This window comes from Diceros bicornis, chromosome 12 (assembly GCF_020826845.1).
Source record: "Diceros bicornis minor isolate mBicDic1 chromosome 12, mDicBic1.mat.cur, whole genome shotgun sequence".
NCBI classification, from domain to species: Eukaryota; Metazoa; Chordata; class Mammalia; order Perissodactyla; family Rhinocerotidae; genus Diceros; species Diceros bicornis.
In genome coordinates this window covers 40,987,328-41,109,223 of record NC_080751.1, presented here as the reverse complement: position 1 = coordinate 41,109,223, position 121,896 = coordinate 40,987,328, and the positions used below count along the sequence as shown (strand labels likewise).

Below are 121,896 nucleotides of genomic sequence, written 5' to 3'. Positions count from 1 at the left end.
GCAGGGCTTCACACATGTAAAGAACTGTTATATTATAAATAGAACATTACACATGAGAAAGCTCACTGAGCATCATTTTGCCCAGCTCCAAAATTTTTCAGATAAACAATATTAACAAGCAAGTCTTAAATAAAGGAAGAACCTTTTTATGAAAATAATAAACAAAATAGAACACGGGACCTGAAGAGTCAACTGGGAGAAGAACCCTGAAAAATTACGGCTCCACACATCAGGAGCCTCAAAGAAAATGCTGTAGATTTATACTGCAGGCAAAACCAAAGAAGTCTAGTAACTAAGTGCACACAGTTCTTGTCAATAAGATGCTGAACATATCATATATTATGAATAAATAAAAGTACATAAACAAGTAACTTTTCATTTATTTATTTTGTCCTCTCAAATACATTAAAGAATAACATTTTAGACACAGAATTACAAGTACACACAAAACAAAGTAGTGGTTGCTTGTTTCACAAAGGGTTTTCCCTTAATTCCTTTAGCTGCTTTGCATAAAATTCAAAGCTTTCCTGTTAAGGAGACAGAAAGGGAGGGAAGTTACAGATAAAGTTACCAGCAAGAGGTGATGGTACAAAACTTAAAAATCGTAAAGTACTGCAAACTGGTAGCAAAGACTGCTGGGCCCACGGCAGTTGCTGCCCCCTCAAGCTTCAGCACTCCTTTCTGATTCATGAAATCACCAGTTCAAGGGCCCCAAATTCAGAGTTAAAGCTAGCACCAGGCGCCTGTGCTGTGTGCAGGCATGTGCGTGTAGGTATTTACACCTGGGTTTGGAAGGCTGAGGTGTTTGAAATAAACACGGTGCAGTGACTTTTTAGTTCAATGACCCAATAAAAAGAAATTTTGCCTATACAATTTTTCTTATTAAACACAACAAAATAAAATAAAATTTCCTAGGCAACCTACTGAATGAGAAAAGATACTTGCAAATCATATATCTGATAAGGGGTTAATATCCAAAATATATAAAGAACTCATACAATTCAATATTAGCAAAATTAGCAAAAAACCAAACAATTCAACTAAAAAACGGGCAAAGGAACTGAACAGAAATTTTTCCAAAGAAGACATACACATGGCCAACAGGCACATGAAAAGATGCTCAACATCACTAATCATCAGGGAAATGCAAATCAAAACCACAATGAGACACCACCTCACACTGTTAGAATGGCTATTATCAAAAAGACAAGAAATAACAAGTGTTGGTGAGAATGTGGAGAAAAGGGAACACTTGTGTGCTGTTGGTGGGAATGAAAATTGGTGCAGACAGTATGAAAACCAGTAAAATTAAAAATAGAACTATCATATGATCCAGCAATTCCACTTCTGGGTATTCATCCAAAGAAAACAAAAACTAATTTGAAAAGAAATACTGCACTCCCATGTTCATTGCAGTATTACTTACAATAGCCAAGAGATGGAAACAACCTAAATGTGCATCAATGGATGAATGGATAAAGAAAATATGGGTGTGTGTGTGTGTGTGTGTATAGAGAGAGAGAGAGGGAAAGAGAGAGAAAGACACACACACACTGGAATATTATTTAGCCGTAGAAAAGAATGAAATCTTGCCATTTGTGACAAAATGGATGACCCTGAGGGCTATGCTAAGTGAAATAAGTCAGAGAGAAAAAGATAAATACTTTATGATCTCACTTACATGTGTAATCTAAAAAAAAACAAAAACAAAAACAACACACAAAGGAAACTCAGCTCATGGATATAGAGAACACATTGGTGGTTGCCTGAGGCGGGGGTTGGAGAAGTGGGCAAAATAGGTGAAGGGGGTCAAAAGGGACAAATTTCCAGTTATAAAATAAGTCATGGGGATACAAGGCACAGCACGGTGACCATAGCTAACAATGCTGTATTGCATATTTGAAAGTAGCTAGGAGAGGGGATCTTGCAAGTTCTCATCACAAGAAAAAAAAAATTGTAACTATGTATGGTGATGGATGTTAACTGGACTTACTGTGGTGATCATTTTGCAATACATACAAATATTGAATCATTATGTTGTACACCTGAAACTAACATAATGTTACGTTAACTATACTTCAATAAAAAAAAATTTCCTAGATGAAGAAATAAAAGCCAACGTATCTAAAATGAACAAGTAATTAACGGTCACATAATATACTTGGCTATTGAAACACAGGCCATTAAATCCTATTTCAAGTCGAAATGATGAGAGAACCGCCCCAAGAACATTTGATAAATTCATATCCATAGCTGAAGGTCTGAGACTGACCTTCTACTTTAAACCTCAGCCCCAGAGGGCTATGTTCTCACACAGCCAAATCAAGGGACGGCTGTTCAGTTCCTGAAGCCCTTCCCTGAGGGTTCTTCACAGAGATTTAATCCGCATGTAATTAAGTATTCGACTTATTTTTTTACACATTATTATGAAGCATTCATAAATCCGTGGAGGTATTTTTTCCCCTTAATTAAGACATACTCACAGGGGGTTCAGTGAAAGGGACAGACTCTCCAGCATTCTTCAGAAAAACTGCATAACGTTTTAGAAACAGATCATTCAATTTTATATTCTTTGCAGTCAAATTTTCATATAGCGCTTTAGCAGACGCGACATCATTGTCCAACACTGAAGGAAAAGATATTAATCATAGATAAACACAATCTATCTTCCTCTTTTCCCAAAACACTTAGCTGTTCAGGGACTCCTGGATCCCTTTATCCCATGGCAAACAAATACTTAACTACCTTTAGCAAAAGCCACATTCAGAATCTACAAGCTCCCTCACTCCCTCCCCACACTTCTCTTTCAGCATTATTCACTATGAGAGAGAAGGAAAATGACAAATATGGCTATTTTAAAAGACCCATGATAAAGTGACCACAAACTGAAGTCCTCAAACAGACTGTGCACACACCATTCAACCCTCTGCTTAAAACCACACTTTGAAATCAAGCTAATTCGGGGACTGCTGTGGTGAGGGGCATGTCAGTTATGTGCAAATCTATATCTACATCAATATCATCAGCTAAACAACACCAAGAAGACTTTCAGTATATTCTCCTACTGTAAAATAAGCAAATAGGAGGAATATAGTTAGCTACAATGACAAAAAAAAAATCTATATACATTATCAATATACATGAAAACTATATACACATCTATCTAATATGAACAAGTTATACTAATATTTCACTTAATTGGATGAAGCAGCCTAGAAGTTAAGTTTAGCTGGCTGTCCACTTATAGCTGATTCGCAGAAATTTTGTTTTTAAAAGTTTGTTAAGATTACAAGGGCTCTGCTAACAACGGCTGTTGGTAATCCAACTCTCTAATTTTGCATTAGATTGATATCTAAGCACCTAACAACTCATACCCTACACTGACGCCAAATAACCAATCCCACCTCTAGCAGCACCAACATGAGGCTCCAGGATGGATGTGAGAAGTTTAGGGATCAATCCAAGGATCTCCCAAAAGGTAATGAAGATGAATCACTCACAAGCTCTCACTGGAGTTGAACAGATCTTCACAGTTTGGGTGATGTCAATTTCTTCTGTGTAAATCCTTTGTTCCCCTCCCTAAGGGACCAAATCCTCCAGGAAACTCAGAAAACTCTCCCACCTTCCCTTTCACTACTTCCTGATCTCCCTGCTCCTTTCCTTCGCAATTCCCAAGAGGGATCACACAATTTAGTAGTCATTTTGTGCTGTCTGACATTATTTCATGTTATTTAGTTATTATTTAACATCTGCCAATTCCCCAAATGGAACTTTGAGAGGGTTTATGATTATAGCTCTATTTTAAAATACATCATGTTCCCCTCATAAGGGTGGAAAAATGGAGACCCAATTTACTAATTCGATGGCTGAGTCTGTTGTCCTGCCAATAATAAAATCAACAAAGCAATTCTTTAGTTATATCTGCCCCCCAACTGAGCAAATGAGTGGGTGGCAGATGGACAGGTGATCACAACTTAGAAATGCTAACATTTATCTTAATTACTGAGGAAACTTGAGACTGGTTCTCTTTCATATGTGATTGCCTGGCAATCAAGGAACAAATTGTTTAAAAGAGTGGAATTTCAACCGTGACTTAAGGTAAAACCTTGGGGTCCACTTTTTAATTAAGGTTTATTGTTTCAAAGGAGAAGGCAGGCAGGCAGGGAGGGTACTGAAGGAGCAAGAAGGCAAGCTAAGCAACAGTCTCCAGTGTGCACCTATTTCATGTTCTATTTTAGGTGGCAGAGCCTTGGGAGACTGGACTGGTTCCCAATATGTAAATCCAAGTGAACTTCCAAATCTTTCCAGGAGCCTGGGATCCTACTCAACATACCCTCTGAAGACGATACTTTTTTATGTTCAAGTTATATGAATAATTTCATATTTTTCTTAAATATAGTTTTAAAACATATTCTAAAACTAAATAAATTATTGTATCATAAATAATTATCTGACATTTAAGATTACTGCCTCTGAGCTGAAGACTTAGTAGACTATGCTACAAATATTTAAATCATTTAAATAATACAGTCAGATTCAACTTATTACCATAGCTTTTCATGATGGAAGTGTATGCTTCTTCCTTTTCAGTTAATTCAGGAATCAATTCTAATAAAGATTTCAGAGTTGGTGCCTAGGAAATTAAATACAGGTAACATTACCACAACTCAAAAGAACAGTGAAATATAAGGTCCATTTATAAGTGTTCTATCAAAAAATCTTGATAATAATTACAACAGAATTGCCTAGTCAATGGACTATTTTCCCTTCTGTATATCTTAGTATTTGATGTCGATTTAATAATTTATAGCCAAAACAAACCAGCATTTTTCAAAAGTTAATGGAATGCCATTTATATTTCTATGAATATTTTTCTAAAATATTATAAAGATTGCTTCTTTTGTGAACTGGTAACCATACCAAGAAGTTATGTGATCCCAAAGGGTAGAAGACATAATAACTGTATCTCTAGGTGCCAAAATTTTTAGATGAAATGTGAAGAATTCAGTCAAACATTCCGAAGTTTTCCCTACTCGGTATATAAATAGAGCATTTCCAGGATCTCACTGGAATTTTTACTTGATTGCTTTCAGGGGGTATCTAGACACAGTTATGGTTTTATTTCCTGTAGTGAATACAGAACCGCCATACCCCTAATGAATAACCACTGAATATTTCCAAACACACTCCAATATTGCTGGATAAATCAAAAGATGGATGTTATATACATTTATGCCCTGTTCCCATCTCACCAAACAAAGCTAAATCTGGCTTAATTATTCTAATGTCAAAGAGCTAGATACTGTACTAGGAATTTTTAAAAATTCTAACTCACTCTTTAGCATGTTTATTCAGTCAATCTATACCTGGACCTGCATCGTTCCAGGACATCCCGTAATTTAAAGTCTCCTGGGCGGAATGTTCTAAGCAGATATATTACTGTACATTTCCTGTCCCATCTCCTGAGCAAGGCAGTAGGTACCTGGCACAGCCACACATGTGAAGTGACAGGTGCTTTTTAGATTTCTTAAATTTTTAAATCACAAATCTTAAAAAATAGTCTCTTTGAAAGGAAAGAAAGGGCAACTAAATACTCTTAAAAATTATTTGTTGTAAATAAATACATGAGACAGATAAAAAGTGCAATCAGGTAAATTAAACAAAAAAGTGTGTGTACATGGCGGGGAAGAGCGTGGAGATTAAGGAAAACCAGAACTCCCACCCTGGAAACAACCTAAATGTTTCACATAAAACAAACATTACTATTGGCACTAAGTTTGAAACTTCACAATGTGCCCAAATAAACTAAGAATGGACTTTCTGGTGCTCAACAGGTAAAACTGGATCTAAAAAAATTTTTTTTCAAATATGCTTTTATTCTTTTTTTAAAAACATCAAAAATAGGACTAGGTCCTATTTTACACACAGACACACACACACACCGTTTAGCGTAAATAAGGTAACTAGAAAATGAGAACATTAATTTGTGGCACATAACAGTTATAAAGCCAAATGGCTCATCTACCTGTTGGTTTATACCTGACAAATGGTCAAAAGTAGCCACTTGATGGGAGATGCTCTGCAGTGGTAAGTGCTTCTGCACTGTTGAATGTACCAAGTGACCTAAGCAACAAGATTTTTATCTTCCATTTCTAAGGGCCCTTTCTTGGGGCTCTTACTGCACAACTACAAGCATAGAGAATTCACCACATAAACTTGCCCTTGTATTTCCAGTACAACTAAGGAGCCAGAACTGACTCTGTAGCAACATCTGAAAAAGTAAACAAGCACAGACAAGCAAGTCTGCAATCTCTAGAGTGTTTTTAGATAAGGTCCTGAACCAACAAGCTCTCATGTGACACTCAATACCTTTGAACAAGGCTGGCTTACAGCACCACTGACTTGTCAGCAAGTAAAGCACAGTACCTTTCCTCGTCTCTGAGAACTCCTAATACAGAACACCACGAAAATTGGGGTTTGTTCAGCAATTGCACCACATCTCTAAAAACAGAAACATTATTCAATAAGTGAAAGTTCTTGATAAACAAGCAGACCAAGGTGAATATTTCCAATTAAGAAAGTTCACAATAATACAGTAATGTATCATTACCAACAGGAAGGCCTAATAGTCGACCAATTTTTTAAGGCAAGAAAAAAGAACACAAGTGCAAGCTATGCCAAGCTTTTGTGAATGCTGTCCTTGGCATCACAAGTATAAAGTTTGTTTAAAAAGAAAAGGGAAAAATTAAACTAATGCTTCAACAACCACAGCATAAGGTTTAGGACTGCAAAGAAAGAGGAAAAAAAGAAACACTATTCCTCTCCAATTATACTGCCAAGCATTCACAAGTGAGCTAGGGATCATAAGGTTAATTATACATTTAATAAGGTGTCAGGGAGATAACTGCTCGTTTCTTTATAAAAATTAAAATGTACAAAGCAAGTTCTCTTTAAAGTATAATTACCTACACTTATGCATACAAAAGGACTGATTTCAATCTCTCTATTTTATAAAAGGCTTTCATTGCAACAGACAGCCAGTGCTTGAGAAAGAGACAAAAGTTAAACTCAAAAAAAAAAAAAAGTTTATATGACAGACCAGATAAATCAAGTGTCTATCCAATCTTAGATGCTATAGTAAAATCAAATATGGCAAGACAGTATTTTAGTTTACACTCATCATGGATGTCATTCTCTTAAGTTTCTAAAAGCACATTCCTTTTTCAAAGCTTTAAAACACTGTCAATACTAAAATGAATAAGATAAAAAGAACTTTTGGGGACACAGAACATTTACATTATAAACTGATGTTTTCGACATCTGTGAATAAAGTATTCTTCACTACAGCGAGAATAATCTTTTACTGTTTGACAAGCAGGTAAAGGATGGGTAAAGGGTTTATCATCTGAACCTCTGTCTATTGAAGGATGAAAACGGAAAGACTGCTGCTGTTGCATCAACACTCAGCTGTCATCCAGAGCCCCGACAAGCGGCTGTGGGTAAATGGAGCTCTGAGGGCAGCAGGCAACATCCCTGCTGTCTCCCACCCTAGGCTGCTGTCAGTTGTGTTCTCTAAGAGCCTTGAAAGGTTATAGCTCAGAACAAGCTGGGAGATGAAGGAACAAGTGCCACTTTCTAAAGAACTATCAAAATAATGTGCTTAAACTGAATGAATACTATCACATGTATAATTAGATATACATATACCCCTAGTAGGTACACTTAGATATGTACACACAAAGATAAGCATTAGAGTTTATTCCTTTCAAGATAGAACTTTTAACACTAAAGGCAGCAACATAAAATAATGAAAAGATTCCTGAAATCCCTACCCTAAGTTGCCTTTTCTGTTAAAAAAAAAAAAAAAAAAAAAATTCTCAATTAACTGGAATTTCTCTCTGTCCAGGAACAAAAGTAAAAAAGGCCTTAGAGACAGTGCCAATTTATACTTTTTACAAAACTGTTAACACAGAGAAGAAATTTCTTAGGAACTCCTTTTAAAAGTGGCTTCGATTCTACTGTCAAACTAGATGAACTTGAAGGATCCAAACTAGAGCCGGAGCAAATGGGTACAGGTTCACCTCCCGGATCTACGACTTAGGATGTTTTACAACTTGAGAAAATGTGAGTGAACTAATACTATTTACTCTCAGACATTGGTCCCAGGCCTCAATGTGACACAGGGAGTCTACACAAACACAGCCGTTGGCGGGATCACGGTGACTGTTTGACTGCCACCTGCTGGGAAGGGGCTCCCTGGCGGTGCCTGTTTGTGTACATTGCCAGTGGCAGCTCCGATCACCCACCGTTCTGTTGGCACTTGGCGCAGCTTTATATTTAGTGCTGTTAAAATGGCATGAATGCAGTTGTCTCCTTCCCTGAAGATTGCTAATTTAACTGAGAGTGCGGGCCACAGAGACCTGCATTTGTCATTTAACGTGTCTGTGACACACCAAGTGAATGGAAAGCAAATTCAACTCTTAATAAACCTTGAATAAGGCACTGAGAATGTCTGAGTAGTCAAGTGAGAAGCTGTACTTGAAAAGCAAACATTTCCTACTTTTTGTTTGCCAACTGTGTTGCCATGGTGATGCACAGTATTTAGAGCATTAGAGAAATTAAAGTAGGAAATCAAAGGAATTGTTTTGCATTACCTATCTGCACAGAAATATTGGTCATTAAATCATTTCAGCAAAACACGTCTTCCCCAATCCCCCTTAAGTCTAAGGACATTTCTAGCCTGATTTGGCATCTTTAAAACCAGAAATCTACAACTTACAATCCAGTCCTTGTCATGTGACCTTGATTCACAGTGAATTTAAATGTGCTAGCAGCACCACACTTCATTTCTGGTATCCTACCACACACCTATGTCCAGTAATTTCTCAATTTACTTCTCACAAGCCACAAGCCCCACTGCTCCACGAGTGGTGGGTCATTACCTTTAGCAGAGCTCTGGCATCATCCACCTTGCCTGAATCCACAAGCTGAAGGAAGAGATCGGTGACAGGTTTGTAAACTGCAAACTGATTGGCCAATCTCTCTGCCATGATGCTTACTGAAAAAACAACAGGTAAGAAAAATCTTTCGTTTAAATAGTGTTATAACCCATCCTCCAAAGAAATTGAGCCCAATCTCGCTAGAGAGAAATGTGCTTCTATGATCTTTAGCAAGAAGAGCTAACTTACTCTTTTCAACTGCTGGTTCCAGCCGCTCCTCTATTACTTTTCTGAATAAGTACGCCAAGCCAAAGTACTGGGGTTCCATGGTTTGATTCTCTGAAGTAAGCATATTTTCAATGTTTTCTATTGCAACATCTATGTTATTGCTGTAAAAGAAAGGAAAATAAATTATAAAGAAATGTTTGCTTTTGTGTTAATATTGCAGGCAGTTTCAGCATGAGAACTTACTTTGCGATTCACACATACAAATACTTAAGGAAAAAAAGGAAATACATTTATAATTAACCGGATTAAAAACACTATGCAAGTTGAACCCAATCACATTTAGGTAGCAAAAGCAATCACTAGGTGGTTTATACTACAATAATTGAAGTAGGTGCTGATTTTAAAACACTGCTCTAGAGACAAGATCAAACAACTATGTATAGAAGAATTAATGATGATAACTTAAGAAAATATTATATCTAAATATTTAATTTGATTTTTCAGCTCTTTGGATATAAAATGAAAAATTGTTTAAGTGCTATAACTTTCGCTTTATAATCTACAACTGGTCACTCCTGCATCAAGTAAAGATAATATATAACATCTCAGGATTCTTCAAAATGTGATGATGTCTTCAAAAGGTATATTTTCATGTCTCTCAACCCACAGTCACGACAATTTTTTTTTCCAGATATTATACAACACTTAGAAAATATTCTGTGCCGGCCCCATGGCGTAGTGGTTAAGTCCGGCACACTTCACTTCGGCGGCCCGGGTTCACAGGTTCGGATCCAGTTGTGGACCTATACCACTCGTCAAGCCATGCTGTGGCAGCAACCCACATACAAAATAGAGGAAGACTGGCACCAATGTTAGCTCAGAGCTAATACTCCTCAAGTGAATGTTGCTCACCAAGAAAAAAAAAAAATTCAACTTATACTAAAATTCTCAGAAAAAAGTATCTTCATACTTTATGTTCAAAAAAATCAATTACATGGCTTTATTTAACAAGTTAGAATAAAAATTATCTTCATGATTATCTTTTTGGTTAAGGGACTCTTTAACTGACACTTTACAGTTATGATATGGCACTCCAAATCCAAATAATCAATTTTATGTTGAAATTATGACCTAAAACATAAGAATTCTCTAACTAAAAATGAACACCCTGTTATAATAAATTTTTCTTACACGTTTTAGAGAATTATTTAATAGTGATTAAAAACATTCTCCACATCATATAAAATTGTAACATTTTAAAATTCATCCAGATCTTACTTGCATAATTTCCTTGATCTTCCAATTTAAAATAATCACATTTTCTTATTAAAGGGAAAGTTGAAAGCTCTATTTGGGGAAATAGTTTTAAAAGGCAAAAACGAAACAAACACAACTCTTCTCTGCCCAAAGAAATAAGAACAAAAAACCCTGCAAAAACAAACGCTACATTTTAATATCATGATCCATTAAACATATGTAAGATGAACTACTAAAGAATATATTTCTTCAAGAGCAGGAAGTGTCAATTCTCTAATTACCTCCATGAATCTTTAACTTGGGCAAAGTACTGTGCTAGTGAGGTTAATAAAAATCAAGTTCTTATTTGCTTCTACAGTGGTGATTCTCGACAAGCAATCTAGAGATGGTGGTAAAAGAATCACCTCTAACTCCCTCCCTTCTTCTGGGTGTGTGTCGACAGGAGTGGATGGGTAGGAGTAGGAGAGTGGGGAAAATGGAAATTTCTATTTGTAACAAGCTTGCTGGGCCCTCTGTTTCACCATGTTCTAGTAGAGTGTCACCCTCAAGTGTTGCTAACAATCAAATAAACTCATTTTTCACCTCTGTAACAAAGTGTTTTGACAGTAAGGGTCTGGCATGTATGAATGAGAAAAGTTACCAACGGTGGAGCAAGTTTTATGAATTTGAAAGATTTTACAAATGTTGTTTATTCTAAGGTTTAACTGAAAGCTAAAATACATTTTGTAACATATAATTATTCCCTAGTAGGGAATAATCAGCAAGTGGCATCAGTATTTCCTGAGGTTTCTAATAGCCTAAAAAAGTTTTTAAAAGGTGTTATTTGAGATAATGCTCCTTCCAGTATCCACTGGAGGAAAAGAAAGCTTGAAAATACTCACTTCTTTATTTGTGCCAAAGCAATGTTATTGATGAAAACCATATTTGAAAGTCCAATGGACTCTTCAAGTCCATTTACCATCTTCTGAATCTCTTGTATGCTTTCCACATCACCTTTCAAGGCACATGCCTGAATAAGGCGGGTCACTGCTATCCTAGAAGGTATCTGCTCCAGATCCAAGGCGGTTTTTAGCGTTGTTAGAGCCTCTACAACAGAACAGCAGGCAACAGAGTTTTTCTTATATGAAAGGTACTGACTTTAATGCATTTTGAAAGCCAGCTTTTAAATATGAGCACCAAATGCCTATACACAAAAAGTTATCACTAATTTATTCCAGACTACAGAAAATATTAATGCTTTATGAGAAACCTAAAAAAAAAAAAAAAAAAGATTTATTTGACTAACATATCAGAGACCAGAGAAACTTCTTCTTTAAGTCACAGAGAAAATACAAATGCTACTAAGAGAATGTGGGTTCCATTCGGGAGTAACACTTAGTGACTATTTTCAAGGAAGTTGACAAGTTCAGAGAAATATAAATAAGAAATAATTTTAAAAATTAAAGAGTTTCCAAAAATATGCAACTTCTACCCACATTCATACTTTCCCAGGTTTTATTACACTCCAAGATTACATGATTATCAGGATCTTCTAATACCCCAAAGATTCTTTCTTAAAAACAAAGTCTCTCTTTAATCTAAACAGGATCGATCATACAGGAGCACCCAAACTGTCACATTCAACTTTCACACTAACAAATTTATTTCACATGATTAAATACCTTGTAGATATTTTCTTGCACTCATTTTTCAAAGAAAATAAAGCTCATCAGATTCTCATGGATACAGCCACAGGAGTTTTTTGTTTTTTTTTTTGTTAAGTATCATCCTTACAAGTACTTGATTATGGATAAATATGGAATATCCTTCTGATTTACTGACTCATGTGCAAGTGTAGTGAAATCATTGTATTAAATAAAGTGGTGGATTGGAGGGAAAAGGTAATACTTAGCATAACAATCACCACTATCGCTACCAAAGAAACCTTCATGGCTTTATAGCAATTAAAGCCACGTAACTCAGACAAGACTAAGACTCTCAAAGCAGTCTTCCAAATAAGATCAGCCTATCCTTTACAGAATGGGGAAAGGGTAATAATTAAACAGTCTATTAAAAGTGATACAGTAAAAGATAATGAATTCAGTGTTTATTACTGAATAAACAATTTATAATTAAATTGATTCTTAAATTGGGAAAAGGGAAAATAGGTAGTTTTAAAAGGCATAGTCGGGCCGGCCCGGTGGCTTAGCGGTTAAGTGCGCGCGCTCCGCTACTGGCAGCCCAGGTTCGGATCCCGGGCGCGCACCAACGCACAGCTTCTCTGGCCATGCTGAGGCCGCGTCCCACATACAGCAACTAGAAGGATGTGCAACTATGACATACAACTATCTACTGGGGCTTTGGGGCAAAAAAAAAAAAAAAAGTAGGAGGACTGGAAATAGATGTTAGCTCAGAGCCGGTCTTCCTCAGCAAAAAGGGGATGATTAGCATGGATGTTAGCTCAGGGTTGATCTTCCTCACAAAAAAAAAAAAAAAAAAAAGGCATAGTCAATAAAATTTTATAAATACACATGTACATATAGGAGACAAAAGAATGCTATTTATACTATCTTAATAATATAATCTATAGAAAATAAGTTTGATAAAATCTTGTTAACTGGTGGTCATACCCAGGTAATCAACTTCGGAATATGCTTATTAAGCAAGAACACTGTCAGCTAGGGAGGATCTTCCCACCAGTGAATCAAAATAATAACCAAAATAAGACAACGACAGTGACCACAGGTAACTGGCATTGTTGGAGCTTTTACCACACTTGTAGAGTAATTACTACATGCCAGGCACAGTAGTAAGAGACTACCCTTCTGAGGTTAAGTACCAAATTTATAGGTGAGAAACTGAGGCATGGAGAGTTTAAGTAATTTGCCCAAGGTCTTATTGCTAGACACCAACCCAAGAATCTGACCACCCCGGAGCCTGCATCTCTGGATGCAAGTGTGCGTGAGCGAGTGGAGGATCGAGGAGAACAGATCATTTTACTAGGAGCATGGGACCTTGGAACCTAAATCATATTTCCATGCAGAACTTGCCTTCTATATAGTTTATGACTTAAGAGACACCAAAAATGGTACCCACCCACATCCCTCCCCCGAGTCCTTTTTACACTATCACCTAATTTACTTGTAATATTGATTATATTGCAATGGTGCCATGTATCAGCTATTAATATTCCAGAACACTATTAGCTTATAAAGTTAGATTAAGATTGAACTGGCTTTGTTTTTCTTCCTGCTTTAGATAGGATTGAGAATAAGAAACCTGAAAAAGAGAAATGTTAAAAATCAGGAGCTCTAATCAGCCATGGAGCGTACGTGTAAGGAGATGGAGATAGTGCCAACACCATGCCCACTCTCGCCGACGATCACTTTAACAACAGGTTAGTTTGTGGCGAGGCACAGGAGGTGGCATGTGGGGATGGAGGGGTAGTGGTAGTGGAGGAACAGTGAGCTAGCTCGTGGCTCCTGCTCTTAGCCCATCTCCAATTGAGCTGAACAGCTGAGAAGAACAGATGTGAAATCATATCATAAAGTTTACTGCAGTTTTCACAAGCTACCTAAATTCACTTCAGATTCAGCTCAGAAATTAACCCCTTGAAATTAAAAAAGTATTTTATTCCTGTCTCCACATCTACAGAAATATAAGCTATTTAGGAAAATGAGCTTATCTATATGGGGAGCAAGTTTAGTTTTTCAATGTTTTAAAATTGTTTATCATTTCTACATAAAATATCAACTTGACAAAAAACCTTTTTTATTGAAAATAAAATGAAAGCTTTTAAATAACCAGCCCTACATCACTCAATTATGACTTAAGGCTGTCCAAAAAGACTGTCTAGATGGTCTGGCCCTTCCTGTGGAATGCTGAGGTAGAAATTTTGCAAAGGGAGAAATCATCACTTACATACTCAGTCCTAATGAATTAGGAAGACATCTAAAGACCAGCACATTTAGGTATTAGAGGCAACATTAAGGCTGCACAATTAGCACCTCTCTTTCAGGGATGTGATTTCTGTTTTATAAACATGCACGTGAGGAATAACACCACTATTACAGACTGAGGAATAAACAAGGTAACATATTTAACAGTTAGAGCTTTTTCAACCTTGCTTAAAGATTTCCTAAGTGGGTTTTGTTGTACTGGCAAAACTGTGGTGTTACTGAATTGACTAATTCAAATGTAAAACTAAACATGAAATGATGCTTACCTAAATTTAAGCAATTCATCATTTTTCCCCTCGGGAGCTCATTCACAGACCCCTAGATCCAAATCCATCCCTCCGCAAACCCATAAACAGCCTCCATCCCAACCCTCCCCAAAGTCATCTCCACGTCCTTCTGGTCTTATCCTCTCAATATTAATTTAAAAACGCCAAACAAACACCATATTTTATTGCTGTTGGTGTTACGAACTATTAAAAAAGTATTAGATTAAGTTTTAAAAATCAATATTATAATCATTTGGTGCATGATCCCGCACATTTAACACTCAATTTAACTCATTTGCTATCTCACACACAACCAACACAAAACGCAAGAAACAACTGCTGGGAATTGTTTCAGATGCTCTAAAGTATGTTAATTTCCAAAGCAAAATGACTTGTGCTGTGAATTTTAACGCACTTGAAAGCCTGTACGGTCTCTCGTTCTGGAACACAAATTTTGCATGTCTGAAGAGCTGTGATTCATCTTAAGAAAACCCATCTTGTGTTAAATGGAATGGAAACTGGACTAAGTGGTCAAATGACAAGTACATTCATATTCACGCTGTATTATAAATGCATGTACAGTAATTTACGTCTCTCAGCTACCACAAAAGGCTCTTGATAAGCAGGTAATTTGCTAAATGGACTCCTTTATCCAAGTATTCGAAGGGCGTTACAAGAAAAATCTGCAGAGGCATTAATGTGACGTAAAGGTCAAGCATTGTGACATACCTTTCAAATAATCCCGCCTAACTTGCGTTATGATGAGGAGGCTGTTGGCAGCATCGTTCAGTGTGAAGCCCTTGATGTGGGTCTCAGCACTAAAAGAAGCAGACATTTAGAAAGGAATTACTGACATGCTTCTGATACGATAATAAATGGTTGAGCACCAAGGTGAAATTATAAAAACTACTGTTCGTATGTTAAAAATATTGCTGCAAAATATCGACCTGAAGACAGCTTTTGTGTTATCCTGTCAATGGTTATAGAAGGATAATTTTTTTTTGCATTCTGACAGATGACAAAGTTGGAAATGAGCAACAAAAGAAACAAAGTACAAGATTTTTTTTAAACAATCGGTTCAGATTCTTGAATGCTGACATATTAGATGACTAAAATAACTGCATGCCCTGTATTGTTCTGCTGTATCCTAAGCTGGATACTTTTTCCTCTTTTTTCTACATTCACCATAATTATAAAATGTAAAACTATTCTTTCGGCAACAAAAATGAAACATTTATTTTCAGCACTGTATATTTTAAATATAAACTAACGCATATTACTAACACCATATCATTTGGTTGATTAATTTTCAAATTTCTGTCATCTAGATAGGTACAGTTTTTAAAGGTGAACATACTACAGAACTAAAACCACTGTTACGATAAAATTAAAAATTTTCCACAACAATCTTGTCTCAGCCTTAAATTCGAAACGAACCTCACCCCCCAACTTTTTAAAACTCAAGAGCAACAAATCGCTTTATTTATCACTAAAACCTACAGGATAAAAAAAAAAAGAAAAACACCCTTGCCAGAGATGATTTCTGTTTGCTACATTGTTTGCACATCTCCTGTGATGAAATTTCAGCATCCTTAATGCCCCCAGCATTCATCTCCGGATTAGGAAATCTCCACAGGTCAAAGGAGCAAAAGCAGTTGCTGCCATTTGCCTTATCAAGCTCAGTGATGATCTTGCTGCCAGCCTCGGCCCGCCGACACGAACATCTAAGCTGAGCAGATTGCGAGGAAAGCAGGGTGACTGCGAAATTATTCTCATCAATCCCAAGAAAATCCTCCAAAGACACCGTGACATGCCCACGCTCTCAGTCACTTCCAGCCTCTGAGGTTCGCCCCTGTAGTCCCGGGCGGTACAGGATTTTCTTATCCCCCGACCGATCCTCTTAATCCCACCAAAGCACCCAGTGCTCAGTGTGACTTTTTTCCTTTGTCCCATCTGTCAAAGCTCTTAAGTCAACAACTCGTGCACGAGACTATAAACTGCATAAAATAAAGGATTTACTTTCTCAATCTTTAGCATGACTAAATAAACAGTAAACACTACTAAAAAAAGCTCACTTCTTATGCAAACATTATTACACGTATTATACCATGTTTACTTGAAAATATTACCTAAAATTCATTAAAACCATGAGTAACACAACTTCTCTTTTAACTGACAATGTTTACACTTATAAACCTTTCGAAAACCTCAAAACACAGAATATTTTCTTTCAATATCTGTTCCTATCTCAAGAAGCTGCCTATTCAAAACAAATATGAAAGTGGGCATAAATAGGAAGAAACAAATTCTCCCCAGATTATATACTGAACATATATATTTTAGATACATAGAAACTGACCAATAACAACCAAAATGTATTTCAAATTGGCAAAAGGTGAAAAACCACAAAAAGTTACTAGTAGAGATCTTTGCATTGGACTCATTTGTACAATACAATAAAAGAAGGTTTACTCCTAACCCATACTTTTCATCTTTCCTTTTGGAAAAAATCTAGTCCAGAGCTGTCAAATCAAACTTCCTGTGATGATGGAAATATTCTTTACCCATGCTGTCCAACAGAGTAGCCACTAAGCCACATGTGGTTATATGGCTACTGTGATGAAGGGGTGGAAATCTTAATTATCTTTAATTTTAATTTATTAATTTAAATAGGCACATACAGCTAGTGGCTATTGGATCGTACAATACAGATTCTAGACATTTTCTTTTCATTTTTAGAAGTGCTAAAATAAAGGAAAAAATTACAGAGGTAAAGGGGTATCAATCTTCTAACTTACAATCAACTGTGAAACTTAATCTGTCTTAACCAAAGAGGATAGCATTACAGGGGAAATTTCACATTAGAGATTTCAGAGCAATGACCTGTCTATGGATTGTACTTACATAACATGCACATAGGACATTAGTCAGTGTTTATAATTTATCTTACTTTGAATAACAAAAACTGGCCAATCCAGTAAAAACCATCTGTGATTGATTTAGCATTATTTCTAGATGGAATGAAATAGGACGCTAGTAGGGACAAGAGAAAATGAAGAGCTATTCTTAAAAGGTAAAGCAGAGCTATTGTTACATGATTCTCAAATCCCTAAGAACAGTTTATTGTCATCAGAGATTTAAAATAATTTATATCCCTTACTGCTCTTTGAATAAGCAATTCCCCTCCCTTGAAAGAATTCACCATATTTAAATTTTTATTTTGAAACACAAGGAAATGTTGTAACTCTAGCTAAAAATCAAAGAAAGTTAGTCTCTTTAAAAATTTTTAAAGGCAGTTGTTACTATTACTTTTGACGTTCCATTTCTTGTTGGGAAGGTTAAATGATCTTGTTAATAAAATTGAAGAAATCTCAGTAGAGGTCAAGTGAATCTGCAACACACTAGAGACAGCACAGGTATAGCAAAAACAAAGACTGCATGTTTTAGTTCATAGGGAAAACTATTGCTCTTAAGATTGAACAAGTGGTATCACGTAGGTAATTCTAACAACCGACTGCTTTTTATGGACCAAGTGTAATAGTGCCAGAATAACACTTGGGGGTACAGTCACTTGCTACAGTGGCTCATTTGGTCACACCATATTACAATAAGGACGCCTATAAAAAAAAGCAACAATTCTTTTCTACTCTGATCACTGATACAGAGCTGGAAGGGGGAGAGAGGATTTAGTCTAATACTGGCAATGAACTAGGAAATGAATCCAGAGAAGCTGGACGACATTCCTCCAGAAACACAGGTAATTAGGTGGAAAACTGAACTCCAAATTCCACTTCCGAATTCCCCGTCCAGAGTTATTTTCAAAAGTACCCAATGTAGATCTAACCCAAGATACAATTCCTCATAGTTAGATATAACATTTTATTGGTTCAAGGGAAAGGATGTACATCCAATCCCCAGATTAGGTGCCTCTGGGCACTCTAAGGCTTTGCATCTAGGATTCTCTTGGGCCCACACAGCCACATGAGGAAGGCAGCTACAAAACACTCCAGGAAGGACACCACAGCTAAGATGAAGTGCCCTCAAGAGTACAGAAAGGTTTCATGAAGATCTAGAGAGAGAGGGAAGGAAAGAAGATAAACCTACATTTTACGGGTTGTGGACAGAAGGGGAAATAAAAGGCCTTTCACACAGTCAGACATAGTAAGAAATGATGTTTTACAGTACATACCAGTGCACAAATATATACATGCTTATATAGCTGAAATAAAACTTTCACAAAATAATATCTTTACTACATGAAGTACTTTGATATTTTCTATTCTATTTCATTTAAGAAAATGTTGTTTCTGTCCCACTAAAAAGATTCCATGACCCACTAATTGGTCACAAACTGCAGTTTGAAAAACTACTCTAGATCAGTGGTCTTCAATGAAAGGTACACACACTGCATGAATGCTCTAGGGTAAGACAAGAAAACATTTAAACTTCTATTTTTAAATCTTATCTTCTGAAAAATTGCTATTTTTTGAGTATGTTTTACAACACACTTACGTGTGATACATTAGTACAATAGTACAATTCACTATTAATGTTATGTGATCAAAATGTTTAAGACGTGATTCTTCAATCACCTGGGGTGTTTAGTAAAATGCAAATTCCTGGGCCTCACACCAGATCAGCCCAATCAGAACCTTTGGGGTGGGCTATAGGGAATCTTTTTATGCTACCAGAATGTAAGGCTCACTGTTGTAGAACAAGCCTGATTAAAATGAAAAAATTATCATCGGTACTTTTGGGAAGTATTTCAGAGGTCTTTGTGACCAACCTCAGTATTAAAAGTTTTTAAAAGAATTTTCCTTCTTTGCTTCTACCCCCTTACTTACTTATACCCAATTCTGAACACAAAATGTTCCTCTCTTTTTTCTGCTTTTCTTTCCTCTGTTGCTTCAGAACATCTTTGATTATTATGGATAATGTTGGAATAGGGTTTAGATAATAATTGTCTGAGAAAAGTAATTTTAGGGAAAAACCCACACCCCTTGATGACTTCAGTGGTTACAGATGACAGGATGCTGTTCAATGTCAAATTTTCTTTTTTTTTTAAGATTTTATTTTATTTTATTTTATTCCCCCCCAAAGCCCTAGTAGATTGTTGTATGTTGTATGTCATAGCTGCACCTCATTCTAGTTGCTGTATGTGGGACGCGGCGTCAGCATGGCCGGAGAAGCAGTGCGTCGGTGCGGGCCCGGGATCCGAACCCAGGCCGCCAGCAGCGGAGCGCGCGCACTTAACCGCTAAGCCACTGGGCTGGCCCTAACGTCAAATTTTCCAAGTCACTAATTGAGGGGGCACTGAGTATTCTAGGGATAGGAAATTTAATTAGCAACTGAGTAAACACACAAATGAGACACAGAATACATTAAAAACCTGAACTTAAAAGTCTTAGTATGACTGTCCTATATCAAGACATACAAACAATGATTCAAGACCATGGACAGAGACAGATATATATATAGTGTGTGTATTTATATAAATCTCCATATATATACTGTACTTATATTTATACTGGACATATATGCATATAGATGAATATATGTACTCTGTGTGTGTGTGTATATATATTTCCACAAATACACTCATACACATTTTTCAAATGTACTGAAATACAAACAATTAATATGGCCCTATAGTGCATAACTTTAACATAACACTAGTATTAACACCAAATCTTCCAGCAAATTGCAAGAATGGCAAGCATGCATTTTCTATTCAGGATTCTAATATTCCAAAAGTGCTGTGACTTAAAAATTCTAAAGGCCAAAAATTAGCCAAGAGAGATTATTTCAGAACTCACAATATACTAGGAAGTGGGTGACCTTTGCCAATGAAATAAAGCTACTGACTCATCACCAGAACAAGCATACGTTCCAGAACAGGTGTCCTTGATCTACTCCTTTCTAGGCCCTTTCTTATTAATAACTCAACTTTTCAAGATAAATCCTTGAGAATAAGACAACAGAGTCAGTTAACTGACACACCAGGTAAGAAAACTTTATCCTTATTCTGATTTACAAAGTACTTTACTCTAGGGAACTAGCCAGAGACAAAACCACTACCACCACAACCAAACAGATTAAAAAAAAAATCCAAAATCAAACAAAAAAAAAAAACAGAAGGGGAAAGACAAAAGGCATTTAAAATGTGCTGAGAACCTATGTTTTTCTCTACTTCACTCTATCGCCTTCAATACCTAGAAGAAACCCTTGATGTATGTTTTATTAACATCCCCTCATCATATAGAAGAAAACTTGAGGCTCAGAGAGAGGAGGAAATTTTCCCAAGGTCATAGAGATTTCAAGTAAGACTGAAACCCTTGCTGTCTTCATTACATCAGGCTGCTCCCATCACGAAACGTACATGGGTCTAGCTGCTGAATAAGAAACGCGATATAAAAAAATTACTTTCCCATATATGGACATCATAAATAAGTTGCGAGGTTATACAAGGTAAATAAAATGTACTGCATTGCGCAGAGACAGTAAAGGTTGTATTTTTTATAGTTTAAAAAAAAACCCATAAAATTAGAGAACCATTTCCTATGATTTTTCTGGGTAGCTGAGGATAATTAAGCAACGGCTATACAACACATCATCAGAAAAATCCTAATGATAGCCGACATTTTTTTTAAGTGAGAGGTTTAATAAATGGACTAATACTTACAAATCTTTTACTTGCATTGCTTGTGTAAAAGTATCCTTTGTCAACAGTAATTTTATAAGACTGGTATAAGTTTCACTGTTAAACACAACGTTTCGCTTTTGTGCTTTTAGGAAAATATGATATGCATCTATGAAGAAGAGAAAAACAACAAAAAATGAGATGACATTATTCTGAAATGGCAAAAGGAGGGAAAAAAACCCTAAAACCAAGCCCCAAACCTAAATATTTGTTTCTTTTAATACTCACCCACTGTACCACTCTACAGAGACACACACTGACCGAGCAAGTAGATGCTGTCACTCTTCTAATCTTTAAAAAACAAAGTGACAGTTTTGGAAACTACTATTTAATCCAAATGGATGGTCCCTGAAAGGGCTTCCTTTTAAAATTATGTTTTATACTAGCTTTCTAAAGTCAATAAATTATTTTCATGGCAATAAAAGCAAAAAATAGCTCTTCTGAATCTGTTCGTTAAAAGATGGTACCAGTTTCAAAATAAATTGCAATATGTGTGCTCAAGTCCAAATAAACCAGAGGTATAATTTAGATTGAGGGGAGCAAAAGATTCATTTTCAAGCAATCTTTAATCTATAAGTGGGTGGTACAATGGTTAACATTTCAACACAAAAGCATTAAAGTGAATATAGCCTATAATTCTAAAATTAGGAGATCAAATTATTTGGCTTCGACAGGACTTATACAAAAACATACAATTTTCAAATATACAGATATCTAACAAGTAAACTAAGCAACATTTGTTTGACTGATTAACAGTTTTATTTCACTTGTTCACAATAACTGTCAGTGAATGAAAAGATGTTACCAAAAGACAAGTAAGTACACTTTTCAGTCACTTACTTTTCTCAAATAAAATTGCCTGGCTATAAACATCCAACTGAAACTACAATCCACTCTCTGGTGTGTATAAACAAATTACAATAAAGATGGGGCACAAGTGAACTATCACGTACAACCTCCTAAGGATATAAAGCTCAATGTAAGGAAATACAGAACATGCACCTAGGAATGAACATAATATTAACGCTCAGAAGAACATTCTGAGCTACTTTAAAGGTTTCTGAACAAGCAGAAATTACGCTTGTATATACAAGTTAGGGGAGTTTGCATTAGCCCTCCAATTAAACTGCAGTGACAGTATCAAAAACTTAAGTTATCCTTTCAAGCTAAATGCAGAGAAAACAAGAAAGAAAAAATATGACATTAATAATTGCATCTTAACTAAGAAGAACAGACAGAATCTAGCATTCAATACAAATGCAATATATTTTCCTTTTAAGGGAGCTAAGAAGTTAAGATGTAATGCAATTATTGTCTACTTCCCAACAAGCATATATAATAGTTCACCAGTTTGCTGAATGAAAATATACAGTAAGCACAATTTGAATATTTCAGATCAAGAAAATAATCTAGAAAATCTTACTAGTTGTTTTCCAAAATTGTAGTCTTCACATGAAATTGGTATGCTGCGTTTACTATTCTCTGTTTTTAAAAAAATGCTATTGTAATGTACCAAACTCATTCATTCACCACAGATTTGTTTCTGGTGCGAAAGTTACAACATCCTTTTGAGTATACTGAACTATAAAAAATTTGATAAAGTGCTAATGCAAGCCATTCAATTTTCAAAGTATTCATAATTTGCTAAGCATTCAAATCCTGAGATATACACAAAAGTAACTAAAAACTCTGAAGAATTAACAGGATGAAACCAATTTGATAAATGTAAACTATATATTAAAACTAGAATCAGGGTATATCTCTACATCTATAACAAACATTGCATTATATTTAGTTAGTTAACTGGTTAAATGTTTTTATTTAAATAAAAACAAGAATTTTAAAAAGGCAATATATTAAGGAGCTCTGGAATCTTTAAACACAAACTATATACTAACCTTATATTCATTTCAGTCAAATCAAAATTCCACTAGAATATTTAAACAGTATTGATAATGATAATTAATTTTATATTTAGGTTTAACAGATATACGGTAAAAGACTCAAGGATTTTTGACTGAATACGCAGCAAAGGAAAATAACTCAGAAAGAATAAAAAGTTACCCTGCATGATAGAGAAAACATAAGAGCTTAGCTTATTCTTAGTTCACACACTTTGTCAGTGTCACAAAATTTCTAGTTAAGTCAAGAAATTAAGAGGTTCTACAAATTTCTAAATTGATTCTTTTCTATTGAACAGAGCACAAAATTGTCAATGTTGAAATGAAAAAAAATCTGCTGCATAATGGTTAAATTCATATAGTATACATGAAAATTCACACAAAAACTGAAGGAATTAAAGACAACGGTAGCATTCTATGCAGAAAAATTAACAAAAATAAAGGAAACAATAGTAATACATGATTTGGGGAGAGAACAACGAAGTCTAAATGAAAATAACTAGAATGCAATAGGCAAGCTTGTAACAGAGGGTTCAAGATGGTCATAAAAATTTTCAAGTAGTCATAATAGAGGTAGGCATGCCTTCAGGAACGTTTACCACTAGAGAAAGGGAAGAAGGGCAAGAAACAGAGCTCATGTCCTGCCTCCGACCTTGAGAGAGAACGCTCGATCATTTCAACACTCCCTAGGATGGTGGTTAATGCCCTCATCACTTTTGCTTTCAAAGAAAAGTCAAATATATAGTAACTATATTTGCCAAAACACATTCATGATCACGCTATTTTCAAAGTATAATTTTTGAGAAAATACACACCTCTTTTAATTTTTATTGTGAAAAATTTCAAATGTACAGAAAAATATAAAGAATAGTGTAATGAACCCCTCCATATACCCATTATCTACATCTGATAAATAATATTAACATTTTGCCAGATTTGTTTTATCTTTGTTCTTTATGGCTTAAGTATTTTAAAACAAACTACAAAAATATTGATTTTTTTCCATCTCTCAACACTTCACTATAGATCTCAAAATTTAAGGATATTTTCCTATAACTCATAATATCATTATCATATCTAATAAAAAAGAGAGTAATTTCTTAATTTTACCTGCTAACTCAATACTTAAATTTTTCCAATTGCCCCAAAATGTTCTTGTAATTTAAAGAATGAAAGAAAATAATTAATATATACAATTTAAGTTCCAGATCTATCCTAGAGCACTTCTAACTCATCGGGCTTAGACTCCATGCTGCTATGAGAAAGAAGACCCCAGTGGATTTGTTTACCTTTGCTTTTTTTCGATCGGCAGGCATTCAGTAGATCTTTCTGGATATCAGTTTCCTCAGGTGAGGGTGATGAAGAATTCAGAGAACGTTTTTCATCCTCATACCACAACTTAAAAAGAAAATTATTCAGTTAAAACAAAAACTGTTAACAGTGATCTTTCCAGTATAAAACTGGGCTAATCTATGACCTGAAGTTACACTGATAAAAAGATCTTTTATCCTTACACTTAAAAACAAATTACCTCAGGTACATCAAATGGAACCTCCTGATTACTGTTTCTAAGGATTTCTGCTAATAATCTTAACGTCTTTCCACGAGGAATAATATTCTCTTCTTGCATTTTATTCCAGACAGCATCAGCTCTTTGCCAGTCACCATTTACTTCTGTAAAATTGGGTTAAACAGAAATTAATGAACATACTAAGTAGAATTCATGAAACTATTTAGAATTTTTTCTTATTTGATATTGAAGGAAGCATTACTCCAAATATTGCCTCCAGGGAAAGGAACAGGGTGACTGAGGACCAAAGGTGAGAAGACTTCTTTCTGTATACCTTTTTGTACTTTTTGAATTTTAAACCATAGAAATTCTTACCTATCAAAAAACAACCAAAAAAACCTCCACACTTTATGAAACACTTTAGAAATCACGTTGACGAAAATCTGTCTTTTTAAAGTAACTGAGAAATTGTCCACTGCTGAAATCAAAATGAGAAATAGGTAACAATTCAACTATGCTCGTTAGCCTTTGGAAAGATGATGGATACACGTATATGGTATGATACACAGCTGAAGGTCTACAATGAGCGAAAGTGTGGAAATGTATGATTTTCTTCACAAGTGACAAATCAACAAAACATTTTCACTTAGTTGAGTAGGGAGAATTCTGTCTCTTCTGCTGACTTGAAGAATTTCTATGACAATGTGTGATAGATTTCTTATCTCAACAGATAATGCCATAAGACTAAGTATTACAGAGCAACAGGAGGTTTATTGGAAGGAAACAGGCAGATTCCCTCATACTGAAAAATCTAGTTCCTTCTATGTGGTAACCTAGTCTTGACCAATAGCAAAAACCTAAGAATCAAGACTTTATTTTTAAACATTCTAATGGGTTTTGAAAAGAGAAAAGTCAAGTCATTTAATTTAATAAATTTCTGCTTGTGAAAAACTAGAGCGAAACATGAAAAATGTCATATGACATTAAGTTCAATACAACTATTAAGCACAAAGAAATACTGCTTTAAATGTGTTCTTTTTTAAAGTTTGCAAATATGAATAAGGAATATCTCGATTGCATGCGGTCAGCTCTAGGAAGCGCTGTTTGTTTCAGAGCACAAATGTTCCAGAAAACAGGAGTATATTTGTTTCTCAAAAATACCAAAATACTAAAATAAATGGGATTTTCCTAGATTTGTGCCCCTTAAAATTGAAAAGCTAATTTGATAACTAACGACTCCTGGAAGTAAAACACTCACAGAACAAAAACAAAACATTCACACACCGTCAAAACTTACAATCAAGAAAAGGTAATAAGTAGGAAAATTTCCCCAGGTCATACATAGATTGTAGCCTGAACTCTAACACAGAATATACTAAAAGGTAGCCCAAATAGTAAAAATTAATCTAAAGTTCAGAGTGATTTTACACATACTTAAATAATAAAATCAGTCTAATCTTTAAATTTACAACAAAATTTCAAAACAAGACTCTCATGAACTAATTATGCTTTTTCTTCATTAACATGTTCTCATGTAATGTAAAATTCAAGAATAATTTTTCAAGTATGTGAATGCATAAAACTATCTGATTAAATGAATTAAAAACAAAAACCCAAGCCCCAGAATCTTTAATTGTGTAGAAGGGGAAATATGGAACACTTCTGTTCCCTGCCAAAGGGTACTACGGACTGTGGAAGACAGAGTTAGGGGAGGTTTCCAAGAGCTGGTAACAGCACTGCTAAAGCACTTTTTAAAGAGATTAATTTTTAAGCTAACGTAACTATTCCAAACACTGAAGAGAAGGTGGGTGGATGATGTACAACTCGGTGCCTTCAGACTAAAAAAACTCTGGGAAGATAATTTTCTTCTTTTAAAAAAGGCACAAAGTACATGAAAAGCTTTTACTTTGGGAAGACAAGATACTACAAAAATTCAAATGGACTAGCAACTTATAACAAGAAAATATTTCAAAATACAGGTGAGAATTAGACAGTATATATAGCATGAAACAACTCATTTACACTCATTTACATATATATACATATATATATTTTATTTTTAAGGGAAAAAATTTCTTGGAACTGTACCTAGAGCACAAAATACATAAAAATGTGAGGTAATCAAACTAGTCAGTGTGCCAGAATCTGCGGCTGCGTGAAATCTCAGACAGGCACAGACAGCCCAGGCCTTTCTTTCATAATATCCCTCTGGGACTTAGAATTCCTCTACCAAGACAACAACAACCATACTTGTTATTTGAAGAATCAAAAAGCCACAAACCTGGGCTGTGACCAGGGAATGGACACTCTGCCTCTATAATCCCATCACTTTCCTGGAACTCTTTAAAGAACAAGACTGACTACCAAATGATCTCTGAGAACTCTTAAGCTATAAAACCAAAAAACTTTGACACTATTAGTGAATTTCACAAGAACAGACACAGTTGTGGGGCTACATTTTATAGCTATATGACTAGCGTGGAACAATAGTTGGCGCTTCACACACAGTCTCGCTGGTATTAAACTAAGAGATTCTGGTTCAGGGTTTTAATTATAAAGCTGATAAGTTTTTACATATTACTGATAAGACAGGGCAATTTCCAAATTCCCCATTTGTCAATCAGCTTATATGGTCTCTAAATATCATTCCCCTCTAAGATAAGCACTACAGGTCTGAGACAGGAATTATGCCACATAAGCCTGGACTGTCTTGTTTCGCCTGGAAACAGAACTATAGAAGGCTAATGGGGTGTGTCAAATGATGTAGGAGCCAATGTGAAGGAGTTCCCACTGCCAAAGATGGGACAATTTGAGCACCAAAAAGAATAATGATTGCAACAAATTAAAACACAAATATAAATTAAAAAAAAAAAATCAACGATCAACTTTGGAGGCACCAAGGACACCAGCACTTTAAAACTGGTAATTAAAGTGAGAAAAAGCAAGCATTTATCTTTTCCTGTGAATTTATTTCATATTAAGTAAAAAAGAAAGCCACAGGACACAATGTAGGGTATGAAACATACAGAGTATAAGACAATCAAAATAATAGGTAAAAAATACACGGATACCAATGGAGAGACAGAGAATTGGAAGCATGGCCAATTGACACGTTACCTCTGAGGGGTGGACACAATGACAATTTCACATTTTGCTCTGTACACTATTGTACTGCTTGAGTCTTTAGTAATTTAGAATACATTCACGTTTTGTTTGTGTAATAACGGAGGGGAAAAAAGAGCACACCGTGTGAAAAGAAATGCCAATGGCCAAAAGTACCTGAAGAACGTAGCACATAAATAAACTTCTGAGGTAGAATAAATGCTAAGGTTGTAAACGCCAGGTTTTTAAAAATAGATTTGAAGAATTTATGAATGTAAGGCAGCTTTATTTTTGGATAGAGTACCTTATGTATAGAAAGAATAAACTATCTTTGCTTTGTACATGTAAAGAAGAAGTTGAAGTGTTTAGAATATAAGAAAATGTTAGGTAAGAAGCTAAAAATATTGTCATTCAGAAACAATAGCATATTCCTTTTGCAGGTGAGGGAGCTGTTTCATTCATGTAACGTTTGTTGTAGGTCTTAGTAGCTAATTTGGCAGACTATCACAATGAAAAAGGTCAAAATGTACTAGAAAGGATAGAACTGAAGTTTGAATTATGACAGATTCTTGTAACAGATCACCTATGAACATCATACTCTATAGAATTAAGTAAAAAAACGAAAGCAGATCCAATATAGCTAGTATTTAAAGGGTGAAAAGAGTTATACTTTCTATTTCTTAATCTAGATAAGTTACATGAATGCTGGCTGTCGTGAACCATTGAGCAATGTACCTTTGTTTTGTGCATGTTTCTGTAGTACAGTGTAATCATGACAAAATTGAGTGTGTGTGTCAAAGGCACTGTTCTAAATCAACAAAGCAAAACTGCTCTTCAACAAATACCCCAAAATAATTAAGGCAACCCGTTTGAAGGGCTAAAATTATATCACGAAAAAGAACGAGCTCATAAAAAATTCCAGTAGTCAAACAAATTATTTTCTCAGAAACCCACAATCCAAAATATGGACTTTTCAAGTATAATAGGACCACATTTTATATATCATTCCATACCATATGTTCCTTTTCAAATAAATTGAGTCCACAGTGCTTTATAAATTATTTAGCATATTTAACTAGTGGTCCAAGTCAGAGGGCAAAAAAAGAAGAGAGGGGGCCACAGAAGACGACAGCTTGCTTTTTCTTTTGAAAAAGAAGGATTAGGGTTATCACAACCACACTATTTACAGCACTACAGAAGGTGGGAAGTATATAAACTGGGTTAAAAAGTATATTTCCCTTAAACGATTCCTCAGCCTCATAAGAAGCCACCCTCACGCTACAGAGCGCCTCAAAATACTGGGCTCACATATAGAGCAAGAAATTGGAGGGAGGTGTCCAACAGAACAGAGAGAGGGGATTGAGGAGAAGAAAATGGCAATAAACCTCAGAGACTACTTATCCCTAAACGAAATTTTAAGATGAAATTAAAAGTTGTTTTTCTTTTCAAAAAAACGACAGCCAAAGGTCATCTGCATAGGAAAAAGAAGTTTGTGAGGCTGCCACCTCCCTCTGTCCCCTGCAAGACCACTGTACCTTGTACGTTCTTACAGTTGTTCTCTCACCCTGTATCCTCAGCCTGGGTTAGTCTAACTCTTTCTGCAGAGCATGCCTCTATATCTGCAGTGCCTACCTAAATGGCTAGCACAGAAAGGGCTTCAGAGAGATTTTCTTCTGACTGCAAGTTTATATAGTCTTCTATGGGAACTACTTTAAATGCGGAGACTCATTTGGATACATAAACTCACTATTTTTTTGTTGAAGTTTGCATAAAATTAGAATTTAAGCATGAAATAGTTTTTCAAAAGGAAGAAAAAGCGAAAGAAGGGGAGAATTAGCACTTGAATACAGGTTATAATTCACAAATTAAGGACTAAATGCCTAAAACATAAGTTTTTAAATTCCAAACATTCAATAACAACTTCAGTAATGTGTGCCAGAATTTGACCACCATTCAAGCCCAAGTTTTAAGAATTACCTTGTGAAGTGTGTAGTTCAATGCAACCCACAACTGAAACGTAAATTTTCTACCAAGTTTTATTTTACTTACACCATCAAGATGTAAGAAAAAGCTTCCAATGATTATAAATAAATACAAGTTCAAAAAGGCAAGTGAATTAAAACTTATTCATTGCTGCCTATGTTTGGTGAAGAAAAATTTCCCATGAGAAAAAGAGAACAATAAATCTAGATCAAACATCTAAGAAGAAAATAAAAAGAAAGCATTGTTCTTCTCTACCCAAATACCCTAAAAGAGACTGCAAAGTTCCCAGACGTGTAAGCTGGTATAAACATATTAGAGCACTGTTTGATAATAGAGATAAAAAATTTCAGAAACATCAATCACTTTTAACCCTGAATACAAAAATCAGTCTAAGGAAACAATTAAGAATGTGAACAAAGATTAAGGTACAAAGATGACTAATGCAGTGTTATTTTATAATATGGAAAAATGGAATCTATTCACATGTCTAGCAATAATAGATTGGTTGAGTAAATTCTAGTATATCCATTTAATGTCATCATCTGTAGGTAAAAGAATGTAGAAAAATGTTCGTCATATAGAACTCAGTCAAAACTATATTATAATATGATCATATTAAAAATAAATAATTTAGCAATGAGTTTGTATATCAATATGAATTTTTCTGGAAAAAGATCTACACAAAGGAACATGTCGATGGTTACCTATTTAATAGAAGTGACAGATAAAAAAATCTACTAGAGGATTTAAATAAAAAGAATAGTCTCTCCTCAAAAAATCCTATTAAATTCTGTGGCTCTGATGAAGATTTTGTTCACCTTCTCATTACTGCAGTAAGAATATCGGAAATTACAAGGATTGTACAACGTCTAGTGATATAATATAATATTTTGTGATAAGTTCATTTGACAATCCCTGGAGCTTCCTCAAAGCCTGATACTCCTTTCCTGCCACTGCCTTCAACAGAATAAATGCCTCAAAATGAAAACATGAGGAATAGTCAGATTACTTACTATATAGTTTCAGAAGATTGTAGTATAGCTGGTCTCTATCACATTCAAATAGCTTCTGTGTCAGCTCCACTAATTTTTCTAGAGTTTCAACCTTAAAAATAAGATTAACAGATGGATCTAGATTGTGTAAAGGAAATATTTTATAGTTGACAAATCTTAGTTGAATAATCCTTCAAATTAGCTTTACGCAAAGGGCAAATTAACTTCATTTCAAAAGTTACAGGGCTGAGCACAACAATGTGAATGTACCTAACGTCACTGAACAGTACACTTAAAAATGGATAAAACGATAAATTTTATGTTATATGTGTTTTACCACATAAAAAAAATTTATTTTAAGTTAAAGGGCTAAAGGACTCTTTGGAGGCAAGAACATAACATGAACAATTACCTAGTTGAGGGAACCTCCACAAAGGTGTATTTTGGAGAATTCAAAGATATTTGGGGTGGAGGACTCAGTGAGCATATCCTATATTTATTAATAAGAATACTCCTCTACCCAAACGTTATAGTCCTGTTCCCCTGTGGCTTTTACTTGGCAGGATATGTGTAAAGATATCTGCACTGGAGGAGAGGTAACATAGAAATTCTATTGGGCTCCCATCAAGTGACTCCTCTGGTCACTAAGGACTGAGGCAGATTTAAATTGTCAAGGAGACAAGGTTAGCCTGCTCAAACCAACAACTAGGATAAATCAAGCTAAAATCTTCAGGGCTCAAATTAAAATTTTTAGGGACTCTGCTGCACCTCAGGAACAAAACTTAAGCTATTGCTTATATTTGGAAAACAAACAAAATAACACTGCTTCTTAATAATGCTGTATCTCCTGAAATCCCCAAATGATCATATGACATAAAGGACATTTACTCTCTACTCACAGTTTGAAGTGCTTGAGACCAGAAATTAAACACAAACCTGATTACTTGAAATACATCTATCACAAAACCACTGAAGTCTTGTAGACCGAGCTCTAATGCCTGGAGTCTGTAAAATAAAATAACCAGACAGCACACAAGGTAAGGCTTGAGCTAAACGTTAACTTTACCTCAAAGACACATAGTTTTCCTTCTAATGAATTTGCTGCCTCCTTCCCAAACATACATACTAAAAGAAACCTATAGCTTAATCCTACAGTTATCAAAGACCTGTAGGATTAGATTAGAGCATAAAACGTAACCTATACTTAACCTGTGTCTAGAACATTTGGTTTTTTCAAAATGCTGTCTTGCAGGTCAATTTTCATTCCATAAATTTTTAATCATTAAAATGGCTAAGCTTTCTTTAGTTCAAAAAGAAACCTTGAAATGATGAACTAAATCAACTCCAAAATATGTCAAATTAAATACAAACATATATTTCAGAGATCCCAATAGATTCCATAAGCAAAAATTATTAATAAGTTACAGACTTATTAACAATTGTTAGAACAACAAACTAATGGTTTTTATTTTTAAAAGAAACATGTTTTATAAAATTTAATGCTAAGAGTATTCTAACTACCACAAATAATTGCTTACTATCTAAAACTAAATGTTTAAAGAGCTAAGTACTTAAAACAAGCCAAGTACTTAAAATTAGTTCATAGTCTTAGTTTATTTCAATAATTGAGATGTATGTTACATCCTTAATTAGAAATTACTACGGTTTAGTCAATAACTCTGGCTTCAAAGCAATTATTTTACCATTTTGGATACTGAAATAAAAGACAAACTGCTTCACACATAATTCCAAGGATTTGTCATTCCAACTATAGTATTTTCATCATCTGTAAGAGGGCTTTACCACTAAATACTACATTTCAATCACAGCATTATGAGGAGAAAACTACATGCTCATTAGCCCCGGCTGCTCCAGTCTAGAGGAGGTACCTTGACTGCTTTCTCCACTCAGTTTTGTCGACTAAACCAGGTACCCCTTGAATCTGATCTCTTATTTATAAATCCCCATTATTTTTTATTTCCTAAAACAATATTGTAAAATGTTAAATTAAGAACTGAAGCAGAAACTAACATCTCAGAGCTCTGGTAGAATGACAGAAAAATCAGTAAAGTAGAAGATAAGCGTTCTCATTCTAACCGCAAGTATCCACATTTTGAGATACAAAAAATAAATGTCAAATAAATTAATGGTTGAACTATATTCTCAAATATCATTAATATTTACATTTGCACACAACTTCTACTCAAGGGTTTTCTCACATTATCTGTTTTGTTTCACATGCATTATATTGAAAATGAAACCAACATTAACTGTATACAAAAAGCCCGTGAAAAAATACTAGATAATCCTCTTTAGAACACAGCAAAATGTAAGGACTACAATTCACTCACAACTTTCAATATTATTGCTGATCCAAATGCCAAAGATCTAAATAGCACAACTTGTATGACAAACCCTTCCTTTTCGTGGCTGATTAATCTGCCTGTCACTGACAGGACAGCTGACTTATACGGCAGATATTCCTATGTTTCATTTTGAAATTGAGAACTGTTTTCACATATAAACCTCAATCATCAAAAGAACATCTAGGTCAGATTAACTAAATCTCCTAGGCTTCTGTAATAGTCTACATTTCTGGCTTATCTCTTAACATCTTATTGAATTTTAAACACTACGAGTTGAGAGCAAAAACAGAAAATGTAATAACAACAGGGAGAAGAATAGAATTCTAATTGGGATGTTGAATACAACTTATCAAAAACCAGCTAATGCTTAATTAAAACTCACCTCTAGTTTTTTCTGTTTTTGCTACATATAATTTATTTAATGGACAGTGAGGATAAAATAATTATTTTAATTAAAAACCTGACATGTTTGTTTCCACCTGGGTTACTGTGCTTCAAACCACACTTCGTGCAGCTCCAATTTAGTACTAGGTTCAGTTGTATAAGAAAAAAAAGTAATCCAAAACCAAAAATAATTTCCATTACTTTAATTTCATTACATTACTCTGATGTAAACTTGCTATTATCATAACAGACATCTATGTATACTAGTAAAAATAGATATCAAGTAATTACTACCTTTAATGTGAAAATAAAGGAAGATTCTTCTACTTCAAACTCTATCTCAAGAAAAACCATCTTAAATTTAACTCAAATAGAAACATTTACCTGTTTTGATTTTTCTTACCATTACTGCAGGAAATGGAAAATGGAAAACAAACACACAAACAACCACCCTAGCATCATGTCCTCTAGTCAGTACAGAGGGAGGACAACCCAGTGCATGACAGGGCGGCACAAACAGAAACAAGAACCCTATTATTTATCCCCACAGCTAGGAGAGCAAGGGAGGAAAAAGGGCTCATGGAACTTATTAAACCTTCAATATTTGTCCTTTTCTCTAAAATCTGCAGAGATAGACTTAAAGACCATGTCTAGTAAGGAGGAAAACATGGCTGAGCAAGTCAAACTAACAGTCTCACTATCATAAACTAAACACGATCCATTTACCCAAGTGTTACAGGAGATACTCAGGAAACTAACTCATGGGAAAGAGGGTATGAATTGGCATGAGAACTGACATCTCTTGAAATCTGGGAGGTCAGGGAAAAAAAATCCCTTATGTATATCTGTAAGATTCCCTCTGGCTTATTAAGGAAGGCAAATTAGGATAAAACCCTGAATTTGATCTGGTGAAGAACAAAGGGAAGAGTAACAAAGATTGGGAGATCGCTGTAATCCAAACTTTTGGTCCTATAACACAAAGCCATAAAAAGAAGGGTTTCACCCCCTGACAAGACAGCAAATATACTCTGGCTGCAGCAGGACCGAAGGATAACAGCAGACAAGAAGAGAGGAAAAACTCAAGAAAGTAATTTTGGAGAAAGGGTAAGTTGTTTCGGTGGTTCAGATATTGAGGGGTCAAGAGATCATGGAGGTCATCTTGCAATATAAAAAGGCATCAAATCAATACGTTGTACACCTTAAACTCACACAATGGTACATGTGAATCTTATCTCAATTAAAAAAAGAAAAGAGGGGGCCGGCCCGGTGGCATAGTGGTTAAGCGCGCGCACTCTGCTTTGGTGGCCCAAGGGTGCGCAGGTTCGGATCCCAGGTGCGCACTGGACACACCGCTTGTCAAGCCATGCTGTGGTGGCGTCCCATACAAAGTAGAGGAAGATGGGCACGGATGTCAGCCCAGGGCCAATCTTCCTTGGAAAAAGAGGAGGATTGGCATCGGATGTTAGCTCAGGGCTGGTCTTCCTCACAAAAAAAAAAAGAAGAAAAGAGAAAGAGAGATCATGGAAGTAGGAATGGCGTAGAGGAACCAACAAAAAATGTGAAATCAGGCCCAATTTCAAATTCCATGACCAATACTAACAAACCCAGCTCCACACACACTCCGAACTCAAGTGTCTTTGCCCTGATTACTTCTCAAACTTGTTCTGTGAGGCTCCTATGAAGATGTACAGGAAAATCATTTGAGTGTATAAAAGTGGTACCAATATTAGTTATACTCTTTAGCTTGTAATCTAGATCTGAACCTCAAGGGAAGAGGTTAGAATATGAACTGCTAACTAAGTTTAAGGCAGACATCTTACTATCTTTATTTTTGTACCCCAGGACTTAGCAGTGCCTGGCACATGGCAGGCACTCCATAAGTGATTACTGAACTGCTCAAAGGGCTGAGAATAAAATTAAATAATGTATTTCTTTACGGAAACCTTTAATATGGTTAACATTTCGTATCATTATTTAACTTTTCATACTTGTATGTATCATCTCTCCCTGGACTTAATGTCCAGTCTTAAAACACAAAATGAATTATCCAAACAGTGTTAATTTATTTAAATGACCTACAACACTTCCTTCCTGGGAGGTGACTAAAGTACCTTAAAAGATACTTGACTAAAACAATGAAGCCATTTTTTTGTTCACAAAGAAATACCATCTTATTTTATTATAATTTCTAGCAAAAGGAGTGTGGGACTAGAACTCAGGAGGCCTGGGTTTTAGTCCGAATCTCTGCTACTATGAACCATAAAAGAGGTATCACCTGTAAGCACATAAAATTTCTGTCTTTACATATCAGGGGATTTAAAAACAGTAATGACATTTGACTCACTTCTAAGAAACGATCCTAAGTAAATAATCTGAAAACCAAATATGCCTTTATGTAAAGAATTTTGATGATTACTTATAATAGTGAAAATTTTGCTCAAAGCAGAAATGGGCAAATAAACTTTAGTTCACTTATACAATGGAATGACGTGGCCATTAAAACTAATGCTTAAGCGAGTTTTTAATTACATGCAGGGAAATGCAGAGACAGTGACATGAAAAGGTATTAAATACACTATATCATTCAATTCATTTTAATTATATATAAAAGAAATATGCGTTGAATAAAAGGACAGAAAAACCACAAAGATGACTAGATAAGTAATGAGATTAATAGTGAGTCTTTATATTTGGCATATTTTAAACAATAACATGTGTAAGTTTTACTTGAGTCTATACACAGCGAAAAAAAATCAGATTGGTCATCATGACTGGTAAGACACAATACACTTCACAAAATATATTTACCTGATATTATTATGTAAGGTTGTAAGAATAATTTGTGAACATTTCCCCAACGGCATATTTCATTAGAGATTGTGCCAGAGGAATGCTGGAAGGAACTAGGGAAAGTTAGCCTGCAGAGCATGAGACTGCAGAAGAGAACAAAAGGGATGACTTCAACACAGGAAAGAACATCACATAGAAGGAAGGGAATAAAACTAACATTTATTAAGTGTTTAATAACGTCCCAGACACTCTAGATGTGACCTTAGTAGTGTTATCTGATAGACTCCTAACAGACAGAACAAGGATAAATGATGGAGCACTTTCCTGCCTCAGGGCCTTTGCACAAGCAGTTCTCTCTACCTAAAATGTTTTTGCCTCCACTCTCTATGTGGCTGGCTTCTAATTCATCCTTTAGTTCTCATCCCAAACATCACTTCTTCAGAAAGATCTAGTCTGAAATAGGTCCTTTTTCAGCACTTTTCTCTTACAGCAATTCTTGCATTTTATAGATTCATCTTTTTAAGGTCTATCTCTACGACTAGACTGGAAGATGTGATCAATAATTATCTGCTGAAGGGAGGGAGGGAGAGAAAATTGGTCAAACTGGGAAGCCACTGAAATGTTATCAATTACCTTAGTTAAAGGGCTTCATTCAGGAAGTTTCAGATGAAGAAATCCGCCAATGCCAACTCTAAGGGTTCACGATGGGAGATGCTGTATCCGATCTAAGCCAGAGCTTAGTTTATCTCAAGTTAGAGCTTAGATGATCTCATGCCTCTATTAATTCACCCTACCTTCTGCTAAGGTCATAATCCTTCAATTATTAGATATCATTTAAAATGACTGAGTAGGGCCGGCCCCACGGCTTAGCGGTTAAGTGCATGTGCTCCACTACTGGTGGCCCGGGTTTGGATCCTAGGCGCACACTGACGCACTGCTTCTCCAGCGATGGTGAGGCCGCGTCCCACATACAGCAACTAGAAGGATGTGCAACTATGACATACAACTATCTACTGGGGCTTTAGGGAAAAAAAGGAGGAGGATTGGCAATAGATGTTAGCTCAGAGCCAGTCTTCCTCAGCAAAAAAAAAAAAAAAAAGGATTAGCATGGATGTTAGCTCAGGGCTGATCTTCCTCACATAATAAATAAATAAATAAATAAAATGAAATGACCGAGTAAAGTATCTTAAAAATCACAACCACTATCCTAATTCAGATCCTATTAATCTCACTGCCTCAAACCCCTTTTAATCTATCGTATATACTTCTGCTAGTATAAGTTTCTTTTCAGCACTGCTCACAGTCGATTGTCTTCTGAATGAACTCCAACTTGCTTATTCTGATAATCGAGGGTCTCTGGGAACAATCTACCCTTACAAAATATTTCTCACAAATCTTACACCCAAGGATAAAAGAACTATTTAGAAAATCGGAAAAGAAGTAAAATCATCTTTGTTTGCACGTGATACGATCTTATATATAGAAAATCCTAAAGAGGCCACCAAAAAACTGTTAGAATGAATCAACAGATTCAGGGGGACTGCAGGAGGATACAAAAGCAACATATAGAAATCAGTTTCATTTCTATATAACAATGAAATATCTGAAAAAGAAATAAAGAAAATAATCCCATTCACAATAGTATCAAAAACAATAAAATACTTAATAAATTTAACCAAGGATATGAAAGATCTGTACACAGAAACATAAATAGAAGACATAAATGGAAAGATATTCCATGTTCATGGATTGAAAGAATTAATACTGTTAAAACGTCCATACTACCCAAAGCCATCTATAGATTCAAAGCATCCCTTTCAAAATTCCAAATAGCATCCTAAAATTTGTATGGAACCACAAAAGATCCCAAATAGCCACAGCAATCCTGAAAAAGAAGAACAAAGCTGGAGGTATCATAGTTCCTGATTTTAAACTAGACTACAAAGCTATGGTAATCAAAACAGTATGGTACTAGCATAAAAACAGACACATACGCCAATGGAACAGAACTGAGAGGCCAGAAATAAACGCACGCATATATGGTCAACTAATATTTGCCAAGGGAGCCAAGAATACTCAATGGGAAAAGGATAGTCTCTTTAATAAATGGTGGTGGGAAAACTGGATAATCACATGCAGAAGAATGAAACCGGACCCCTATCTTACATCACTCACAAAAATTAACTTCCAATGGATTAAACACTATAATGTAAGACTTGAAATCATAAAACTCCTAGAAGAAAACACAGTGAAAAAGCTCCTTGCTGTGGGCCTTGGCAACGATTTTTTGGATAAGACATCAAAAGCACTAGCAACAAAAGCAAAAATAAACAAGTGGGACTACATCAAACTAAAAAGCTTCTGCACAGCAAAAGAAACAACCAACAAAATTAAAAGGCAATCAACAGGGGCCGGCCCCGTGGCGTAGCAGTTAAGTTCGTGTACTCTGCTTTGGCAGCCCAGGGTTCGCAGGTTCAGATCCCTGGCTCGGACCAACGCACCACTTGTCAAGTCATGCTGTGGCAGTGTCCCATATAAAGTACAGGAAGACGGGCACGGATGTTAGCCCAGGACCAATCTTTCTCAGCAAAAAACAGGAGGATTGGCAACGCATGTTAGTTCACGGCTAGTCTTTCTTACAAAAAAAAAAGGGGGGGGCAATCAACAGAATGGAAGAAAATATTTGCAAGTCATATAGCTGATAAGTGGTAAACACCCAAAATATATGAGGAATTCATACAACTCAGTAGCAAAACACAAACAATCCAATTAAAAAATGAATAGACATTTTTCCAAAGATGATAATATAAATGACCAGCTCTGGGAAATGCTAATCAAAACCACAAATCACCTCATACCTGTTAGAATGGCTATCATCAAAAAGACAAGAAATAAGTGTTGGTGAGGATGTGGAGAAAAGAAAACTCTGTGTAGTGCTGGTGGGAAGATAAACTGGTTCAGCCACTATGGAAAACAGTATGGTGGTTCCTCAAAAGATTAAAAATAAAACTACCATATGATCCAGGAATCCCACTTCTGGATATATATCCAAAGGAAATGAAATCAGGATCTCAAAGAGATATATGTACTCCCATTTTCACTGCAGCATTATTCACAGTAGCCAAGACACGGAAACAACCCAAGTGTCTGCGTATGGATGAATGGATAAAGAAGGTGTGGTATACTCATACAATGAAATTATTATTCGGCCATGAGAAAGAAAAAAATCCTGCCATTTACAACAACATGGATGGACCTTGAGGGCATTATGCTAAGTGAAATGAGTTGGACAGAGAAAGACAAATACTATATGATAAAACACTTACATGTGGAATCTAAAAAAGCCGAACTCCTAGGAACAGAGAGTAGAATGGTGGTTGCCAGGGGCTGCGGGGTGGGGGAAATGGGGAGATGTTGGTCAAAGGGTACAAACTTTCAGTTATAAGATGAACAGGTTCTGGGGATCTAATGTACAGCATGATTATTACAGTTAACAAACTCTTATATACTTGAAAATTGCTAAGAGAGTAGATAAATGTTCTCACCACAAAAAAAGAAATGGTAATTATGTGAGGTGATAGAGGTGTTAACTAATGCTACTGTGGTAATCATTTTGCAATATATAAGTATATCAAATCAACACAGTTTGTACACCTTAAACTTATACAATGTTATATGTCAATTATATCTCAATAAAGTTGGGGGGAAAAAAGAACTGTCTAGAGACTTCCCTTTTCTACTTCTTTGCTCTACCTCTAATACACTTCCCAACCCCATCAAACTCCCGAATGTTAAAGTACTGCCACAACTATCAAGCCCCACCTCATACCCCATTTTCTCCAAAAAGTCTTGCCTAATTTCCTACACTGGAAGTAAGTTCCATTCTCGAACTCTCAGAACTATTTGTACTTTTCTTACAGCAGTTAACACTTCTCAGTCTTATACAGCAGTTATCTTCACACATTAATCTCAAGTTCAAGGAGCTTCACATTAGCTCCTTGAAGGTTGTTCTTAAGTCTAATTTCACTTTTCTCTCTTACTCTCTTTTTTTGGGAAGAAAATAACACTTTTTCTGAATATAAGAATACCTATGCTTATTATAGAAAACTCAGAAAATATAGAAAAGTATAAAGCAAAATACAGCTATAATTCCACCCTCTTGCAATAATCTACGTGTAGAAATAAAATATAAGACTATGTTAAAATGTATTATACATGATACACGTACACCAACTCATTTTAAAAACAACATGGGTCATATTATACACTGAATCTTGCCTCTTCTTTCTTCATTTAATGTGAGCATCTTTATAACTGGTTTATCTTATTTCCCACAGTGCTTCAAAAACAAAGAAGCTTCATTGTATATTTTGCTTTGGAAATTCAACCCTAGTGAATCTACCCATTGATAAGACATTATTGCATTTTGGGGAATGATAAAAATGTTGCACAGTATTTATAATATTCTTTCATATGCTGATACAGTCCCAGTTTATTAATTTTCATTACTTTTTATATTTTTAATAATCCTTAGAAAAATATAAGAGAGAACTCCAGGTCTTGAATTTTAATAGTGAAAAAAGCAAATTCCCACTTTAACTTCAATTAACCATAAAAAAAAAACAACTGAAAATGTGCTTCAGTATATTCTCATATATTACATACCTTGCTGTCCTACCCTAGGGTACTGCAGGGGTTCTGTAAAGCTATTCTTTATCCTTTAAGCAATTTGTACACATCTAGTATGAAAATTCTGTCATCAGTATACAGTCATTCCTAAATGATTACACTCAATGATGTCATACACTGGCAAAGCTTTAAAGTAATTAACAGGCAGCCTTCTCTTGCCTATTCGTGTGACAAGCATGTACCTTATGCTAAGCATCATACGGTGAATTACGTGAGGTAAAGAAGACAACACAATCCCTACCTTTAAGGGTCAAAGAGAATTAATATTATTACTATCATAATCCAGAAAACATGTAAGCTGCTTTACATACATTCTGTGATTGAAGCTTAAAGAAAGATATTATATTTCCTTTTATAGATGAGGAAGCTTAGAAAGGTTTAGTAACTTGTCCATTATCACACTAGCAAGCAGACGGAAAAAAAAGAACTCACTCTTGGCTCTTCCTATTACGTTTTGCTTATTACATAAAGAGAGGCACACGATTTCCTACTGTAGAACGTCTCACAGCTACTATCTGAAAATGTGAGCTTCATTTCTACTCTGAGGTGCCCTGCTAATACTGATACCATGCATAGAGAGCAGGAGAACTCAACAGGCAGACAGATCCCCTCATTTTCAAATACAGCGTGCACTTTCAATGAAAGAATTTATACCACTTTCTAGAAAACACAAATGAAATACTTGAGCTACAGAAGCACCTGTCCAAGATAGCAAGTCCCACTGCCCTCTAGACAGGAGGATAGATTGAGTTATACGACAGAAAGAGAAGAAAGTTCTGAATTAGTTTCACAGTTCTCCTTTTTCACACTAGACTTTCCTCTTCTCTGAAAAACATCAAGAGAAAGTAATAATTTTCTGGGTTCTATGCCTACATCTTCAATTTCATGATAAGCAGTCATCAATATACAAACAACAAGGCCAAACACCACCTTTGTGTCCTGTCCACCACGGGCTCTTTTGGAAAAAGACATGAAGTGATGCCAAAGTATGATCTGAGAGAATGTGATTATTGATGTATTTATTTTAATTATATTAAATAATTTTTCTTAAAGCAAGGGGTCCATGTTCTGTGGAATGTTTTTTTTGCTGTTGTTTTTTAGTGGACACAGAATCATTTAACAGTAAAATTAATCACAATTTGGACAGACTTTACAGATGCCCTTTGACTTATCAATTTCAGCAAGCAAAATTTCAATCAAGCCTAGATAAAATATATTAATCCTAAATAGGCCAGGTTTGTCACCTACCATTTTCCATAAGCTGCTTACCATAGTAAAAAAAAAAAAAGAGAAAGAAATTTTAAATTAAATGCCAAACAGTTGCAGACAGCACTTGTTTGGCTGATTAACTTGTAGACAAGCATTACAAATAAATCTGAGCATGGTCTGCAGCAAATTAAATTCCACTGCTTTTAAGAACAAAGAATTCCTTGGCAAAGAGGATTAGCAACTTTATACTCAGGAATGCCAGTTTAATTTAATTGTTCCACAATCCAAGATTTAATATGCAAATATCATTTTGATATATAACAGTGAATTTAACAAAGTGAAGAAACAAATTCAATATACAACCAGGCTGCATTTTCTGAACTGTAATTATATACAATAAAGAACTGGCTGAGTTTTTCCCCCCATTATTGGGATTGAATTATATTAACATGAATCAGAACAAGTGTAATTAAAGGTTAAAAATTTTAAACGTATTCTAATTAAGAGTCTAAATAGCTGTAAAATTAGAATACTGTAGCTAAAAATCACACCTCAATGATCTTCTTGGCCTCTTTGTAATTTCCTGTTTGTAGAAAGGCAAAGAAGAGATCATAGAGCATTGTCATTTCACCTTGTTCTTGGCTCACAAAGTCCATTGCTAGAGAGAAAAGAAGCAAATATATTAGAAGAAAAAATATAAAGAAACACATTATCACTTGAAGTTCTGGACAAATACAAGAAAACTCTAAAATAAATATTTAGAATAACAAAGATTATAGCTGTATCAACTAATTTTCTGTCATATTCCTTATCTAACAGCATACATTTATGATATGAAGTACCTAATACTAGCTTCAAAGAGAACTGGTGAGGATAAGGGTAAAAAATCCTCATAAAGGCAGATCACCAAGAAGTAGAGCAAAAAATAATATAGGGAGTTTCAAAATGAACACTTATTAATATCAAGGACATTTATAATACTGAAAATGTACTTGATATTTTTCTTTGCAATTTAAAAGTGTAACAAAGCTTCTCTGGATGTGCTTGCACTCCTGTTCAATTTTCTCTTCACAGCAATGCAGTAAGATTAAAGAAGCAAAAGGGGAAAAAACAAAACAAAACAACTACACCAAGATATTAGAAGGTGACTAACCTTTCTGAATTAGATCAGTCTCGCCTTTCTCTATCAGCTTACACAAGACATCATGTATCCTTGGTAATATTTTATACTTCTTATGGCAGTCAATGGCAACTTCAAGAGCAGCAGGTACGTCATCCCTTGGAAACAATAAAAATATTAACAATGAATAAAATATATCTAATTTAGAGAGATATACAATGACCAGTCAAAATGTACACAACTGAGCTTTATTTAAGGTAAAAAACCACAAAGCCAAAATGGAAAAAAAAAGTAAGAGAAACAATCCTCATATACACAAAAAAAAAGTCCAGAGTACAGACATCATTAGCAGTTCCATTTTCCCTGCTTCATCTTTTATTATTTCGATGGCTACATGGCACTTTTTTTAAGTCCAAATAGATGAAGGCATTCTTTGAGATTATTATAAATAAAATCCAATTTTATATCATAAATTGCCACTAAGAATGCATTATTTCTTAAAACAAGGACTACTATCAAATATTTCTTCCAACTACTGATGTGTTGTCCTCAATAATTCCAGATTTGGAAAACTTTATTAAATGTCCATCAATAGCTATCAAGGAATTTTCAAGCACTTTCAACTTTATCATATTTTTTATACTGCCTCCTCTCCAGGTAAGGAGGAAATAACTTCAGGATATATATATACAGAAACTTATTGTTACTAAAACCAGGATCTTCTTATGGTCAGTGAATTTTAGGAGAACTCTGAGTAAGTTTTTCATTAGACGGTAAACTTTTAAAAATTATTGCCAATTATAAAGTCAAGGTTTCTCTTTCTTATGTGATAATAAATTAAAATAAAAAGATATTTTCATTAAGTCAGAGTTTCTTAAACAAGAGTGTGAAAATATACATTCTTGTGGGTCCTCAAAAACTACTTTTTCCTTTAAAAGGAAAATGACAGTATGAGAAATATGTAAGACCTTGGAAAAGCTACAGAGATTATGTGATCCAATTCTACTTGCCATCTCCTTTATTTTTAACTAGATGAGGAAATTAAGGCATGTAGAGACTGACAGATGAGCCTAAGGCTACTAGGTAAACAGAGGAAGGGGACTGTCATCCGGTCCCTGGACTTCCCACTTTCAGTTGAGTACATCTAATTATACATCATGCTCTATGAAAAGCAGTTGTTTATTTAACCTAACGGGGTGCTACAATTTGGAATAAGAAATTAAAGATTTTTGAAAAGTATGAAATGTATAAAAAAGAGGCATGGCTAGAGACATGCAGCAAAGTACAACTAGTGACAGTTAGTGATAATCTTTGTGGAGACAACACATTTCTCTCACACGCAACAGTTTTCAAAAGGAAGGAAGCTTTTTTTTATTTTCTGCTGAAGCCCTAACATTTCGGTCCGTTATACAAATGTTATTTTGCCCTAGACTGAATTACTATTTTATCTAGATTAAGATTTTAAGCTGTACCAAAAAGTAAAATACCATGAAGAAGCGTTAATTTCATTGCACTAACACTGACACAGTGAAAACGAGCCTATCTTGACAGAACTCTACCTTATCCCCTTACTGAGCCCTGTTTACAGTGCATCTTCTGGCACCCCACAGAGTCATTTGAATTTTTGTCATTTGGGGTGAAGACTAAATTACAGGTTAATTTCAAAATCGCAAGTAGATGTTGCAGGCTAGATTACTGTCATACAAGAGAAATGCTATAGTAGCTACCACATATGATATAAAGCTTTACATAATCAGTATTTTCTCTTGCTTCAGACACACGTTCAGTTATTACCTTTCTACAATTCCATTTCATGGAAAACTACTAAAATATTTTTAAGAGAAAAACTAACACACACTAGTTTTCTTAAAGCAGTATTATTTGCTTTTTCAGATCAATTCTCAAACTACAATAGTATTGTCTCAATTGTATTTCCCCTACATTAGGTCAAAGCTATCAATAAATGAATGAATAATTGTTCTGTCAATCAAAGAGACACGTTAATAGTCTTTGGTCTCCAAATATATACTTCTGAAGATTATACATGCTCAGAACAACAACAGAAAAGACAAGAATAGCAAAATGGAAATAATTTATATATTTGTTAGTAATTTTAAGTACCAATGCTACTGCTCTCAGGTTGCCAAAAAAATGAATTAGAAATCTATAATGAAACATTTTGTACAAAGTGTACTGACAGAAATAAACTGATGACTAGTTGGCTCTTTTTAATCCCTATTACCTACATTCTGATTTGAGGTTGGATCATATCACTGTAAAATAAAGAGATAAAAATGTCCATTCCTCATATAATTGGATGTCATCACTAATCTTTCCTAATAAAGCTTGAAAATTTGAGTGATGGAAATGAAAAAGTACCTAAAATTCACACTGCTATGAAAATAGTTGTATACTCACAGGACTTTCGAATTTCAATTCCAATTGATAAGTACTACATGCAGCTCGGCTGCAGCAACACGATACGTTTCTAAAAGTGGTGATGAAAAGCAGATTATCACAACGGCTGAACTCAAGGACCTTTGGGTTCCCTCTCAGTTCTAATACTCTAATGTGAGGTGCTACAAATTTGAGCTTATTAGGTTCATCAACTCAAATGTTTCACACCAGCAGAGAAAATCATCATGTGAAACTACCACTTTTATTAGGCAGGATAAAATCAGTAAGAGCAGTAAATACCAAAAGGTAAGAGGTAGAAAGTGCTTTATACCCAAAATGTGGGACAACATTTTACCAATTAGTGTACCTCTAGTTTCTGTGACCTAAAATGATTCTGTGATTTCCTTTGTACACTTTAAAACACTAGAACTGATTTAAAACCTTACTCTAAAATAACAATAATCCTTTGAAGAAATCTTGTTGGTAACATTAATTCTGGATTCCTAACTTTGATTCCATGCTTATTTCAGTATATAAGCATAATTCCTAAAGCTTTATATACAACAAATTTTTAAAAGTCCATTCCTGATAGAAATTTAGCCACTGCTTTCACAAACCTCAAATAATACTAAAAGAAAAATCAATTCTATTACATACTATTATCTCTAAAAAAAAAAAAACCCACTGTGATATTTTCAATGACTAGATCCCCCCAAAAAATACTTCAATGAAATACATAACGTAATTTTCATGAATAAAACTACATATGCTAACAAAAGCAATCACTAAAAAATATATTTTTTTTTTTTTTTTGTGAGGAGATCAGCCCTGAGCTAACATCTGCCAATCCTCCTCTTTTTTTTTTTTGCTGAGGAAGACGGCCCTGGGCTAACATCCGTGCCCATCCTCCTCCACTTTATATGGGACACCGCCACAGCATGGCTTACCAAGCAGTGCGTCGGTGCGCGCCCGGGATCCGAACCAGCGAACCCCGGGCCGCCGCAGCGGAGCGCGTGCACTTAACCGCTTGCGCCACCGGGCCGGCCCCACTAAAAAATATTTTGATTGATATAAATTAACTTAATATAAGCTTTACCAAAATTCTGTGAGCCTATGAATAAAGGCAGAACAGAAGAAAGGAAGATTCTATAATTCTGAATTTTAAGAATACGCCTACATATAATAGGCTGAGTCCAGTAAGCAATTTGAACACTTAAAAGAAAGCTTTATTTATTAACTTGGATGGACTCACTTGGACCATATTAAAATTCATTCTAGAATCTCTAATTCACTTTTTAAGGGAACATGACTGTATATAAAACTACTACAAACTGTAATTTTGCATTATTACTTGGAGGAACATCCAAAAAAGGCACGCTTGAAGCTCATATAGCAAATCTGATGTTAGTCTTGGGTTCCTCTTACGAAATTTAAGTATGCTATAATATCACTGACAGAAAAACAAACACTGGACATACATTCATGAGGCATCCACTGATCATAAAAATATCTACCTAAAAGTACCAGGAAACAAAGTACTCCTAACTCAAATTCCTCACTCTATACAACTATAAAATCACAAATTTGTCTCATGTGATCTTGAATTGTTAGAACAAGACCCACCAGTGACAACTATCTATTCACCTACCAGTAGCTTTAAACTTAGTCTCCTTACTTATAATAAGTAACTTTCCAATCCTGAGAGTATACTTAATTTAAACAACAAAAATGACAAATATTGATTCTTAATTGCAATAAGGGACTTAAACATTATGCACAAAGTGTTAGTGAAGTGGCAATTTACCTAAAGGGCTTACTGACTGAAAAGGTCTCAAAATCTGAAATCACTAGAGAAAAGAGGAGCTTTGGGGAAAAAAAATGTTTAAAACAACGGAGGAAAAAAAACACCTCAACACTCTAAAAACAAACTATTCTATAAATCTTCAGCAGATATTCAGTGTGAAGAGAAATCAATTCAGGAGAAACCATCGTCGTCACAAAAATTATTCTGTTAAGAGAACCAGCCCTTGAAAGAGCTAAATGTTTTTTTCTGTTCATCATCTATAAATGAGGAATCTTCAAGGAGACTGGTGTTGCAATTACAACTAATCCTCCCCAAAAAATTAACTGTGTTGAAGGCTTTGTAATTTCCCTAGGTACAATTTAGCTGTCACTTACTTTAAAATTTACTCAAACACGCGTTCCGAACAGCACTAACTTCACATGTCAAGTGCTTTCCAGCCAATTGAGTTTAAACTGGAAGTCGGTGTTAAACAACTGAATGATTAGACAAGATAGCTCATTTCCCTGCTCTTTTGTTCAGAATAAAATGCCACATTTACATTATCAGGCTCAACAGGATTTTCTGACAGAAGGAGAAAAAACCCTACTGAACACTGTCCGTACTAAGCACATGAAGCCTGTCATTTACCAATCATCCTTCAAAAAGCAATAGCCATGAATGTAACTTAATTACGACCCAATGATCCTTGAAGAAAAATCATCTTATCACTGTCCTGTCCCCCTAGGGCAAATGAACTACTTTTGTCCTTTGGCTCTGATGATGCTAAATTCTTAATTGCAATAATGGAGTAAAAGGAGTCAAACCTCCTTAATTTCCTTTCAGCACATAAAGAGTTTTACTCTAGAAAGCAAGCATTCCCATAAATAATAAAAGTATCCAGTACAAATGAAGATGCTAAAATTGAAGGGAAGTGTATACGACAGAATAACCAGCTTTTTAAATAGTGTATTTCCCATTTATATAACATATTAAAGGGTTACAGTGAGTTTAAAAACTTTAGGTTCACCTTACAGAAATCGTGAACTTTATGAAGAACTCAAGATTAACTTAACAGGAGTTCTGGAAGGATTATATATACAAAGTCCACGATTAAATGAAATGCATGTGGGCATATACAGATTATAGCACAAATCAGCACAGAAAAATCCTTAATGGAAAGCAGAAATTAAATCCTTTTTGATCATTTGCACTAAATAATCCAGTTAAACAGCTTCAGATATTTTTCATATGCAACGAAACCAAAATGGAACAGCTAGAAAACAAGTGAATCTGAACCGGCATCATGCAAATTTTTATGCTTTTAAAGCCAATGACCCAGATTTTATTAATTTCATTTCCTTTACCATTGTATAAAGACTAATCAAAAGCTGTTTTAACCTATTTTAAAGTGTTTCTTTCTTCCTTAATATGGAGGATCATCTTCCAGAATCAGGCATGATTTCAATTAAAAAAAAAACATTTTTTTTTTTTAAAAAGTAGTTACAAAAGAAAATGTTTAAAATAACATTCATTTGGACTACATGTAGGCATGTGGCTTATGGAACATGAAAATTTTGTTCAACTCTGCATTTTTCTGTTCAAGTATTATCATTTTGTTAATACAAAAGCAAATTAGTTTACCAACTTTTTAATAATTTTGCTAATTTGTTGTTGTTTTGGATTTCCCTTGGCAAATGAATAAAAACAAAATGTATTATTTTCCATACTCATAAAGCTTTTTATACCCTATCCAAGTAACAAACTGACAAAGTATTAATTTCTCCTGTGTTTTATCCAATGCTGGAAAAGTCAGTTCAAAATTAAGATCTACTGAATCTGAAAGATCATCTTTCTAAGGAATTCAACTTCATGGATTTGTTCCAGAACTACAATATGTGTTAGCCTCTTCAGAGTCTTTGCAATGACATTCCAAAAAGATGCTCGTCTTTGAACGAAAGGATGAAGATTTTGTACCAGGTTCTGAAACGTTTTTCATAATTTTATCTCAAGTTTGAATAAATAAGGCTCATTCTCCAGATGAGCTCATACCTGCTGAGGTCAATTACATGATGTTACTGAAGATTAAATATATTTAATCAAATCAAATACATGTGGACTTTACCGCAGGCTAGCGTAGTTAATCCTAGTACTGCACTTGTCATGATTCTGAATTAGTTATTTTCCATCAGTTGGGGAAAATACAATTGAAAAAATGTTTCAAAGTCAATTTTTTCCTCCAACTTATCCCTGACTAGGAGTGCTACTACTGTCTTCTGCAATTTTATAAACATGAAATTTCCTTTATCTCCTTTTTATTATTCTCATGACTCTAAAACAGTCAACAAACCTTATTATGATAGATGAAACTGAAAGATCTTGTCATGGAGACCACCTCTGCAAGGCAAAGATAGCAAAAAAAAAAAAAAACCTAGGCAAATAAAAATAGAAGGTAATAATTTCTCTATGCATCTGAAAGTACATAGAAATTATAAAAGAAAAGATACTAATTTAGATTTCTCTAGCCCAATTAACAGGGACAGCCAAATTTTACAGAGACATACAAATCTCTGACTATACTGTATAATCAGAAGCACAGAGCATGTTCCAGGTTAACATCTGAATCCCATGCTATTTCCCTTTTCCCTTGGGTAAGCTCTCCTTGGTTCATGAGCCCCATCTGCAGACCTCTTTCAGAAAACTTTTCTCTCCTCTTTCTTCACAGTATTTCTATGTGTAAGATACTTTTCTATCATGGCCTCGTTTTCATTGTTAATGATTTTATTTTTTGCCCAGTAGTGGAGGAGGGCCTAATTCTTCTGGGCACCAGGCCCATTTCTTTCAAATCCCTATGCAGAGGGCTCCACATACAATTTGCAGAGATGGGTCTTTCAAATAATCAAAAAAATTCTAGTAGGAAGCATATTAATTATAGGATTTCTATATAAAGTTGGCTGTGAACATGAGAACTCAGTAACACAGTAATTGTTTGAATCACAATTTCTTTAAAAGGATGTAATGCTGAGATTGTGGAGGTTAAGATTTGGCCAATCATCAAACTGCTTTTTGATTGAATGGCAAAGGAATTATGTCATAAAATATGTATATGTGTGTGTGTGCATATTTATGTATACACATTTTTTAACACAGAACTAGTTAAAAGAGAGGTTTTTTTATTCTCCCTTTTAAATTCAACACTAAACCATTCATTATATTCAATTAACTATACTCCCTAATAAGTAAAGAAAAACTACCATAAATTTGGGAAGAATCTGAGAAGCGTTAAGATATATCTTTTATTTTTTCTCCTGGCATTGATAGGGCAACATCCACACGGAAATCAGAAAATCCCGATCACAAAATATGCAGGTTAAAAACTGCATTAAGCCATGGAAAAGATGACAAAGAAGTAAGATCTAAGAAATTAAAAACAAAAAAAACAGAAAAGAAAAACAAATGCAAAAGGAAAAGATAATAAAGTGTGCTTAATCATCTTACTAAAATGTTTCACTCATTACAAGAGGGTAGGTTGATTTTATGATTTGCATCGCAAATAATACCTTCAATTCGGCACCAACATGAGCATTCCAAAAGCAAAAATTTTCAAACTCCGTAAATCTTTCCCTACCAACAAAATTCATCTTCTTCCCACAAGGCACAGAGACATCTTCTACAATATTTAGCAAAGCTAGCATAACTGTATTGGTACACGCAATTAAAATAAAATACCATATGGAGAAAGGAGCACTGAAGAGATGCTGCTACATTATTACCTGAATAACAGTCATGATGCATCATCAAAAGCCCCAGAGAATCCTTCTTTCTTACATTTATTAATAATTAACTCTTACAAGGCTCAAAAATGAGAAAAACTAGATTCCATTTCATGTAATATCATCACATTCCCCACAAAAAAAATGACCATAGACCATTCCACTGAGAAGTAATCCATAGGACCACAGGGTTGCTGGTGATTTTAAAGGTCACCTAGTCCATATAAGTCCTCTTATTCTGTGGCAAATAACCTCCAAGGCTTCCACGGCACCACAGAGTATTTATGAAGTATAATCCCAAATGATTATTCTCATTCTTTTATGCCAATATTTAAAATTCAAAATTCAATTAACTTACTTTTCCAAATAAAGAGTGACCAATGGGGAACTTATGGTGGTGGATGGTTTCGCTAACCCTAGAGTCACGATGGCTTCATGCAACTGTTTTACTGTTTCAGTTTCACCTCTTAAAGCTGCACCATTTAGGATGTGGAAAAAGGACAAGACTGTTGCATCTTTGATAAGAACATCCTTCTCTTTCATCTCCTTTAGAATGTTAATAGCATCTACAATGAAGTAACACAAAAGACCCTTAGGTAATTTCATGTAGGGAAAACAAACTGCTATTAAAACAGCATTTCAAACCCAGCAGGAATGTAAATTCTAGTGTATAATGCCGATTTCAAGTTAATTACTACTTGCATTTCTAAACGAGACTACAATTATAAATCCACAATAGCATGGTTTTATCATTTCCCTGCAACTTTGACTACAAATTATAGATAGGGACTGTGTGCCCACTCTGCACCACATAACCCTGTATGGTCTGCCCTATAGCTGTAAGATCCTACTAAATGGATGCTTTTATCGTTCAGAGCTAACATCTGCTAAATCACACCATTGTTTCTTCAGCAGATGGCTTGTCAGGAGGCCAGATAATAAAGATGTGTTTACACTGTATATACAGCCAGACTAATGGTCTGATACCGATAGGGCCTGTTTGCTATGTCGATACTAATTAGCCAAGCAGAGCCAATGAAAGCTTTCCAAAAGACTGCATGTTAATACATTAGATTCATTAAGCTTCATTAGGAAGGCAGAAACAAACATTTTAGGATATGGAAAAAGTGCATTTTTATAATGTTGTTCATAATTATTGCACAGACAAAATGTTTTGACCGCTTTACAAAAAGTGATTTTAAAAAGGCAAGCTAATCCTTAAAAAGAGTTTTCTGTGTTAGAAAGGCTTCCTAGGAAAAAATTCAATGTTCAAATCAAATATTTTCTCTATACATTTTTCACTGTAAAAATTTTTTAAAAATCTTCTCTAGGAATAAAAGGAAGAGAGGAAGGCTAAAAAGGAAGTTTCAAAATGAAGCACAATGAGAAAGTTAAGAAACAAGCAAATAGTAAGACTATATTATCAAGTGTAATTAATTATATTAGGCTCACCATTACCTCAACAATGAGAAAATACAAGTATGCACATCAGCTATATAATCAGCTAGGCTTTTCCTGCAAACTTCTAAATAAACACTTACTAAAGTATACATTTTGTTAATGTTATTAAAAGTTAAGACAAAGACTACTGCAAAATTCATGTTCTTAAATAAGGTTATGTTTATAGGTTTTATGTTCAGCCTTCAGACATTCTCAAGCAAAAACAAAGCCATTAGTGCAGGCATATAAGCAAATTGTGCCATAAGTCATGATCTTCAAGCTCAATCCAAACAGCAATGCTAATAAAAACTAGCTACAGAAATGCAAAAAGCAGTGAGCTGTGCAAATGTAAATGACAAGCTTGCCAATCCATTAAAACTAATGGCCTACACTGTCCAAGCAGCTCTGGTTGGATTCACATGCAAATTTGTATGCAAAGTGTTCAAGCACTTTGCAGGACATGATATACCATTAATATCAATTCACATGTTATTCCAGTGGCAAGATACTTGCATCATATATTTCCTTTACGTGTTGAGGCTTACCTTGGAGCTTGCCATGTTTTCCCAATACTTTTACAAGGCCTACATACTTGTTGGTGTCAAGGACAGCAGATGAATCTAAACGGTCACTAAAAATTAAAACCACATTCACGTTAGGTTCAAAGCTGATGAACTATGAAAAGGACTGCAATATCCATTTTATCATTTTTCAAAAACTCATCAGACTGTCTGAGTTGTTATTAACATTGGCTTCAGTTAAGGTTTATTTTTGAAGCCATATATAAACTCACATGTAATTATATTAAAAGTGACATAAGAAGTAAAAGTCTAACACTACATATATATTGCATCACACCATCTGCAAACGATACTAATGAAGGAACTCTTATGCCTCATGCAGTTTAGGTGATTCTAACTTTGTCAGGAACATTGAAATACCCAAAAGACATATTTTTATTTGAGAAATCTATCAGGACTGGGAAACCAAAGATACTTGAGAAATGGACAAAATTTTGTTTACACTACAGTATAGAAAGGGGAATGTGTAACAAGCTGTATAAAATAGTTACCATCATTACTGTTGTGATATGCAGTGGTATAATCAGTGGGAAAAAAACCTTGGCTTTAAGGAATAGAATGTCTTATACTTAAACAAAGACTCCTTGCTGAAAACAGGCCATAATTAACCAACCAGTCTCATACTATGAAATTTCAAAAACACTGACAAAAAAGAACTTTTAAAAATTACATTATATAAGAGAGTAATATTCAATCTACGTGATCCATCAAGGGCTGTATATCAGCATAAATGCTGATGATTTGTTTCAGTGCCAAGGTACTCACAATTCTTGTTTCAGGTTCAATGCATCTTCTGCATTATCATGTCGACAGCACAAATTTATTAAAGCTGCATAGCCACCGACAGCCATGTCCGATTCATATTTTGCTTTCAATTCAAGAGCTTTTTGCATGTTCTAAAATAAGGGATAGAAATGAAAAAGAAAAAAGAAATGAATATAAAAGAAAATGTAAAATTTCTGGTTTTAATGCTCAGAGTGTAGAAAAAGTTAATAGTACTTTAAAAATAAATGGATTCATGTTATTATTAACTTCACCTTGCTGCTTAGTATTTTTATTCACCTTTTAAAAAGCAGGCAAGACACATGTAGGGTTTAAAAGATTTGTTACCTGTAATGCAAAACAGTCCACCATGCCAAATTTGATGTTTTAGCTTTGGTATTGTATTATAAAAAAGACTTCTAGATTAAATATGTACCAAGTCAGCTCCTACTCATAATCCAATTTCCATGCACAGAAATATATATCATTGCAAAGTTCCTCACAGTCTAGTTTAATATCCAAGTAATGTGAAGAAATATTTTAGAATTTAACAGTAGTACCATGTTATAATCTTAAAGTCAATTATATTTTTTCCCCCTAAAAATACAGGCATACGAACAAATCATATTGAACCAGAAACTGAAAAAGTCTAGTGATATACCACAAATTGCAGGCGCACACTAAAATGAACACAAAGTACAGCTGGATGCCTGCTGAAAAAAGGCAAGAGACCCTTTATCTCAGAAAGAGCTTTTTTTCCAGCAGGAAAATGGAATTTCAATCCCTGCATTAACAACCTAGTAATATTTGACTTGCAAATGACTACTGCATGTATCAGTTGCTTGACAATCTAGATATAAGAGACCGGAGCCATGGCTTGAAAGGACATTTGGCATGTATGATAAACCTATCACGGCTGTTACTATCATTCACTTTGCAGATTATCGTAAACAAACTACAGCAACCAGAAAACATGCCATTCAAGGTGTACCTGAAATTAGTTAACCTTTCATTTAATTGCATTCTTCACAGCCATGATGTAAAATAATCATTTGTAAAAATTACAAATATTATATTTGGCTTTGCTTACTTTTAACTATAAAGAATTTTTTACCTTAATAGCATATTTTAAATATTTAAACAAATGTTACCTCTTCTGAACAAAGCATTAAGATGAGTTGCTTTAGGACATCTCCTACAGGTTGATTTTCAGCTTTCAGTTTTTCAAGTGTGGACTCCAAATCAGATGATGTAAGCTGCGTAGTCTACAGAAATGGAAAGAAAAAAGAAAAGAAATTTACTACAGAAAGAAAATGTACCCCTTGTCACTCTTCCCTTTAAACTGACCTTTCCTAAATGTCATAAATGCTATCAAGGATATTAATCTGGGGATCCGTGGATGGACTCCAGGAGTTTATGAAGCTCCTGAGATTGTATGCACATTTCTTTGATATGTTGATTTTTCTGAGATGGGGAATAGCTTTTACCAACTTCTTAGAGGTGTACCATGGCAAAAATATTAGGAACCACTGGTTTTATAAGGACACACTTTAGAATCCTCATTAAATGTAGTTATTATAGCATGTAGAAGCTACCCAAAAAATCTACTTACTTTTCGAGAGTCGATCTTCTCCCTTTCGACCAATATGTTAACATCCTAAAATTAAGATTTAAATTAGAATTAGAAAACACGTGGAAAAATATATTAGCAAATGTCAAAAGCAAATTTTGGAAGTCTCATGTCATTTTACTGCTATTTTTCCATCTTTCCAAAATTTTCCAGAAATTCTGTTCATACTTTATTGACTATTGTAATAAATGTTTTAAACACATTCTTCAATATATAAAAAGTATTTACCAACAATCAATGAAAAGTCTTGTTTTAATGGTTGTCATTTAAATAAACGTGTTTTTGGTCAAAAGCTCCTATTTAAATAAAATTTTAACACGTTTTTATATATAAATTAAGCATTGATTATTATTTCAAACACACCTTAATCAACTCAGGAACATGGTAGCTATCCAGCAGATTACGAATGCCTCTGTAGATATTTTCAGGAATTTTTACATTCTGTGCAAAAGAAAGGGAGGAAAAAAACTCTGAGTTTTAGACAACCAAACCGAAATTTGTCTAACAGAAATTATCTCAGACATAATTTAAGTCTCCAACTCGTGTATGTCATTGAGAAGTGGTCTGGTTATACTTAAAAAGCAGCAATTTCAAATCTAATAGATACATGTCAGCCAGGACAGGCATTATATAGCAAAAAATGAAATGGTACCATCTCCTTCAGCTGATGGAAGTATTGTCTCAAACGCTCCTCCTTGGCCTGTACCTCTGAGTCACTCATGCTGTCAATCAAGTTATAAAGAAAATAGCCAACAGCTTCTGTGGAAAAAAACAAGAGAAAGCATTCCACTAAAATTACTGCGACTGTCATGTTATCAAGATTAATTTATAAGAAATCATTTTGGTGTGAGATGTCACCCTGATGAGAGGCTCTGAAATGGCAACAATGATCACTGAGGCATAGAGATTATGTGGTTTGGGAGCACATATCTAACTGGTGAGTGAAAGGAATATTAATTATTTTCAGACCGAGTGACAGCTTTTCAGTACCGAATCTTACTTCCATCTATTTTTTTCCACCACTCTGTGACAGAAGTGGTCCTGCCCAAGGCCTTACCCCTTTCCTGTCCAAATCACAAGTAGTGAGAATAAATAAATGCCTGTACACATTTCTATACTAATTTTTTTTGTGGGCAATATTTAGGGAAACACATAAAATTAGAAAGGATTATTAAATGTTGAGTATAGAAAGTTAAATAATTTTAATAAGCAGACACAGTAATCCTGCGGAGAGCTGCCTATTAGCCAATGAAAAACCAAGATTAACAAAGATGTTTTGTAACAACAGTAATTTTCCTATGCATTCAAGCATAAAATGTATAGGGCCATGTGTTAATACCTAGGATAGAAATTTTGAACTTTCAAGAAGAGTATCTTCTTACAGAAAACCATATATTCTAGGCCTCATTATATGAAAAACAAAAATTATTAAATGTCAAAATAATGTATTTGGGGTAATAAATTACAGGTAAATGGAAAACAATCCTACAAGACCTCTTTACTATTTTATATGTTTAAAAATTAACTCACCTGCAAAACATTCAAATTACTTAAACACTAAGGATTACTCATTTTTAAGCCTATTTCCATAGGTGCTATAAGAAGCATTTCCTCAATATCTGAAAAGAAAAAGCCTCCCAACTCTGTCTTTAAAGAAATAATTATGATAAAACCAAACACCTCACAGATCTCAAAATGCTGTGGTTATCAATATAAAGATTTATAACCAAATGTTTTCAAATTTCACTTTCATAAAGAAAATGTTTACTCCTGTAATCCTTCTAGCCCATCATTACACAGAATGGATTTGCGGATAAGTTACAATCATCGAAATTGAAACGCTACCCGTTGGTCCTGGAGGCTCCTGGCAATAACGTCCATCCTTATACAACAGTTCTGTTATCTGGTAAGACAGAAAATGCGTGCATTGCAGCAAGAGAAGCAAACAAGAACAAATACAGTCTGAAATTGAATTCTTGAAACAATAAAGCCTCTCCCCAGTAAGGTATTATTCTATATCACAGTAATTCAACACCACCCCCACCTGCCAAGGAGATTGTTTCGTTTTTAAATAATAGGTTTGTCTTTTAAAAACAAAAACAAAACAAACCCATGTTGACGGATAACTGCAATGTTTTATGAAATGTCACTAAGAAAGCCTCTACGCTGATTTGTTTATATATCATTTTAAATGAATGTTATAGATAGGAAATAGCTTATAGGAATTATCAACCAATATTATTTCTTATCATATTGTTTTTGGTCTTGTTGAAATTGGACCAGTTTCCTCCTTGTAAATGAAGTATTACAGAAATAATAAAGTAAAATATCCTGAACCACTAAATAACTTAATTTTTTAGGTTTTCAATGATATTTTTCCAGTCATTTTAATGACATTAAAACAAAAGGGATCAAAAGTTCTAACGTGTTTGTTCTCAGATTCTTATCAACTGACTACACAAACACTAAAAGACATACACAACACTTCAACATTAATTCTGCCAGCAAAATTTTAATTAAAAAAATCTAAACATGTATTTTATGATGAAAATCAATACAAAACCTATAGTATTGTCTTGTAACTTTTGAACACAGTATTTGACTATATATCCTTGGGCTGAAGACAGTAAGAACAGAAACATATAGCTGTTTTCCAAAGTGATATGAGTTAGGAATTCTGAACTACTGTTTTTTACAAGTGAACTTATTTGCTCTTAAAATAGTGCCTAGCACATATTCTAAGTGTGAACAACTCGAACTGCAGTTACTTCTACTACTATTTATTTGCTAATATGGAAAATTAGGCAAGATTGACCATATCCCACTTAACGCCACCATGAAAATCATGCTGCAGTTAATGGCAATTCAAAGGATAGTTAAGGTAGAAACTGCTAAAAAACAATCCTCATTTACAGACTATTTTTTAACCAACACAAATACGTGCAGAAGATAGACAATAAATTCTACCAGAAGTTGTAGCTGTACATTAAATATCAGACAACCACATTTAATACCAAATTTTGAACAAAGACACATTTAATGAATAAATCAATGGAAAATGTTTCTAGTCAAAAAATTACTTCTAAATATAAATATCCCAACCATATATTATAATTGATTATATAGTTTCAAGGCAATATAAGTAATACTAAACAAAGAATTGAATGTAATTTAGATTTTAAAATACTTAAATTAGGAATTCCAATCATTGTGTATTCTGATTTTATTAAACTACAAATATTCCTTACAATTTAGCATAAGGATAACTGTACTTCCTGTATAAAAACAGTTAACTTCTTAAAAAGATAGCAATTTAAAACTGTATTAAAATCTATACATTCATATAAGGACACACACAAACACATACACACGTACATAGTTTAAAATTTTAATTATTAAATCTGTATGGCCAAATGTCAATGCAAAAATATTAACAATTGTCCTTTGGAAAAGCTGAAAACCTTATGAAGAATTTAGGACTAAGTCAAGGATAGTTTCAATGATAAATTTCATGCTCCAAGGAAGGCAGTTTTAAAACTACCAACTTCAAGATTCTCAATTCATTAACTTACAATAATACATCATAAATGTGTGAAGCTATTATAACTTTTGCTCTTAATAGCTTTTTATACATGACCTTATGATTTCCAATATTAGGATTACTTACCTTGCTCCAAAGATTTATATTCATAGACCTGCAGAGGGCAGCAAAGGATTAAAAATAAACCAAGAGGTCTAAAAAACATTTTTTTTAAGTTAAAATGCACTAGCAATGATGACATGCAATGCATACAAATCAAAGTCTTAAAATAAATATGTAAATAAATGTTTCCAAAATAAAACGGAATTTTCAGGACAAGGTAATTTAGAAAGGTTGACTCTCACTTACTCTGAACCCTCAAAACAGATTAGTTTGGGCAAGAATCATTAAGAACCATCCCTAAATCTACAGGTCGAAATTTGATGGAGCAGGATATTTGCATAGTCTCAAAGTGTCTGCCCACAGATTGCTTATTACTTGTAATGGTAAAGATAGTAACCATACACTGGAGAAATTGAACAGTATCTTCACTGGGTGATCAAAATTAACATCACTAATGAGATACTGATGGACAATGTGTATTCTCAGATTTAACTCCATGAGATGGACAGAATATCACTTCTGCAGTATTCCAGCCAGGGACGTATAACCTGAATCTAATCATGGGAAACCATCATGAGCAACAGTCTATAAAATAAATGGCCTGTATTCTCTAAAAATGTTAATGTCATAAAAGACAAAGGCTGAAGAACTGTTCCAGATTAGAGAAAATTAACAAGAAAAGACAACTAACATCCATCCCTGAACTGGATTCTGTACAGAAGGAGGAAAATATGAAAAAAGAAAATAATTGATAAAACTCGAATATGAACTATATTAAACAAGAATATTCCATCAATGTTAAATTTCCTGAATTTGTTAACTATGCTGTGAAATATGTAAAAGAATATCCTTGTTCTGTGGAATTACATACTGACATATTTAAAGGTCAAGCGTCATGATATATGCAACCTAAGTCCAAACAGTTCCAAAAAAATAAATTTTATATATCTATATATGTGTATGTGTATGTGTGTATATACAGATTGACAGACAGATGGGAGGGAATGAATAATGATAATGTGGCAAAATGCTAAAAGTTAGTAAACGAGGCATACAAGAGTTCCCTGTACCATTCCTGTAATTTTCTCTAAGTTGAAATTATTTCAAAGAAAGCAAAAAGAATGGCTCACCCAAATTTTGCCTATTTAAATGAAAAACCCTATACAATGAACTTACAATGAACACTGGTCTTACACTATTTTTAAGCTTTGTAAACAATGTCTATAAGCTTTGTATATTTAATTCAAACATATAATCTACTTTAAGACTATGTGTTTTACTGGTAATTTTACAGTGTAAGTATATTATAATTATGTCTATATATTATATTAATAATTGTATAATGGTTAATTATAATATAATAATTATATAATAATTAATTATAGTATAATTACATTGTAAAATGCCCACAAAATTTATAGGCCTTTTTAAACCTATACCCACATGGGCCGGCCCCGTGGCTTAGTGGTTAAGTGCGCGCGCTCCGCTGCTGGCGGCCCAGGTTCAGATCCCGGGCGCGCACCTACACACCGCTTCTCCGGCCATGCTGAGGCAGCGTCCCACGAACAGCAACTAGAAGGACGTGCACCTATGACATACAACTATCTACTGCGGCTTTGGGGGGAAAAAATAAATAAAAAATAAAATCTTTAAACCTATACCCACAAAAATTCACAGGCTTTTTTAAACTTGAGGTTGGCAGTTTTGGGTGGACTGAGTTTTGGCATAGTGAGTTAAGAGGGTACTTATTTTTATTTTCAAAACATATTCAGAGTGAACTACTGACACAACTTGGATGGATTTCAGGGGCATTATGCTGAGTAAAAAAACGCCAATCTCAAAATATGATATATTTTATAAGTCCATTTATATAACCTTTGCAAAATAACAAAATTATAGATATTGAGAACAAATTAGTGGTTGCTATGGGTTAGGGATGGGGGGGAGTGGTATGAATATAAAGAAGTAGGGTGGAGATGGATATTTGTGGTGATGGTATAGTTCTGTATCTTCATTGTGGTGATGGTTTATCTGAATCTATACAAATGATAAAAAGTCAAAACTATACACACACATTGTACCAATGTAAAATTTCTGGTTTTGATAATGTACTATGGTTAAGATGTAACCATTGGGGGAAAATGGGTGGAGAGTACACAGGCCCTCTGTATCTTATCTTTGCAACTTCCTGTGATGCTATAATTATTTCAAAATGAAAAATAAAAACATGTTCCATGTCCATCTAGAATCCTCTTCCTTATGATAAAATCATCCTTTTCACTGAAGCACATTAAGAAAAAGTTTTAAAAAAGAAGATGGAATCTTACCTATAGGGGAAAAAATGTTTATGAAACCCTGTCTTTAGTATAGCATTTAATCTGATTTGGGAAAATTTTTTGAGAAATCAGTTAACAGAAGAAATGATAAACTGACCAAAAAATTGCATCTCTAGGCTGTAGCAGAAAACAATCTCTCCACTATTACAAGAGAGTTTTCATCTTACCCGTCCACTGATTACAGGGCAGCCTCCTCTGACTACCTGACATTTCCATATGCAAAAAAAAAAAAAAAGATTTTTTTTTTTTTGCCCAATAATAAGTGAAAGAAGAGTGAGAACCCAATATACGAAGATAAAATGCTACACAGAGAAGGGTAAGATACACTAAAATTAATCTACATTGATAAAAAAGTAGGCATCATTTTTGGTTAGGGTAGAATCAGCTTTAATTCCAAGTAATCTTAATTTGTAGATGCCTACCACAGCTAAGGAAGTCAGCGGGGCGGGGGGGGGGGGGGGTCGAGAATCAGAGTTTGCAAAGAAGTGAGAGGCCAATGCACAATATTAAGTGGCAAGACTTGCAGTGCTTTGTCACCTTTTCTGTATCATGCACCCCTCTGGGAATTTGATGCATTCCTCTTCTTAATTACTGTCAATTTTGTCAGGTGTGATATTACAAGTGGTTATATTGTTTTATTTAAAATGAGTTCTGAGATGTATACTCAAGTATTTATAGATAGAAACACAAAAGCTCTGTAATTTAAACTAAGTCCAGGTAAAAAAAAAAAAGGGGGGGGGGGCATGGTGGTAGCAGGGCAGGAGTAGATGAAACAAGATTACCAACATCTTAACTGTTGAAGCTGGGTGATCCGGACTTGGGAGTTCTACTTTTGTGAATGTTTGAAAACTCCATAATAAAAAATAAACACATACTATCTCTGGCCTAAATTCTGCATCTCTATTCCAACTCTCAACATTAAGCTGGGCTTCCTTTTTAAGAAAACCTAGTTTACTCATAATTTTCATCAAAATATCAACTTAATGTAGAATAAAAAATTATTGCCAAGAAATTAAATTGCCTTCAAACCTGGCATGAAGTACCTAGAGAAGGCATGGAGATACACTTTCAAAACTGTACATATATCCAAAACAACTGAAAATGACTAGAAGTACTACCTGGAATATGAAGCTTCAAGACGGATGGCACAAGTTCCAAAAAAAAAAAATAATAATACACACAGAATCTTTTAAAACTAAGCTTTTGTAAAAGAATAGTTAACACTTCTTCACTGCATGTTCACTCCCTAATCCATGGCAATCTGGCGTCAGGCCCCAAACTTTCAGTGAAAGTACTCTTGCTAAAATTACCACTAATCTCAACTCAAAATTCAACACTTTTAGGTCCTCTTTGACTAAGTTTTGAGATTTGTCTTGTTGTTGATCGTTATCTGCCAGTCTCCCAGTGATGCTACTCAATCACTTTCAGAAATTCTCCTTCCCCATCTGCTGCTTAAAAGCCATCCTCTATACTAGGTTCCCAGTGATTATATTTTTTATTTTTAAGACAATTCTGCATGAAGATATTTAAATTCCTTGTTTCTCAGAAGAGGAAGCAGATTTAGAAAGGCTAAGTCAAGGGCCGGCCCCGTAGCTTAGCGGTTAAGTGCCCGGCGTTCCGATACTGGCTGCCCAGGTTCAGATCCCGGGCGCACACCAACACACTGCTTCTCCGGCCATGCTGAGGCCACGTCCCACATACAGCAACTAGAAGGATGTGCAACTATGACATACGACTATCTACTGGGGCTTTGGGGACAAAAAAGGAGGAGGATTGGCAATAGATGTTAGCTCAGAGCCGGTCTTCCTCAGCAAAAAGAGGATGATTAGCATGGATGTTAGCTCAGGGCTGATCTTCCTCACAAAAAAAAAAAAAGGCTAAGTCAAGTATCTTCACCTGAAGTTCCACAGGCACCTCAAACGGCACCTCAAAGGATCCCACAAATTGTTGACCATTTCTTCATATTGTCTTGTTCCCCCATCTACCCTTACCTGCACCCTCTTCTCCCCCACTCAAATATCCACCTTCAGTCTTATCTTCATTATGTAAATCTTTCATTATGTAATCTTTCAGTGGCCCAAAGCCATGACTCAAGGTCAAAACCTTATAACTTAGAATGAGATCATTTATGAAGAGCCCCGGGCTACCATTTTGGCTTTATTTGTTGCCATTATTTCTGGTTTCTTGGGCTACCATTATATCAATCTACCTTCAGGTCCCAAATGCACTGTTCTCTCAGCCTCAATGCCCTGCCTGGAACACCATTCCTTTCCCCTGGACAAATTCTTACTTATCCTTCAAAGCTCAGCCCAGCACCTTCTCTGCACATCTTGCCCTGACCCATCCCTCCCTTAACCTGGGCAGAAAGAGACAGTCCCTTCTCCTCTATACATCCATAATTACCAAGATTGGTTTGCAGATGCTTTCTTACCTTCTGGTTTCCAGCTATAAAAAATTCGGGGGCAAGAAGTTTCCTATTCATCCTTGAATTACCGACTACCTCACAGTCCCAGCCTTTGCACACACTAATAAGACCTAATATTATCTGAGCACTCACAAATTGTAGTTTATCAAATACTTCCCCTTCCCCTGTAAAAACGTCACGAGCGGAGCCTCACTGGCTGACTGAAAACAAGATCTTAATATCTGGCATTTGACTTGGCGGCATTTCGATAAAGCTAGCGTTAGAAACTTGATTTTTTTTCAACACATGAAAAGCAGCACCACTTCAACGGTACAGACTCCCACTTGCCAAGTTCAGACTGTTGTCACTGGGTCAGAAAATCCCTCCTTATAACTTTTCCTGTGGACTACAAAGACGTAAATGCCTCCAGGCCAATTCTGAAACACTTCTCTTTTTGATATGTTATATTCTTAGCCAAGTTTTAAACTGGCTTTAGTGACATTTCGTCTCTTAGAAGTGACTCAATATTTCTGGGGGTGGTGTTTTCAGTAACATATAAAATGTATACTGCCCTCTTTTCATTTGAACTTTGTTCAGCTGGTGCTATTGTTAGGAGGAAAGCAAGTCTTATTCATACTACATCTTCTTGTCCTGGATCTTTTTTATTGCAGCATAATTGACATACAATATTATATTAGTTTCAAGTGTACAACATAGTGATTTTATATTTGTACACATTATGAAATGATCACCACGCTAAGTCTAGTTATCATCTGTCACCATACAACATTATTACAATATTATTGACTATAGTCCCTATGCTGTAGATTACATCTTCGTGACTTATTTCTTTTATAACTGAAAGTTTTTATTCTTGCCCTGGACTTGACATAAGAATTTACTAACTTTATTAGTCAGATCTAAATGCCTTTTAAAATACTCTTAAAAGTAGTCTTAGTTTTTTAAAAAGTTTAAAAGTAAAAATTCCCTAATAATCTTGAATAATCTCACCCTAACTAAGCAGTATTGAATTTAAATAGTTTTCTACAGGCGATTTTGCCTATATATGTTAACGGACAATTTGATAAATCGGAAAACTTTCAGAACGAATTACACTTGATTAGTAATCAATGACCATTTCTTGAGAATATCATCTTACAGAAATACCAGCTTGCCACTTCAACACTACTCTCAAAAGGCATAAAGAAAACAGTGCTTGTTTTTCAAAAATATTGTGGAATAGCAAAAAAAATTAATCTGGGCCAAAACAGATTACAGAACACATGCTAGGAACTATGCCTCATAGACCCTGGACTTACCTCTACAGCAGGCAGGTTATACTAAATAGGGTAGATAACTATTCCAAAAATTGCATTCCAATACTGAAAAGCATATTCAACTTTCCCTTAGGATCAGCTAAAGTGACTATAATCTCATTTAATGTTCTGTAACTTCTTACGTATCTGATAACTATGAGTAATTATTTTCGGTAAAGAGTAACTTTAAGCAAATCTCCTAGATGTTAATCCTTATAGGAGTTACAGGTAGGTTTAACTTGAACTCTAGTGGGAATGCCAATCAGCACTCAGTTTTTTCCTCCTCAGCCAATTCTAAAGTTGCTAGAATACAACAGGGTCCTAAGAAGCATGTGATAGGTGACTATTTCAAGTCATACTGAATATACTAACAAAGGGATTTTAAAATATATATACTACTTGATTCAGCACTGAATGAAAAAATAGAAGGTTACGTTAATGCCAAGATAATGGATTGTAACAACAGCTGATTGTAACGTTGGTTACGTTTTGAATTTTTAGTAGTTTCGGGGGTGGGAGGGAAAGAAAGAAAGCACCTCTAGTCACAAATGCTTCACATTATGCACATATTCTTACAGATAATGCCAAATTACTACAACCTGAAACTTTTCTTTATCTACAGTAAGAAAAATTCATCAACATAATATAGTTTTAGAGCCTACAGATTTAAAATACTTTCCTGGAAGGAACTAGTTAAAACTTATTCTCACAGGGCAGAGTATCAGAGAGGGGAGACCTTGACAAAGAGAGCTCTGGAGATCCACAGAGTCGTCCTCAGTCTTTAGCCGAGTACTGATAAGGACACGGGAGTGAGGATCAACTTCATAGTCCAAGTGCTTTGTTTAAGAAGTCTATAACAAATGACATTCAAACTACCTAAAAAATTTAACGTTAGTGAAGTTAAAGAAGGAAATACCCACAACCTAGAGGTTTATACGAAAAACTTTTTCAAGTCTTTTTTCAAGGACAACTATATGAAAATGTTATTATATTTCACTTCATAATGCATTATAGGTTCTTTCTTTAAAATCTGGCTCTACCAGCATTTTTTATCCACTTGATTATGTATTCTGTATTTTTCAAACTTTATTTTTAAAGGCACAGACATTGGTTTGTTTGTTTTTTTAAACTTCACAAAAAACTATAATTGAAAAGAATGGAACTACCCTGGCTAAAGAAAAGGCAGCAACACAGAATCCCACCTACTTATTCTGCCTCTTCTTGACTGCAACAGCAGTTGTGGAGACGTTCACAGAAAACCCTAGTGCTCCCACCAATGAAGAGACTAAAAATTACTGAGATTAGTATCAGAAGTCATTAACTTTATAAATGCAGAAAGAATGACAAAATTAGAAACTCATCCTTTTGCAAACACGACTGTTAGCAATTGATTCAACAAGGACTACCAATGGCTGCTAAAACCACTGAGTGAAAAAAAGATGCTGGGAAATAGGATAGAGAGGCTGTCTCCAAGTATCACCCCACAGACTTCTTACTAATTACAAAGAGGGTGAGGTTACCTTGCAAGGGAGAGACATAGGGCTACCACCCTAACCAAGTGATAAAACTTAGCTGATTGGCACCAATTTTGGACACCTGACAGTGTATCTCTTGATGCAGTAAGAAATGTCTATCACCTATGAAGTATTCTTGCTAAAAATGTTCCATCTGAGTCTGATCATGAGAAAAAAATCAAATACAAAACGTGGGAGGGACGTTCTACAGAGAAAATAGCCTGGACTCCTCAAAAAAAGTCAGTGTCATAAAAGAGCAAAAAAAGGGGGGAATTGTTCTGGATTAAGAAACTAAAGACATAGCAATCAAATGCAATGCATGAACTTAATTGAATTCTCAATCAAAAAGTAAAACAGCTATAAAAGAAATTTTTAGAACTAGGACAATCTGAACATGGACCATGCATATTAGATGATATTATAGTATTGTTAATTTTTTAGGAGCGATATTGGTATTACAATTATATAGATGATGACCTTATTCTTAAGAGATTTAAGCTGAAGGACCCAGTATCATGATGTCTACAACTTCAAGTGGTTCAGCAAAAAAGAAGAGAAATTGTGTTTATGTACATGCATGTGTGTGTATACATATACGAGAAAAAGTGTATGAGAAAGAAAGCAAGTAAATATGGCAACACATCAACAAATCGTGAATCTACATAAAGAGTATATGGGTGTTTCCTTTACTATTCTTTCAACTTTTATGTTTGAATATTTTCAAAACAACAAACTTGGGAGGGAAAGGTCATTAATATCCCCTGAGCACACAGAGGAGGAGAGCAGTATTATACTGAATAAAAGTCACCTTGTAATTAAATACTCAAAAAGTATAAATCAAACATATGTGCAAATTTATCTATAACCCCAACTTGCCAATTTCGAATAGTGCTTTCTTCTTTGAAACAAGACCTATACCAAATTTATGTGTATTTCTTGGAAAAGGTGATATAAAAGACTACCTAAACACAATTCAACTACTTAGCAGGAAAAATAAAAGGTTATTTCAGGTAACAAGTGCACTGTCTCTTTCCTCATATAGTAGGTCGAAAAGGAAGGAGAAATCAGTCCATATTCAGGCAAAGAACATTATATAAGGGGATCATCTTACCTTCTAAAGCCTAGAATTAGGCTGCCTCTCAAAGAGTTAAATGAGAAAGGCAATGTATTTGATTCCACTGCAAAAGAAAATAGCCACCATTAAATTCCAGACCAAAACCAAAAACACTTAAATTATCAACTTATTGGGAAACACATTTATACCAATATGCTTTAATTTTCATTTTGGAAATTTCATTTTTAAAATGGAAATGTTTTCATACAAAAGTAATTAGATAATGCAGTTATATATATTTGCAATAGAAGCTACCCTTTTAAAACATTTTACTTCATTTTCATGAACATATACAATTAATGAATTTTATAAATATTCTTTTGTAAAAATGGCAATAACTAATCTACCAGCATACTCCAAGTCAGCCAGTTACACATAACGAGGCTGTATGTTATCGGATATGTGGCACTACAAAGGGAGAGACTGTAACTACCCTACAGGACTTCTGTCCTTTAAAGACTATAGATGGGGGCTGGCCCGGTGGTGTAGTGGTTAAGTTCGCGTGCTCTGCTTCAGCAGCCCAGGGTTTGCGGGTTTGGATCCCGGGCGCAGACCTATACACCGCTCACCAAGCCATGCTGTGGCAGCATCCCACATACAAAATAGACGAAGACTGGCACAGATGTTAGCTCAGGGACACTCTTCCTCAAGCAAAAAGAGGAAGATTGGCAACAGATGTTAGCTCAGGGCCAATCTCCCTCACCAAAAAATAAATAAATAAAGACTGTAGATGAAGGGAAAAGTTTTTTTTCTGTAAGTGGTAGTAGGTTCTGTTGAATCATTCACATTTTCTCATTCCATTTTCCACTGTGATTAATGACCTGCATTCATGCAAGTGACAACCTAAAGTCATAATAAAATAGGTCTTTACCTGTTATGTAGTTGATTTATATTGATCTTTCACTTTTCTGAGCATTTGTTTGCTCTACTACTCATTCTGGCATTTAACAGTCTACAACCTTGTATGTTTCAATGCTGACATTGTGAGCCTGATTTGCCTTAGTGCAAGAATCAGGCCTTAACACACAAGGCCTGATACTTCACATAACCCTTGCTGTAACTAGCAAGGGAAAGAATCAAAGTAGGCGTTTTTCCTGAATTCATTTTTCCCTGTCATTGTATTAAAATGGTCCCATAAGTAATTGATTTAATCTTTTCAGTATATATGTCATGTGGATACTGAATGATACAAGATGGATGGAATTACAGAGGAATTCTTAGTGGAGGCAAATTCTGAAGACAAAATTAATAAATACATTTTAGGTGAAGATTAAGATACCTGGCTAACTTAAAAAAAGAAAACTCATGGGAAAAGTCACAGTAGATTTTAAGACTATTTGCTCATCTTCCCTAAATATGAATAAAAATTTAACACACACACAGGAGAATTATTTTAGATCAACTGTTGTATTCCTTGAACAGGGAGCATAAGTTTCTGAGTGGTTTTATACAGCATTTGAAAATCTAAAAATCTTTTTAAAAATGACCTGCATTTAGTCACCCAAGGAATTTGAAAGCAGACACGACTACAGTCGTGTCACTTAACGACGGGGATGTTCTGAGAAACTCATCATTAGGTGATTTTGTCGTTGTGTGAACGTCATAAAGTGTCCTTACACAAACCTAGATGCAACAGCCTACTTCACACACCTAGGCTATACGGTACTAATCTTATGGCACCACGGTCATATATGTGGTCCATCATTGAAACATCATTATACAGTGCATGACAGCACATGCCTTTCAGTAACCTTTAATTTTGCTTGATCAAATCAATTTTCCATGCCTACAAACACAAGTGGGAACATGTTTCCTACTACTCCACAAACTCGATTAAGATAAGCCATTTACTCTTCCCTACTACCTGCCATTCCTTATGATGTAGTAACCAAAAGTGCATACCTACGAGCTGCCTACATCAAATACCAGCAATTATAGAACTAACTGCTCTTCAAAGACCTGTAAATCAAAGTGTGTGTGTGGGGGGGGGGGGAGGCACTGACAGGAGAGAGCTGAAATACTCTTCTGTCTTAAAGTTCCTGGAATTTTTCTTTTTCAAATTTAATAAACAACCTCTCTTGAAAATTTACTTTTATACTATTCAAATTACTATTTTACAGAATATTGTCAAGTTTTTATTCATTAAAAAGGTGACTAGAAATATCAGCACACTGAAGGCTGCTGATAAAAAGCATCTAGTTTCCTTAGCAACAAACAAGTCTGAAAAATCAAGAGGTTGACAATGAAGTGGAATGGATGGTATGATAAAGGGAAAAGGCAGCTCTCATGTATGCACCTTCTGTGCCCAGATTCCTCTGCTAATGCTTCTACGTTTTCATCTTGTCAGTGTGGAAAATCTATATATTATACAGAGTGAAAGGCAAAATCAATACACTCAGATAGCAGCCAGCATTAACACTCAACATTCGACTCAAACAACTACACCTCTAACAGTCATCACTTTTCATACTGGACACTTTGCCTTTCCCTTACATTACAATGAACTATTTTAAATAACATATACACAGGCAATATGTACCAATCATCTGGTTTTTACAAGGCTTCCACCCATACAATTTGAATATACATTAATCAGAGCTTAACTTTTAACATTTAGGGGGCTAGAAACTGATGTTCGTGTTTTGTTTTTAAATATCTTTTTCACAAGATCTGAACAACTGTCAAGTATAATGTCATGGATACATTAAAAAATGAAGACTTCAAGAAATATCTTAAAGACACTGATGAAAAGAATAAGGTTAAAGTGAGAAGATCTTGGTTCTGGCTCAATCACTAACTTTGGGCAAATCATTTAACCTCTCTATGCCTTTCTTCATCTATCAATGGAGGTAATTTTATTAACATGCGATTAACACTGTAAAGCACCCTAGCATTTTTAAGTGTTCAGTAAAAACATTTGCTGTGTTTTTGTAAATGAGGACTGGAAGATGGCTTCATGTAACTTATGGTTATGATAGGTATTAGTTTAGAAAACACTTTCAGAAACACTCTCATTTGATTTTCACAACAACTCCCATAAGGTAGATAGATAGGTAATACTATCTCCATTTCATGAAATTGAAGTAAAGAAAGGTAAAGACTTGTTCCAGGTCCCATAATCAGCAGCTTAATTAATTGTAAATAGGATACAAGTCTTCTGGGTCCCCAGTCCAATCTAACATCGAAGTCCTTTTAACTTCAAAATTACTTCCAAATTATCTATATAAGTTCAACTTATAAACTGTCTTAACAGTCTGACTTAAATAAAACATATAAAAACTTTCTTGCTTTCAAGGGAGTTACCTGGAACTACCCTGAGGTAGGCACTGAGGGCATGAACTACCCTGTGTGCCCTCAATAGTAACTGAAATCAACACCTGCCAAGTTTACTGCTAATGTTGCATACTTACAAAATGATAAAACATAGTCTAAGTTTCCATTTACTGCTTCACTTCTCAATTCAGCTTGAGAAAATATATTACTTTCAGGTAGACATCCATTTTCCTAGGGATAAAGCATATTTCAATGATAATATGCCTGAGCTAAAAATATTTTGATATGCCATTCAAATTTCCTATTTTCCCATTTATTTATATCACTATATTCTCTGATAAGCCTTCATTTTAAAAAAATCATTTTCCAGAACAATACATAAACTGAATAATTGAATTTTAGCAAAAGCTATGAGATGGAGTTCCAACGTTTCAAATTAAATGCTTACCTTCAAATTCAGATAATCTGTTACCCTTACAATGCCTTCCTTCTATTACTATTCCTTCCTTACTATTGAAGACACTAGAACAATTCTCTTATTCACAACAAAATAAAAATTCAATGCATTAGGGGGCTGGCCCCATGGCTTAGCGGTTAAGCGCGTGTGCTCCGCTACTGGCGGCCTGGTTTCGGCTCCCAGGCGCGCACTGATGCACCCCTTGTCAGGCCATGCTGAGGCGGTGTCCCATATACAACAACTAGCAGGATGTACAACTACGACATACAACTATCTACTGGGGCTTTGGGGAGAAAAAGGGCGAGAAAAAAAGGAGGAGGATTGACAATAGATGTTAGCTCAGGGCCGGTCTTCCTCAGCAAAAAGAGGAGGATTGGCATGGATGTTAGTTCAAGGCTGATCTTCCTCATCACAAAAAAAAAAAAAAAAAAAAAAAATTTAACACATCGATCTAAAATGGTATTTTGGGGTATATAGTGAGGTAAAGATCAAATTTAACTTTAACTTCAAATGGTTAATCATTTGTCCCAATATCATTTAATAATTTAAGTATATGAGCCAAAATTTAGCTCAAATATATTTATTGAATCACTGTATTACGGGACAATATTAAAAACCAACTAATCAATAATAAGCAACGAATAAAAATAAATTATGGTATATCCAGAAAACAAAACAGCATGCAAGCATAAAAAATAATTTGTGGAATTACATACTGTAATAGAAAGGTGCCAAGTGAAAAAAGCAGGTTTTGGGGAAATAAAAATATGTGGGAAAATTACTTTTTTAACAGTAAAATATGTGTAGCGTAGGCTCAAAATACTCTGCTAAATATGCAGTGAAGACAGGTAAGACACTAAAGACGAACTCTATCTTTAAGAGGATTGTAATTACGTAACTATTTCAAAGAAAGAAAAAATACTCCATTAATATCAGAAAAAATCAAGGCATTATGTGAATAACCACCTAGGAAACAGATCTTTTGAACAAAATATTTCTTATTCAAGTATTTGGCGCTCTGCCACGTTGTTCCTAATTGCATAGCACTTTGTTTTGAAAATGGAAAGTGCAACCGTTGCTGATCCAATGCACTGTCCAAGTTGATTTCTTCATATGCTCCTTCATAAATGCCTTGCCTATTCTTGTGTGGACAGGAGGTATTTGGCAGGAAAATAATGCTTTGGAGTCAAACAAAAGATTATTAAAAAAAAACACAACAGAACAGTAAATACACAATGAGTGTATTATGAAAATTCACATAGAAGTGAAGAGTAATATTCAAAACATGAAAACTGCAGTTGCATTGTAGAGTGGGATTAAGGAGTGAATATTGTTTCATTTAAACTTTTTCTATACTGACATATTGTCTTTTGAACACACAAGAAAAATGTTACTTGAACCTTTTTACATTTTTTAAGTTTACCCACTACAGATGTTAACACTAACCAATATTTTTACAAAGCTTTAGAAAAGTGTATATAGACAGACCATTTTTAGTCCTCAATGACTTTTTTTGGTTACCATGAAACGTTAGGGAGGAAAGATACTCTCTTCAATTAGGAAATTAAGACAACACTTGTACTCACCTGCAAAACAGCACGAACTGATTTAACACTATTAAAAGCTGGAAACACGTAATTTACATATGTCTCCTGATCAGGATTTACTCCCATTTCATGCATTTCTTTCAGGATTTCAATTATACCTGTAAGATCAAATTTAGAAGCACAGAGATGAAGAACTTGAAATAAATTAACAAAAGATCAGAAAATTCAGATCATTTACTTTCTGAATTATAATGTAGGAAAAGTACTGAGAATTTTGTTTGTCTAAAGGAGAAAGCAGAAAAGCAACAGAGTCAGGAAATACAACGATAAATGAAAAAAATAAATTGCTCTTTTCTTCATCTCTCTCAATTCAGTAGCGAGTACTAAGGAAATATCCTAGAAAGTATAACTATAAGAAAACTTAAGATAATTAAGCAATATGCCTAACATTTCTGGTACCCCAACTGAACACAGATCATAAAACATCATTGCTATTACAGAGCAGTGATGGATCTACACAGTGAAACTCGACAAGAATAAATACTGTAGAGAGAAGGCATTAGAGGAGTAGGGTGAGAGGGGATCTGCCAAAGACAGAAGTGTTTTTAGGTTAAGCACTAATGTAAAAAATTTCCTAATTGTTACTAACTTCTGATTTCATATTTCATAACATAAGAATAAAAAATGAACCCAGAACAATCGATTCTAATAAATTACTGTCTCATTACATTTAGAACTATAAAAATCTAGTAAGTTGTTTGTTCCTTCCCTTCTCCCACTCATAAAAATCTTTTAACTTCTTAAAAGGACATTTCATGTTTTCCAAAGCTATAGCTAGCTTCAAACAGATTTGTTTATATCAGATCAATTAATTCTACAACTGTCAAACTACTCAGGTGTTACCTAATTTGACAAAGTTTAATAAAAAAGGACTTTCTTGTTTTCCTCTTTAAAACTTACTTCTTTAGCTTCATTACTTTCACATTATTAAAACTTCCCCGAAATAGTCCGTTTTTGCCCTATAATATCATCTACAGAAAAATTACATTTCTATAAATCTGTTATGTAATGCACTCTAGTACAAAAACTTGATTGTAAATTCCCACTGAGTACACAAATATATAGGCAAGTCTGACTACATTATGAATATCTGCACATTTGTTTTAGATAAAACTCAGATTATGGATCAAAATGTTTTAAATTTAAACAGTTCATTATATTTCAAATTACCTAATATCTTCAAAATCTTAGATGTTTAAATGTATTTTTCAAGATGTAAAAATTATAGAGAAAAAATTCCAAAAGACAAAGCATGTGCTTACTTAATATAAATTTCGGAGAACATGCATGTAGAGTTAGTCCATACAACACACACAAGCATAACAATACTTGTAAGCAAAATTTAGAACTATTCCTCTAACAATTCACTGGGAATTAGTACTAATAACCTTTATAATTACCATAAAAAATGGCAAATCACACTGTGCTCTTCTTCATATGCAAAGATTACTAAGCACTTGAAAGTAAGACATAGCCAGTTGCTTTTCAATTACTAGTAATAAACTTGTGCTAATCTAATGTCCTTTCTGACCAATAATGATTGTTTACATGACCACGGTTTAAAGTAAATACCTAAGTTTCTGATAAGACACTCCAGTGAAATGACAAAACCAAAACAGGCTTTGGAGTTCAAAGAGACCTAGCTCTCAACCCTGGCACATAACAGCAGTGTAAATCTAGGCAAGTTACTTCAACTTTCTGAGCCATAATTTCTTAGTTTACATACTAGGAATGGCAATATGCCAGAAACTGTGCCTTCTAAACTGTGCCTTGAACGCATAACGCTTGGCTTAATCCTTCTAACAACCATACACGGATTAAGCAAGGAAATATGTGTCAAGGCACTCGATGAATGGGACAATTTTCTGCATACAAGAAGAGTCATGGTGAAAGAATCCAGGCCTATTGAATGGATGGAAGAAAAGTACCAAGAATTATTACCCACATGTATAGAAGAAATTCTTGTGGTCTAGACCTAGAGGAAGATTGAGGACAACAGGAAACACAGAACATACTGAACAAAAAGAATCCCAGTATCACAACTTAGTTTAGATCAGTTTATCAAGCTCTTTATTAACAGGGCCTTCAGCTCACTCTATCAAGGGAGTGTACTTCTGTATGTAAATAAAGCTGGAAGTGCCTTTATGTGCCTTTATTTTTTTTTGGTGAGGAAGATCAGCCCTGAGCTAACATCCAGGCCAATCCTCCTCCTTTTTTTCCCTTTTTCTCCCCAAAGCCCCAGTAGATAGTTGTATGTCATAGTTCCACATCCTTCTAGTTGCTGTATGTGGGACGCGGCCTCAGCATGGCTGGACAAGCGGAGCGTCGGTGCACGCCCAGGATCCAAACCCGGGCCATCAGTAGCAGAGCACGTGCACTTAACCGCTAAGCCACGGGGCCGGCCCCTGGAAATGCCTTTAGAAGTCAAATAATCTTTATATTAACAGAACTGTTAAAGTAAATGATTTCTTCAAGATCAAAAGGATATCTTGAATAAAAAACCACAGTCTCCTAATTGCTGGCAGGTGCTTGTAACACCACAAAATTGCAAAAACCTACACTTTTTCCTGGAATCAGAAGGACTTGGGATTCAGTCCTTATTCTGCCACCAAAAAGTGTTTGATTTTTAGCGGTGCCATGTCTGTAATATAGCAATGACGACAACAAATTTCCCTACTTACCTCTCAGGGTGATCATTAAAATTAAAGGAAATAATATGTGTGAAACCCTAAAAATATTAAATAAATGTTAATAGTAACAAGAATGATTTAATTTTTTTAGCTGTCTTAAAACTCATTTTTTTAAATTTCCTTAGATGATACATAGAGTAAAGGTAGCATAATGAGGTAACTATATGTTTGATTTTCTAATGTTTGAAAATAGGCCAACAAATTGATTACAGATAAAAGATTCTTATTCCTGCACAAAACACTTCACCCCACCATCTATGCCTCCAATACATTTTATTCTCTTATTTTTTCATTCTTCCAATAATGTTTATCAGAGGGGGAGTGCATTCTGCTCATTTAGATGATCTGTGTTGCCAGCAATTTTAACTTACATATCTTTCTAACTGAAACTAAAGCAGGTTTAAGAAAACCAGGGTTCATACCCTCTGCTAGGAAAAGTTCAGTCACTCCCTCAAGAATTCTGAGGGAGCATACAAAGATACTCACTTCAATAACTTTAGTCAGATGGGAAGACAGAAACACTTATCAATAAGGAGAAAAAAGGTGACTAATCTGACATGTCTACCCACACCCTCCTAAAAAATACAATTCATATTTTCCTTTAAAATAAAAAAAGATTAACCATATATTAACTTAGATAAACATGGATCCCAAACCTCTGTGAACTTAGAAAATCGAAACTAAGACTAAATAAACAATGAAAATCTAAACTAAGACTAAATAAACAATCTAATAAAGATATTTCAGGGCCAGCCCCGTGGCGCAGTGGTTGGGTTTGCGAGCTCTGCTTTGGCGGCCTGGGGTTTGCATATTCGGATCCCGGATGCAGACCTATGCACCACTCATCAAGCCATGCTGTCGCGGTGTCCCACATATAAAAAAAAAAAAAAAAAAAAAGAGGAAGATTGGCAACAGATGTTAGCTCAGGGCCAATCCTCCTCACAAAAAAATTAAAAAAAAAAAATTTCAGATGTAGTCACAAGAAAATTTATGAATCTACAGGAAAGTCTCCATTCAAAAAGTTTTATAAGAATTAAAACAGTTCTGGGGCCGGCCCCGTGGCGTAGTGGTTAAGTGCGTGCGCTCTGCTGCTGGTGGCCCGCTTTCGGATCCCAGGTGTGCACTGACACACTGCTTGTCAGGCCATGCTGTGGTGGCGTCCCACATAAAGTGGAGGAAGATGGGCACAGATGTTAGCCCAGGGCCAGTCTTCCTCAGCAAAAAGAGGAAGATTGGCGTGGATGTTAGCTCAGGGCTGATCTTCCTCACAAAAAAGAAAAAAAAAAAAAGAATTAAAACAGTTCAAACTTTTGGGAAAGATATATGGTTTACCTGAACAACTTTCACCAACTATGACTGTTTACTCCACATGATTTTAGACTCTACCCAGAGCACTCACTTTATTAGGAGGCAATTTCTTACTTCTTGAAAAGTACCCTCTATCCAACTACTTCACTCAACTAGCATTTAGGCCTTCATATCGGCCCTTCCTTATATATTTTACCCCTTCCATATTCTTATTTTTATGTTTTCTAAGTATACCAAGGGATGTAGATCCTCAATCATTCTGGGTTATTTCCTCTCATTCAGGCCAACTTGCTAAAAGTCTAAGTGGTAACTTTTCCATTTGTGCCACAGAGAAAAACACTAGTAAGATGAGCCATGAGGAAGTCATTATAAGAATCTTTCCTAGGGGTTGGTGATACTAAATTCGCAGCCAGAAAAATTCTAGAATTCAATAAAAATGTGATCATGCTATTGTTGAAAACTCTTTGTTCGGTTTGACACCTTTCTTTCTTTGATTTCCTGAAGGGTTTTATATATTCCTTATGAAACACTCTTCTACATCCTCCATTGCTGCAGCCATTATTTTCTTCTGTTATTCCCACCAGTTTATATATGACTTTCCCCAGACAAAGAACAAGTTCATTGCACTAAGAATGTTACTTTCTTACCTTACACTAAAGAAACTACATAGAATACATATAGCCATTTCCCTGTTGCTTGAAAGAAAATCATAGAATATATACTTTATTATATTTCAGGACCCCCTGGCAAAGAAGAAACTAGTTTTTAAAAACTGTAAAACTACTAACAATATCTGGTATTCTCAAGTTACCTTTCTCAGCTTTTGTGTTTTTCCAGTTAAAACCTTCATTGATTAAAAAACTGGGCACCACTTTTTCAAGTGTCCTTAATGCAAAAATTGGTACCTAATTTTTAAACAGCCAAGAATTTTTATAAAACAAATACAGCATAAGACTTACAAATGTCTAATATGGAGGTGTTATGGTACTAAAAAAAGTCTTTAAAACAGGAGGACAGAAATCCCCAGTTCTAGTCCCGGCACTACCAACAGCTAGATGTGGATCCTAAGGTCAGGAACTGAAGCCCTCTGCGGCTCTCAACGCCTTCCTTAATATAACAGGGGCTGTCAACAGGCACCTTTGAAATCTAAATTCTAAGATTCTAAGAAAAAATGGATTCAAGATAGAGCCCACTTTTCTACCAGCTTGAGCTACAACTCTAGAAAGAAATTACCTGAATTCTTTTATGTTTATTAAATAGTAAAAATGTGGGCGTCAATTCAAGTCTAGATATAGTGATAGGGTTGAGGAAAGCCAATTTACCTGATGAACAAACATCTCAACAGGGGTACCAAGAGCATTTTCATAGCTATGTAAAAGTGGACAATACTAACATGCCCAAAGATTTTCATGGAATAATGTAAACTTTCTGTGGGTCAGAAATACTGGCTTAAAGGTTACTTCTTGGAGCTTTCAGAACTGGAGGATATGCAAAGAGTTAATCAACAAGCATATTGTTTTCACAAAGATTTTTCTAAAAAGGATTTAGAGACTTTTATAGCCAGAAACAATTAGGGAATACTTGTTTCATGAATTCCTTTAAACCAGAAGACGGTTATCTACTTAAAATAAAATTGCAATATGAAAGTCTGCTAAAAGCACTTTTTTTGTTGTTTGTGCATTTGTTTGTCACCCAATGTCATACTAACAACTCTGCATCTCATTCTAAAGCACATTATACTTCAAGATAAAGTGAAAAAGACTATTTTTTGTTTCCCCAAGGGGGAAGTACTTCTGTTAAAAGCACCTTTTTATGAGACTACTCTTTCTGAATTACCAATAATGCAAACCAAAGAATTAGATACTGTACTCTAAAATTTAATATTTGTTCAATTCTTATTCATATCCTATAGACATCCCATGTGTACAAGGGAAAAGTAAGCTAAATGCTTAAACGTACTTAAGAACCTGAAAGATTGTACATTTCTGTCCTTCAATCAGTAGGCTGACAGGTCATGAGCATTCATTTTGCAATAAAAGTTTTCCTGTCTTTCCTATTAGTATAACTCAGCTCAGTTAAGAAGAAACAGACTGGTCCACTAAGAAAATGGCCTGATTATTTATAACTTTATCTTTAATAAGGCTAGACAAATTAATTTCAACACTACATGTAAAATCAAGAACTAATGAGTTTTTTGAAAAACTTAAAAATAATGAACTGTTTCAAACTACACTCACGTTTGAATATCAAGATCAGAGACGAATTAAGAAATGAAATTAATGAAATTAAGATGAAAGAAATCCATTACATTTTTTTAAATGCTTACCTAATACTTGACTATTATGTAAATTCTATTTTCTCAGAAAATCTAATATTCAGGAATAAGTATGTATTCCCAAAGAACTCAATTAAATGTGTATAGAAATTGTTACACTGAATCTCAGAACCACTACAAATCTAAAAGGCAAAACCTAACCTTGAACATTTTTCTCCTTCTGATGTCCAACTAGCAACGGCCAGAAATAATGAGTTCTGACAGGAAAACCTTCTTCCTTCAGAGCTTTCATTAGGGCTTTTGCCAAATCTGAAAAAGATACGATAAAATATTACAAAGCTACCTCAGCAAAACTTACTTATGTCAGTTTTAACTATGGGAATATAGTACCGGGCTTATTGGCCAGTAAAGCACACTGGAGTGTGAACTGCAAAGGAGATGTGTGCATCTGAGCTTCCTTCAACTTCTTACAGTAGTCTTTCAGCTTCTCTACAGGCTAGAAAAAAAACGCACCACATGAGCTGGATCTGCAAATATCCTACCATTTGACCTTCTGCAAATATTCTACCCCATTTAAGATGAAAAATTTGAACCTCTCATCCTCTTTCTATCTAATAATCTTGCAACACAAAAACAAAGTTTTCATAATGTTTATAATTGGACTAATTTCCTAATATGTTCTTATATTTTAAAGAGTCTTATTTCACTGCTTATTACACTGTCTACAAAGTAAAAATGTACAGAATACCGTATTCATAGTCACACAGTGTCGTAAAAAGAAACTGCCAAAGTCATTCAGACCATCTTCCCTTGATAGAGGACATGATAATAAAATCTGCAATGCCGTATCTTCCAATTTTTCAGTGACTAAAAGCAAAATGAGATTCATTGCATCTGGGAAGAAAACAAAGACATCTTTTGTTACTGAACTGAACAATATTTACAGTGCAAGCAACATGAAAGACAAACTTATGAACTGTAAACACAAGGATATATCTGCCTAAATAGTAATGAAACACTTCCAAATCAAAACATTCCCATGTATTCACTAACTCAAGCTTTTTTTAGCTTAATAAGCTGACTTTAAAAGAGTTCTATGTTCATATTGTTAGAGAATGCCCTTTCCATCATGTAAGAATAGTAATTCAGATTTTTAGAAAAATCATGAAAATAAATTTTTTAAAACTACCTGGAATATATCTTCTTTCATATGTAATTTTTTCCAAAATTTCTGAGACATATTGAGGATACCCAGCTTTACTGAAGCTAAAGATAATTTGCAATAAATCACGGTCCATAAGGTAAAGATCGGATTTCTCCACCTTCTCCAGAGTCTACAGACAGTTCCAGAAATTAGAAGAACAAGTTAGAAAGCAGCATTTTTTAATTAAAGCCAAATAAATTAAAATACCAAGACTAAAAAAAATTAGGGAAATATACCATTTAAAGTTTTAGGACTTTTTTATAAAACAGAAAATATTCTATTTCAACAATAACTGTTACATTAACACCAAGGTACCAAACTATAGTAAGAATTTTCCTTCAGTACTACTGTCTATAAGAGATATCTTTAAAAACAGATGTAAACTACACTTTTCTGCTTCACGCAAAACATAACACAAGTTCATACAAACGATTTTAAAGTATGTTTATTTATGTAAGTCATACCTGCTTAACATGGTCAATGTCACCCTTCTCAGCATATGCATTCAATAATGCTAGGTATGTGTCTGGACCAGGCTCAATTCCAGCCTCTTTCATCACTGGGAGAATATTTTCTGCATTCTCCATATCTCTATAAGTTAATTCAAAGAAAATAAAACAGACTACTATAGTACTGCCAAATTTAATATTATTGTTCAATCCAAAAGTACTACCCAGGCTTATTAAAATTAAAAATTCTTAAGTACCATTTAGAACCATAACATTAGAAAAAGATAAATACATATTAAAGTGGTTACAGGTTTCTCAAGTAATAAAGATCATAAACATCTTAAATTTTAACAGGTAACTTTTCCAAAAGAGAAACCAAATTGTATACTAATTACATAGACATTGAATAATGTGCCCTCTTTCACCAGGATGTTACGACTCAAATTTACCATTTTATGGAAGAATAATATTTAGTAAATTACTCTTCAAAAATAAATATATTTTCCAGCGCACTAGCACAGCAGTTAATAAACTTTACATAGTCAGTAACTTTAGATCAGGCCCAATTTTTAAAATTGAAAATTTTCAAATAAAAGTTTTATGAAACAAATTTAAGAATAAGTTCTCTAAAAATTTGCATGTTCTACCTCACACACTCAAGATTCTTTCTGAGGAGGTAAATAAAAATGGTTTACTAATTTTCTATAATAATTTTCTATAATTAAACCTCACTAAGAACAAAACTTTAGGTTGAACATTACCCAGCTCTTGCGTGCCCTGTAACAAGGGCACTGAATACTGCCTCTGTGACTGGAAGATCCTTAGTTTTCATAAATCCAAGAATCTTGCTGCAATAAAAGAGAAATGAAAAAACTCCTTGGAAATATACTTCAAAAATGTTTTACTACATGTACACACAAAATCTCACTTCCTCAAATTATATCAACAGTCTTGAAGTACGCTTGTTAAAAACAGTAGGTAACTATTAAAAATCTCACTGTTTCATCTACACTGGTAATTAACCTTTAAAAAGCATGAAGTTTAATAAGATTCATTTAGTCAAAAATGAAATAGTACATTTCAACTCATCCCTTACTTCCTAAACCTTCCATCCAAAAGTAATAATAAATTTTACACAGCAGAGAAATGTCATAACTGATTTTATATGAATCAGCGAGATAAAGGGAATATTACCAGTTTTACAAATGAACAGTTTAAATGGCTAATAACATTTCCTTTAGGAAATATTAATAATAAAAAAAGTAAAGCCAGCTTTATACATCAACAATTTTAAACCTCTGCTCCAGTCAATCAAATTTTTAATTAAAAAAGCAATTTTCACCCATCTTTCCCCTCTTACATAATTTTATATTTTACCTAAGTCATATTACCAGATTTGCTAGATTAAAACACTTCTGAAGTAATTTTCCTTACTAAGAAGAAACTTCTTAGGTTTACAAGACTTACAAATTTGTTTGCTTAAACACACATTTATAGAGCTCCATACCTGGCACCTTCAATATCTCCTACATTACAATAAGCCGCAATCAACCTCTGGTATGTCACCTGTCAATGAAACGAGGCAGTTAATATTTTTTTAATAATACTTTTTCTGCGTAAAAAAAAAAAAGTGATGTGACCAATAAACATGTACAATAGCAACTACCTACTCGATTTGGTTGAATGTTTGCTTCCTCCATTTTTGCCAGGAAGGCAGTTGGTGAAAATTTATATTCATTTTGAAGATAGACTTTAAGTAAAGCATTATAGTGACTTACATCATACACAGTACCTACAAATGAAATTTAAATCAAATTTTTAGAAAAGCACTTAAAATCATATCCATTACCACAACTAAAATATCTGCAGTTAAATTTAATAAAACACACAAAAATGGTAAAATGATCACTTCAGCATTTCACCCCATACTTAGACCCATCTCTATAAAGTCTTGTCAGAATAGAGCAAGGTAAAGCATATAAGACAGTAATTACTGAGTTAGTGTACAGTTATAAGTAACTGCCTATTCAGATATTAATAGGTCTCTTACTTATGAAGCACAGTATTCCCTTTCTGTTAGAAAATGCTGACAATACGCTTGTATTTGAAGTTAATGAAAGATTTTTCGATATAAAGCAGTCCTTGCCACATTACAGACCCACTGAGATGCAGAGATTGTGACTGTAGTTGTTTTATACAGGTGGGACTCTACCGGCAATTTTGCTTATTTACTAACCAGGCTACTCAAAGTCTTTGTTTGAAGGCTCCATTTCCAAGGTATTTCCTGTTGCTAACCCCCATTTCTAGTCTGCTATTGTTAATTACCTGCATTCCAATGCCCTTTGTTTTCTTTCAATGTCCATCTTGCCTATGGCCACATCGATTAAGGTTATTACTCAGCATTACTCTACCCACTCCTGACATGGTCATCATATCAATCTAGTGCTAACGTGTTTTACTAAATTTTATGTATTAAATTTCATATCTTTATTCAACTGCCTGTGGCCACGCAGGCCTGTGGTATCTGGTGTCAGTTTGAGACTCTAGGCAGCAGACACTTATTCCACTAAATTAATATTTGTTTTTATCTTAGTAGACACGTAGAGTGCTTACTACATCTCGGGCACTGTGCTAAACAGAGGTTCAGTTTCTTCTCACAAACAGCTTTGAGGCAGGTTTTATCATCCTCATCTTACAGATGAAGAACACTAACTCTTTCCCTCGTCCAAGGCCACATGGCTAGTAAGTGACCACAGATTTGAATGTAGGTGGGGTGCCTTGAGCGCCTAAGCACTTAACCACTGTAACATTTTATACAGGGCCTTATAGGGAACCATGTGTACTTCAACATCTGCAATATGATGATGATGCAACAAGGTTACCAGATAGTGTCTGAAAGCTTCTTTTAAAAAATCAACTCAAGCAGAATTCTAACAATGGTTGGCTATAGCTCTAAGGCTGAAGGAAACAACATTCTGTAATTTTGTAAGGCGCTCACTCTAGGTTGTTGGAGAAGCTGAGAAAGCTGCTCAAAACCCACATAAGTGACATCTATTCTAGTTTTTCATATAGATTTCAGTCAAGATCAACGTTCAACATAACTCTACCAAGTTTCATTTCTTTATTTCTGTCACACTGATGTAGTTCTATGGATGACAAAAATGTTTCCGTGAACTTCAGTAAAATTTTTATCCTCATATTTACTATGACGTCTAGTTAATTTCACGGGTCATTTCTTGAAAAAGATAATAGAGAATTGTTTTTTAAATATATATTGTACCCTTTGTAGTACGAATTAAGGAAGTCTAGAACTGTCTAAAATTTAAATTAAAAACTCAAAAGTTTAGGGATATAATCCTAAAACATCCTACTTTAATAATCAAAAGCTATAAAAAAGCATTTCCTTATGTATCCTACCTTATATCCTTATACCTTTAAACCTTTAATAATAATTTCTCATGTCTCTGGCTCTGCTGTCCATTACTTTTAATGTTTTGATAGCATCTTCTTGTTCAATCTCTTTGCATAATAATTTTGTATATTACCATCCACTTGCACTTATCTTATACTTATTTTATTCAAACTCAAAGGAATATTCTAAAATACAACTGTTTTGTACAAAAGCCAGGTTTCCTGCCTTGATCAGAGCTCACTCTTCCATTGGTATAATTTGGATAATTACTCCCTCCTCCATGTATCACACTGTGCTTTCCCACAAGATTCATTTGCCATTTTTGTCATCTCACAAAGCTTTCAAAATTATTTCTAGTTATGTTAATCAGCTTGGCATTTTACTGTTCAAGAAAAACGTGATGTCATCTAAAAACTTTAAGATGTCACTATATGGTTCCCCTTATCAAGATCATAGATATATGACTATACTAAATATGGACCTGTCCTAATACCAATATTTAAGAACACATTTGCACTTTTTTGTTCAGAGTTGTCTTTATCCCTACCTTTGTCTCTAAATCAGAGTGCTACTGATCAAAGCTTTTTTCAGTCCCAAATAAATTATTTTAATAGCGTTTTCTAAGAAATTGTTTTCTATAACAATTACTTTTCCAAAGTAATTAAATCACTCTGTAAGTAAATTAGTTTTCCACCCTTTTTCAAAATGTTATAATTCTCTTAGAGAAATTTTTTTTTAAGTTAGATTTGACCGACTGCCCGAACTAGGTGGCTGGGGAACATAGATTGAAGCCTTACCCTAAAAACTTTATTGAACCTTTTGAATTTTGAACCATGTTAATATATTTACTATTTAATGAAGTAAAATTTAAATTTTAAAAAATCAAGTTAAATTTGCCTGACCATTTTCTACCATTTCAATTAATACTACTTTAGTACCCAACATATGCAAAACACTGAAAAGTTCATGGGGAAGAGCCATATATGAATAAGATATAATCATTAGACTCCAAGAGAAAATTATCTATCAAAAACACAGGTACACAACTCTAATACAAGGCAACTGATGATAACCAAGGGAAAAGGAAGAGACACTAATTTGGACTGGAGATAAAACTCAGAATGCACGGATTTAAACCATGGCTTGAAAAATGGACTGACTGAAAGAGTGAGAAAAAAAGAACATTCCAGAAAAGGTGAACAACTTGAACAAAAATAGTTAAGGTGACTTAGATATTATCATGGCATGGCCAAAGAAGTACAGAAGTAATTCTTTTTTTTTTTAATAATTTTATTTTATTTATTTTTCCCCCAAAGCCCGAGTAGATAGTCGTATGTCATAGCTGCACATCCTTCTAGCTGCTGTATGTGGGACGCGGCCTCAGCATGGCCGGAGAAGCGGTGCGACGGTGCGCGCCCGGGATCCGAACCCAACCGCTAAGCCATGGGGCCCGCCCAGTACAGAAGTAATTCTATTTTTAAGAATTTAGAGGGCCAGCCCCATGGCTTAGCGGTTGGGTGCGCGCGCTCCGCTGCTGGCGGCCCGGGTTCGGATCCCGGGCGCGCACCGACGCACCGCTTCTCCGGCCATGCTGAGGCCGCGTCCCACGTACAGCAGCTAGAAGGATGTGCAGCTATGACATACGACTATCTACTGGGGCTTTGGGGGAAAAATAAATAAAATAAATATTTTTTTTAAAAAAAGTACTATTTAAAAAAAAAAAAAAGAATTTAGCATATGGCAACATTGAAATGAGATTCTATCATTTCCAGCATTTCCTCCAGAACACTCTTCAGTCCAGATATCTCAATTCCAGTCTCAAATCTGTCAATAGCTCATTCTATAACTTTGGACATGTTACCTAAGATAAAATATTTCTTACAACTTTACAAGTCTGTGAACAAGAGTCACACTGGCAATCTACCAGGCTTCTGGCAATATTAATTCAATAAGTATCTATCAAGTGTCATAAGTACAAAGCCTTGTGCTACTGGCAAAGAGGAAAACAAAGAAGTTATGGATTCCACCCTCACAAAGGATAAACATGGAATATTTAAAGGAAAAATATGTTTGTGAACATTAGAATAGAATAGAATACATGTCTATCTTTCACTGAGGTGTTAACTGCTGTGTAAGGGCTTTTCTGTATTTTAGAATATAACCTTTTTCAAAAGTATTTCTCCCAGTTCAAATGTCTTTTTCAATTATGTGACTTAATGACATATACAAATTTCTAGTATTTTTAAGTCAATTCTTTATCTTCACTTTTCTGCTGCTTTTACACTTAGAAAACCCTTTTCTATTCTGAAATCCAACATTTATCTCTATTTTTAAAAACTTTAAAAAAATGAACTTGTCATCAAAATTAATTCTAGATAAATTCAAAACCGTAAAGTGAGGCTATCTTTATTCTATACTTTTCTTCACACAGGTCCTACACATTTCTTGAAAGATATTCCTAGATGTTTTATGCATTTGTGCTATACTTAACTGGATCCTTTTATCCATTTTATTTTTTAACTATGAAAAGTTATGGATTCTTGAACATTTAGTATGTGCAACTACCTAACTGGAAGCTGATCTGGGATTTTAAAGGTAAACCATCACATCACCTAAAAAATAATAATTTCTAGTATTGTTTCACATCTTATTTCATTGCCATTATACAGGATATTATTTATTGGCTTTAGATTTTAACATGTTAAAGAGGCATCTTTCTATTCTTTGAAGACATTTTTTTAAATCAGGAATAAACATTGGATTTTATCAAATGGTCTTTTAAATTACTTTTTTTGAACAGGTACTCTGTTTATATGGTTCAAAACTGAAAAAGCATTAAAAGGTATAGAGTAAAAATTGTATCCAGTTTTTATCCTTCAAGAAATATTTTAATATTGTATGCATATACACAGACATTTTTCTTCAAAATAGTAGCATACTATAAAAACTGTTCTGCACCTTAACTTTTATTTATATTTTGGAGAACACCCTCCATCAGTGTATGACGAGCTCAAGCGCCTTCATTTTTTAACAGTTGCACAGACTCCATTTTATGTACAATCCATAATTTATTTTTCCAATCCCCTAGTGAGGAACATTAGAATCTGTCCCAATGTCTTACTATTACAAACAAGCCAAAACAAAGAACATCCTTTTGTACATGGGGGTATACGTTATCTAAATTCTAACAATGCAACTGCTTGGTCAAATGGTGTGTGCATTTATAACTCTGACAGACCAAATGCCTTTCTATTTTGTTCTTTTTCTTTTTAACTACCATAAAAGTAATACTTGTTATGAAAAATTATTTTATTCTTAATGCCCCTAGATGTCACTATAATTCACCAAATAAATCATATTACAAAAAAATGACAAATCAAGTAGTCCTTCCATAAAATTGAATTACAGCATTTATGTAAAGAAACTTTTTTACTAAAAGAAAAAATATCTACACCTTTTATACACATCATATATTCAAACAATCATACCCAATTTCTGAAGTTTGTCCCATATCCTATGGGCAAATTCTGTTCTCTCTGAGAGCTCTAGTTCAGGCAAGAGAGAACCACAGCTGCGCAGTAGAAGCAAGGCTTGATTACCACCTGGGCTGCCTACGAAAAAAGGTGAATGGATAACAGTATCAATATCATACAGAAAAATATCAAAACTTAAACTGAAATCTGTAAATATTCAAAAATCTCTCAAGTCACTAAAGATAATACGGTATTAAGAGAGTCCCTGTAAACTGGAAAAATCCTATCCTAGTCCACAAGATCATTTACAATGTTACTAAAAGTTATAACTTTTTAAACTTAGTCTGCTTTCTTAAGAAGCAAAGGGTATGAATCTATGTAATCTGCAAAACTCTATAGAACATAAAAATACAAAGAATCTAATTTATAAGTAGCGTTTACTGCAATTCAAAGACTAGGCTTCTCAGGATCTTACGAAAATAGTACAAATCAGTATAATTTGAACCCACAGGGGCCAGCTCCGTGGCACAGCGGTTAAGTGCACGTGTTCCGCTGCTGGCGGCCCAGGTTTGGATCCTGGCCATGCACCGAGGCACCACTTGTCAAGCCATGCTGTGGCGGCATCCCATATAAAGTGGAGGAAGATAGGCACAGATGTTAGCCCAGGACCAGTCTTCCTCAGCAAAAAGAGGAAGATTGGCTTGGATGTTAGCTCAGGACTGATCTTCCTCACAAAAAAGAAAAAAAAAACCCACAAATATCAAATGTAGGTTTATAATCAGTTATAAAATAATATAAACTTCCTTCTCCCTTTATCTATGACCTTTAGCTACATGTCCCTGAAAGCTGACTTTAAAACAAAAACAAAAATAAACCACTTATTGCATGATCCATTTATATGAAGTATCCAGAATAAGCAAATCTACAAGGACAGAAAGTACACTAGTGGTTTCCTACGGCTGGAAAGCATGGGGGGTTCCGGAGCTGAAGATAGGATGTGGAGTTTACTTTCTGGGGTGATAAAAATGTTCTAAAATTGATTGTAGTCATAGTTGTACAACTCTGAATAAATCAAATAGAGAAAATAATAAAAGTCTTTAAATGCACTTAATTATAATTGATACCTCTTTGGTGTCCCTCATCATTAGATTCTAAAGCTTCTTAACATGACTGAAATTCATGGACAGGCTTTAGGAAGCTAGTGAATGCTCCGAAACTACATGCAAAATTATGTGTGTGTTTGCATGCAGGCTTTTGGGGGGGCAGTAGAGGGCTTACAAGCTTCCAGCAGATTATCAAAGTTGCATAAGTGACTCAGATTTTAATAGCTAAGTGAAAATGAAAGAGAAATAATGATTATCAGTCTTTCTAGAAATCTGTCATATGTGAACATCTTAGGGAAAGCTGACACTATACAATGGAAGATAAGAAAAACTACTATCTTCCAATACAATTTACCACTGAAAGTGACTGTTTTATAAACTGTGGAAAGCAAAAAGACAATTTTTATTTGCTGGTTTTAAAATAAACACCTGAAATGAAATGTTTTGGTTACTCAAAACTTTTCCCTGATGAGTTGGAAAGACAGAAAGATCACAATCATAACATAAAATCATGATCATTAATAGAAGTAACAAACAAAATTAAAAGTATCAAATAATAGGCTTTACAACGAGCTTGCCCCCAAACAAGTACTTATTAAGAAGTTCGACTTTTTGAACAGAAAATTGTGAAATACCTGAGTGGCAGGTGTTATCAAAGACTTTTTGTAGAAGAGTCTTAGGGATGCGGCCAGTTCTTCTGACAGAATTATCTAGTCTCATTAAAGCCCAATCAAACTGCCTGGCATTCCCTTTATGCAAAGAAGTGGGCTCCTCTTGAAGATAATTCTTTTTTTCAGCAGCAATGGCATATAGCCTGGCTTGGCTCAGTAGCCCTCTATAAAATGAAACACAATTATTAACAAACTAAGTCAACGACTATCCATATAGGTCATCTTTTTGAGCAAAATTTACACAAAGGTTTTTTTATTAGTTACCAAATCCCTAAATTCATAGTGCAATAGCAAAAATGCTGAGAGAAGTATAAACTGGTAGGAAAGAAAAAGTTTTGACTTTTGCTTTAAATAAAATCACATGCACACACAAATTGTATGCAAAGTAAATCTCTTGAATAACTGTTTGACAGTACCTTGATAACCTTCCACATGGAATCATTTCAAACTAAGACTATAATACGGCATGTGTTTTTTTTATCTCCCTTAACCAAAACCAGGTTAGTGAAGGAAAATAAAGCAGTTTATGCTACAAAGCTCTTCTCATCTCTATAAATGAGATGAGATCTAAAATATATCTAAAATTCTGATAACTACCTTCAAATGTTTTCTAAGTGCAAGCTTATTATGAGTTTAAAAGAAGACCAACGTCCAAGTTAAAATTACGCAGTTTTTTAAAGGATCATTCAGGACAAAATAATTTCCCATCTGTCTAAATAAATTTGAAATGTTTTATAGTGATAATGTTTTAGCTCTCAATTCATATCTGCTTTCCATCCCTCAAAATGCTAGTTATATACTTTTCTAATTATTTTAACAACTGCAACCATCAAAAATAAAACTAGATTTCTGGTGTTAAATACCACTAATTTTCAAGAAGTCAAAAGGAAAGAAAAGTTTATAAACTAGGTAAGGTCAGACTAGTACATGTATATTTATAAAGGGCAAACAACCTTTCAACGATTCAGTATTTTAATAATACAGACATGCAAACCAAAGACTCTAAAACATGAAATCAGAGGTAATCCACGCTGTAGAAATACAGGCTGTACGTGATTTACAAATATTGGACTTAAAAATAATCCTTACGTGTGAAGGAAACCCTGTCATAAATCTCTGAATTGAATTTAAACTTTCTTTGCATTCAAGTATCACAACACAAAAAATTTCTAACTTGCAGATATCTACATATTTACTCCAAAATACCTTATACTTACTGGCTGCTATTGGAAAGTTTAACTAAATAATATACACTAAGTATCTATTAACTAGGGATAATGTAAAAATACTCTACTTATTAATCCAGGAATGCCTTTAGGATGACAATCACATTTTTCTGGCACATGCACATTTTTACTGCAGTCAATTACCAAAATAAATATTTACATACTAGTGAGTTTAGAAATAAAACCGTTGGTTTCCTACCCTATTGTTATTAACCTGGAAAACCAGTCACAAATTGAGTGATTATGTGATGTAACAATAAAGAAAGCTACACCAGAAGTTTCACCATAAGATTATGTAAAACACAGAGGCAGTAATTGGTACTGGACTAGATATTCTACTGGGACAAATCACAACCACTCTGGCCATCAGTGATGCCACCTATGTAAATAGACAGAAAACCAATGGAAAACATCAAGATACTAACAAAATAAGACAATGTCTTATCTTTATAAACCTAATGATCAGCACATCGTGGATGGCTAATTGACTAAAGTTTGTTAAATAAGCTGAATTAATTAAACGCTAGATTATTACCTAAAACCACAGAAGATACACTACTACATACATTTATCCTTTATTTTCAAAGGTTTTCTCTTATCATTTATCTGGCTACAGGATCAGTTGTTACTAAATTATGCCCTTGTTAATCAGGCAAACACAAAATAACATTACTGTAAATCAGCCAGAACAACGTATCAAGTTCAGGTGAGTGTGCAATAATATTATTCAACAGCAAAAGCTGATTAACATAGAGATTTCAAAATCATAGTGAAGTACATTTGCCAAAGTTTTTTACACAACCCAAATGTGATAAACTGTGAAAGACCACAAAAATAAAACCTTTGCTAAAATGCAGTTTTAAAATGTAAGATCAGACAAACACAAAATTCAGGCAGAAGACAGACATGTTAATAAACCAGTACAGCATTCTAAACATTCTACAGCATTTATTTTCTTACAAATAAATCTTTAACACAGCCAAGTCTCCTTCACACAAGCAAGTTTGGCTTTAATTACAGTCAGGTTGAAATATGAATCTACTATAAAATAAACTGGGGTGGGGGAAGGGTTACATATTTAACTAAAGGATTCTTCACTCTTAAAAAGGATTCTCCAGTGCTTCCCCACCTGGCGGTGCTTTCTCATGTATAATTTGGCCCAGAATTTTTTTTTTTTTAATTCACTTGAACACATCCTGAAGGAAATAAGAATTTCATAGCCTGGAACAACAGGTATGTTGTGATAAAACAGAATGAAAAGCACCAAGTCCAGGGGTTAAGGTGGGTCCACGCAAGGTAAGCTCCTACCCATCAGGCTTGCACAAACCAGAACGCGCTGCCTCCAAATTCTGATGACCAACACTGACATAACCACATAAGGGAAAATTATTTTATCATCTCATCAAAGTGTCATAACTCATTTTTGAGTTAAACTTCTCAGGTTCCCTCTTGAGACTCCACACTCACCACTAATATTCAAGTTACTCATGAATTTTCTCCGGCAAAATCTGGCATTTAAAGTTATTTTTCTTAGGTTGTTTTTTTTTTTTAATTGGTGACGATGGTTTTTATTTTAAGTCTTTAGTACAAAAAATACTGATTTTATAGTTGAATGTTCATATTTCAAAAAGGTAAAAAGACCAGATCATTATAAGCAGGCTTCCGTGGGACTCTGCTCTTCAGCCTGTACTTTTTAATTAATACTTTACTTTTCCAAAGCATTTTCAGGTTTACAGAAACACTGTCCAGTAAGTACAGAGTTCCCATATACCCACTTCCCCCTCAACCCACAGTTTCCCCTATTAACATCTTGTATTAGTCAGTACATGTTACAAATGATGACCAATATTGATACAGTATTATTAATTAAGGTCTATAGTTTACAACCGAGTTCACTTGGTGTGTACATATCTATGGGTTTCGACAAATGTGTGACATGCATTACAGTACCATACAGAATAGTTTCACTGCCCTAAAAATGCCCTGTGCTCCACTTATTCATCCCTTGCCCCCTCCTCCTGAACCCCTGGCAGCTTTTTACTTGTCTCTGTAGTTTTGCCTTTTCCAGAATGTCATATAGTTGGATCACACAGTATGCAGCCTTCTTCAGACTGGCTTCTTTCATCTAGCAATATACATTTAAGGTTCCTCCATGTCTTTTCATGGCTTGATAGCTCATTTCCTTTCAGTGCTGAATAATACTCCACTGTATGGATGTACCACAATTGGTTTATCTGTTCACCTATTTAAGTACATATTGGTTGCTTCCAATTTGAAGCAATTATGAATAAAGCTACTATAAACATTTGCACGCAGGTTTCTTTGTGGAGGTAAATTTTCAACTCATTTAGGTAAATATCTAGGAGTGTGACTGCTGGATCATATGGTAAATTTGTGTTTATTTAGCTTTGTAAGAAACTGATAAGCTATCTTCCAAAATGGTTGTACTATTTTGCATTCCCATGAGCAATGAATTAGAGTTCCTTATTGCCCCATATCCTCACCAGCACTTGGTCCTGTAGGTGTTTTGGATTTTAGCTATTCTAACAGGTATGTAGCGGTATCTAACTGTCGTTTTAATTTGCAATTCCCTAACGACATATGATGTAAGCATCTTTTCATATGCTTATTTACCTTCTGTATGTCTTCTTTGGTGAACTGTCTGTTCAGATCTGCTCATTCTTCGATTGGGTCATTAAGTTTTCTCATTGTTGCGTTTTAAGAGTTCTTTGTATGTTTTGGATAGTCTCAGTGTTTATTTTTTCAAGTAAACTTTTTGCTGAAGTGTTACTCATTCCTTTTTAACTTCAAATATACACCAAACTAATTACACATGTTCTTAAAACTCTCTCTTCCCTATTCTCTTCGTCACTGCTATTATGAGACAATTTAGCATCACTTTGGAGCTACCAGAGTTTAAAGGATAGAGATATATGGTGGATAAGAGTAATCAGTAGTTAATGTTTACTATGCATTTAATAATACATGCTAGGTAACAGAAAATAATCCCCATTTTACAGATAAGAAAACTGAAGCAATTTGCCCAAAGTCACAGTAAAAGCTAGTTAATGACAGGATGACAGGGCCAGGATTTGTACTTGGGTAGTCTCATTCTGAAATGAGCTCAACGTGGCAGAAGGGCATCGAGGAAACTAACCTGGCTGCACTAGGGGATTTACACACTGAAAAGTGGTAAAAATTAAAGCTAGGCAGGGAAGGTGAGACTAGATAATGGAAAGCTTCCAATGGCTGATCAGTAAGGGATTTGGATTTTATGACATAATTATAAAATATAAGACTGATTTCCATAAAGCTGCTTTCTCAGCTTACTTTGCTGTACCATTCTGTAGGCAATGGGGATCTCAAACTTCTCTCTTATGTTCTCACCAATCCCTTATTTTAACTATTCCACTTGAGCTTTCTTTAGCCCATTGATATGACTGATTACACTGACTGATTTTCAAATGCTGAGCCAGCCTTGCACACCTGGAATAAACCCAACTTGGTCACTGCATACAATTCTTTTTATACATTTTATACATATACTGATTCCACTTAAGGTTTAGCATGTTAAAAATTAAAAAAGATAATGACTCTTCCTAAAAGTGGTTGGTACACCTTTCAAATTTCTCCATTGCTACCAACTACATCACCATTACATTGTTCCCTCAAGCTCAAAATCTTAGAATAATTATTTTATTGCTCAATCCGTCTCACTCTTCACAACCCATCTGTCGAGTCCTCAGATATCTATTTCTCAGTCTCACGCTCAATCCAGAACACATGGATTTTTGCAACAAACCCCTAACTAGTTTCTCAGGCTTCACCTTTTCTTCATACAACTGCCAGATCAATCATTCCTAAAATCATCCTTATGTCATTCCCTCTTTAATGCGTCACTTAATGACGGGGATACGTTCTAAGACACGCATTGTTAGGTGACTTCTGTCATTGTGCGAACATCACAGAACAACAGGTACTTGTGTAAGTACAGAGTGTACTTACACAAACCTAGATGGCATAGCCTACTACACACCTAGGCTACATGGTATAGCCACTGCTCCTAGGTTACAAATCTGTATAGCATGTTACTGTACTGAATACTGAAGGCAATTTTACCACAACGCTAAGTATTTGTGTATCTAAACATATTTGAACATAGAAAAGGTACAGTAAAAAAAACAGTATAACAGATAAAAAATGGTACACTTGTATAGGGCAATTACCATGAATGGAGCTCACATGACTGGAAGTCGCTCTGGGGGAGTGAGGGAGTGAGGGAGTGAGTGGCGAGTGAATGCGAAGGCCTAGGACATTACCGTACACCACTGTAGACTTTATAAATACTGTACACTTAGGCTGCACTAAATTTATTTAAAAATATTTTTTTTAACTTTCTGACTCTCTTCTAATAACACTTAGCTTAAAACACACATTGTACAGCTGTACAAAAGTATTTTCTTTCTTTATATCCTTATTCTATAAGTTTTTTCTATTTTTGAATTTTTTTTTTACTCTTTAAACCTCTTGTTAAAAACTAAGACAAAAAGACAGGGTCAGGATCATCAGTATCACTGCCTTCCACCTCCACATCTTGTACCACTGGAAGGTCTTCAGGGCAAATAACATGCATGGAGCTGTCATCTCCTACGATAACAATGCTTTCTTCCGGAATATCTCCTGAAGGACCTGCCTGAGGCTCTTCTTGAGGAGGTATCACTCTTCAGAAATGCATCCATGGTGGTTTGCTTGGTTTGTTTTTTTTTTCATCATAGATTTGCTTGTAAGAAGATAATGCACCATGAACATTTGTGTTTTCAAACTTTTTAAGAAGCTTGCTGAGGTCTGTAAAAGCTTCTGCTAAACCCTTAACTGTGAATTTTCTTGGCGGTTCTTCTTCTCCTGCAGTTCCCTCTCCTCTGGCCTCTTCTTCGGCTATGTGTTCCTATTCCAGTTCCAACAACTCCTCATTAGTCACTTCCTCAGGAACCACCCTCAGGAGCTCATCAATGTCATCCTCATCCACACCCAGTAGAAAGCTGTAATCCACCGTCATTCTTGGGGTCCCTCGTTGACCAACACATGATTATGTGCCGCACTGACTGTAATTGTTCTTTACCTTTATCACAATGAACCTAAGTAATTTCACTTATTAATTCAAAAAATATTGAGCACGTTCTATGTATAAGGCACTATGCTAGGACCAGCCCTTCTACTTACCTAGTGAGTAAATTTGATAATCAATTAAACTTAAAAAAAAAAAAGCTGTGTTAAGTACTATGAAAGAAACAAGGGACTCTGATGAAAGAATAACAGCAGGGTTCTACTACAGATAAAATGTTCAAGGAAGATGACACTTGAAGGAGTAGCCATACAGACAGCAGGGGATGAGTATTCCAAAGCAAGGCAGAACAGTCAACAGGCCAAGCGAGTGAGCAACAGATGGGATGAGGATGGAGAGTAAGAATGGGCTAGATCATGAAGGATTTTGAAGGTAGGAGTCTAGGTTTTATTCTAGGTATAGATTTTATTCCAGGTACAAAACTGTATCAGAACCCTACTGAAAGTTTATAAGGAGCAGTTGTGGCATGATCTATTTCTGTTTTGAAAAGATCAGTCTAGCTGCTGGGTGGAGAATAAATTAGAGGGCAGCAAGAATTAAAATAGAGATACCATTTAGGGAAGCTGTTGCAATAGAGAGACTGAGGGAAGCTTAGACCAGGGCACACAGTGGGGAGGGGAAAGAAATACATATCACCAAGGACCCACCCGATTTAACTGCAAATTCCAGGCAACAAGTCTTACCAATACAATTTAATTCTCACACCCATGTAATAAGAAAATTTCATGTAAAAGTACCCTAGTGAGGCTTACTTAATCTTCTGTATACATTCCACCCTATTGTGTATCATTTTCATAAACACTTGATAAGCACAATCTTAGAGACAACAACAGAAGGCTCCCTGGCATGGTGGAAACACACAAGCTCTAAGAGTGTGGGCTTGAATCCTACAGACCAGCCTGAGTTCAGGCTCTGCCATTTACAAGATGTGTGACTTTGGCCAAGTTACTGCAACTCTCTCTAAGCCTGTAAAATCTGGGAGAAAAGAGTATTTACCTCACAAGGATATTACAAAGATTAACTGAGATAATGCAGTGTTTCCCAAAATATCACACTCCTGCTAGGCAAGATGATTTCAGGTAGCATTTAGAAAGATTTTCCTTTTCAGGAGTTTTTATTTTAATAAATATTTTAAAATAACTATCACTTCAAGCTCTTTATTTTATTAGCATTCTTGCTTAAGACAAAATTAAGTTATAAAAATGTCAGTTTAAACCTAAAACCAATGTAAAGAAAAATATTAAATATAAATAATAGTTTAGATAGTACTCAGATTTGGCAAAAAATCTGAAGGCAGTACACAAATGCCCAAAGTTTGGGCAACGCTGAGAAAGTGTACATAAAGGACCTGGCAAAGAAAGCATAATAGGGGCCGGCCTGGTGGCGCGCTCCACTGCGGCGGCCCGGGATTCGCCGGTTCAGATCTCGGGCCTGCACCGACGCACTGCTTGGCAAGCCAGGCTGTGGTGGCGTCCCATATAAAGTGGAGGAAGATGGGCACGGATGTTAGCCGAGGGCCAGTCTTCCTCAGCAATAAATAAAAAAAAAAAAAAAAGAGGAGGATTGGCAGATGTTAGCACAGGGCTGATCTCACCAAAAAAAAAAAAAAAAAAAAGGAAAGCGTAATAAATATTAACTATGGCTCTACTAGAGCATTTTCTTCTTTCTAAAATGTATTAGCAGGGCCGGCCCCGTGGCTTAGTGGTTAAGTGCGCGCGCTCCGCTGCTGGTGGCCCGGGTTCGGATCCCGGGCATGCACCGACGCACCGCTTCTCCGGCCATGCTGAGGCCGCGTCCCACATACAGCAACTAGAAGGATGGGCAGCTATGACATACAACTATCTACTGGGGCTTTGGGGGAAAAAATAAATAAAATAAATAAATAAAATTATAAAAAATAAATAAAATGTATTAGCAGAAATCACAAGACTTATTTTAAAGGCCTATTCAAATCCCTGCTATGCTATTTAACAGCTATGTGACTGGGAAAGGTTGGTCTTTCTAAGCATTAGTTCCTTCATCTGAAGAAAAATATCTACACCTTGTAAAGATCACATAAAAAAAAACCAAATATCAGATGCTTAACAAAACAGGACTCAACAAATAGTTCTTACTAGAGAAGGTACTCAATAAATATCTGTTGATTTTTTTGAAAATCTTTTGTAAAACTGTCACAATTAACTTTTTCCCTGAACTATTTTGCAAGACCTCAATTCTCCAAAAGTCTTGTCCAGTTAACCGGTCCCCCAAACACAGTTTTATGTTTTATGTTAAGACAAAATTTTAGACTAAAAAAGCCAGTTGCAACCTTTCTCTTGACTTGAAACACCAATGCCCCTCCTTTCCACCTATTCAGATGCCCCCTCCATCCAAAGGGATCTCTTCCTTTGTCTCAGCTATGACAGGAAGTGATGGAGAGTCAGTTAACCAGCTTGGGACCTATGATGCGATGTTGAGCAAGATACTCTTTAGAATCTATGAAGTGAGAGTAGAATGGACTAAATTATTCTAAAGATCCCTTCCAGAGTTTACATTCTGAGATCTTACCATGTGCTTACATAATTGTGATAGTCTTTAATTCCTAAATTTTTAATGTATCATGTATTACCTTTTTAAAAAATGTTTTTATGTCCATAAGGAATCCCTTCAGCACCTACAACACAGCATACTCAAAACACTTCAAAACTAGGAATCACAGTATCTGCAGTTGAATCCCAACTGGAAATCCTGGATAAATTACTTCATCCTTCTAAGCCTCAGTTTCCTAAATTGTAATATCAACCCACAGAAGATGAAATGTATGTGTGATGTATTCATACAAACACAGCTTGAAAACGGTAAAGATCTAAACTAAAGGTACTATTGTTTATCGTAATCTCCAAATCTATTCTTCCTAATTCTGCTAACATCCTCACCAATCTCCTGTTCTCTCTTTTTTAAGAAAAGGAAGTATCTTTTCTTCAGTTCTGCACCACCTAGTTGAGGCCTATTAGCCCTAATCTGTAGAATCAATGTTGTTCCTAACTGGTCTATCCATCCCCAGCCTGTCTCTCCTATAGTCTCTGTAAACTTTGTCAAGACCTGTACCTCTCAAAATCCTCCAAAGGCTTCCAACCATCAAATGAACAACTTTCTAACCAACCTTGGTAGTTTCAAGGAATCACCTGGCCTTTGCAGTATCAACTTCTACCACATCCCACCCTACACAGCCACACAGGATAACAGTATAGCCTCCAAGTCTCTTCATGCTCTTCTCTTCCCCCGGGAACACTCTGACTACTCATTCTCATGGGTCCTCTTAAATCCAAGTGATCCTCTACCACAAAACAAATGTGACTGCTCTTCTCTCTGAAATACCACACTATTATATTCCTCTCTCACGGACAGCACATATACAATAGTTGTACATGTGCCTATCACAGCTCTCTGTAATTGATAAAACTTATACACACAGGGAGCAGAGGCTGAATCACAACCCCAAATGACCCAGGTAGACTCTTTAATATTTTTTAATGCGAGGTAAACAAAGGAAAGTTTTCTTTCCTTCCAATTTTAGAAGGAGAAACCATGCATTCTGTCATAGTGCAATATGTATCTTCACCTTTAAGCGAATCATCAACCTAGGTCCACTTCCAAAGTGATTTAGCTCAAAACTTCTCCTTCCTCTGAAGCATACAAGTATTATTCTAAAAACTCTCACAAGACACATATAAGCAGCTTCTGATCCAGAAGTGTGAGAAAAAAAGTGTGTGAGAAACCAAAAGTGTTTGCCTCTCAACCTCCCCACAGAGGATAGGGTAACAACTGGTTTTTAAGAAAACCATTTCTTTAAAAAAGAAAAAAAGTCCTAAAATGGGAAAATGAAGAGCAAGACTAAAGAATATAAAAGAAAAGTATATACTTTTTGGTGCTTCAATTTTGAAAACAGATTAATAAATTCTAATAACGTCACTCAACAATACTCATCCGTCCTTCTCAGATAGGACATTCCTGGAAATCAAGATCAGGATGAATTTGTGGAGATTCACTGCACTACATGAATGGGGTAAGTATCCTTGCAAACTTCTTTGCATCTCACAATATTCCTTCTTCAATGTCTAAGATTTTCTCAACAAACATTTGACACCTACTATGTGCCACAAAGTCAGACATAAGGGGAGGCAAAAAGAATAAGACAAAGTCCCCGCCTTCAAGGAACTTACAGCCAAGTCTGGAGGGCTGGTGGGTCCACATGTAATCATGTTAACGGATGCTTTAACTGGATCTTAGAGAAAGCACAAGAAAGGAGCAGTCAATGGGAGAAGCAGCCAAGAAAGATTTCATAGAAAAGGGAAACACTTGAGTAGGGGGAGGGGAGCCACATCTCAAGAGTGAACATCACATTCAAAGGGAAGGAGATATGCAAGATGAATCAAAGCCTTGCTGTCCAGAGACCAGCAGCACCTTTATAACCTGGGGACTTGTTAGAAATGTAGAACCTCAATCCCCTGCCTAGACCCAAAATCAGAATCTACATTTTAACAAGATCTCCAGGGAATTCTTATGCTCATTATAGTTTCAGAAGCCTTGCTGTAGAGGACTTTGAAGTAGTAGTTTGGTATGGCTAGAATACAGGATGCCCTGGGAAGGAACTCATAAGTGAGGCTCCAAATCACAAAACACCTTATCCTGGAACTATGGCAGCCACCAGTGTCTAATTATAAGTAGGAAAACGACAAGATCAAATTATCAGGGAGACTAAAGAATGATGTGGGGGTTGGAGGAAGAGGGAATTCATACCAGATGAAGTAGATTTAACAGGATTACTCATTTGTGCAATTAATACACAGGGGAAGAATGGGGGCAGGGAGGTGTCAATGAAATACAAATGAGAAATCTCGAAGCAGAAAGAAATAGCAACATTCACTAAAACAAAGAATACACGAGGAACAGATTAGGGAGGGAAGACAAGTCCAATTTGAGATCATGGGTTTGAAGTACCTGTAGATCAACCAGTGGAGACATCTAGAAGAAATAATGCCATCATCAGACAGGTAGGTAGGAGCTGATGCCCTGCAAATGAATAGAGGTGCCCCCCGGGAATGAAAAAGTGACAAAAAAGGACTAAGGACAAAACACCCAAGGACATCAGTATTTAAGAGAGGAACACAGGAAAAAGTAAGCAACAAAGCAAGCGAGAAAAACCAAACGAGAAGAAAACTAAGAGTAGTGTCATCAATACCAAGAAAAGGGTCTCATGAAGGGGGAAACTTGGGACAGTAATATGCTAGAGATCAAGGCCTTAAAAGTGGTAATTAAGAGGTCCCTTGGAAAAACTAAACGAAATAAACTTACATCTCACACATACATAAATGATTAGAAGACTATATATATCCTCCTAATTGATATATATATACATATTTCAATGGCTCTCTCCAGATGATAGAATTAAGGGGGATTTTTAACTTACTGCTCTGCCCCTGTATTTTGCAATTGTTCCTCAAGGCACGAGTTTCATAATTTAAAAATATACAATAAAAAATTAATAAATAAAACAACGATGGCTTTTGCCAGTGATGTGATTGCAGTGGGTGGAAGAGTGAATGTCAAGTGAGGAAATGAAGGAGACAGGAGTACAGACAAGGAAGAGAGACTGAGAAGCACCTAGAGTAAATTGAGAGTCCCGGGAAAGGTTTTCTTTTTCAGGTGGGAAAGAGCTGGGCATGCTTATAGGCTGTAGGACAGGAAACTGTATAGAGTGTTCAGAGTCCAGGAGAAACGAGAACAAATATTTCTCTATTGCTTGTTATGAGCTGAGCACACAGTGGTAAACAAGACTGAGTTCTGCTCTCCTGCAACTCACTTTCTACTAAGGAAACAGAGAACAGACCAATATCAGACAAGTGAGACGTGCCATGATAAAACTAACACAGGGTAGTTTTTCAGATTGAGCGTTGAACTAAGGCTTCTCTGAAGAAGAGCAATGAATGACAAGAAATCAGCTTTACAAAGAAGGAAGGACGGCCTTGTTACCTCTACTTTACAGATAATGAAACTGAGGATCAAAGAAGTTAGGTAAGATTACGCAGCAAGTAAATGGAACCCAGGTCTGATGAATACCAAGACCAATACCCTTTCTATTAGACTGTGCTGCCCTATCATTTTTCTCAAATGCAATAGCGCAGAGTAATGATAACATCGACCCTCCTCTGGCCTCACAGGGACGATAAAGACTAGAAAAATAAGAGTAATTGGCACAAATTTCTCAAAACAAATTCTTTGAAAGCCAAGAGATGTAGTTTTGCAAAAGCAGAGGCATGACTTCTGAAGGTTAACTGTTCAGACCTACTGAGAAAATCTAGGCCGGCTCCAAGTCACAAGGAGGCTACATTGCAAAGATTTATAACTAAGTCGTTAAGAAGTCATAAAACATTTCCTCCACATAAAGTTATGCAGAAAGTAGGTTTCCAGCCTGGTCCACAAAGATCATGTAATCACAGTTATTACTATTAAAGTAACTAATAAAACACTTACTAGATACCTGGCCCTACATTAAGTGCTGTATATAGATAACCTCATGCAATACGACCAACACTATTATTACTCCCATCTTGTAACTAAGGAAACTGAGGCCTGGAGATGTTAAGTAACTGATTCAACGGCATAATGCAAATAAACAGAGAAGGCTGCAGTCCCGCCCTTGCTTATTCCAGATCTTTAGTTCTTAGTCTTTATGCTATCTCCCAAAATACCTTTATTTATAAACATTCATCTTTCAAAACTAGTTTTTGTCTAATTCTAAAAGCTCAGCGCCCATCTCCCCTTCTCAAGTGGTCTAAGAACATTACTCAAATTAACACTTTCATCAGGCTTCTTTCTCAGTCTCCCCCAAAGTCTATACCAAACCTAAATTCCTGATAAAACTCAATCCATGAGGGCATTTATTCACACATTTGACACTCACTGAGAATTTAGCTTGCCTTTGCATCCCCAGATCCCACGGAGTGACTTGCACGTGTTCTCTTATTCATTCATTGACACAGAGCCTACTGTGACAATTCCCAACCCACACCACACCCTCGTAAACAGTGAGGAAAACTCCATTCCAGAAAATGTAGGCGCAAGCCTAACTGACCATAATTAAACATCCATCTCTAAGCTATTCCTAACTCACCCCAATTCACAACCTATCCCCTACTCCAAAAGTAAAGCTTTCGAAATCTATGCCCTAGCTGGAGAGTGACCACCCAAAAAGCTTGCACGTGGGACAGCACCCAAGCCAGTCAATCCTAAGAAGAGTAACACTTGACCCCGGCAGCAGCCTTCAAAGCCCCCCTCAGCTTCACAGGCCATCGGTAGCCCGAAGGCAGGAAGACCCAGTCGCAGGCCGCGAGAGCAGGATCGTAGCCGGAAGCAAGCCATGCGCGCGGCCATGACCTTCTGAGGACGACCCTGTCATCCGAAAATCCCTAAGTGAGGAGCGTGGTCCGAGGCCCCGGGAAGCTTGGCCCTGGAGCGGCGAAGAGAACGTGAAGAGAACACAGGGAGGACCAGGCCCCCACCAGCGTCAACGACCCCGGAGGACGCCCGCGCTGCAGGCGGGCTGGAGGAAGCGCACGGGCACTCACCCGGCGGCGGGCCCGGGGCGAGCGGCGGGCAGACAGAGGGCGGCGTGCGGCCAGCTCGGGCCGCCCGCGAGAAGGCGCAGGGGCAGGGGGAGGCGCGGGGCCGCCCCGGCACGGAGGAGCCAACGAGCAGGTCTCAGCAGGGCTGCCATGGCCCGGTCGTCCTCACAGCAGGATGCACGTTCGGCTAGAAGGACAGGGGGAGCACGTGACCGCGGGGTCGCCCGGCGCGGGAGAGACCAAAGGCCGGACGCGCCAGATGTAAGGGGAGGCAATTGTTGTTTTACCTTGGGAGATGAAAATAACTATTTCTCTGGGGAGGTGTGGGCCCCTTGCCGTGTTTAAATAAGAATATGGCTTGGTTTATTATGTAAGGGAGCTTCTATTTCCGTCATACATCTTTCATCTCAGTACGTTCAGTCGTTTCACCCCTGCACTTTTCAGTTGGTAGAGTCGGAAGAGGTCGACTCCTCCCAGGTTAGCGTGGGGGTTTGCCGGGAGGCCAACTAGCAAGAACACCTGGGAACTCTCGCGAAGAGCCGACTATGAAGATCCCAGGGTGTGTGGGGACGATTCTTTGCCGACTGCAAATGTTACCTCTGACGTTCAGCGCTTCCTGTTCAGCGCTGAAGTTGCCGCGCTTCCTGATAGGAACATGCTGTAGCCCAGAAATGTGGGACAGAAAAAACGTTGAGGACCTTTGCACTGTGCTAGGGGCCTCCAAGGCTATATATGATGTGATTATTGGCCTGGGGACCGTGTAAAGGAATATGTAGATCCGACCATAAGTCCATAAGCAGTGCCTCGCTTTATGAAATAGACGGATTCTAACAAAGGTCGTATAGTTTTAGAGCTGGAACTGAATTCATTATGTTTCCCGATTCCCACCCCGCCTCTTCCTTCAGTAAATGCACCAGCATCCATGGTAAGATAAGGATATGATTAAGAGTCTGGAGCCAAATCTGAGGACAAAACAGGAGGCCCTTGCCTTCGCAGGGTTTACAGTCTGGGAGAGTTCCCTGTGCACACGTGGGAAGTAAGGAACAGGCTTCCACTCCCTCTTCACCCAACTGTATCCCACCCATTCCCGGGTGAACGCTCAGAAGTTTCCCTTGGAAGCCCTCCGTGGTAATTTCCCGTTTGGCTGTTTATCCCTCTGGTCATCGAGCTCCCTGAGAGCAGGGACTGTGACCTTTTCTTGTAGCCAAAGCACCCACCCAGTGCTAGGCACACAGAAAGTTACATTGAATATTTACTGAATAAGTGTGTATTTTGAGACTATCTAGCTCATTTTTCCTTTGAGAGATGAGGAAAATTAGATCCAAAAAAGGCTAAATGATTTACTCTGGGTTATACTACTAGGCATTAGACCTGTAATTTATTTATTCATCCATTCAACACTGATTTATTGAACATATATTCAGTGCCAGGCACTATTTGAGATGGGGATACAGCAGAGAACAAAACACACCAAGTCTGGACTCTGATTAAATGCTCCTAAGTTTAGTTTGGGAAGACAGATAAGAACTGTGACGTAAAATAAATCAGGGTAAAGGGATTGAGGGTGGCATGTTTAGCCCCTTCAAAGAACAATAAGGAGGACTGTGTGGATGAGAGGAGAGAGCAAGGCGGGTCGGAAGAGACTGGACCATGGGCCTGGAGGCCTGAGGTAGTTGGGGGTCAGATCATGCAGGGTATTATAGACTACTGTAGGGACTTTGCTTTTTATTCACAATGAGATGGGAAACCATTAGAAAGTTTGGTGTGTTGCTGTGATATGAAGCTATTTGCATTTTTAGAGGATCACTCTGGCTGCTATTTGGAGAGATGATTTTAAGGGAATGAGGGTAAATGAAAGTAGGGAGACCAGTGAGGAGGCTCTTGCAATAATCCAGACTAGACATGGTAGTGGCTTGGACTAGATGGGTGGCAGGTGAGAGAATGAGAAAAGGCCAGGTGCTCATTTTATTTAAAGAGTAGAACCAAGAGGATTTACTGTGGATTGACTACGGGGTGTAAGTCAAAGATGACTCCAAAATTTTTGGCCTGAGCAATCAGAAAGATGGAGATAGCACTGGTAAAATGGGGAAGACTGAGGGAAAAGCAGATTTAAAAGGTGAAATCAAAAGTGATCTTCTGGAATATGAAGCTTGAGATACCTGTTAGACCTCCGAATGTCAAGTTTGAGTAGGGGGTTAGCTATATGACATACAAGTCCGGAGTTCGGACCTAGAGATATGTTTGGGATTCTACAGTCTATACGCAGTATTTGAAGCTATGGAAATGGATGAAAGCATCTTGGAAGAAAATACAGATAGACAAAAGGTGAGGTCCAAAGACTGAGGCTTGTGACATTTCAATATTTAGAAGATGCGAAGATGAAAATCCAACACACGAAACTGAGAAAGAACAGCCAGAGAGGTAGGAGGAGAATCAAGAGAGAGTAGTGAGGTCCCAAAAAACTGAGAGAGAAGTATTTCAAAGAGGGAGTTATCAACCACGTAAAATGCTACTGTTAGTTCTGGTAGAATGAGGATTCAACGTTGATCATAGGATTTGGCAACTCAGAGGTCCCTGGTAATGCTGAGAGGAGCCATTTTGGTGACATGTTGAGTCAAAAGATTGATTGAAGTGAGGTTAAGAGTACGTGAAGGAAGGGGAAGTGGAGACGGGGAGTCTAGACAAACCTTTTGTAAAATATGCTGTGAAAGAGGGAGCAGAGAGAGGGGGTGGTATCTAGAAGGGAGTGTGAAGTCAAGGGAGGTTCATTTTTTTTTAAGATGGAGGAAATAACAGCGTGTTTGATGCTGATGGGAATTATCCATATGTAACCATTTAATTGAAATTAAATAAAAATTTTAAAATTCAGTTCCTCAGTGATTAACCACATTTCAAGGACTCAGTAGCCACAAGTGGCTAGTAGCTACCATATTGGTCAGCACAGACAGAGAATATTTCCATCATCTTAGAAAATTCTATCAGTCAGTGCTGCAGTAGCGAGTGAAAAGTCAATAATGCATGAAAGAGAGAAAGAGTACGTTGAGTAGGCAAGAGGGGATGGGATCCAGGACAAAAGTGAAGGGGTTAACTTGAGCTAAGAATCCAGACAGTCCAGCCATTGTCACAGAAGGAAAGACAAGGTATGTGGTTACAGATGCAACACGGCTGGTAGAGATAGTGGCAAGAATGAATGGATGGGGGCCAGCCCCGTGGCTTAGCGGTTAAGTGCTCGCGATCCGCTACTGGCGGCCCGGGTTCGGATCCCAGGCATGCTGGGCGTGCACCGCTTGTCCGGCCATGCTGAGGCGGCGTCCCACATACGGCAACTGGAAGGATGTGCAACTATGACATACAACTATCTACTGGGGCTTTGGGGAGAAAAAGGGAACAAAAGGAGGAGGATTGGCATGGATGTTAGCTCAGGGCTGATCTTCCTCACAGACACACAAAAAAAGAATGACTGGATGTTCTCTTCTAATTGCTTCTATCCCTGAAACCCTTAATCCTCAACCAACATTCTCTCTGTTACTGTACCAGGCTTCCTCTTGAAGTATGAAGCAACTACTGATGAAATTTGTCTAGGCGTTCATTTATTCACTCATGAATGTATTCACTGTTTATTGAACACCTAAGATCTGCCAGGCAGCAAGTTAAGTGCTAGAAAAAATATGGGCTAAAGCAAGAGTAGTCCTTACAGTTATGGAGTTTACATTCCAGAGGGCAAGGCAGGTATTAATCAAATAATCACACAAAATGAATTACACACTGAAACAGAGGTTCTGAAGGAAAGAGACATGTTTCTGTGAAAGAGTATGCCTCACCTGGGAGTCGATAATGTTCTCAGGGAAGGGATCCTTAGGGTGAGGTCTGAAGGATCAAGAGTTGTCAACACATGCAAGGTGTGTGCACACGTGTGTGAGAGAAAGGAAAAAAGAGTGGTGTTTGCTTATTTTTTAGTTCATACTCCCCAAGTTCTTCTCAGATTTGTTTAGACTCCAGAAGCTGTGAAAAAGTGGAGGAAAAGTCCAGGTTGATCATCCTTGGTTTCTTCCTGAGCTTATTCTGAACTATGAAGCTGATTCAAATGTTGGTTAGAAAATTAGTGAATGGAATAGCCTCTGAACAGAATCTTATTCGGAAGGACAGCTTAGAAGCTAGACTTTGCAAAAGTACCTCACAGCTTGGTTTCCTTATATATAAAACTGATGATACGTATCCCATCCTCCCAGGATTTTTAAGACTATTAGATAAAATAAGTAAAGTACTTACAGTACCAAGCACATAGGAAGCTCTGAAAAATAATGCAGCTACCGTTATTGTTGTTGTTGCTTTTCGTGATCAAGTTTAAACCTCATGAATCTGGGTTCTTCTCCAGTCTTGCCTTGGGTTCTGATTTTTGACATCAACATCTTCACTGCTTAATAACATCTTACTAGTGTCTCAAACTTCTAACTCAGTTTATTCAATTATTAAGTGCTTAGGGTAAGCAAAACACAGAGAAAGTTACATCTCAGGGCAAAGAAGTTGTGCATACTACACTTGATGAGCTTAATTTATTAGGGCGGATAAAACATATTGTACACAGATACCATTACATAAGGCAGTGTGATGAGTGCAATGAAGAAGAGGCAAACCAAGTGACAGCTGGGCAGGAGAACAGAAGGTGCCGTGGTGGGAATGACATTTCAGCCCTTGGAGGCTGGGGAAGAAGTGAAATAGTAGACATGGTGGTGAGCGGAGTTCTAGGCAGAGGGAACAGCAAAAGCAGAGATACAGAGCTCGCCTTCCTGTACATACATCCCTCCTTAAACTGCAGAAAGTGTTCTTGGACACAGAAGTCTGCCCAGAGCCTGTTGAGTAAAGGAGAGGATCGCTAGACCAGTGGCTTTCATGCTTCTGTGACTGTGACCAATGGTAAGAAAATACATTTTATGAGTGACACAAACATATACAAAAAGAAATTTCATAAAACAGTAATGAGCCTTATTACATATGACGCCCTTGGATGTTTCCTAATCTATTTTCTTCTGTCTCATCTTTTTAAAAACACTGATTGATCCTCATTCAAACAAACCAGCTATAAGAAGACATTTTTTAGACACTTGCGGTATATTGCACAATACCGAGAATTATTGCCAACTTTTTTAGGTATGATAATGGGCTTTGTGGTTATGTAAGAAAATATGTATATATTTTTTAGAGATACATACTGGCATATGTAGCAGTAAATTAATATGCTGTCTGGAATTTTCTTTAAGATACTTCCCCAAAGAATAAAAGAAAGGACAAAAGGATATAAGAAGCAAATGTGACAGTATCTTGATAATTGTTGAATCTGGGTGATGGGTGTATGGGAGTTCATTTTACCATTCTCTTTACTTTGTGTATGTTTTTAAATGTACGTAAAGAAAAAGATCTTAAATGCTGGTTGTATTTTGATTTCACTACTCATGAATACAGCATGACTTGAAGTTTGAAAAACACTATACTTAATCAATAGTAATGCAACAGAAACAGCACCAGGCGGACAAATGTGGCAGGCTGTGTCTCTGCGAGCTGGAGACCTGTTCATGGGAACAACATGGCTGATTGACTTCTCCAGCAGATAGTTGCTCAAACATCAAAACTTGCTGTTGTTGTTAAATCATTTTACATAAAATATGAGATATCTGAGATAGTAACCATTATAATCTAAAACAAAGATTTCCATTTAAGAGCAAATATTTTTGAGAAAAGAAACATTTATCTTCAAAATTATGAGCTGAAAGTATGGTACTCAACACTCTGAATGCGAAATTTACAAGGCAAAGGACATTAATCTCCTTTCACTTTGGTCAATTAACCTTTTTTTTTGGCCTCATAACAATTTAAGATGAATTACAAAGAATCAGAAAATAGAACTGATAATTCGTAATTGTTTGTCAGCCTTTTTGGAGTCTCCTCCAATTTTCACACAAATACATTCAAAATAGTGTGAGCGAAGAACCAAGTGATTGCCTTGAGTTAAAAAGCCAATTTTGCTTAAAAGCCTTAACATATTTTAAGCAGCAGATTTAATGTTTAGCTATGATTGTACTTCCTCTTAAGGCAACTTGTCTGATGAATCAAGGGCTTCTTTCATCTGTGACTGCATTTTTCATATCCAAATTTATTCATGTATGTAATTCCCAATTATTCAAAAAGTATTCTGCTCAGACCTTTATTTGCACACAGCTGTGAGATTCTCATTGTAAGTAGAGGTCCAATTTGTCATTGTTACACCCTTCAGCAACACTTTTGTCAAACAGTAATTCTTTCATAAGCTCACAAACCAGGAAGACAGATGCAGGGTCATTTACTATCAGAAAGTAACCAGCACTGGCAACAAGGAGTTGTTGCTGATATTTTCCCAGTGTTACCATGTGTGAAGGCTGAAAGTTGATGTGTTTCCCACAGGGCAGATAGTGTCTGGATAAATCAATATAGAATAGTGGTCAAACATAATTGGCACTTCAGTGTACCATACAATGGAGTCCCTTCAAGACAGAAAACAGTTATAATCCTTGTAATAGCTGAACATAAACTTTAGGAAGTCTTTATTAACAGTCATTGTTAATTTCTAAAATGTGACATGAGTCTCTTAAATTTCCTGGTTAATTGATGTTTTTTGTTTGTTTTGTTTTTAAGGAACTAGAAAATATATTTAATTTTCTCTGAGCAACAGGTAATGTGAAATTTCTGTTTTAGCTTGTGTCTCTGTAAGGGTTGAGAATAATTTATCTTTTAAAAGTTGGACTCTTTTATGCAGCTTGCCTTCTAATAATTTCAGTTTAATTTGGAGAGGGAGACTAGAGTTTACTTGTGCTTGGTAAAGAATATGTGGATTTTCCATTGCATTAAGTTGCAAAAGACAGTGCTGTGGCTCTTGTTCTTGGCTGTCCATCTTGCTTTCCAGGCCTGATTAGGAGGAATGCAGATCACTTGGAAATATGGTACACAGAGCAGGATGTAGAAATGATGTGTGTCTGTGTTTGGGTTGTCTCCTCTCCTATGAGAGAGTGAGGGGTGTGTTTTCAGTTGAGTGCGGGACAGTTGAATTATGTTAAAGCACTTTTTGAATTATATATGAGAAGAAAGGTATGTGTTTATTGCTGCATGTTAGGGTAGACTATGTTAGCATTTTTTTTTCTTTTTTTGGTTGTTCCACAATGTTTCCCTTACATACATACTTCTGATTTCCAATATCTGCCCCCAACTCTGGTCACAGGGATCCGCATGTGACCCAGGCGTAGCCTATGAGAGAATCCCATCCTTTTGGCTAGAATGTTTGTTTGGGTGATCCAAACTAAGGCATTTGGCATAATATAATGAATTTTACTAAATGCAGCTAGTAGGAAAGATGTCTTATCCTAGAGTCATGAGCCATGAAAATGTGAATCAGTCATTGCTGGTGGCCATTCTCCTTGCCCCTTGAAGACACCTGTATGTAGTAGGAGAGAATAAGAACAACACATAGAGAAGCAGAGCCAAGGACTGGAGAGAGGCTGATGACTTCATTGGCATTTCTATATTCAGTTTCTGGTTTTTTTCCTTCTTTTGCTGGGAAAGATTCGCTCTGAGCTAACATCTGTTGGATCTGTTGCCAATCTTGCTCTCTTTTTTTTTATTCCTCCCCAAAGCCCCGGTACATAGTTGTATATTTTAGTTGTAAGTCCTTCTAGTTCTTCTGTGTGAGCCACCGCCACAGCATGGCTACTGACAGACGAGTGGTGTGGTTCTGTGCCCAGGAACTGAACGTGGGCTGCCGAAGCAGAGCATGGTGAACTTTAACCACTAGGCCATCAGGGCTGGCTCTTCAGTTGTTCTTGAAGGCAAATTTGCCCCTGGACTTCCCAGTTACATGAGCCAATAAATCACCTTTGTACTTAAGCTACTATGAGAGAGGTTTTTCTATTGCGCTAGAAAAAGGCTCAACTTAATGCGTGCTGAGTTTGGATAGGATCATCATTCTGCCAAGTTTTAGATTTAATTCTTTAACAGCATGCTTCCTCTAAACATGAATGTGTTGATTCTTTTTTATTATTATTTAAATGTTTTAATTCATTCTCTGTTTTCTCATAATTTCTTCTTTTATCATTTTGTTGATAATAACTTCATTACATTTTTAAAAAATATTGCACTGAAAATGTTGAAAGATTAAAATATAACCAAGTTTCACTCCAAAGTTTCAACAAAAGGGAACAAGTCAAGGGTAATTGAGTTTTTTAAAAATCAGATATACTCCAAATGGAAACTAGCACACCGAAAATATTCTACAGCAAAATAGTGCCAGAGGTTGAGAAGAGACACCCTAGAGCAAAGGTGAAATGGCCTCTGACCAAGTGGCTTGGAAATAAGACTGTCAAAGAAAAAAAGTCTCAATTAAATTCTACACTGCACACTGCTACCATCTCCCGCAATATAATTAGCTGCTCTAGGGGCCTGAGTTTCTTCAACTTCTGCAGATCCCATGACAAATATGTTTTACATGAACTCCCCAGGTGATTCTGATGCACACCAAATTATAAATTTATTGAGTGAATTACATAAATTAACTCATTTAACTTTCATAATGGTTCTATAAGGTGGATTCTATTATTAACTACATTTTATAAATGAGGAAACTGAGGCACAGAAAGGCTAAGTTGCTCAAAATCATACAGATAGTAAGTGGTTGAGCCAGGTTTGAAATCCAGACAGGCTGGTTCCAAAACCAGTGTATTTAACCATTACCCTGTACTGTTTTAAAATAATGTCCTTAATGCAAAGGCATGGCAATAATGGTGACAATGGCAGGCAGGCCAGTAGAAGACATATTTGGGTTCATTTGGGGTCTTTTGCTACTCTGCCTCCCAGGAACTCTTCCACCGCAGCCGAAACTGATTTCTCTCATTTCGAACTTCTTATACTCAGCTCACAATCAATCTCTCACACTTTGGCATTTAGTCATATCCCCTTTCATTCTGTTAGTCTTGCCTTCTCGACTGTATCAGAAATTGACTGAGAACTCAGGTCCAGTTTTACTTCTCCGCTTGCTTGTAGCACTGGTACAGTACACCATTATTTGTTGACCAGATTTGGAAGTGCTAAATTGACGTTAGAAACCTGTTACTTGTGAATTTTAGTTTCATTTAGGACTAAATTAATGAGATTGACCTTACATTGTATCAATTCCTACCCTTTTGCAGTTTTAGGTGTTTAACCAGATCTTTCTTTCCTTCAGTTACATCAGCTATCCTTTTGCTGATCTGTACTACTCAAAGCCCACATTTATTTTGCTAATCAAATTGGTGCAGGAACATTCCCTTCCTGCGGCTGAGAACGGTTCTTGAAAGATTTTCCTTCTGAGAAAGGTTCCAGCAAGCTCTTTCCTCTTTGACTTTTGTTTGCTTCCTAGAAATGCCCATGCTGGGACAAAATTACTTTATCCAGATGGCAGTGACTGAAAAGACATTCTAATTATCTGTCGATGGTAAATCATAAAACTTGTTTGGAAACCCATTTGTTGAGCTTGTGAATGTTCAGAGGAGAGAGTGGTTTACCTAGTCCCGCTGAAATAAGCTGTATTTGGAAATGCTGTAGGCTTGATTGCATTGAATTATAAATTGAATCATTACAACTTAACCTCTGGGAGGTTTTCCATGATTGTTTTATTCAGCTTTACTGACTACACTGCCCATAGCAACTCTGGCAATGATTCCCCTAGCGGCACAAAGGGGCTGCCCAGCTGCAGAAATTCGTGACGGCTGCATTTGCCTGCAGAGTTTGGAAAGATCTAAGGTCTTTGGAGACTAGAAATGTGTTTTTTCCTTGTCTTAACTGGCAGTATGAGCCTCTGGCATTTCAAAGTGCAAGTCATTAGTGTCCACCAGGGTAATGTTAATCTGTCTGTGTTTCAGTCTCAGGACATTTTCCAGTTGCTTCTGCCACAACAATCTGCCATCTCAGTGCCTCTGATGACCCTTGTGAATTCAGGAAGCTCTGCAGCACAAAAACTGGTTGCTACCCCATCCTCTTTCTCTTCTGTCTTCCATCTTCATCTTTAAAGAAATCTCAAAACTTGTTTAAAAGGTGGGGCTCCTGTTTGGCATTTTCAAATTTGAGCTGAGAGAAACCTGGTATTGTTTGTTTTATAATTCTCAGTAGGAAGGAGACTTTCTTTTATTTAGAATTTAGGGCTTGAGTCATGCAGTCTGGGGAACTTAAGCTGATGTTGATCACATTCAGGAGAAATATAAGACTAGAAGATGGAGAGGAGGGAGACATGAGAATTGCCAGAAAACAAACAAAAACAAAGCACTTGAATGTTGGAAGGGACTCAGGAAAGCCAGAGGGTTCAGGTGCTGTTTGAAATGGGTGTGAGGGGTCAGAATTGTCAGGACATTCTATCTTCCTTCATCCTCCTGTAGTGGCTAAGCTGAACCCCTTGCCGTCTGAGCTATGGTTTGGTGGAGGGCCAAAAGGGGGGAGAGTGTTCTCTTTTCATCAGATCAGTCCAGACTTCCCAGTGTGTTAATATGACGTGGAGCCAAACCAGACCAAAGAGCTAGTTGACAGTTTTTAAGAGCCTTGGCCTTTTATTTAATCATCACAAGAACCAAGGCTCCTAGCTGCTGGTAAAGTGCCAGATTAATTATTCAGAAACAAATGCCTGGGATTGGACCAAGTGTTGTCTCATTAGCATGCAGTGTCCATGCTGGAGTCTGGTTAGAAAAGCCACAGAGACTGCAGGAGTCGATGGGAGACAACTAGGAGAAAAATAAAATTAACTTTCCCTATATTGTGGTGTGAAATCTCATAGTAATAGAATGCCACCCTCCTCACTATAGTATACTCTCCAGTAATGTGCGCTGGCCCAGGCCCTGTTCTGAAATATGCAAGACAATTATTCTACCAGCTTCCTGCACCTGTGCCTGTAAATTGGCCTCCGTTCCTCTTATAATCCATTGTGTCTAAAGCCAGTTCTCCCACTTAGGTTCAGATCTCCTCTCCTCTTGCCTACTCAAGGACTTCACTTTTGAAATTCTCTCTTTTTTCTCCTGCACCATTAAGTTCCCCTCTCTGCTAAATGATTCCCATCAGCAGGCATTCTAATATATTTTCCATCTTATAAGAAAACTCTAGGCTCTGCTTATCACTCCAGCAACTCCTGTTTGGTTTTTCTTCCCCCTTTACAATAAAATTCCTGAAAAGAGTTGTCTAAACTGGTTTTTCCTCTACTTCATCAGTTTCCATTCGCTCTTGAACTTATATTCATATCAGGCTTTTGTCCCCACCATCCTACTTACCACTACCTTTGTGTAGCCAAATCCAGAGGTGAATGTTCATCCTAAGTCTAATTTACTGGATTTCCTCCTTTTGCCAACCTCTAAACATTACAGTGCCCTGTGCCTTGTCCTTCGGTTCTTTCTCTCTCTGACTTGGAATCTCCTCTAGTCTCAGGGCTTTTTATACCATCTTTATGATGATGACACCCAAATTCCTATCTCATGTCTCCCCTGAGGTCCAGTCTCCAATTCCCACTTGGATGTTTAATAAATATCTCTGACCCAAACTGCTTCTCCCACAGTCTTCCCTGTCTCATTCATGGCTATTCCATTCTCCTAATTCCTCAGAGCAAAAACCTGAAAATCATATTTTTTCCTCCCCTCTCCCCTACACAATGCATCCAATCCATCAACAAGTCCTGTCAATTCCACCATCAAGGTATATTGCACTTCAGAACACTTCTTGGGCCAGCCCCAGTAGCCTGGTGGTTAAGTTCGGCATGCTCCACTTTGGCGGCCTGGGTTCGGTTCCCAAGTGCAGACCTACACCACTCGTCGGTCAGTGGCCATGCTGTGGCAGCAGCTCACATATAAAAAGAGGAAGATTGGCAGCAGATGTTAGCTCAGGATGAATCTTCCTCAGCAAAAAAAAAAAAGAAAGAAAAACACCCACTTCTTGTCACCTGCATCATCACCTTCCACCCCATCAGCTCTCACGTGGACTACTGGAATAGCCTCATAACTGCTCAACTACAGTCTGTTTTCCACACAGCAACCAAAGTCATATTTTTAAAACATAAATCTAATCATTTTATTCCCCTAGTCAAACTCTTTATGGCTTTTCCATCACAAAGAACAAAAATCCAAAGTCCTTACTGTGGTTGCATGAGATCCTACATGATGTGGCCTCAGCTCGTTTCTCCAGCCTCACCAACTTGCTCCCTCTTGGTGCCTCTTTCCACCCACCGTAGCCTTCCCGTGGTGTCTCCAACACCTAAGTTTGTCTCTCAGATGTCATAATCCCAGGTTTCACTTATATTCACAGCATGTCATTTATTGACCTCCTACTAAGGCAAGCCACTACACAAGGCATTTTACATATATATTTTTTTACCCTAACCATGACCCCTCAACTTAGATATTATCATCTTCTCTTTACAAATGAAGAAACTGAGACTCAGAAAGGTTAGATAATTTGCCCAAAGTAGCAGGGCCGGACAGTGGTAGAGCTGGGATTCACGTCCCTGTGAGTCTGGTTTTAAAGTCTAAACTCTTTCCACTGCATTATGCTACTTTGTTACCAGGGTAGACCCGTGTGGGCTTAATGCCCTCAGCAAAATGTTACTTTTTTTTTTTAGGGGGGTTGTGTGTGTGCTGATGTCCTGGTGCTCATTATAAAACTGGCTTAAAGCTTTTGAAAGAGGTTGCTGAGGAAATTGATCCTGTCTGTAAACTCCTTGGCTCTCCAGAAGAAAAGAGGTGGGGGTGGGGGGTACAGCATCTTCCCACCTAAGTGATGGAGCCTACAGATAGGGCTGGGGAAACAAGCCCTGGGGGGAACGGCTTCAGTGAAGGCTCTCTTTTGTCTCTGAATGCTAATAGTTCTGGATTCAAAGTCTTTTCTCTCTTTGACTGGACCCAGAGATAATAAAACAAAAAACTTACAGCGTATAATTTGGCATTTTACTGGTATGGTAGGCTCACAAAATTTTGTTCTCCCTGACAAGGCTCAGATAATTCTATCAAAATAAATCTCTGAAGGAAAAAAGCTTTCTTTTAAAGTCTATAAGAAGCCTTTTCAAGAACAAAAATAACACTTAAAACCGATATTCTGTGTATCTTCTTTTTCTTCTCTTTTTCAGAAGAAATTCTGCCCTTTCTGATAATAGAAAATAAAAAATGTCAGGGGGAAGAATGTCAAAATTTGGCATGCTGTAGAGAGTGGAAATATCTGCCAACACTGTACTTTGAATTTTAAAGAGTTTTGGGCACAGGTTGTTCAGGAGTCAGATTTCCGTATTCACGTATATTCTTTGCCAGTGCCCGTGTCGGTGAATGGCTTCACGGTATTTGCACTCATTCATCAGACCTTGACTAAGAACATCACTGTATTAGTCAGAGTTCTTCAGAGAAACAGAACCAGTAGGATATATATAGATATATATAAGAGGAGATTTATTATAGGAATTGGCTCATAGGATTATGGAGGCCAAGAATTCCCACAAACTACCATCCGCAAGCTGAAGAAGCAGGAAAACTGGTGGTGTAATTCAGGCCTAATCTGAAGGCCTGAGAACCATGGGAGCCAATCCTAATCTGAGTCCAAAAACCTAAGAATCGTGAGCCTGATGGTATAAATCCCAGTCTAAGTCCAAAGACATGAGAACCAGGAGCTCTGATGTCCAAGGGCAGGAGAAGTTGAATGTCTCAGCTCCAGTAGAGAGCAAATTCACCCTTCCTCCACCTTTTTGTTCTATTCAGGCTCTCAGTGAATTGGATGATGCCCACATTGGTGATGTTGTTCTTCTTTACTCAGTCTACTGATTCAAATGCTAATCTCTGTGGGAAACACCCTTACAGACACATCTAGAAATAATACTGTACCAGCTACCTGGGCATCCCTTAGCCGATTGAGTTGACACATAAAATTAACCATCACAGGGCCGGCCCCATGGCTTGGCGGTTAAGTGTGCGCACTCCGCTGCTGGCGGCCCAGGTTCGGATCCCGGGTGCGCACCGACGCACCGCTTCTGCGGCCATGCTGAGGCTGCGTCCCACGTACAGCAACTAGAAGGATGTGCAACTATGACATACAACTATCTATTGGGGCTTTGGGGGAAAAAAATAAATTAAAAAAAAATTAACCATCACAATAACCATTTCAAGAGCCAAGTATTTCAACATCTTCTCCAAATGTTCCCTCTTATGTTTGCTGTCTCATGCTTTGTGGACAATTTTCTGGCCAAAATGTGCTTGATCAGAGATGGCCAGTTTCTTGCAGGTGGGTCACACGGCAAGAAAAGTAGACAAGTAGACAAGCTGAGTTTTGTATACATTTCAGTAAAGCCACAGTTGCCATGTGTTCAACATTGTGCTAGGTGTCATGAAGGTTACAGTGGGGAAGAGGAAGAGAGCAAAATCTTATTTATTAAGAGCCTATTGTGTGTCAAATAATTTATACTGCATATATATTTTCATAATATATAGGGTAAGCATTATTCTTCATGGTTAGAAAAGAAGTGAGGCCCCAAAAGGTTAAGTACGTTACTCAAACTGGGGAATGGAGGAGCTAAAATTGAAATCAAGAATTGTCTGATACTAAAACACATGGCTTTTCCATTGTACTACATTGGCACAGCATTAAAGTTGAGATTGCCTTCCAATGTGCTGTGGTCCAAGATGAAATGCCAAATTTACCAAATAATAAATTCTGAAGTAATTTGGAGAAGAGGAAGAACGATAAGTACTTGGATTATCAAGGAAGTTTTCATGAAGGAGGCAGGGTAGGACCTTGGCCTTGAAATCTGGGTAGGGTTTTTATGGGCAGAAAAGAAAGTCATAGAAGGTGAGGGGAGCGACAGTCTGGACACCAGAATGAGCTAAGAAATAGAGGGGAATGGCAGAAGCATATGAGAGGTGAAGAGGCAATTGCTCTCACTGTTGCTGAGAATATGTGCTGAAAGTAGGAGATAGGGCTATGCAGGTATTGTGGTCAGGTTGTAGAGTACTTTCAAAGCCAGATAGAGTTATAAAAAGAGAGATACGGGGAAGAGTGGATAGTCCATGTGCCTTCCAGAGGGGGGAATTTTGTAATTAACTGAAACATGGTAGAACTCTCAGTGTATGTGAACTGTCTATATGCATTGGGATACGTAAATCATAATTTTGTTCTGCGATATAGTAAAAATTAAAGTTACTCTTCAGATAGAAAATAAAATACACACAACTATGACCATTTTGATATAAATGTTCACAAGGACCTTCAATTCACCATCATCAGTGTCTCAGAATTAAGAGAGACAACCATGTCTACTTAGTGGACAGTGATGTGTCAGCACCATGGACAGCGATGCCATGGCAACAGGCTGCCTCTCCAGGCAGAGGAGTTTAGACTTGATGTGGTAGACTGTCACATCAAACCAGTGGAATGGAATCTTTCAGTGAATTTCAAAGACTAATCTTTCTACCGCGCTTCTTCCCTTTCTTTGGACTTCCACCAGGAAGAGGAGAGCGCCACATGAGACTTCATGTATAGATATGTGCATATGTACATGTGTGCGCGCGCACACACACACACACACACAGAAAACTCAGAGCTTTTAGAAAATTAAAACTAATTCTTTTTACAAAGATTTAGGACCCTGGAAGAAGAAAATAGGGAGATTTTAAAGTGTCACTTTTGCCCGTCTGGACTCAGCTTTCCCTGAGTAGCAAGACATGGAGCTCAGCTGTCCATGACATGGAGCACCCTAAGACCAGCCGGTTGTCCCTAGTCTGAGGCCCCCAGCTTGCCTCCTGCTGAGGCCCAAGATAGAAAAGGACAAAAAACTGCATAGGCTGGGTCGCCTAATTCTAAGAGTGTATTCTGAGTTTTTTCTGATTTCTTAATTCTCGTCTGCAAGCTTCTCCATCAGGTTTAGCTTGAAATTGGGCCTAAATGACATCTCAGGGCTGGAGCCAGGGTAGAATAGTATTCTTTTCTTAAAAGAGAAAGAAAATGATGGAAAGAGAAGTGTAAAGGGATTTAGAATCTATAAAAAGCATCTGCAGCACATCTCTTTTTTAAAAAAAGGGCAATTCTGGGGCCAGCCTGGTGGCTCAGCGGTTAAGTGTGCACGCTCTGCTTCAGTGGCCCGGGGTTCGCAGGTGGGCATCCTGGGTGCACCCTGACATATCGCTTGTCAAGCCATGCTGTGGCGGCGTCCCATATAAAGTAGAGGAAGGTGGGCATGGATGTTAGCCCAGGGCCAATCTTCCTCAGCAAAAGGAGGAGGATTGGTGTTGGATGTTAGCTCAGGGCTGATCTTCCTCACAAAAAAAAAAAAAAAAGGACAATTCTGTCACTGAGGGGCATTATCAATTTTGCTGTTATTGGAGACATTAACTCTGATGGGACTACTTTCTGATAAACAAACCTTCAGTGGATAATGCAGTCTTATTTTTCTAAGTCTTTAGCGTGGCATTCATGTGATCTCTTTCCAGTCTTTCTCTCCTGGCTGACCTCATACTGATGACTATCACCCATTGGAAGATTCTACTTCTTTTGTCTAGTGCTTTGCCCCAGTTAGACCTTATGGACCTCTGCACCATAGTTCTCACTGTTCCCTCTGCCCATTATGCCCTAAGCACTCCTCACCTTTGTCTCTTCCTGAAGATTCTACCCATATTTTAAGCCCTTTGTTTTCATAAGCTTTTCCTAATTCCCCAACTAAATAAGGAGCCTTAAGGCCCAATAGTATCTACAATGCATAGCTTTGCGTATTGGTTCTTTGTGCATTTGAATTGTCTCTCTTCCACTAGATTGTAAATTCCGTGAGAGCAGTAATTGTTGCTTATGTTGTAAGTGCCACAGGGCAATCCATAAGTATTTGTTGAGTTTAATCATTTGGGAAATTTCTGTCTATCAGGCTATGCTTGTGTACCAGTCCTACAATTAGACCATCAACATAGACTATAAAGGCTGAGAACCTCTCAGAAGTGAAGGAAAAACAGACAAGACCTGAGTGGATTGCCACCAGTCACCCCCCTCACCTTGCCTCTCTTGAATTCCTTTGTAGCAAAGAGAAAGCAGTGTTGGCTTCCTCATTTAATCGTCACTGTGGTTTTTTGAAGCTCTAAAAAATTAACTTACCCTAATGCTTTTCTAAAATGCCACTTGACAACAGTGTACAGGTATTTTACATAACTGCTGTGTACCGGAGGTGTCTTCAATAGAATATAGTGATCAAAATCCAGATCATAATTATATCCCGTCAGTGTTTCCATTATAAGCTCCTCTCCGGAAGGGTTTGTTACTCATTTGTTTAATTTGTATGAGGCTTCAGCTTGACATGCAAGTTCTCAGTCCGACTATAATGTAGGGAATCTTTTTCTGCCTTAAAACATACATTTTAATCAGTACAGCAATTCTGTTTGTGGAATACTGTGTTTCTGTGCTGGGGAAGTGGACTCAATTATGTACACTGGACATTTATATCAATGCTGGATATTCATATCGTATCATTTTACCTTCCTGGGGTAACTCTGATGCTCAAACCTGCAGCCCTGCTCAGGATCCCCTGTGAGCCATCCTGCGGATTGGGTGTGATCCCTGAACACAAATGACCCAAGGGCTTTCAGGAACTTGGGTCATTTGTGAGTGTTTATCACCCTGAATCCTCGTGTTAAAATGCTAAAGACAAGGAGACCTTGAGACATTTCCCAGCCATGATACCTGGTCTCCTGTTACCTGCTGACCTGGACTAGCAGTGGATCCTCAGGAAAACTGGAGGCTCTCTGATCCCTTCCAGTTTTATTTTCTTTTATTTTCAGTTTTATTTTCTTTCCTCTGTTTTGTTTTCTTTCCTCTGGGTTTGTGGCACCTTTGGAGACTCAAGTTTATTGTCCCTTCACTCCTCCTAATTCTGAGAACTTTGTACCTGGCAAGGTCGGAGGATACAGAGGCAAAGTCTTG

At 36.1% G+C, this 121,896-nt stretch overlaps 1 protein-coding gene across 1 annotated transcript; it reads right to left on the bottom strand.

The window, feature by feature from the left end:
- Positions 1 to 368: 368 nt before the first annotated feature.
- On the bottom strand, positions 369 to 104,105 carry LRPPRC (leucine rich pentatricopeptide repeat containing). Its single transcript, XM_058551329.1, has 38 exons — positions 103,942 to 104,105; positions 89,951 to 90,150; positions 88,228 to 88,350; positions 82,998 to 83,119; positions 82,835 to 82,893; positions 82,089 to 82,175; positions 81,343 to 81,469; positions 80,864 to 81,008; positions 80,423 to 80,568; positions 80,065 to 80,170; positions 79,876 to 79,983; positions 73,381 to 73,499; positions 71,475 to 71,568; positions 68,062 to 68,128; positions 59,405 to 59,432; positions 57,583 to 57,640; positions 56,390 to 56,496; positions 56,101 to 56,178; positions 55,720 to 55,764; positions 55,259 to 55,372; positions 54,111 to 54,241; positions 53,310 to 53,395; positions 51,683 to 51,890; positions 43,408 to 43,532; positions 42,806 to 42,912; positions 31,753 to 31,821; positions 30,838 to 30,928; positions 24,761 to 24,903; positions 24,519 to 24,627; positions 21,311 to 21,437; positions 15,358 to 15,446; positions 11,306 to 11,510; positions 9,189 to 9,328; positions 8,943 to 9,058; positions 6,427 to 6,501; positions 4,549 to 4,633; positions 2,484 to 2,626; positions 369 to 527 (listed from the first exon to the last, which is right to left on the bottom strand). The coding sequence occupies exons 1-38, from the start codon at positions 104,088 to 104,090 to the stop codon at positions 471 to 473; spliced, it is 4,188 nt and encodes a 1,395-aa protein (XP_058407312.1). The 5' UTR covers positions 104,091 to 104,105; the 3' UTR covers positions 369 to 470.
- Between the last annotated feature and the right edge of the window lie 17,791 nt (positions 104,106 to 121,896).

Bases quoted from the DNA above. Each gene is read 5' to 3' on its own strand.
- LRPPRC (XM_058551329.1), bottom strand. From the start codon at position 104,090: ATGGCAGCCCTGCTGAGACCTGCTCGTTGGCTCCTCCGTGCCGGGGCG. The intron at 83,120-88,227 runs GTATGATTGTTT...TTTCATTTGTAG, and splicing joins GGACAAACTTCAGAAATTGG to GTACTGTGTATGATGTAAGT. The intron at 53,396-54,110 runs GTGAGTACCTTG...TTTAATTTTTAG, and splicing joins TTGAACCTGAAACAAGAATT to TGACCGTTTAGATTCATCTG.